The 144,179-nt window shown below is 43.8% G+C and overlaps 3 protein-coding genes and 1 pseudogene across 3 annotated transcripts; 1 reads left to right on the forward strand and 3 right to left on the reverse strand.

The window, feature by feature from the left end:
- Positions 1–12,542: 12,542 nt before the first annotated feature.
- On the forward strand, positions 12,543–63,083 carry LOC147457978 (Inosine triphosphate pyrophosphatase family protein). The gene is made up of 8 exons (XM_086511737.1): positions 12,543–12,747; positions 42,026–42,090; positions 42,171–42,234; positions 42,333–42,342; positions 42,477–42,508; positions 62,286–62,398; positions 62,485–62,561; positions 62,647–63,083. Exons 1-8 carry the CDS (start codon positions 12,621–12,623, stop codon positions 62,756–62,758), a joined length of 600 nt encoding a protein of 199 aa, XP_086367863.1. The 5' UTR covers positions 12,543–12,620; the 3' UTR covers positions 62,759–63,083.
- Positions 32,552–35,980, reverse strand: LOC147457979 (uncharacterized). Its single transcript, XM_086511736.1, has 5 exons — positions 34,746–35,980; positions 34,082–34,651; positions 33,576–33,944; positions 33,234–33,395; positions 32,552–33,090 (listed from the first exon to the last, which is right to left on the reverse strand). Exons 1-5 carry the CDS (start codon positions 35,625–35,627, stop codon positions 32,593–32,595), a joined length of 2,481 nt encoding a protein of 826 aa, XP_086367862.1. The 5' UTR covers positions 35,628–35,980; the 3' UTR covers positions 32,552–32,592.
- A 901-nt stretch (positions 63,084–63,984) lies between the features above and the next one.
- Positions 63,985–67,989, reverse strand: LOC147457980 (uncharacterized). Its single transcript, XM_086512739.1, has 3 exons — positions 67,738–67,989; positions 67,331–67,463; positions 63,985–67,217 (listed from the first exon to the last, which is right to left on the reverse strand). The coding sequence occupies exons 2-3, from the start codon at positions 67,446–67,448 to the stop codon at positions 64,198–64,200; spliced, it is 3,138 nt and encodes a 1,045-aa protein (XP_086368865.1). The 5' UTR covers positions 67,449–67,463; positions 67,738–67,989; the 3' UTR covers positions 63,985–64,197.
- Positions 67,990–76,908: 8,919 nt separating this feature from the next.
- Positions 76,909–77,188, reverse strand: LOC147457981 (uncharacterized; annotated as a pseudogene).
- Positions 77,189–144,179: the final 66,991 nt, after the last annotated feature.

Raw genomic sequence — 144,179 nt, forward strand, 5'->3', positions numbered from 1 at the left:
AAGCTTCCCATGTAACTGCTGAGGGATGTGAGCATAAGCAAGACAACCAAAAAACGAAGATAACTGACTGAAGGTTTTCTGTCATACCAAGCTTCATATGGAGTAATGGTCTTCAAGGCACAAGTAGGACACCTGTTCAAAACATGTGCTGCACAAGCAACTGCCTCCATCCATAGCTTATGAGGCAAACTCTTAGCCTTGAGCATACATCTAGCCATCTCCATTAAAGATCTGTTCTTCCTTTCTGCAACACCATTCTGTTGTGGTGTGTATGGCATAGTGCATTGGTGTTTAATGCCTTTCTTTCCCAAAAAATCCTTAAATGTACCTGACATGTATTCACCTCCTCGATCGGTACGAAGAGTCTGTACTTTGCAACCTGTTTCATTTTCAATCATGGCGACATAATGTTGAAAAACTACAAACACATCTGACTTTGCTTTGAGTGGATACACCCAACAAAACCTGGAAAAGTCATCAATGAAGGTCACAAAATAAAGGTTGTTTCCTATAGATGGCGTCCTCATAGGACCACATACATCACTGTGTACAAGCTGAAACTTTCGTGTCGCTCTAACTGAACCATCCTGCGAAAATGCAAATCTGTGCATCTTTCCAAGAACGCAACCTTCACATACATGTCTTGGTGGCATCTCCAATAAAGACAAATCATGCACCATATTATGACGTTGTAAAGTCATCAAACTGCCATAACTAACATGCCCAAATCTAGCATGCCACAACTCAGCATCCTGCATGGCCTGAGTCTTTGTTTCTGCAATACATACCTGAATCTGCTTTTCATAACGATCTAGCACAAATAGTCCATTTTCCAGCGTACCTGTAGTGATAAGAGAATAACCATTCTCTCGATCTCGTACAACACATCTGTCATCCTCAAAAATGACCCGAAGACCATTTTTTGCAAGAGAGGATACAGACAACAAATTCTTCTTGATCCCTGGAACATATAAGACATCTGGCAAGCATAAATCTGAACCATCTGAAATGGTAATCAAAATCTTACCAACGCCTTTGATTGGATAAGAAGCATTATTTGCACATGTCACCTTCTTTCCTGCTGGAGCTGCATCCAATGAACAAAACAAATCCTTCCTTGAAGTAATATGCCTGGATGCACCACTATCAAAGTACCAAATCATTTGTGTCTTGTCAACACTGTAAGCAGAAAAATCTGAACATACTACAAAAGCATAAGAATCCTGCACAAAGTTTGCAGACTCTTCTTTAGCTGTAGAAGAATCACCAGAAGCTGAAACAACCAAACTTGACTCTTTCTTCTTTTCTTTAGCAATTCGCTTTTTACACTCACTAATGTAGTGACCAGGTTTCTTGCAGTAGTGACATTTACCTTTCTTCTTGGACTTGTCGGAATCACCTTTAGACTTCTCTGAAGATTGCACTAGACTTGGAGTAATGAGCACTCTCTTTACCCTTGTTTTTGTTCTGTACAACAAGAGCATGATCCATACCATCCACCTGTAAAGACTTGTTCTTACGTGATTGATCCTCCTGCAATAGCAAAGCCACTAACTCTTCAAAATGAAGAGGCTCAGGATTAGCTCGCAAAGACAGAGTCAAAGAAGTCTGAAAAGTCAAATAAGATGGTGATAGTGAATTGAGTGTTTTGGAAACCAAGTCCTTCTCTGGAATCACTTCATCAATGCTAAGCAATTGCTCTTTAAGATCCCTGATTTTTGTAAGATGCTCGACGATATAGTCACCTTCGTCCATCTGTATTTTGTCAAGTTGTTTCTTCGGATGTAAACGCACCAAAAATCTCTTTCTCCGTAGATTGAGCCATATTGTGGATGCACACAAGAGAGCAAAAGAACCTCCAAGAGATTCACAAATCTCCTCTCCGATGCAAGCAAAACTCTACACAAAATCTTAGCACAAAGCTAAGACAAGCTGCTTCCCAAAAGAACTGTTTACCTGAAGAAAATCTGTCAAAAAGCACACCCTCTTGATCTAAACGCCTCCGAAAATTAACTTCTGCTATGCTGCTCAGAACAAAATTTTGAGGGCTCAAACGGCTTCGAAAGGGGGGTAAAACCCAGGTCACCTATTCAGAATACACCCGAAACGTCGAGGATGCTCCCACGAGCAAATTTTCCGAAAACTGCCTGAAAACTGCGATGCGCGCGAGGACGCGAAAACGCAAGTAGAGGCTCTGGAAATCACCTTGCTCTGATACCAATTGTTGAAGATGATGAAACAGGAAAACAAAAGGAAGACAACAACTCAGAGTAGGAAGAAGATGGCGAAGGAGAAGACACAGAGCTTGCGTACGAGATCTCTGTAGTCTCTCTCTCTGTATTAGAATAATAGTGTATACAAACTCAGAGCTACAAAGCTTATATGAAACCCTAAGAGATAAGGTGTCCTTTCACACCGGATGTCCAGGGGGAAAAACCTAGTGGGAGAAAAGTGCCCCTGGTGAAGCGCGTATACACACTAACACTACTACATGTCTACAATCTCCTCTTGTTGAACTTGTGAAACTCTATAAGGAGGTTTATTAGGTGATGAGCTCCCACGTAGAAGCTCTATCATATGGTCATCATCCCCTAATTTTGGAGGTAACTCCATAGGGATGTCATCGATTAATACATCTTGGAATCTATCTCGAAAATTAGACAAGTCTAATTCTTCTTGATTCCTACCACTTTGTTTTGGTAAAACATTAGCATCATTTAGAGACACTTTGACAAAAATAATGTACGAGGAAATCGAGCTTTTCATTGACTTATCAAAATCAGGTGAATTTACAAGTGATATAGTACGAGCGGACTCATTAGCATCTATATACATGCTCTTTTCCCTGTAGGTGAAATAAATTCTCCTTTCAAGGAACTTCATGTTGGCAGCCATGCGGTTGAACCATGGTGTCCCTAGGATAACATCCTCATGTTGGAGAGGAGAGATGAAAAAGCTTTCTTTATCGACGTAGCTTTGGCCATGAAGCCTCAACTTCCCAATCAAGGGAGTAATAGAGGCTTGCTGTCCCTTGAAATCCCCATTGGTAGTTACAGTATCTCCCATCTCAAAAGCTTGAATGCCCAGCTTAGTGACCAACTCCGTTGATATGACGCTATGAGTAGAGCCAGCGTCAAAAAGAATGAAGGCATCATGCTCCCTCACCTTTCCCCAAGCATAGAAAAGGGATGATCCTTTGCAACGAGCATCCTCTTTTGGAGCTTCAATCGTGGAAGCTCTATGAGTCTCATTGCGGGCATTTCTTTGGGGCAAGAGCAATAGCCATGTTGTTGCTCCACACACTTAAAGCATTTGTGATCTTTGCGGAAAGCCTCTAGCTCTTCAGGAGAGATTTTTTTTTAACCTTTGTAAACTTCTTTCTCCTTGGTCTTGTTCGTGTTGTTGTTGTTGTTGGAATTGCCTTGGGAAGAACTTTGAGCATTGTTCTTCCCCTTTGCATCATTTTGATCTTTAAATTCCATGGGCTTGGCATTCCTTTTAGCCCCTTGTTGGAAATTGATACAAGATGCAAACCATAGTGTGGTGGATGACTTTGGTGATAGAACCAGGCCGTTGGGAGTTGACATACTCGACCATTTCTTCAGGTAATCCTGCACAAAATTGTTGCTTTTGCTCGGTGAAGTCTATCTTTTGAAAGACTGTAGTTTTGAGATGTCAATCCCAAAACTTGTCTACATATTTGTGGATAGACAGGGAGAGTAGCTTCAATATTCTCCGTTCAGTAAGACCTTTGTCCTTGGCATCGTCTGCAAGGAATTGCTTCATTATGGAAACTCGTAGAGTTTTCCATGTCCTTGGGGCTTTGCCATTCCCGCGGAGACTAGCCCACCATTGACGAGCAGATTTTTGAAAGCGCATAGTTACATGGCGTAGCTAGGAGGACTTTGTGAAGCCCTTGTCTCCAAAGGCCGCATCGAATTGCTGGATGAAGGCCAATACTTTGTTAGTAGAACCAAAGGTGCCATCATAGTTGAGAAAAGATATTCTCTTTCCTCCCTCTTTGAACTTATTAAGCTTTTGGGACCTTTTTCAAGCAGGGTAGTATTTGCAATGTCCTCTTCTCTTGTATTCTCTAGAAGAATAACCGCTACTTTCGTCAGAAGATGAAGAAGAAGGAGAAGAGGGTGACCTCTTTCTTGCCTTTTTCTTCCTTTGTTTCCTCTCTTCCCTTTTGGAGTGACAAGGAGAAGGATTATAGGATGATCTTTTTCTCTCTTGGGAGGAGTTGCGGATTGTCAAGACTGCCATCTTCGTGGAGTCACATCTTTGGAGGAATTCGGAGATTCACTTTTTCTCATTCATTGAATTCCTCCTCTTCTCTTATTGGAGAGAGTCCTCTTTTGGAAGTCTCAACAAGAGGCTTCGTAAGATTTCTCTCTTCTTGGAGAGGTAGGAAAATCCCATAAGCACCGAGTTCTTGGGTAACTTCGGCTTGCAAGGCAGGGTGGCCCTTAGCTTGTGCAACCTAGTAAAAAGATAGTTCACAAACATTGGGGCATCATCAGCAGCACCTTCATGTGCGAAATCAAGTTGTCAATATTCATTCTACTCTCTTGATTATTGTCAGCCATGCTAATTAAACTTATGTATAAGATACTTTGTGGTTTTTTACCCTCAAAAACCTTAGTTGCTACTCTTCTTTACCTTTGAAAATTAGCTCTCAAGCAACCATCACGTGGTTTAGAGACTGTTGATTGCAAAGAGTAGTGGAGAGGGTCTAACATTGCCCGGTTGATTATGGTTCTTGTTGAGCTTGCTAGTAGCTCAATAATGGTTAGCTTCGAGAGACTCCATTATTAAGTCTATAGTTCCCAACGGTGTACCTCGAACTAGTCCTTTTCAACCAGGATAATAGATCCCTGTCCCACTTACCCTCTTGCAATGAATAGGTACAACTTTTCATGGAAAACTTAAGGACCTCTCTTCTTAAGCAAGGAAAGAGAAACCAATAGCTTTGATACCAATGTAATGGAAACGGCCTATGAATGTTGAGAATAGCGGAAATAAGAAAACATTATAGTGAGCATTTTTATGAGACTACTTTGAAAAAATAGAGGGTGAACTTGATTTTAGAGGTAGCAACATCACCATTATACTTAATTAACTTGGCACGAACAATACTTTGCAAGAGAGAGATTTAGAGAACTTGACAACAGTTGAGGACCGGATTTATGTGGAGTATTATAATTTCTCCCATAAAGAGAGACTTGGTACAATACAACGCTTTGTGTTCCTTGAGACCTTGATGGTGCAATGACGATAGAGAGCTTCATGCACCACAATTATTCCCGTAACTTAGCTAAATGAAAGCATTAACTTGTCTCTGGCCTCAATCCCAAGACCTCAAACACCCTCAAAGGTGGAGAGAACTAGCAGGGAATGAGGGTAAGGAAGAGGAAGAGGAAGAAGAAGCATTCTTACGAGAAAGCAATAGTTCCTCACTTATCATCACTCTTGTTGCTTAGCATAGCATAATAGCATAGTAATTGTTATGAGCGCATATAGAGCTAGAAGAGCAAGAGGAGGCGCTCACAATGTACAAGAACTTGGATTTGATGATAAGCTTAATATTGATTACAAGACTTAATACTTTATTAAGAGAGCTAGATACAAGACTTGGATTACATGACTTGAGTACAAGACAAGGCTTGATTGCAAAGGAAATACTTGAACATAAGAACTAGAAGAGGGATTTCCTCATAGGAGGCTCACAACTGGTGTTGGCAAGACTGAGGGGCTTGTGGCCCAAGACCCCTATTTATACTAGTGCTTGAGGAGGTTACTTGAGGAGGTTAGGACTTTCTAGGTTCTTCTTGAGGAGGTTAGAATCTTCTAGAACCTTGTTGATCCTTCTAGTTCTTCTAGAACCTTCTGGATCCTTCCTCAACTTTCTAGATCTTTCCAGAAACTTCTAGATTCTTCCGGAATCTTCTCCAAGCTTCTAGAAACTTCTTGATCCTTCTAGTTCTTCTAGAACCTTCAGAATTTCTAGAATCTTCTAGATCCTTTTAGATTCTTCAAGAGACTTCTAGCGATGACATAGGCGATGATGCAGGTAGCGACGACTCACTCTCAAGCATCCATGACATTACTCCCTCCTCTAGCGACGAGTTCCACGAGGAGCAGTGGTGTTCCTTGAGTTGGGCTTCCATGGATGTTGTTGATGGAACTCTTGGACTTTGAGAGATGCATGCTGTAGATTGTGTGCTAGTTCCCAGGTTCGTTCACTAACATCACAGCCTTTCCAATGCACCAAGTACCATAACCTGCCACGCGAAACTCGAGAATCTAGGACTTTCTCGACCTCATATTCGTCATGTCCTTGAATCTCAACCGGAGGAGGTGGTTGTAGGGCTCTTCCGGTGATCTTAGATGTGTGACAAGGTTCTAGGATTGAGGCATGAAAGACCGGACGGATTTTCATGGATGAGGGCAATCGGAGTCGATAAGTGGCTGGATTGACTTGACGGATAATTTTAAACGGGCCAAGCCTTCGATAATCAAGGTTTTGACAAGGACGAGATGAATGCAGATCACATCGGAGGAGCCACACTTTATCCCCTTCTTTGTATTTTGGATGTTGCATGCAATGGAGATCTGCACTTTCCTTATACTTGGATTGAGCTTCTTTGATATGAATTGTAAGTTCTTTGTGAATTGCAGATAATTGTTGTGTAAGATGAATAGCAGTTGGATTCTTGACTTGATAGTGTCTGTGGATATCCTGTTTGGGATGTTGACCATAATTAGCAAAGAATGGAGTGTGACGGGTGGAGGCATGAAAACTGTTATTATAGGAGAATTCTGCTAGCGATAGGAGCTCGACCCAATTATCCTGGTGATAATTGATAGTACTGCGGAGATACTATTCCAAAACTTGATTTACTCTCTCTATTTGTCCATCACTTTGTGGGTGATTGGCTGAGGAGAGGTTGATTTGTACTCCGAGTAGCTTGAATAAGCTTTTCCAAAAGCTAGAGATGAATTGTGGGCCTCGATCAGAAACTATGTCATCCAGTAATCCGTGATAACGATAGATATGCTGTAGAAAGAGTTTGGTCGTACCTTCGCTGGTGATGGTTTTAGTGGTTGGAATGAAGTGTGCCATTTTTGTAAACCGATCCACGACTACTAAGATGGAGTCAAATCCTTGTGACAAGGGTAGCTCTACAATGAAATCCATGGAGATGGATGACCATGGTTTGGTTGGAATGGGCAAGGGATGGAGTAACCCATGAGGACGATGACGAGGGGCCTTTGATCTATTGCAAGTGTCACAAGTGCCTACATGCTCCTTGACAAGCTTCCACATTTGAGGCCACCAAAAGTCACAGGAGAGAAGCTCAATTGTCTTATTAACCCCAAAATGCCCTGCTGATGGAAGATCATGCCGTTTTTGAAGTACCTCCAAGCGTGTTGGTCCTGGCGGAATATAGAGAAGACCCTTATAGTAAATTAGTCCATCAATTGTCTTATTAACCCCAAAATGCCCTGCTGAGATCATGCCGTTGCTGAAGTACCTCCAAGCGTGTTGGTCTTGGCGGAATATAGAGAAGACCCTTATAGTAAATTAGTCCATCAATTTCTTGAAAGTCCTCATTAACCTCTTGTCCTTGTAGTTGTTGTCTAATATTCTGAGCAAGTGGGTCTTTGGCAATTTGCGTCTTCACCTTAGAAAGAAAAGTAGAATCTTCAGGAGCTTGGCTCATGGTGGCGTTTAACTTAAGCTGCTTAGGTTTCAAAATCACTGACTCTTGTTGATCAAATGCTGCGTTGCCTTCTCTAGGTGCAAGGTAGGATCTTCTTGATAAGGCATTTGGCTTAGCTTATTGACGGCCAGGTCTATAAGAGATAAGAAAATCAAACCTTGATAGGATACCACTCCACCTGGCTTGGTGACGATTCAAGACGCGAGATGTCGTGAAGTATTCCAAATTCTTGTGATCTGTATAGACAGTGATCTTATGAGGAGCTCCTTCAAGTAGGTGATGCCAAGTGTCGAAGGAGTCGATGATTGCTAAGAGCTCTTTGTCATGGATTTCATAATTGATTTTTGCAGCTGAGAACTTGCGGGAATGAAAAGCCACTGGATGTACTCGACCATCCTCTCCTACTTGGGATAGAATAGCGCCAAGGGCAAAATCTGAAGTATCTGTTTCTAGGATGAAAGGCTTTGTAGGATCTGTGTGAATTAGAATGGGTGCGGTCGTGAAAGCTTGCTTGAGAGTCTGAAATGCTTTCGCAGCCTCTGAGTCCTAGACAAACTTATTATGGCCTGTCAACCTTGTGAGTGGTGTAACCACCTTGGAGTATCCCTGTATAAAGATACGATAAAAATTTGCAAATCCGAGGAAACATTGAACATCTCTTACCGAGGTGGGTGTCTCCCAATCAAGGATGGTTTGAACCCTCTTTGGATCCATGGAGATTCCCTTTTCAAAAATTACATAACCAAGAAATTCCACCTTAGATTGATGAAAAGAGCACTTCTCCAACTTTGCATATAACCCTGATGCAAGAAGCTTTTCAAGCACTAATCGTACATGGTGCTCATGCTCTTCTTGATCCTTGAAAAAATATCAAGATATCATCCAAATATATTACCACAAAGTAATCCAAATACTCCCGAAAGATATCGTTCATTAAATGTTGAAAAATAGATGGGGCATTTGTGAGACCAAATGGCATGACAATATATTCAAAGTGGCCATACCTTGTCCGAAAGGTTGTCTTCCATTCATCACCTTCTTTGATTTTGACTAGGTTGTAAGTACCATGAAGATCTATTTTTGTAAATATTCTTGCCTTGCCAAGGCGCTCAAGAAGCTCTGGGATCAAGGGAAGGGGATAGCGATTCTTGACGGTGATCTTGTTTAGGCCCCTATAATCCATGCACATCCGGAGAGTTCTGTCCTTCTTTTTTACAAAGAGTATTGGAGCTCCTGCTGGGGATTTTGAATGCCGTATGAACCCCTTAGAAAGATTCTCATCACTATTTTTCCATAATTCTACCAATTCATCTTGAGATAGCTTGTATATTGGGCCAAGAGGGGGTTGGGTTCCCTCCTGAAGCTCTATAGCACAATCATAGGGTCAATGCTCTGGTAAGAGGTCTGCATTCTTCTTCTCAAAAACATCATGTAACCTTGATATTGACGTGGCAATGCCTCCATGATTTTTGTTGTCGACGTGTCGATTGGTGTTGCAAATATTAGGAAAGTTGGATACTTTTTGGCTGCACGCATGAAGACCTTGGCTCCAAGATATATAGGCCTATTATGCCTTCCCCTCTTCTTTTGGACTTTTCATGGTTCAATTCTCCGATTCCTCCAATCGATGTCAGGAATATGTAATTCAAGCCACGGTAGCCCAATAACAATTGGACTGCTTGGGCTTTGTATAATATTGAACTCTATTCTTGAAACATGCTCCTGCAATGTTACTTCTATGGGGCGAGTTTCATACCTGACATCCCCTGAAGCGAGGGGACGACTATCAATGACTTCTACAGTTGCTGGATTAGACTTCTCCACAAGTGGTATGCCTTGTTCTTTTGCAAATTCTTTGTCCATGAAGCACGCCGTTGTGCGTGAATCTAGTAATGCTTCACAATCCATGCGCCTACCCGGCATATGGATCTTGACTGGTAGCATAAAACTTGAAGTGGAATCAGCGGGAAGAAAGAGACCTTTTTTTGCTTGTCTTTTGTCCAACCAGTTGGTCTCTATTGGGGTTGGACGTCCATGTTTTCCAAACACATTGAGGCCATTGCACCATGAACCTTCATCCTTCTCTTCCTTGGACACAATTGAACTATGTGCCCCTGCTCTCCACAATATATACATAAGCCATTAATGTGTCGCCTTTGCTTCTCCTGGGCTGAGAGAGGTTGAAACCGTGCTGAATCAATTTGCATGTGCTCAATGCTTGATTCATGGCCCTGTTGAGGTGTGTAGCCATTATGTGTCACTTCTGTTTGGGGTTGCAATGGTGCCCCAAGACACCTCTCTTGTCCCCTCTCAAATAGTCGATTATCACATTCTATTGCTTGAGAGATGAACTCGCTTAGTGTGTGAACCTTTGGCATAGTCAATAAAAGATCTTTTACGTCATCCTTTAATCCCACCGAAATTGGCTAATGAAATATTCCTCATGCCAAGTCAGATCACAAGTGAACTGTTGAAATTCGGATGCATAGACGGATGCAGGTCTTGATCCTTGGTGGAGATTTCTAAGTTTGGTTTCAGCAACCCTTGCTCTATCAGTATCCCCAAAGGTTGCAGAGAACTCCCGCACAAAAGCTTCAAAGTCATGAAGAAGAGGAGATTCTTTTTCAAGTAAGGGAGCAAACCAAGAGAGAGCCGTACCCGAGAGGAGGGTCCCAATAAGGCCTACTTGAGAGGCATCATCTGGATAACGCTCTCGTTGCATTCGAATGAAGAGACACACTTGTTGGAGAAAATCTCTAAACTTTGATCTAGTCCCATCAAATTTTTCAGGCATACTGACCTTCGGCTCCTTCTTATGTTGTTGAAAATAGCTAGATCTTGCAGCTTGTGCTTGATGTGTGCTTGTCTCTTGAAGATCTTGAATTTGACGGTGAAGATTTTGCAATGATGGTCCCAAGATTAGGGGTTGCCCTGCTTGAAGTTGAGCGTTACTATCGCGAAGTTCTTGTAACTGAGCTTGGATGCTTTGCAATGCGTTGATGACACCTTCCATCGTCGGCTCCATGATGGCTTGAGGAGATTAAGAGATGGGAGTCTTTCCAAACTGTTATGAGTGCGTATAGAGCTAGAGGAGGCGCTCACAATGTACAAGAACTTGGATTTGATGATAAGCTTAATATTGATTACAAGACTTAATACTTTATTAAGAGAGCTAGATACAAGACTTGGATTACATGACTTGAGTACAAGACAAGGCTTGATTGCAAGGACAAGACTTGAACATAAGAACTAGAAGAGGGATTTCCTCATAGGAGGCTCACAACTGGTGTTGGCAAGACTGAGGGGCTTGTGGCCCAAGACCCCTATTTATACTAGTGCTTGAGGAGGTTAGGACTTTCTAGGTTCGTCTTGAGGAGGTTAGAATCTTCTAGAACCTTGTTGATCCTTCTAGTTCTTCTAGAACCTTCTGGATCCTTCCTCAACTTTCTAGAGCTTTCCAGAAACTTCTAGATTCTTTCGGAATCTTCTCCAAGCTTCTAGAAACTTCTTGATCCTTCTAGTTCTTCTAGAACCTTCTAGATCCTTCCTCAACTTTCTAGAGCTTTCCAGAAACTTCTAGATTCTTTCGGAATCTTCTCCATGCTTCTAGAAACTTCTAGAATCTCCTTGATACTTTTAGAATTTCTAGAATCTTCTAGATCCTTCTAGATTCTCCAAGAGCCTTTTAGTGATGATGTAGGCGATGATGTAGGCAGCGACTGACTCTCAAGCATCCATGATAGTAATGATGATGAAGAAGATGAAAAGCTTAATCACTGAAGCATGGCTCTTGGTTGGATTTGCATTGCATAGCCAAGGGTATTGGTGTAGGCTCTCAACTTCTCAACAAGCTTGGAGAAGGAGATGAAGTTCTTGCACTTAGCACTTCACACAAATGAGAGTGTGTGGGAGAGAGTATACCCTTAAGCTAGCCCCCAAGTTGCTTGGGTCGACCCGCTCTTTTTGTCCTTGATTGAAGCTCATTGGGTCTCCCAAGCCTAGCCAATCACAAGCCTTGGTCACAACTAGCAATAAAGGTAGTTCTTGGACAAGTGTCCTCCTTTCCCCTTTGAGAGAGAGGACTTGATAAATGGAACCCACAACCCGTAGGTTGAGAGGCCAAAGCCTTACCGTTAGACCAACTCTTTGGGGACAAAATGACCTTTCTTTCTCCAAAATTTTTGGAATTTTACAAGTAGAGAAGAATCATTGTAACATTCATATCATAGGTTGGCCTTTTTTATAGAGAAATGCTTTGACCAATATAAAAAATCTTAGGTCAAAAAACTCAAAATTATCAAGGGGCAAGAAAAGTCAATAGTAGACTCAGACTCAGTAGTAGTCATTGCTGATTTTTGATATGCACCCTGCTGTTTAAATGGCAAAGATTTTGCGTCCTTCATTGTAGATGATTGTTTGTTTTTGCAAGGTAGCTCACAATTTCACCGAGAAAAAACGAGCAAAATACCCAAAAATAGGTAAATGTCCCGCATAAAGAAACTCTCCTAGAGGTAATGAGTTTTTGAAGGCTTTGAAGGCACTTTTTTTTTTTGAAATGAGATCCTTCTAAGGCACTTCTAAGACTACAAAGAAGGGTTGTCAAGGGGAGTTGGCCTAGTGGTTAAGGCAAGGAGCTCTAAGCGTGTTCCACTATGGTTCAACCCCTGCGCCATGTGGGTCTCGGTGTGTGGGCGAAATCCCGTAAAACTAGAGATCTAAAAAAAAAAAAAGACTGCAAAGAAGGGCAGAAAATATATTACACTTCAAACGTGGGGTAAGATTTTTAAAAATCTTCTGAGTAACCCTTGTAAATTTAGAGTCAGAATAACGCTTGCTGTAATTTTCAAAAATTTGTAGCGGGGCGTCCCTTTCATCTGTCGTCTCACGTCAATGTCTGCTGCCAACAAGCTCGGGCTTGTCAAGCCCATCACTTTCGTCACAGGGAATGCCAAGAAGCTGGAGGAAGTGAAGACGATCCTCGGCCATTCGATTCCCTTCCAAGCTATGAAGCTCGATTGTAAGTTGTTGAACAAATCTTATGCGTCCATTCTTGCTCATTTCACTTGGGGTGTGCACATAAGAAAAAAAAACTAGCTGTGCTTCAAATCTCAGCTGCAATGTGGAGTGCCAAAAGTGTGTGTTGTCATCCTCATACATAAGAGAGAAACCAGTTGTCAAACCGAAAGTATATATACTCATTTCTTGGGAGGTGTGATACCTCTGTAGGCTGCCTAATGTGCATTCTTCCTGGCTTCTCTTACTTTCAATATTCCCAATAATACCTGCCTTCTTTCCATTCATCCTGGCTTCTCTTGCTTTCATTAGTTCAATTTACCTGTTCTTGAGTTGAAGTGGAGCGAACTCATTCACTAATCCATGTTGATGCTCCCCTACAGGATTTTGTATGTTGCATAATTGCGATCTTTCCTCCATGTTAAAACAGCTAAGCTTTGCTTGTTTTCCCTTTATCTCAATGATCACTGTATCCGCCAAGTCCACAAAAGAGACAACCATGCCATTTGGAAAGCGACCATGAGAGCGGTCTTCGACTCTTACGAGCTTGGAGATTTTGTCAAGAGTAACTTTCAAAAGCCAAGGAATTTTGCGGGAGTGAAGCTATGGGAGCATTTCATTGCTCGAATCCGATATTTATCATCCTCAATAGTACATCGTCGGTTAACAATCACATCCGATTGATGAAGGACGCGAAACAGATTTGGGATCGGCTTTCATCTTTAAATGATCGAGTTTCTCCGATGAAGTAGATTGCTTTGGAGGTGCAGTTGAGGACCCTGGATGCTAAGCAATCATCCATGAGGGATCATATCAACAAAATAGAGGAACCCCAACGGGAGATACTTCATACGGGAAAGCTCATCAGTTCAGAGGACATGGCCATCCAGCTTTTGGCCCCGTTACCTCCTCGATATTTTAATTTCTATTCTTCCCTTGTTATGAGTGGTAGTGTCACAAATTGATGACGTGGCAGAGCAACCCGGACACACACGTGCGTCCACAAAGTCATGATGTGGCTGCCTGTACGGAATCTCAAAATTCACGTTGACTGGCTGACGTGGCAACTGTATGGAATCCCACGATTCGCGCTGACCTACTGACGTGGCAGTGCATACAGATAGTCCGTGTTTTACGATGGTTGTACAGATTTTCGCAATCTACGTTGACTGCTTTTGGGGCTCTGCTTTTAGCAACCCTTGTAACTTATAAATTGAACCCAAGGGGGCTCACTCTGCAGAGCATCTGGACATAGACTCTGAGAGCGAGCACCCGCAGGCTATTGTACTTTGCTCAAAGATTAATATAAAAGAATACCAAAAGGGACGCCAGTCTTTGGGGCCAGTATCTCTTGGCACAGAACTACACTGGGCCATGGTGACTCTCTTGTGATTTTGTGAAGTGTTTTGAAGCGAATCTCTGCTGCGTCGCGACAGAATCTTGACTATCAGAGCACGGTCGATTTCTCTTCTACCTCGAAATCCGATCTCTTTCTCGCGACACTTGTGGATTTTGAAAAGAATCAATTGACTTCTTCTGCAACCACTGAGGCGGGAGGAGGCAACGTAGAAGATTTAAACAACTTAACAAAAGATGAGTACGGGCCATCTTGGCCTACACAGTATGAACTTTTGGAGATGCAACGTCGACAACAGGTTGATGAGTGCACAAAGCAGATGCTTCAGTTTGCTAAAGATCCCCAGTTTACAAAATTTTTGACTCAGCAGTCCATGGCTGAAGTGCATACTTAGTGGCAGAAAACCATCGAACCACCAATTGAATCGGCAATCAAGAAACCTCCTACTCCGAGGATGTTTACAAAACAAGAACTTCAAGAGGTAGTTCAGACTCATATCAGTCAGCTTTTGGACACGAAGCATCAATCAAAAAAGCAATTGAAGAAGCGCAAGAAGGGGACTGATTACCCTGGTTACTTGGGCCGTCAATCTTCTTTTGCATCTGCAAGAAAGTAGAAGAAGCGTGTGCGTTTTGAAGGTCTATCCAGTTCTTCTTCCTCTTCTTCTGACAGTTCTTCTAGCTCTGCCGACTCGAGTGAGGATGTAAGGTGCAGCGGAAGTGAGTGTTGATATTGCTCTAGACGAGTGCTCCGAACTGTGCTCAAGGGTAGCCTTCCGTCCTATAGAGAGAGAATGCAATGATCACAAACAAAGTGAATGCTACTGCGAGTGGATGCTGAGACTGAGAGAAGAGAGAGAGAAGAATACGACACCAGGTGGTTCTCAAACCCTCCTCCAAGGGCCCCTCTCTCGATGGCAAGAGAGGTCTATGCTATTGATTGCACAAATCTGGTACAATGGTCTAGATGCAATGGACTCGCCGACGATGTCGACGACAATGATGACGACAACAAGGACGGGCCGAAAACTGAAAACGCTAGGGCTGAAATATTGAAATCTGCAAACTGCTGTCTTTCTGCTAAATGGTGACACTATGACAACGACTCGACGACGATGCGCTGAAAACGCAGATGCTGAAGTCTGAAAACAGCGGGCTGAAATTGTAAACGTTGGCCGACTCGACGGTATGGCGAGGATCTACTACGGGTAGGTGAGATCTGCAAGGCTAGGTGCTGAAAACTGAAATGTTGATATGCTTGGCTGATCTGGCACCGGAAACTGTAAACGCGAAAACGCCAGGCTGATCTGTTGCAGAAAACGCTAGAGGATTTGGCTCCAAAAACGTTGGCTGCAGCTGCTGGCTGAAAATGCTAGGACTCTCTGCTGGTCTTGCTGAGAAGGTGCACTGCAAGTTGCTAGAACTTCTTCTGCTTCTTCTGCCTAAAATTGATAGCGCTAGGTTTCTTTTATAATCCCTTAGCAATTTGGCCTACCTACTTTTCCAACAAAACTCACTTATTAATAAATAAGTGAAAAACGTGTATTTTGGGAAAAAGGGTTCTATGCTCTGTAAAATACTCATGATGGATACTGAATGTCATGCTAATGATTATGAGATGTAAAACTAGAGGATATGCAACTAATCTAAGTGCCTGACATGCATGGCCTGCGCACAAGCTCATAAAGGTGCCAGAACACTACCTAGGCTGACTTGAACCCTAGACCTAAGAGAGCTTGTCCACATGCACTTAGGGTTAGATGTGCATGTGACATCCCCTCCTTTTCAAAGTGAGGTACTGGTACCGAGCTATATGGCGTCGAGGGAGTGCGCCAACAACTCCTGGAATCCTGCGAAGAACCTCCTTGCTATCCTCTGCTATCTCATCGGGACAAAATGTCAACCTCTGTACTCCACATTGTGAGCAGTCCCCCATCAAGCATTTCTTTGCATGGTATCCACAATTTGGAGGCGTTGGGTACATGATGGATTCCCACATAACGGTGATGTGCTGACACACTGCTTGGTTTGCAAAACACGTTCCTCTCTCATCACCTCTGCAACAAACGGAGCAAGTGCAAAGGTGACCTTTCCCGTGGTGCCCAAACTTGTTTTGCCGCATTTGATTAAGGGCCTCTTTGAAATAGAGCATCTTCACATGAACCACACAGCAACAGGTATTTCTGTCCTTCAACTTCCGTACAAAGTATGGCTTCAAAGCCTCGAAGCATCTAAGAGACACTACCACTGTTGGGTGAGCCTTCTTGAATCTTTGGTACAGCTCAACCTATGGCACAAAAACAAAACGATTCAGAAAAAAACCAACTTCATGGTACTGGTAAAATTCCACTACTGCAGTAGTGCCAAAACTGGTTTTAGACAGTTCCAAATATGGTACTATAATAGTGGACAAACGTGCACCCAAGTTCAACAGTACCAAAAAGTACCAAATTTGGTACTGTAATAGTGGACAAACGTGCACCCAAGTTCAACAGTACCAAATTTGGTACTGTAATAGTGGACAGACGTGCACCCAAGTTCAACAATACCAAAAAGTTCCAAATATGGTACCGTAGATTTGGTATTGTCGGTAGGCTTTGGTACTCTATAGATATTATTTGGTACTCTACATATAGGCTTTGGTACTATCAGAAGTGTGGGGTACCCTGTAAATAGACTTTGGTTCTATAGTGGTAGGCTTTGGTACTCTACAGATAGGATCTGGTACTCTTCAGAGAGGATTTGGTACTCTACAGATAGTCTTTGGTGGTATCCGATGAGTTTGGTACTCTACATATAGGCTTTGGTACTATCAGAAGTGTGGGGTACCCTGTAAATAGACTTTGGTCCTACAGTGGTAGGCTTTGGTACTCTACAGATAGGATCTGGTACTCTTCAGAGAGGATTTGGTACTCTACAGATAGTCTTTGGTGGTATCCGATGAGTTAGGTACTCTGTAAATAGACTTTGGTTCTCTATACATAGACATTGGTACTGGATAAATAGGTTTTGGTATTCTGTCGAGAGGGTTTGAAACTCTATGGATAGGCTTTGGCACTCGATCGCTAGGATTTTGTACTTGATATACCGGATTTGGTACTCTACAGATCTGAGTTGGTACTCCATAGATAGGCTTTGGTACTCGATATACCGGATTTGGTACTCTACATATGTGCTTTGGTACTTCATAGATAGCCTTTGTTACTCGATAGAAAGTATTTGGTACTCTACATATAGGCTTTGGTACTATCAGAAGTGTGGGCTACCCTGTAAATAGACTTTGGTCCTATAGTGATAGGCTTTGGTACTCTACAGATAGGATTTGGTACTCTACAGACAATATTTGGTACTCTACAGATAGTCTTTGGTGGTATCCGATGAGTTTGGTACTCTGTAAATAGTTTTTGGTTCTCTATACATAGGCATTGGTACTGGATAAATAGGTATTGGTACTCTATCGAGAGGGTTTGAAACTCTATGGATAGGCTTTGGCACTCGATAGCTAGGATTTGGTACTTTATAGATATTCTTTGGTACTGTAAACACCCTCTGCCGTACAGCAGACTACCAAATTTGGTACTGCCTGGACCAAATAAGCCTTAAGTAGCACCAAACAAGATGTACAATTACTAGAAGTTGTTGGTACCTGAGATTCGTCGAGTAGATGTATAGGATGTTTGACGACACTTTTCCTTCCAATTCTCATCTTGCATATGTCTTTCTTGTTGGGTGAAACTTTGCTCTCTGATGTCCAAAAGGCATATACCAAATCTCTTGTTTCATTGGTAATAACGGTTCCTTGTGGCAATTGTCTCTCACAAGCACTCAATGGCAACACTTCATCTTCATCTTTATTCTCTAGCCGTGAGCTTGCTGCAGCTATATTCCTTCGATGGATGCCCAGGATACTAGCCATTCTGGATTGGTTTACTGATTGTGAGTTTGTACTATTGTTTAGAATCATTGCCAAAGAGCTTCTCTTTACAAAAAGTTCACTTGCTGAATGAGGGACCTTGATTTGAGTCAAAGTGTTGCGCACACCCGATACAACAGTGTCTTCGACTTTGCTGAAATTTGATGGTTGAAGCAAGGAAAATGTTTGGTGGTCCAGGAGTTGTCGGAATATTTCCTTCTGCTCATTCTTTGCAATCCCTACTATTTGCTTGCGCCAACATCGAGCCACCGCTGCACAAATGTTCTTTCTTGACCTGGCTTCCCATAATCCAAGAGCAGACGTAGGATGTCTTTCCTTGCTTCTCTGTGCGCGTTTCTTTGCAGCCCAATAATCACGAAAAAAAACCTGATTACCGGTACATGCAGCTGGAATACTAGTGCTAATGGAATTGATGTGTATCTGCTGAACATTGCTTGGGCCACCTTGTACCTTGTCAAAAGAGAGGAACTGTGCGTCACCTTCCATCTCGTCGATAGAGAGGAGCTGTGCATCACCTTCTACCTCATTGAAAGAGAGATCTTGAGCATCACCTTCTATCTCATCGAAAGAAAGGTCCTGAGCATCACCAAGCCAGTAATCTCCTGCGCTACCATCCATTTGCAAATAGAGAGAGAGAGAGAGAGAGAGAGAGAGAGAGAGAGAGAGAGAGAGAGAGAGAGAGAGAGAGAGAGAGAGAGAGAGAGAGAACACAGCAGCTCGGTGGCTATGGAGGCGGCAAGGAAGGGAGAAGGTTCAAAACTGAGAGAGACACACAGGGAGAGGGACGTGCGAGGGAGGCAGGGAGAGAGAGAGAGGTGCTAGAGTGAAAGCTCCCAACCGTAACCCCACCCCCCGGCCCCGCCATCACCCCCCACCTCTTCTTAGGATTGCATGCTTCTAAAGTTAAAAAAACGTCCACTTAAAAAAGAAGCTTATTTGCCCTCCCCAATTCCAAAAAAATGCCCATGGTTTTTACACACAAGAATCATCAAGCATATGTTGTGTCAAGGACACTACTTTTTGTACCACCAAACCATGCTTTGACCCACTCCCAAAAATCCTTCTGGATTTGGATCACATTTTGCCAATCAAAAGTCAGATTTTGTGTCTGCTCTACAATTTTTGACTAGTTTTTGTTTTTTACTCTTTTGGTCAACTCTTTTAAGTTTTTGCTAATGTGTCTTTTGGAAAAAATGTTCTAAATGGTCTCAGCTACCTCCTAAACTTTTTGAATTTGGACCACTAAAAGTTGAAAACCCCCAAATTTTGGTCAATTTTTCCAAGCTTTTGGAGGTTTTATCTAATTTCCTTGTTTTGAATGTGTTTTTTATGTCAATTTGACCCCAAATTATGGTTTCTATTGCCTGGAACCAATCTCTATCAAATGATGCCAATTTTTGCTTAAACAGTCCCAGAGGTACATGGGTCGCGATCCATGTTCCTCCCCAAAACTAGATGAAAACTCTCAGTTTGCTTCTTGTGAGTGTGTTGAGACCCTTTGGCATCAAATTTTTGGGTTTTGATCAGCTTTTATGCTCTTACCATCAAATTTTCTATTTTCTAGAGTGATGGTCTCTTTTGCAAAATATGGTTTTGATAGTTTTTGCCCTAATCTTCAGTCCAAATTTGATGGTGATAGATGCTACTTACCCTAATCCTAAGTATTGAAATAAATGTAAGTTCAAAAACAGACAAAACAATGCACTTTTAAGGTGAAATGGAGTGCGAAACAGTACTTTCAAAGCATCGAGAAAATTGAAGAATGAAATCTTGTTGTATCTCACAATTCTCTTTGCCTATCAAGAGTAGATCTAGAAAGTCCTCGACTTCTAGCCTCTACCAAGCACTAAACCCCATGTTTAACTGCTTCGCTGCTAAGGTGTAAACGAAATGGGTAACAAAATTCCTAGAAAAGAAGGCTGTGAATATGACTAGGTCACTCACCACCTAAGAACCATATCCCTGGCAATGGTGCCAACCGCGATCGGACGTTTGTAGAATAGCTATCTGACATTAACATAATGTCAAAACTCTAGAAAGAAGGCTAAGAGTATGACCAGGTCACTCAACACCTAAGGACCATATCCCCAACAACGATGCCAATGTTAGCGGATCACTGCCATGATCGGGCTCTGTAGGAAGTCCCAAGGTAAACCGCTCAATCTGTTCTTTGAACGAGATCTTCTTAAATGAAGAGGCTGGTAGAAAAGAGCTCCAAAATCTCTCATAATATGCGTCCAATGAATCTCTCTTGGTCATCCGAAGATGGTTCCAAGCAATTCATATGTCACGTTCGTACTCTTGAGTCAACCAGGAAAAAATAAAAAGCCTTTTAAATTTCAGCCATATAACTGGCGCTTTCTTGTTCAATAGAAGCGCGGACCACCAAGTTTGAGCATTTCCCCTTAAGTAAGAGGTAGCCCTCCAAATCTTGGAGTGCTCTAAGTAACGCCCTCCAGAGAAAGCTATGTCAAACTGTTGTATGAAGGCCAAAGCCTTCGAAGCATCTCGAAATCCAAAAAACATGTCAAATTTAATTGAATGTCCACCTTTAAACTCTCGGATTTTCTTGCATTTATCTTCCAAAAAGACATACTGGTTGGCTTTGTAAAATTCTTCTTCCTTGCATAAAATCTGCGGTCATCGGAGTCCGAACTATCCGAAGACGAGTCCTCTGTAGAACTGTCCAACTGCGCGAGATTTTGACTTCTTTGTCTTTTTCTTGCCCTTTCCGAAGCTTCGCTTTTTGCTTCGCTTTTTGCCTTTTTTGTCTTCTTCGCTTGAATTGGAAGAGCTAGAAGAACTCTCATAAGAAGAAGAAGAAGAAGAAGAACTAGGTAATCCTTCAAACCGCACACGCTTCTTCTGCTTTCTTGCCGAGGTAAAAGTAGATTGACGATCTAAATAACCTGGGAAGTCAGTTCCTTTCTTCTGCTTTTTGTCATGCTTTTTAGTTTTGTTCTGCGCGTCAAAAAGCTGAGAAATCCGTGCATCAACCACCTCTTCTAATTCTTGCTCAGTAAACATCCTTGGAGTAGGAGGTTTCTTGAGTACCGGTTTGGGGGGTGGTTTTGTGGTTTGCTGCCACTGTGCATACACCTCGTCGAAGGAGGTCTGGGTCATAAATTTTGCAAATTTCGGGTCGTTCGCAAATTTAAAATTACCTTTCCTGCATCGTCGATCAATCGTCGACGCTCCATCTCTTCAAGCTCCGTCGGAGTAGGCCGAGGCGGGCCGTACTCCTCTGGTGAATCTTTTTTTTTTTTCCGAGAAGAAGATCCTTCTATTAGTTAATGAAACTGCCCATAGGGCTACAACCACCACTTCGAGAGAGGGCTACAACAACCATGATGGGGAGACTCTCCCAATGAAAAAATAGCATATGTACAATGAGGCTAAATCAAGAAATGGGGGGAGGGAAAAGCCACACAGGTGGACGGTAGTGCCATCTGAGTACACCCTGGACCATGGTGAAAGAAGGCCCAGGACGCCAAAGTCGAAGGAAGGCCTCTCTGCGCTCCCTCATGTGGTTGGAGCTGCCCTGAAGTCTCTCGAGCTGTCCTCTGAGGGTGTGGATCAGCTCTAACCAAAGATCGCAAACAGTCTCTGCTGGTGGTATAGGGCGAGCCTCAAAGATGCGGAAGCAACGGGCCCGCTAGATGAACCAGAGTGTCAGTCCACTGATGAGCTCCCAACACTCCTCTCTCTCACTGCACCACTCCTGTGGAGTAAGCTCTGTGGGGCAGGCTAGAGTGTAGGTCGCCTCCCCTGCATCACTATCATCCTGCTGGTGGAAGATAGCTCAAACTGAAGTGCCGGGCCCGTGAAAGTGGACGAAGCAGCTGCCCCCCAAGTGTACTGCCGAGCCGTGGAAAGAGCAGGCATCAGCTGAAGAACACGAAGCCACACCTGCTGTGCCAAGGGACAGTCCCAAAGACAGTGACGTTGACTCTCCACAAGATGGTCACAAGCTGCGCATGCGGCTGAGAGACCACTATCCACCAGCTAGCTCCCAACTGTTGTAGCCCTGTGTGCAACCAACCATTGAAACAAAGTGACTCGCCTCGGCTATCTGGAGTGCCACAACCTCTCCCAAAAAGCTGCCAAGAACTCAGCTGTGAGACCCTCCTGCCAATGAGGTGCTGCAGCAGGGCGAGCCTCTCTCTGTGCTGCCAATATGTGACGTCCCAGTCGAACAGGTACTGAAAGAAAGGGACACTTGGTGGTCTGCAGAAGAGAAAGGATCCCTCCAGAGCCACTCTCGAGGATCCCAATGTACTCGTGCTAGTGGACAGCACTCCCAAGCCCACAGTCTCCAATGTCCAGTCTCAAGAGCAGCTGAGCAGCTGAGTCAGGATCGATGACACAAGTCCTCCCACAGATGCCCACCACTCGGATCCTCTGAAAACAGCACTGCCACTTGCGGGGCCTCTACTGCAACTTGTTGTAAAGCGTCCCTCACCCTATAACTTGAAAAACAGGGAGGGAACAGTCTCTGAGCAAGCCCGAACTGAGATGAGAACCTCCAGTCGCGTGAAGGCTCCCATCCATCTGGGCGCTGCTGACTCGAGTGGTGTGAGCCACTCAGCTGGAACTGCCTCTGAGATGTCCTGGCACATGCTCTGCACCCCTCTCATGCCCTGTAGCTGAAAGCCCTGCAGCTCCTCTGACAAGCCTAAAAACTGTAACCAAGTCATCTAAAGAGCGTGCTGGACCCGCTGCCATGGGACCCGAGGAAACATGAGGCCGACTACCAACCAAGTGGCCTCTCTGAGTGCTAACCATGGGGTTCCAAACAAGGGGCTGTCGCAGGCGCTTCTCCGTGCAAGTAGGCTGCCGCTGCTCCAGGCCTCGCCGCAAGTGATCCCAAGATCGAAGCAAACCAACAGCGAAGTGGTCCTCAAGTCTCCTGCTCAAACCAACTCTGCGCATCTCTGTGAAGATCCATCTGGTCGAAGGTTGCCAGGGGTCTCTTGCCTAAGGCACCCTAGCACGAAGCCGCTGTAGCAAGAACTAATTCCAGGGCTCCTCACCTAGAAGAAGTCCTCGGACGATGAACTTTCCAAGAAGGGCTCTGCTCTGCTGTGCTGGGTTGATGATCCCAAGCCCTCCTTGTGAACAAGGAAGAGTGATGACCTGCCACGCCACTTTGGCCCGGGCTGTCTGAGTGTCACGCCCTGACCAAAGGAAGTTCCTGATCAACCTCTCTACCTGGCTAATACAAGAACTCGAGAAGATCGAGCAAGAAGTGATGTACCACATAGTAGCCAACAACACCTGGTTGGCCACTACAACTCTGCCAGCCAAAGAAAGTAGTGCAGAGCTCCAATGTAACAACTTCCTCCTAATAGACAGGAGGAGGGGAGCAATTTGCTGCTCGGGAGACAAGTCCAAACCAACCTGACCGCCCAAGTACCGAATTGCAGTCCTTGGGGGAATCCACCTGAAACCCTCACCTGGCATCCAATCGGGTACAGGAGCACTACCAACCGAGAAAGCCACTGTCTTTCTCCAGTTGATCAGTGCGCCAAATGCACAACAGAAGGTCTCAAGAGCCTGCTCACAGCTGTGAAGGTTGGCCTCCTGGCCATCCAAGTACAAGGCTGAGTCGTCAGCAAACTCACCGTCCAGTAGCTCATCTCCCCGAATAGGGAGTGCTAAGCCCCGTAGACCAACGTGCTGTGACACTAAAAACCTGCTCATCGCCTCAGCATAGAACAGAAAGAGGAATGGGGCAAGAGGGCAGCCTTGTCTGACCGAACGTGTGAATATGAAATGATCACCCCTACCTCCTGACAAAAGTACCTGACTGTGTGCCCGTCTGTACAAAGCTGACACCCCTCTGATCCAAGCATCTGAGAAGCCCATCCTGCGTAGAGTGCCCTCTAGAAAGTCCCAGTCAACTCTGTCGTAGGCCTTCTCAAAATCGAGAAGAAGAATCACCAGATCCTCACCACGGAGCCACGCTAGGGCAGAAGCCTTCCAAAAAGTAAAGATGTTGTCAAGGATATTGCGCTCCTTGACAAAACCTGTCTGAGTCCCATGTATAAGGCTCTCTAGAAGTGGCTTGATCCTCAAACTCAGAGCCTTGGAAAGAATTTTGTAGGCTGAGTTGAGGATGGTGATGGGGCGCCACTGTCTAATCTTATCCAAGGAGCCACCCTCCTTGGGAATGAGGTAGATGAGACCCTCACTCATGCTGCCAGGCATCTCTCTTGTTTGCAAGATGTACTGAAAAGCACTGTAGAGATCTGGGCCAAGCAAGTCCCAGTACTCCAAGAAAAAACTGGGAGTCAAGCCATCCTCACTTGGACAGCTACCACGGGGGAGTGCACTAAGAGCCGTGTGCAACTCCTTAAGCTGAAGTGGCATCTTAAGCCTCTGACGCATCTCCTCAGTCACTAGGCAAGGCATCTGTGCCCACACCTGCTCCCTGCATGCATCCTGACGCTCTAACTGAGGCTCTGCAGACAGTAACTCACGGTAAAAGTCAGTAGCAACTGCACGCATGTCCTCTGGCTCAGAAGCAACTGACCCGTCGGGCCTCCTCAACGGACTGACCTTGGCATGCGTATGTCGAGGTCCCACTGCCTCGAAGAAAGCACCAGTCATTGTCACCCACCTGTGTCCACTGAGATGCCTGTCGATGGAAAGCAAACTCATGGCGCCGCTCCTCTGTGCTAACAAGCTCCTGGCGAGCCTGCTGTAACTGCTCTTCCAACCAAGGACTGTCTGGATGCTGCTCCTGCATCCTCTGCAAGGATGCAACGCCCCGTTTGAGACGCTGCTCCTCCTCTCTCGATGCAGCTAGGTGAGCCAACGACTCCTGGAGAAAGAAACGACTAAGCTGAGCTAGTCCTGAGGCCACTCTGTCAGCAGGAGAACCGTGCATGTCCAAGCTCTTTGTCTAGAGAGCCTCTACTCGCTCTTTGAGTGCAGAGTCCAACAAGACCCTCTCAGGGATGTGAAGCATCGTGCTCCCCCTCCTCTGTCTATCTGCCACTGTGAGGGTCACTGGTGCATGGTCCGAGAAGGAAGTCCCTGCCAAAATGCCAACTGTCCCACCCAAGTCATAGAAATGGTTACTAGTTTAGAAGCGATCTATCCGCGATAGATTCACTCCTCCCACTCTGCGGTCGGAACGAGAGAAGGCCAGGCTGTCTGGGGGCCTCACAAAGCTATAGTGCTGCCGCACATCTGAAACCCTCAGTCATACAAAACCTCTCCCAAGCTGCCAGCTCAACTCCATGTACAGTAGCATGGCTACCACCAATCCTTTCAAAAGGGTCCTCCAACATGTTGAAGTCACCCCCTATGCACCACTGCTCTGCCTGTTGCAGAGACTCAACAATCTGTGACCAAAACTCTTCTCGTGCACTCGCCACATTGGGCCCATATATGTTCAGGAAGCCCACAAGGCAACCCTGAACCTGCATAGTGATCCACTGAGCCCTGCCTGACACAATAATCCCTCTGCCCACAATGGCCTGCTGCAAAGAATCCGCAATAGTCATACATACCCCACCCTAGATGCCTCCAGGTCCAAAAGCAGCTGACCAAAAAGTATCATATCGTCCACGCAAGAGCTGACCACAACGTCTAATGCGGCTCTCACACAGATGATGCTCCTGTAGCATAAGGAGATCAATCTCGCCTCCGACAAGGCAACGCTGAAGCTCCTGACGCAGTCGGCCCCTCTGATGCTGAAACTGGGGCCCACCTAGACCCTCTACGTTTCATGAGACGATCCTCATGGGGAGCGAGAGAGAACAGATGTTGCCGCAACAGCTAAACGTGCTAACTTTGAGGCTAGCTTGGATGGGGAGTAATCCGCATCCGAGCGTCCTCTAGATAGGCGTGACTGCAAAGAGTGCCTGGCCCAAGCCCAAGTAGACCGAGCCGTACGTAAAGCAACCTCCTCTGTCGAGGAGTCCTGATGAATGTGTACATAGCATGGCGAGCACTGCGTATCAGCAAAGAAGTGAACCACAATGTGTGTACATCCTGCTGCATCTGGAGGGGTCACCGCAAACTTGGCCAATGGCCACAGAGTCTGAAGCATGTCTGTAACTCCTAGGTCTCACATGTGGTGAGAGAACTCTAGGGCCTGTGTATGTAGCCACTTCAACACTGAGTCGAGAGTCCACTCAGTCTGGTGCATGCCGCAAAGGGGAAAAGAGAAGCAAACCGTTGAGTCCAAGGCCTCTATCCCCCTAGCTGCAAGGAACAAAACATGAACCCTGAAGCAGGTTGCCTCATGGTCTGCTGAGGAGTCGCCAAGAAAGCGTGTAAAGTCGTAGTCAAAGAAGTCCCATCGGCGCCGAATGTCAAAGCTTGTCAGACCTTGAGGGACTGCTGCAAAGGGAGACGTCTGTACCTGTAAAGGGGGTCGCAAGAAAGGGTGTCCCTCTCTCGCCAAGCGACTCATGGCAAAGGTGCTGCCAAGAGATCTCCTAGTAGCCGGGATGGCCCTGCCCCCTAGAGCGACTGTGGAACTGGAGCGGGAGGGGGGGGGGGGGGTGTAGGAGCAGGGGGGGAGGGGGGAGTGGGGGAGAAGAGGGGCGAGGGGGATCGGCAAAGGTAGAGGGGAGAGGCGGCGGGAGCAGAAGGCCGGGGGGGTGGGGGGGGGTGGGGGGGGGGGCGCTGCTGATGAGGAGGGGGGGAACTCGGCAGGAGGGGGGGCTGTCGAGGGTGAAGCTAAGGTGGGGGCTGGAGCAAGGATCTCGTCCTGCTCAAGAGAGCCAAATCCGTTCCCCGTGGGAGGCTTTATGTTTCTATGTCTTGTAACATGCATATGTGAGCATTTGTGTTGCATTGTGATGTGCCAACTAGTGAATATTTCTAATTGGATGAGATTGCCTGGGTATGTAATTTTAGTACGTCAAGACACCCGAGGAAGATCAGTATACGGTCTGGGTGTGATGGCTAATTTTACTACGCCGGAATATCAAGAGTTCCGATCTGGACGAAAGAAGAAGCTAACTCCTTGATCAAAACAGCCGATAGGAGCAGCTAACTCCTTGATCAAAAGAGCAGAAAGGAGAAGCTAACTCCTTAATAAAAAGAGCAAACTGATTGTCCCTTGGAATGTCCCTCGGAAATTTTTGAGCTAACTTGAGTTGTTTTGTAGATATGCTGTAATCGTAGACGATTACTCTCTTTCAAGAAGGGGAGATGTAACAAACTGCTGACGTGTCAAAGCCTAAAGAATGGAGCCAACTTACAGATGCCGGCCGAGGGGCCTAAACCCTAAGAAGAACAAGCAACAGAAGAAGTGTCATAGAGTGATGACGTGGTTGCCCGAGTGCAAAAAACCCTAACCCTAATTTCTGCCAGAAACCCTAATTGCTGAAACCCTAATTCTGGAAACCCTAATTGCTGAAACCCTAATTTTGCTGAAACCCTAATTCTGAAAACCCTAACCCTAAAACCTGCAAACCCTAATTCTGAAACCCTAACCCTAAAACCTGCAAAACCTAATTCTGGAAACCCTAACCCTAAAACTGCAACAACGTGGCGGATTTCAGTGTTTTGCGCTGGCTGATGACGTGGCAGGCTGTACGGATTTTCGTAAATTGCGTTGGCAGCTTTTTGGCTTTGCTTTTGGACCAAAAGCTAAGCTTTTCATGTAAACTGCTCTTTGGACCAGAAGCTTTTGATTTTGAAAGCTTTTCATGTAAACTGCTTTTTAGGCCAAGGGCCTTTAAATATGAGGCTAGGGCTCATTCTCTGGCATGCTTCAGTACGAAGGTGCAGAGTCTGGAGTACCGGCTTGTACTTTGATGATGCAATATAAAGAAATACCGAAAGGGGCGCCAAGGTTTGGGGCCAATACTCTCTGGGGTGGAATTCCGCCACTCCGTGTCGCGTGTCGTCTCTCTTTCAGTTCAGTTGTTATTGAAGTGCTAAAAGTCTGTTCAGTCTGTTCTTTTCTATTGGCACGTGGTGCTCGTCTTGTGACAGCTACTGGCTCGAGAGGCGTGAGCCACTCAGCTGGACCTGACTCTGAGATGTCCTGACACATGCTCTGCACCCCTCTCATGCCCTGCAGTTGGAAACCCTGCACCTCCTGTGACAAACCTGTGAACTCTAGCCAGTCACCTAGAGAGCGCGCTGGACCTGTTGCCATGGGACCCTAGGAAACATGAGGCCGACTACCAACGTGGCCTCTCTGAGTGCTAACCATGGGGTTCCAGACGAGGGGCTGCCGTAGGCGCTCCTCTGTGCACATTGGCTGTCGCTGCTCCAGGCCACGCCGTAAGAGCTCCCAAGAACGAAGCAAACTCACAGCGAAGCGGTCCTCTAGTCTCCTGCTCAAACCATCTCGGCGCATCTCTGTAAAGATCCATCTGGTCGAAGGTTGCCAAGGGCCTCCTGACTGAGGCACCCTGGCATGAAGCCTCTGCAACAAGAACTCCTTCCAGGGCTCTTCACCTGGAAGAAGTCCTCTGACTATGAACTTCCCAAGAAGGGCTCTGCTCTGCTGTGCTGGATCAATGATCCCAAGCCCTCCCTAAGAACAAGGAAGCGTGATGACCGACCAAGCCACCTTGGCTCGGGCCATCTGAGTGTCACGTCCTGACCAAAGGAAGTTCCTGATCAGCCTCTCTACCTGGCTGATACAAGAACTCAAGAAGATCCAGCAAGAAGTGATGTACCACATAGTCGCCAACAGCACCTGGTTGGCAACTACTACTCTACCAGCCAGCGAAAGTCGTGCTGAGCTCCAATGTAACAGCTTTTTCCTGATGGACAGAAGAAGAGGAGCAATCTGCTGCTCGGGAGACAAGTCCAAACCAGCCTGACAACCCAAGTACCGAAGTGCAGTCCCTGGGGGAATCCACCTGAAACCCTCTCCTGGCATCCAATCTGGCACAGGAGCACTACCAACCGAGAAAGCCACTGTCTTTCTCCAGTTGATCAGTGCGCCCGATGCACAACAGAAGGTCTCCAAAGCCTGCTCACATCTGTGAAGATTGGCCTCCTGGCCATCTAAGTACAAGGCCGAGTCATCGGCAAACTCAGCGTCCAGTAGCTCATCTCCCCGAATAGGGAGTGCTAAGCCCCGAAGACCAACCTGCTGCGACACCAAAAATCTGCTCATCGCCTCTGCATAGAACCGAAAGAGAAAGGGGGCAAGAGGACAACCCTGTCTGACCGAGCGTGTGAGCATGAAGCGCTCACCTCTCCCTCCTGCCAAAAGCACCTGACTGTGAGCCTATCTGTACAAAGCTGACACCCCTCTTGATCCAAGCATCTGAGAAGCCCATCCTACAGAGAGTGCCCTCTAGGAAGTCCCAGTCAACTCGGTCGTATGCCTTCTCAAAATCGAGAAGAAGAATCACAAGGTCCTCACCACGGAGCCGTGCCAGGGCAGAGGCCTCTGAGAAAGTAAAAATGTTGTCAAGGATACTGCGTTCCTTGACAAAACCTGTCTGAGTCCCATGTATAAGGCTCTCTAAAAGTGGTTGAATCCTCAAACTCAGAGCCTTGGCAAGAATTTTGTAGGCTAAGTTGAGGATGGTGATGGGGCGCCACTGTCGAATCTCATCCAAGGAGCCACCCTCCTTGGGAATGAGGTAGATCAGGCCCTCACTCATGCTGTCAAGCATCACTCCTGTGTGCAAAATGTACTGAAAAGCACTACAAAGATATGGGCCAAGCAGGTCCCAGTACTCCAAGAAAAAGCTGGGAGTCAACCCATCCTCACCTGGACAGCTACCACTAGGGAGGGCCCTAAGAGCCGTGTGCAGCTCCTCAAGCTGAAGTGGCATCTCTAGCCTCTGGCGCATCTCCTCTGTCACAAGACATGGCATCTGTGCCCAAACCTGCTCCCTGCATGCATCCTTCCGCTCTGACTGAGGCTCAGTCGACAATAACTCACGGTAAAAGTTAGTAGCAATTGCACGCATATCCTCGGGCTCATAAGCAACTGACCCATCGGGCCTCCTCAACTGAATGACCTTGGCATGCGAGTGCCGAGGTCCCACTGTCTCAAAAAAAGCACCAGTCATTTTGTCACCCACCTGAGTCCACTGAGATGCCTGTTGGTGAAAGGCAAACTCATGACGCCTCTCCTCTGTGCTAGCAAGCTCCTGTGGAGCCTGCTGTAACTGCTCCTCCAACCATGGACTATCTGGATGTTGCTCCTGCATCCTCTGTAGTGAAGCAATGCCTCGTCTGAGACGCTGCTCCGCCTCTCTCGCTGCAGCCCGGCGAGCCAGAGACTCCTGAAGAAAAAAGTGGCTAAGTTGAGCTAGGCCTGAGGCCACTCTGTCTGCAGGTGAAACCTGGCTGTCCATGCCCTCTGTCCAGAGAGCCTCTACCCTCTCTCTGAGTGCTGAGTCCAACAAGACCCTCTCTGGGATGCGAAGCATCGTGCTCCCACTCCTCTGCCTGTCTGCCACCGTGAGGATCACTGGTGCATGGTCCGAGAAGGATGTCCCTGCCAGGATGCCCACTGATCCCCCCAAGTCATTGAAGTGGTCACTAGTGTAGAAGTGATCTATCCGCGATAGATTCACTCCTCCCACTCTGCGGTCCGATCTAGAGAAGGCAAGACTGTCTGGGGGTCTCACAAAACCAGAGTGCTGCCATGTATCAAAGACCCTCAAAGTCATACACAACCTCTCCCAAGCTGCCAACTCGACTCCATGCACAGTAGCATGGCTGCCACCAATCCTGTTAGAAGGGTCCTCCAACATGTTGAAGTCCCCTCCTATACACCAATGATCGGCCTGCGGCAATGATTGGCCTGCGGCATTGGAAACTGCAAACGCTAGGCTTGATCTGCAAACTGAAAATGCCAGGCTGATCTGTTGCAGAAAACGCTAGAGGATCTGGCTCCAAATACGTTGGCTCCTGCAGTTGGCTGAAAACGCTAGGGCTCTCTGCTGGTCTTATTGAGAAGGTGCACTGCAAGTTGCTAGAACTTCTTCTCCTTCTTTTGCCTAAAACTGATAGCGCTAGGTTTCTTTTATAATCCCTTAGCAATTTGCCCTACCTATTTTTCCAACAAAAGTCACTTATTAATAAATAAGTGAAAAATGTGTATTTGGGAAAAAGGGTTCTATGCTTTGAAAAATGCTCATGATGGATACTGAATGTCATGCTAATGATTATGAGGTGTGCAACCAGAGGGTTTGCAACTAATCTAAGTGCTTGGACATGCACGGCCTGCGCACAGACTCACAAAGGTCCATAACACTACCTAGGCTGACTTGAACCCTAGACCTGAGATAGGTTGTCCACATGCACATAGGGATAGATGTGCACGTGACAGAGGAGGAGAGAAAGGGCAAGAAGCGAAGCAAAAAGCAGAGCTTTGGAAAGAGCAAGAAAAAGGCAAAGAAACTCAGATTCCGACCAGTTTCGGATAGCTCTACGGAAGAGTCATCCTCTGATAGTTCGGACTCCGACAACCACATGTTTTACGCGAAGAAGAAGCACTTCTACAGAGCCAACCAATACGACTTTCTCGAAGACAAGAGCAAGAAGACAAAGCAATTTAAAGAAGGTGGACAGTCGATAAAATTTGAATCCTTTTCTGGATTTCAAGATGCTCCGAGGGCTTTTGCCTTCATCCAGCAGTTTGACATAGATATCTCTGGAGGGCATTATTGAGAGCACTCCAAGATCAGGAGGGCTGCATCCTTGCTAAATGGAAATGCTCGAACATGGTGGTCCACTCGTCTTCTGAGGAAAGAAGCTCCAGTCAAGTGGTTGAAATTCTAACAGCTCTTTATTTCTGCTGGGCTGACCCGAGAGTACGAACGGGATGTAAGAACCGCTTGGAACCATCTTCGGATGACCAAGGGAGATTCTTTGGACGCTTATTGCGAGAGGTTTTGGGACTCTTTTCTACCAACCTCTTCATTTAAGAAGGTCACCTTTAGGGAACAGAGTGAGTGGTTTTGCTGCGGACTCTTACAGAGATCCGAGATTACTGCCTTGAACAAATGTCGGATTCTATTCAAGAATTAATGGGTCATGCGAAACGGGGGTTCTTGATACATCGTGGAACTTGACTTACCCCACTGATGGAATCTTGACTCAAAGGACCAGACAACCTTCAACAATGAAAGTAGGAAGAAAAAGAGTTCCCAGGAAAAGAAAGATACATGACCGTGACTGACTCTGAGAGAAAGGGCTAACTATCTCAAACATAGTTGACATGTACGGTCACGTACGATGGTTACACGTACGAAGACGTGCGGTACTAATCGAACTAAAAAAAATTAGACGTACGTTGACGTAACGTACGATGCAAAAAAATAAATCATATATTTTTCAGAGCTTTTACTCTATTATGAGTAACTACTTAGTATTAAGTACATACAACTCAAAGGAGATGTCTTACAAGTAAGAACATTAAAGATTTGGCCATGGACATTGGAAACGGCAATGTTCGAAAAAAGATGATCATGATTACATTTGATTTCATAATTCATTACATAAGTAGAGAGTCGAGGCTCGAGAGATACAAGTGACAAAAAGTAGTGACACAACTCATAGTCTCATGGCCCATGGGTACAAACTTTAAAGCATAAAGAGAGAGTTCTAAGTGCTCATATCGCTCTCATCACCGGAGTTGTGGTCCGAGCTTGAGCTAGAGCTTGAGCTAGAGGTAGCTGCATCATCCTCATCACTACTTGCATCAGATGCACTAGATGCAAGACCATAATCTCCCTCACTAAGGATGTTGCCCTCATCATCAAACTCTGGCTCTCTAGGATCCGCAGGTCTAGAAATGGACACATTCTCCAAAGTGGTGTCCGCCATAGTAGATCCGCTACCCGAGCCTCGCTGCACATAGGTCCTGGGTGTCCGTGCCGACGCTCTTCCACTCCCACGAGCAACCGAAGTGGAAGCTCCTCTACCTGTAGTTGCCAAAGCTCGCACAACCACCTTCTTGCGGGACCGTGTGCGAGAGACACGGCGATCAATCTCCTCCAACTCCAAGTAGAGGTCTCGAAATATTTGCTCCTCCTCTGGATCGCGATCTTTGTTGAGACTCTTAAGAGTCTCAATGGAGAGCTTGCATTCATCTACATTCACCTATTTGTCATTTACAACATGCAAGAAGATTAATGGAGTTAGCAATTTGGTATGCCAAAAATATGAGCACATGATACATCATACATATTACATCATACATGTGAAAGCATAAATAAAGAGTATGATGTAGCCAACTCAATTACCTGCCTAGCCATTGGCATCTCGTGCATGGACCTCAACATGCGTAAATTGGAGCGACAATAGATAAGCCGCTCCAATTGCTTCGTAGAAAGCTTGTTGCGGATCTTGGTGTGTATAAGAGAATACGCCGACCAATTCCGCTCACATGCACCCGATGAGCAATCCTAGAGCACATAGATGATAGAAGAGAGGCATGAGATTTGAATTGTGGGAATTTTCAATTGAGAGGTGACTTATGTGACATGTCACATGAATGATGAATGCCAAATGATGACATGATTGAGATTATAAATTTATAATTTATGGTATGGTATTATGTATAATTATTAATATATATGATATACCTGTCCAAGAACCCTCAATGCCACCCTTTGAAGGTGAGGCAATTGATAGCCAAAACATTCCCACCAAAAAAGAGGCTTCACTAGCGAATCCCTCTTCCAACACACCGAGGAAGCGAATGCCGTGCCTCTTTGGTCTCCATAGTTGATGAGCTCTTGGAGAAACTCTCCATGGTGTTCTTCATTGAGTATCTTTGGAAGGTACTTGTCGCGCTCCTCTTGAAGTGCTTGATCCGCAAAGATTGATGGCTTTTTGAAAGCCGGATGCAAGAGGGCGGCAAAGCCATGGATTGGTCGCCTCATCCAATCCCACCGCTTTTTAACAAGGAAGAGAATGTCATCTCTCTTTGGAGAGTCCTCCAACACATCACTACAAAGAGAGAGAGAAAGATAGTCAAGCATGGAAGGGTAGAACCGTAGATAGAAAAAGACAACTTACAATGTACATAAATCATAAGGTGATATGTTTACCGTGAACCATCGGGTGCTCCATCAAGAATGGTGGATCTCTCAATCTCCTTGTAAGCCTCCTCCATGAAGTGGTAAAGGAGACCTATGGTAGACCCTTCCATGTCGGTCATCCGAAGCACCTTATACAATGGCAATACCACCATGACAAGACCCTTGACCTCTTGCCAAAACTCCTCCTTCAAGCAAAGCCGTTGGATGGCCTTTGCATCTTGTTGGGATGATTGGGTCTCTTCTTCAATCCATGCTTTGAACTCATCCGAGACCATTGTCTTTTGCAAGTTGGTTTGCACATCATAGAGGCGCTCAAGGAGGAGCCACATAGCGGCAAAGCGTGTTGCGGAAGGCTTCTTCAACTCCAAGCCGGAGTAAGTGCGATATATCGCAAGTACTCTCACCTTTTTGTTGATGAAGTTGACGATGGAGAGGGCTTGGGATAGAATGTCCTTTACCCAAGGTAGGTCGCCAATGTCCTCCAAGAGGAGGTCAATGCAATGTGATGCACATGGAGTCCATACTATGTGTGGATACTCCGCCTCTAGCTTTTTGGCCATGGAAGCGCAATTGGAGGCATTGTCAGTGATTACTTGAATGACGTTGCTTGGACCGATCTACATATGGAGAAAGAAGGGAAAGTGAGAAGAGCCAAGGCAAAAGACAAAATTGAAAATAGTAGATACTTGAGAGTGGAATCAAAAATTTTACCTCTTTTATGGCTTGACGAATGTGGCGGTAAATGAAGGCACCCGTGACCTTTTTCCCCCTTGCTCCCGCATCAACCGCTCGCAAGAAGTAGGTGCCAAGAGGGCATGAGACAAGGATAATAATGATTCCCCTCTTCTTGCGGTCACTCCATCCATCGGTGAGAATAGAGCAACCATGCTTTACCCATCCGGCACGCACGGGGTCAAGAGACTTGTCGATTCGTGCCCTCTCTTCATCAAGCTTTTTGGTGGGCATGTCATGGTATGACACTCCCGTCCACCCTTCACATGGACCAACCGCGGCAATAGCCTTCACCATGCGTTTCCAACGATCCGTGCGAAGAATATGAAAAGAGAGATTGCACTCAATGATGGTGCGTGCAATCTCTATCTCCGCTTGTCGTTGCCTCTCTTTGAGGAAAGACAATGGACCGGAAGTTCCACCCACCGTTTGTGCAAGAGTAGCTTGCTTTGGAGACCGCCCACCATGACTTCTTTTGCTCTTCTTTGAGACGCTACCACCCTCGGTGGAGGCCATGGTAGCGCCGCCGGATGCAACGGACATTGATGGAGAAGCATCCTCTCCCGAATCGGAGAGATCATGGTCTGGCGGAACCACCTCCTCCGATGCCTTTGCAACCGCCTTGCGCGTCTTCAAGGGGAGATACTTTGCTTTGCACTCGTGGAGAATGTCATCGGGGATATTCGGACAAGGACCCGCTTCCCCTCCCACCTTGGTCAAGTGGATGATAAGGCGGGTGGAGCTTGAGGTCATGGTCTTCGGGCAATATTTGCAATACCATTTGCAAACATTTTGCTTGTTCTTCACCCTTTCAAAGTAGCGGCAATGCTTGTTGAAGGCTTCGTGAAGAGCGGGCGGCATTATGGAGAGCTTGAGGGATGGGGAGTGATGAGAGAACTTTAGAGTAATGGAGAGCTTGAAGGAGATGGATGGAGATGAAGGGAGCTTAAGGAATAATGGAGAGCTTGAAGGAGATGAAGAAAGCTTGAGCCTTGAAGGAACAATGGAGAGCTTGAAGGAGATGAAGGGAGCTTGAAGGAGTAATGGAGAGCTTGAAGACTTGATGGAGTGCCAAAGCTTGAAGCCTTGATGGAGTGCCAAAGCTTGAAGCCTTGGCCCTTGATGAATGGAGAGAGCTTGAGGGAGCTTGAGTAGGGAAGGAGATGAATGAGAGAGCTTGAGGGATATATGGAGAAGAAGAGAGGGTGGGCAACCTTATATAGGTTTTGAGGAGAGAGGGAGAAGAGGGTTAAAGAGAGAGCATGCTTCAAAATTCAAATTCCATGTGCCATGGCCATAGCCCATGTGGCTTTGTGTGTGTGTGTGGATGTTGGGGGGGGGGGGGGGGGGGGGGGGTGGTGGGATGGCACATTGGCTTATGATGCCCCAAGGGCCAAGGCTCCAAGGCCCCCAACGTTCAATTTTTAACGTTCAAAAACTGCGAGCCCGTGGCGCTACAAAACGGCTGTAAAAACAGTCAAAAAAGTCCGCCAACGGTCACTTTTTTTTTGATCGGACGGAACCCGGACGGAACGGACGGGACTTTCCGTTCGACGGACGTGGACAACCCTGAGATTCTCAAAGAGGGAAGTGTTTCTCTCTCGATGTCGTTTTTTCTCTCTAGCGTTTTGCTCACAATTTTTCCTCTCTCTAGCGTTTTTGCCAACAATTACTCTATAGCGCTTCCTTTCTCCTCTGCTCTAACACCCTCTACTAAAGGTTGCATTGTAGGTCGAGTTCCCGTACCAGTTGGGGGGCGGGCGGTACACAATAGGAGGATGTTTCTGAGGAGATTTGTCCGGATAGATTTGAGATCCATTGGCTGTCCGGTGGCGAGAGGAGGTTTGCTCTCAGTTGCAGACGAGATCATCACCCAATTCACCCTTCTGGCTGCACCTTTGACACCTTGTTTCACCCCAATAGTGGAGAAGGTAGACCCTCTGATGAGCGCAATTTTCCCACCACTGTCTCATAAAGTGCCATAATCCCTCATATGACCCCCTAGGTACATCCATGTCATATAAGTCAACGCATCAGCTTGGCTCTCGGAACTATGGCGTAAGGATTTTGGTTCGGATCTACTACTCCGCACAAACACTAGGGACACTTTGCTTCACTTGAAGGAAGTGAATTGAACTGAAGGAAAGAGAGAGAGAGAGAGAGAGAGAGAGAGAGAGAGAGAGAGAGAGAGAGAGAGAACGACACCGAATGTCGGGTTCCAAACCCTCAAGGGCCCCCTTGCTCTGTTGCCAGAGCAAGTACTTTCTTTATTCTTGCACAATGTTGATACAACGACCAAATGTTAAGATGTTGATGCTAATGGGTAGTGATGCTACTAATGCTGGGTACTACTAAGGTACTGAAGGGTACTGCGGGTATTGAAGGTGCTGAGGTAATGCAGTATTGGTATTGAAGGTACTGATGGGTACTGAGGGGTACTGTGGGTACTGAAGATCACTATGCTGAGTTAGGCAGGAGCCAAGCCAAAACACAAGGGGTGTTAGATGCTGGGGTACTCTGTTGATGACGATGACAACGACGAGGACGACGACGACGACGATGATGAAGCTATGGCTGAATGCTGAAATTGCTAGCGATGTCGATGGCTCGAATCTACAACCATGACAAGGCTAGGTGTTGAAGGCTGAGGCGATCATGGGCTGAAAATGTTGGCTGTTCTGGCTGAAAACGCTGATGATCAAGGACTGAATAAAGAACGCTGGTTCATGCTGACAAAACGCTGGAGATCTGCTGGGTCTTGCGGGTACTGCTTGGTGCTACTGCATCCCTTGGGTCTTCTGCCTTCTCCAAGCGCCCAAAGGCACGCACATATAGATGACTTCAAGGCTGGTCGAGCAGTCACAAATCAGCCCCCACGACCAAGGAAATATAGGCTGAAAATAACTTATTAATAAATGGCATACTAAGAGGTGGTTCACATGCGGTACATGCCTACATGCTGAAATGTTGTACTGTGCAAGAGAGGTATGCAACTATGATTGGCTTGGACATGCACGTCATGTTAGAGGCTCACATAGTGCCAGGCTAGGCTCTAAGCTAAGCCTCATGCTAGACTGTAGCAGAACATGTCCACATAGTGCAAGTGAAGTGCGCACGTGACATCCCCGCTTGTTAAAGGTGAGGCACAACTGCCAAACTGCTATTTTTGGATTCGTTTTGTACTTTTGATGCTGACTGCTTTTGATGCTTGTGGAGGCATAACCGATGAAGATTCCTCCAAACAAGTGGATACTGCCGATGTAGGTCTGGTGCGATGTAAACACCGACCATACGAGTTGCTAGGCAGGCTTACTACTGTCGCAGAATACCAGCCTTGGTGCTGACTCTGCCTTGCGAGCAAGTACTACCACTTGAATAGTCCTGTCGTGAAAACATTGCAGGTGAAGCTGAAAGGTAAGAGTGCTCCGAGGTATTTCCAAGGGTTGCTTGTTGCTAGAGGTGGATGCACGCTACATGCGAATGTGAATGCGAATGCAGAAGAGGGTTAGGGTTTCTTTCTTCAACTCCTTCCATATCCGCATAAGAGGCAAGTAGATCTCGGTACTCAAGATTAGGGTTTTTGTGTATCCGATGTCGATCTTCCTTCAAAGACATGGCAATGAAGAGGGGAGCTAATAAGTCCGGGATCGGGACTTGAAGATTCTTCCAGGAAAAAAAAGTGAGAGAGGTTCTTTTTGCCATTTGGTTCTTTGTTCTTCTTGGGTACTTGGGGTTCTTGGTACTTCCCTTGAGTTCGCAAAGCCGAAGCACGCACAGAGCTCTGATACCAATGTCAGGTGCAGTGGACGTGTCTAGTACTCCGCACAAACACAAGGGACACTTTACTTCGTTTGAAAGAAGTGAACTGAACTGAGAGAGAGAGAGAGAGAGAGAGAGAGAGAGAGAGAGAGAGAGAGAGAGAGAGAGAGAGAGAGAGAGAGAGCAGACGACACTGAATGTCGGGTCGCAGATCCTCAAGGGCCCCCTTGCTTTGTTCCAGAGCAAGTACTTTCTTTATTCTTGCACAATGCTGATACAATGACTAAATGTTGAGATGCTGATGGTAATGGGTATTGATGCTACTGATGCTGGGTACTACTGAGATACTGAAGGGTATTGCGGGTACTAAGGTACTGAAGGTGCTGAGGTACTGTGGTACTGCGGGTGCTGAAGGTACTGATGTATACTGAGGTACTGAGAGTGCAACTTGCACAGAGAGGATATCTGGCAAGGCCATTAAGTATAGCTAGTCCATGTAGAGTGCCCAATCGAAGAAGATACCTCCCATGCTCAGTTACTTTCCCATATCCTCAGCAGTCCGCGCCATAGGTCAAGCTCACGTAGGATCTCCTCCGACATGTCAAAGAAAGAAACTGATAGCAACCATAGTTTTTCTCGCACGCATAGAGATTGTCAAAGTCGACAATGCAGAAGCGTAGAGACCCGGAGAGAGAGAGAGAGAGAGAGAGAGAGAGAGAGAGAGAGAGAGAGAGAGAGAGAGAGAGAGAGAGAGAGAGAGAAATGAAATGAAATGTTATATTAATGTCTTCAAAAGGCCAAAATGACCTATGAGACCAAAAAGTTACAATTGATGAATCTGATACCATGTCTGAGTACGGAAATTACAAAGTTACAAAGAACTAACACTAAGGAGAAAGGAAATGGGGGGGGTGGTTTGTGGGTTCATATGAAATCTCTCATCGGTCGCGCTATCGGATCTCATTGACCTCCTCCATGGTCAGTACTCTGGTTGGATGTCTTGCATGTCGAGCTAGAGTGATGTGTATCTTCTGTTGCAGCCTTCGTCGGTAGTGGGAGACCCCCCGAGGTCGTGGACGTCTGGATCTGCCAAGCTCAATGGCTCAGTCAAGCAGTGTACCTCTAGTATGAGTAGGCTCTGAGATTTGCTGTGATGACTGCTTCGTTGGCTCTCCTCTGGCTAATGTAAAGAAATCTGTGATTCGTCTCTGAGACTGTCTTTCCCCTGATGTCCTCAGCAAGCTCTCCCTAAGTCTGCGCAGCTCTAGCAGGAACAATCCAAGACACCTATGATCCTTGTATCTCATGACTCTAGAAAAAGGTCCAAACCCTTCTCTGAACAGGCAGTGGAAGCGGCCGCGTATCTCATAGTATGTCGGGCAGTGACGTGTAGTGCAACTCTGTCTCTGGCTCTAAGTTACATAGGTGACATATCCTGGCTCCTGCCGGCACCCCTCGAAATCGGCCAGTCTCGATCTGGAGCTGATGTGAGGATGTGCGTATCTGTCCAATAGCGCATCTTATCCCATGAGATAAGTGTGTATCCATGTATGCAGGCCTAGTCACAAAGCCGTCCTCCGTGAGTTGGAGAAGATGCTCTTTGTAGAAGGCCATCTTCGTGTCCAACTCTTGTGTCGGCTGTATCCATGTGCTCCTGTGGATGGAGAGAGAGAGAGAGAGAGAGAGAGAGAGAGAGAGAGAGAGAGAGAGAGAGAGAGAGAGAGTCTCTTGAACCAATCAACCTTGGCAAATGGATAACGAATGTGTATACAATGGAGGCAAGGGGTTGCTTATATAGAAACTTTAGTAAATTGCCCTACCCAGACTTTGATAAATAAGTAAACTGAATACCTAAAAGCCAAAAGAAATAATGGGATCACATTGGGCAATTCACTTGAGATGCCAAAACTCCAACACCCGCTCTGCAGCTCATAGTGGGCATCAATAGTGAGACCAAGTCGATGTAGAAGCTACCATGGACACCCCTGCACCAGTCGGGATACTGGATACACCTCGGTTTTGCTACCCTCAACTTTGTACTTGATAATAATACCATCTTGAGCATCGGTTGCCTTTATAGAAACTTTGAACTGTAGACCATACTACGTTTAATAATCCCCATTCGTGAACTGTGAACACATCACGTCCAAATATAAAACGAACACATCGTGTCCATGATCCGACCAACAACAATGAATTGGCGCGCCCATCCATAGTGTTTTAGACGTCTAATTATCCATAGCCATTTGTTGGTTTTGGTTGTGGTCGCGGGTGCTCGAGCAAGGAGGGGCCATGTTGAAGTTGCAAGAACTGAAATTCTGAGAAACCTTCTCGCACTCCAAGGGTGGCTGCACAAACGGGAACGGTTTTGGAACGGGAACAGGACAGTTCCGGATTTAGGATTTAAGTCTCTACTTATGTTTCGAATTTAGGAGCTTGTATAAAGTTTTAAATGCGGTGTAGTATGTGGGCTCTAAAGTATCATATGTAGGCTATCTCACATGTGGAATTTCCGGGAAGTCTGATCTGTACTTATTCCGTACTTCCGTACCCATGTGCGTCCCTGTGGTGGACATGTGGAAAAAAACATTGATAGCAACTGCTCCAAGTACGATGGCATCTCCCTCTCTTGAGAACTCCCAAATATCCTCATTTAAGACCATGTATGGGGATTCTCCCTTAGGAGAGTCAACAAACTTGGATGTACTAAGAGGAAAGTAACATATAGCAATATACAATGCTCTGCAGCCCTCTGTCCGCACTCGAACCCACATGTATCTAGCCTGCTCATATTTCCGCACTACCTGTATCATAGAGGGCAATTCCTCTCTAAACAACACTGCAACTCCTGAACCTCGCTCTATCAAGAACTACCCAAGGCAGCTTTGATTCTTGAACTTGAGGTACTTGTAGTAGTCAGGGCCTGTTTTGAAGAGCCAATGTTACCGCCCCGAATCTCGAAGTAAATGGCATTTTTATGTATGTTGTGCTCTTTATTCTCTGCCTCTTGATTATAGATAACAAATGGGATCTTATATCTCTATTCATGTCTAATAGTCTTACTTCACAACTCATGCTATGATGAGCAGGTTTGTTTGATGGCATTGTGACTACTATGACATAGACATGTTTAAACCAGCTTCTAGGTCAAATAATTTTTGCAGTCTTATATGACACACACGTTTCTTGTAAGTGAATTACTCGAAACAACAGAATAACAAAATGGTAGAAATGTCTTGTGACTATGGTAGAGCCTGGGTGTGCACATTCATGCTAAAATGCTACACAGCCAAGTCAGTAACGTCAACTGCAACATAAGGTGTTAAAAGGATATCTGAAACGATTCAAAATTGTTAATAATGTTGCTCCCTGTTACAAGCTCAACTTTTGGCTTTGCGACTTTGAAACTCCTGCAATGGTACCCACAGTATATATTGATGGCCAGGATGAGTGATTGTTATTTTTAAGCATGCTCTAAGGCTTGGAATCCGTTGTTGCAGTGCCTGAGCTGCAAGGGGAGCCAGAAGATATTTCAAAAGAGAAAGCCCGCATAGCTGCTAGAGAAGTACAATTCATCTCTTTGTATTCCCATGAAACTTACACAGATCCAATTAAAACTTCTAACCTCTTTCTTTCTTTATGCAGATTGGTGGGCCCGTGATTGTGGAAGATACATGCTTATGCTTTAATGCACTCAAAGGTCTACCAGGTGGTTCCTACTGCTCTATTCTTAAGCTCAATTTCAATACACAATCAGCTCAACTGATTTATTGGATTTGAATTTGTAATGTTGACACTTATGCGCAGGTCCATATGTGTAAGATTGAAGCAACTGAGACCTTATGTCTGTGTGGAAAGAGTGTCATTTGATAACAGTGGTAAACTTGAGACCCTGATATTTTTGATTTAGCAAAGGCTGACTTTTGTCCAATTTTTCTGTTCCCAATGCAGGAAGTGGTTCTTGCAGAAAACAGGACATGAAGGTGATTTTTTGCCCAAAAAATCTGTGCGCGTGCGTGCGTGGTTTGTTGGATTTGGGAATTTGATGTACAGAGTTTGTACACGGGTAAGTGTCATGAAAAGAGGATTACCAGTGACATTGAAGTGATTAGTATTGATCGGTCAATCAAACTAATTTCCAGGTTGAATCATTCATTAGGCAGGAAATTAACCCAACTCATAGTGATGCGTGGATGTAGTATGCTATATATAAGAAAAGATGGTGCTACGAGGAGCCCTTCAGGTTGTGCTATGTGAGGTGGACGTCCTGTAGCTGTGAATGTGGCTCTAGCGGATGTCTGGCTAAGATCTTATTATTATGTCTTTGCATCACTGCTGAGGGAGAAGATCTGGTGCTGCAAGCCTCGCTCAAGCTTTGTAAGTACTATTGAGGCGAGACTTAAGAGGCCGGCTGATGAGGAGGATTTTTTAGGGAATATACCACATGCTCATGAGAATAAATGCAAACTTGGCACTGCTCCAACTCAGAGAATGGAGTCTTTTCACACTCATTGAGAACCGAGCTGTGCCAAGATACTTAAACACATACACACCAGCTGCCAGTACCACAGTTCCCTGAGCCACTTCTAGATCTTGTATGCTCTAGAATACAGGTTGGACTGGGTGGCGCTTGCTGCTTGGCGTGCGAGGTTGTTAATTAAAGGCTCTCTGGCAGAGAGCATATAGTCTACTTGCAGGCATTCTTTGCTGGCTCGTTGGATTGGAATAAGGCATTTATATTTTTACAGGTAGAGATAGGCCATGGACTTGTCTTGTAGAGAATTATGGGACAGGGTATGTGTCACGTGCACAATTAACCCTATGTGCATGAGGACAAGCTGACTTATGCTTAAGAGGGTTTAGGACAGCCTAGGAAGTGTTGTGACATGCTAGTGAGCTTGTACACAAGACGTGCATGTGCAGGCAGTTTAGAGTGGTTGCACACCTTGTGATTGCATATGAGCACAGCCAGTGTCTGCTACGTGTAGGCACGGAGGAGTGTTCACATACAGTAGCTTTGGTACCTGACCTAGGCAGTATCTGCATGTGAAGCACCTTCTATAAAAGTTAGTTAATAACTTTATAAGTGACATTTAGCCAGCATTTAATAAGTCGTGGGGTATAATTTAGAGCCCTGCTCGACCCAGACTTTCATCCCTGTACAAGTGACCCTAAGGGTCACCTATCGGTTATAATTCAGTACCCCTGAGTACCCTATGGGCAGAACACCCCAGTTTACCTGGCGTTTTTTCCATGAAGCAGCAAATAGCCCTAGCGTTTTCAGCCTACAGCAGCAGATTGACACCGCAGCCCCAGATCAGCCCTAGCATTAGCCGTTCTCAGCCATCAGCATCAATTTCCGACCAGCGTTTCCAGATTCAGCCCAAGTTCATCAGATAAGCCAGCGTTTTCAGATTTCAGCCCACTTTCCTCATCATCATCAGCACCCTCGACATCGGCCATAGAAAATCAGCCCATAGCCTCGTCAGTTCGTAAATCCAGAGTCTGATAACACTAGCATTTTGCATTTTTAGCCCTGAACCTCAAAGATCCAAGCATCGATTGCAAGATCCCATCACCATTTCAGAATCTAGGACCATTGTATTAGCATTGTGCAATCTAAAGCAAATACTTCTCTAGCAATAGAGAGGGGGGTTTGTGACCCCATCTGGTGTCAGTCTTCTCTCTCTCTATCACTCATAGAACCTTCACTCATAGTATCTCTCTCTACTCTCTCTAGATCACCTCCGCTGCACATTACATTGGTATCAGAGAGCTTTGGCAGTGTTCGATATCATCACTCAAGAAAAGAACCTAAAGAACCTCTCTCAGATTTTTTATCAAAGATGTTTCATCCCTTCCCTGGACTAATACCTACTGCTTTTTATCAAAGAAGTTTTGGCCCTGCCCGGGACTAATACCTGTTGCCTACAGATATTAGCCACTCCCACGCATAGAAAGCTTTAGGAGTATGATGTGAGCTGATATGGGGGTATCATAGCACTCTATGAGACTTCAATTGGACAAGTACGGACCTCAGAAGGTTTATCACAGCCAGTTTAGGGGTGTAACAGGGATGCCCATTGCCCACTCTCACCAACCCTTTTGGATTCTATATTGATGAGATCTCAGACTACATTGGAGCTTAGGAGACAGAGGAGCCCAATTGGCTGGCACTTGGATATCACTATTGTTGTATACTGATGATATTGTGCTTATAGCAAACTCCCCAGAGGATATGCAACAACACCTCAAGGCCTTACACACTTTTGCGCAAGACAGTGGTTTGTTAGTGAACCTTGGTAAGAACCTTGGTAAGACCAAGGTCATGGTGTTCAACACCAAGACACAGTGGGTCAGAAGATCAATGCTTACGTCTTGTATGGATTGGAGATTGTGGAGTATGTGGATTCTTATACCTACCTTGGAGTGGTCTTTAATGGGCCTGCTTTCTCCTTGAGAGGGGCAGCAGAGGCAAGATTGACTAGAGGATATGCATCATTGGGCACATTAAAGAGTATGGGTGCACAGGTGCTGTTCCAAGAGCCATGGACTAAGCTATGGCTTTTTGACACTCTGGTTACATCAGCCATACTCTATGGTGTACAGATATGGGGGACCCAGCTTAGATCATCATTGTAGATCGGAACGCACATAAGGGGGATGGAGACCTGATGGAGCGACCATTGATATCCATGATCTCTAGGATGATTAGGGCTAAGGCCTCAGTCCTGCATGAGATCATCATAGCAGAGATGGCAGCACCACCGATCGTGGTTGAGACCTTCTCTAGGTTAGTATTGTTTCTCCACAGTATGTGGGCGCTGCCCCCAGATAGATATGCCCGACTTGCTCTTGAATCTTCTAGGTAGCTTACCATGGAGGGAGACACATCATGCTGGTATGTGCAGATGACATCATGGTTTGAGCTTCATGGGTACAGCATAGACCCTCCCTCACCGTGACACATTAGGAGATTACTAGAGTCATTAGACAGGAGGGATGAAGATGGCTTTCTACCGGAAACATTTTCTTCATACCACAGATGATGGTTTCATAGTACAACCTAGCTACATGGACACACACCTATCACATGGCCTGAGATGTGCCATACAGGAGAGTACCACTAGAGAGGATTTGCCAGGTATGCCAGCATGAGCCAGAGATAGAGGAGCGCTATATATGTGGATGTACCGCCTATTATGAGATTAGAGGACGCTTCCATTGCGCGTTCAAAGAGGGCTTTGGCCATGGATTACTGTGACCAGTGATGTTTGGGCTTGTACCTCTTAGAGATACGTAGATTCAAAGAGACTCTCCTAAGAGGTGGACACCCGATTGAGAGAGGTCTACACAGACTCCAGAGACAGATCATGGATTTCTTTAGAGCCCCTGCTTAATAGGTGCACACTACCTGCTAAACAAGGGACATCACTTGATAGACCTGTCCAGCTAGGACGATCCAGACGTCCTACGCTACAAGGATCCTCACATCACCGGAGACACATACATAGGTGGATCAAGATCATCCTTGATCGACATTGAGCACAACATGTCGGGCTTCTCAGCATGGAGAACAGTGACACCGACCAATGCTTCATCTCTTGAGATGGGCTATTGCACACGTTGAGCCTCTACCCCCTATTCTCCCACTCCTCCCATGTATTGATGTATATGATAGTCTCTAGCTCTCCTCTCCCCTACCTTGCTCACCATGTTTACTCTAATACCCCTCCCACCTACCCATCGACGTCGACGTTTGACTGACAGACAGAGTATCATATTCTATTGGGATGTAACTTTTAGTCTCATAGGTCATTTTGGCCTTTTGAAGATGTTTAATATAACATTTCGTTTCGTTTCACCTCTCTCTCTCTCTCTCTCTCTCTCTCTTTACACCAGAGGCATACTGATCTGAGCGACTGAGCTGGGGAGATCCGGACGCCCACAACTGCGAGGACTACACAACATAGACAGAGGCTGCATCAGAGAATCCAGGTCACTTTGGCTCGACATGCACAACGCCCGGTCAGACTACTGACAATGGAGGAGATTGATGAGATCTGCTAGCGACCGATGCTGGATCTCCTATGATCTAGCTATCCCAGCTAGCTGTTTTAGTTGCTTAGTCCACACCCAGCAGTCTAGGATTCCATAATATTTTATTTTGTCATTTTGTCATCTTGTTACTCTGACTTTGTATCTGATCCACCACATTGTAACTTTCTGGTCTCATAGGTCACTTTGGCCTTTTGAAGACGTTAATATAACATTTCATTTCATTTCATTTCTCTCTCTTGCGAGCAAGCCTGGATGGTGGGACTGATGACCAGCAGCAGCGCGAGCACGCTGATGTGACTGCACAGGGAGGGAGGCTCGCGAACAAGCTGGCAGGGGTCTCCACATGCAAGTCTTTCTCTCTCTCGCGCTACGACAGGGCAATAATTTGGGTCTGTGAGAGCCATCTCCATTTGCAATCTGCGACGACGAGAAGCCGAGCTGGGGGAGCGGTGGGATTGGAGGAGACGCCTCTGGTTTCCTTTGAGTTTTTGAGGTCTTCTCTATTGCTGCAGACGTGACGAAGTGTATGGCGAGCAGAAGACTAGTCGAGCGATGGCGGGTGCAGAAAAGATACTCTGAAGAGCCGCACACCACCGGCTCCAAGGAGCCTCTCTATTGCAAAGTCTTCTATTGCAATAAAAGGTCTCTATCGCAAAAAGGTCTTCTATCGCGTTTCCTCTCTCTCTCTCTCGCCCTGCCTGCCTGCTCCTGCCCGCGCCCTGCTGCCCCTCGCCCAATCCGCCTGCGCCTGCTCCTGCCCGCGCCCTGTTGCCCCCTCGCCCTATCCGCTGCCCTGCTCCATCGCTGCCCCCTCGCCCTGCTCGCTGCCCCCCCGCGCCCCCCTCCCCCCCCTCCCGCCGCTCGCACGCCGCTGTGCCCACCTGCAGCCCCGCTATGCCCGCCTGCACCTACCCGCGCGCCTGCTGAGCCGCTGTGCCGCCTCCCCTCGCACTGCCTCTGCAGGCCCGCCCCCCCCTCCCCACATGCTACGCGTAGGATGTCCCTCCCCCTTCCTCTACGCGTAGGGTTTCCAACCCCCGCCCCCCCCCCCCCCCCAAAAGTTTTAACGCGTAGGATGTCCCCCCCTTCTTCTACGCGTAGGAAGTAAATTAAAAATAAAAAATAAAACCCCGCCCCCCTCCCCCATTCTCTTTACCATACCTTAACCCCCCCTCATACTTTACCCCCCCCCTCTCTCCCGTCTGTAACTATCGACGCCCCTCTCTAGTCGTATCGCCTCACGCTCCCCCACTCGCCGCGCCTGCCGCTAGTGTGGGTGTACACGTGTCTTCTCCCTTACGGACGGCTCCCCCACTCACCCAGCTGTCGCGCTCGCTGCTAGTGTGGGTGCACACGTACATCTAACCCCCCCCCTTGCGGACGGCAAGCAAGCATGAGGAAGATGAGCGATAAAGCCGACCCCCTGGAGAATGCCATTCAAAAATGCAAAGAGGAAATGACGGAGACCATTACCAAGATGAACCGCAATCTCTGGGGTACAATAAACATGCTCGAAGGATGCATGTTGATCCAAGAGAGCAAGATAAGCACGCTGGAAGACCGAGTGACGACCCAAGAGGAAGAGATCGTGTCACTCAAGAAAGATCTCGCCGAAGCACGATCAAGAAACACACTGGAAGAGGGCGAACTGCAACCCTCAGTAATTGAAGAAATCAACACGATCAAGGAGCAAGTACGGGCCATCCAAGAGGGAGAAGAGCAGCACAAAGAAATGACAACGACTTGGGTGGATGTTCTTACCAAAACTCAACAGAAGGCGGACGAAGCTGAGAAATGGATCAAGGTGGCCAAGAAAGGGAAAGGCGAGGAGATAACGCCCACGTCCACACCCAGCAACATCATTAATCAGACACTTGAGGAGGAGCAGAGGAGAAGGGTGCGCGCTTTACATGTGAGAATTTGCGGTCTTAAAGACAAAGGCAATGTGGACGAAGAAGTAAAAGAACTCACTGCCTTGATGGGGATTCATGAGCCGACGCACACAAGGGCATGGAGAGTGGGCAACATAAAGAAAAATGGAAGCAGTGGAGAAACCTCAAAAGAAAGAGCACTCATCCTCCGTTTTCCCTCCATGGAAGCGAAGAAGTCCTTCTTGAAGAAAAGACCAACTCTTAAAGAGACTGGCATCTTTCTTGGGGATGATCTCACCCTCTCGCAGATCGCTCATATGCAGGAAGTAATGCCGGAGATTAGAGCGGCAAGGGAAAAAGGCAAGATCGCTTTTTATCAAGACAGAAAAGTGGTAATACTAGAGCAACGCTCCACATGACGGTGCGAGACTTATGGGACCACACTCAAAGTAGCTGCCTGGAACTGCAATGGATCTATGCGTCTTGATGTGGGAGCTTTTGAGGATAGCTTTAGTGGAAGAGACATCATCTTTTACTCTGAGACCCACCAGGCCCCTGGGCAATCCATGCCACACATCAGTGGATCGGGGCTCGGGGGGAGTGGGCAGTGTTATTTAGAGAGGATCTGTAGCCACTGATACACATAGCCCGCAGGGACGAGCAAGCTAGGTACATGTGGGTGAGACTGAAAGCAGAGACAGGCAGATACCTCTATCTAGCTATTTGCTACTTTCCCCCGAGTACATCAGTTTATGCATCTCCCAGAGGACAGTCCCCTTTCTCTATTTTGGATGATGACATATGGGAGTTCTCTAGGGATGGTGACATTATCATCCTAGGGGACTTCAATGCTAGGATTGCCCATCACCAGGCAGTGTTTTATGATACTTCAGAGGAGATGCTAAGAGAGCTAGATGTAGCAAAGACGGGCCTTTCGAGACTATCACACGATGTGGAATATACTGTGTATGGGCGACACCTGATAGACATGGGCACTGCACATGGATTGGCCATCTTGAACGGCCTACAGAGATTTCTTGCTGCGGGAGGTTTTACATGCTTCCCACACAGACATGGAGCCAGCATTGTGGACTATGTCATGGCACAGCCGAATCTCATCTCTAGTATCTAGGATCTCACAGTTGGGCCCAGACCGGTCGGGGTGGTAGTGTATCATGCTCTGGTGTCGATGACCATCTCCTTCCAGTTCAGTGTAGCACACAGGCCACGAGTAGCAGCCCCCACTCGCTACACATTCACACGGGAGACGGATTCTGTATACATGGACGGAATCTACAGACGCCTATGCACTGAGGACCCGGGGCGACCTTTGGAGGAGCTAACTACTATACTGGCACAAACATTACATGAGGCAGCAGCAGAAGCATACCCACACACCAAGCCTGAGCAGAGCCGCTGATCAGGGAGCATGCCTCAGAACAGCTGGTATGATGAGGAGTGCCGCCAGACTAGAGCCAGACTTCAGAAGGAGGTGTTGTTGGGGGACGTCACTCACAGACAGTCACAGATTGACTTCCGACGCCTGGTGCGGCGGAAGAAGAGGGCTTTTTTGGCTCGACTCGAGCAGGATCTATATCAGCTATTCTTGAGTTAGGACTCGCGTGAGAGCGTGGGGGCTTTTTCATGAGCAGTCCCCCTCCCCCCCCCCCCCCCCCCCCCCCCCCCCCCCCCCCCCCCCCTCCCCCCCCCCCCCCCGTGCTATTTCCTCCGCAGAGACCTGGGGTCAGTACGCATCATCTTTGTACACAGTACCTGGACAGTCGCCCTCCCCGACCCCCCCGATCATGCCACACGCATGTGTCTTTTTCACCGCTGAGATGGTGAAAAGAAAGCTATTGACAGGATGAAGACTGGGAGAGCATATGATCATGACGGCCTAGTCGTTGAGCATTTCATGCATGCCAAAGACCTACTAGCAGAGTTCTAGCAGTTATGTTTAACCGTGCCATGTGTGAGGGCCTACGGACACTTGGAGCCTATCTACGATCGTACCTATCTTCAAATCAGGAGACCCCATGGAGCCTGGGAATTATGGCACTATTATGGATTGGGCACAACACTGGCACGGTTGTATGCATCCATTCTTGAGCAACAGCTGAGTAGATGGCAGAGAGGGAGGGAATACGTGCAACTGGGCAGGCAGGAATCAGGAGAGGCTTCTTACTCTTGACCATATCCTGAGACACAGGGCCATCATCGAGGAAGGCAGATCTCATGCGAGACGGATCTATTGTAGCTTTGTGGACTTCCGCAAAGCTTTCGACACAGTACCTAGAGCTAGACTTGATGTGCAACTACAGGAAATGGGAGTACCCACATAACTCATTTGGGGGACCATGGCATTGTACAGTCAGTAGTAGGGCATGTACGCACCCCGGAGGGACTTTCTACACCGGTTCACTCCACTATGGGGGTGAAGCAGGGCTGCCCTTCTCTCTCCTATCTTTTCGGTATGTATGTCGATGAGATTTCTGACTACATTGACACCGATGGAGATAAAGTTGCTCAGTTGGCAGGGACATGGATTCCACTTTTGTTATATGCTGATGACATAGTGTTGATCTCCGAATCCCAGAGGGAATGCAACGTCAATTGGATGCTTTGCATACGTTTGCCCACGAAGTGGTTTGTCTGTCAACCTGGGTAAACCAAGGTTATGGTGTTTAATACCACCACAGTGGATCAGGGGTCAGCACCTACATTCACATACGGCCAGGAGGACTGTGGAGTACACAGACGCTTACACTTACCTTGGAGTGGTTTTTAGCGGACCTGCATTCTCACTCAGAAGAGCAGCTGAGACCAGACTTACTAGAGCCCACGCAGCATTGGGTAGATTGGAAAGGATGTGTTCGCAGCTTCAGTTTCAGGAGCCCTGGACGAAGCTCTGGCTCTTTCACACCTTGGTGTCTTCAGCATTGCTTTATGGAACCGAGATATGGGGACCTTCACTGGATCACCACGGGAGGCCGGGTCGCACAGACGGTTGGGGGAACATGGAGAAACCTCTCGTCTCTATGATCTCGCGGCTCATTAGAGCCAAGGCATCAGTTTTGTGAGCCATTATCCGAGCAGAGCTAGCAGCCCCCCCACTAGTGGTGGAGGCGCTCACCAGATCAGTCTCCTTCATAAACCGCACATGGGAACTTCCTAGAAACAGATATGCTCGCATAGCACTTGAATCCTCTCGACAGTTAGCCATACAAGGGAGATACAACATGCTGGTATGGGGAGATGACATCATGGTTTCAGGCACATGGGTTCAGCATCGACAGGCTGCCACCATTCCATTACTCATTGGATGCACCATCTCTCACTCTTACACAGTTAGAGATCACCAAGCTCATCCGCCAAGACCTGACCCAGCTAGACACCAGGAGGACATGGATACAACCAGCACAAGAATTGGGCACGAAGATGGCTTTCTACAGAGACCACCTTCTCCAGCTTACGGAAGATGGTTTTGTGACGAGACCCAAATACACTTGTCTCATGGGATACGATGTACTATTGGCCAGTTACGCACATCCTCTCACCAGTTGCGGATTGAAACTAGGAGATACAACGGAGTACCAGCAGAAGACAGGACATGCCCCTTGTGTAACATGGAACCTGAGACAGAGCTACACTATACATGCCGTTGCCCCGTCTACTACGAGATACGAGGCCGATTCCACTGCTTGTTCAGAGAGGGTTTTGGACCACTCTCAAGAGTCATGGGATACGAAGATCAGAGATGTCTGGGTTTGTTCTTGCTCGAGCTGCGCAGACACAAAGATAGCCTGATGAATGGAGAGGCTAGCCAGTCTCAAAGACGGATCACAGACTTTTTCAGAGTAGACACTGGACCCCGCAAGAGCCACTCCCACAACAGAACTCCCCCTCGTCTCACACCAAAGGCACACTGATTGATCGAGCGATTGAATTGGGGAAATCCAGGCGTCCGCGACTGCGAAGAACTACACAGCATCGACGGAGGCTACGACAGAAAATTCGAAGCACGCTGGCCAGGCATGCATGACGCCCGGTCAGACTACTAACCATGGAGGAAATTGATGAGATTCGCCAACGACCGATGATAGATCTCTTGTGATTCAGCTATCCCAACAAGCCGCCCATTTTTTGCTTAGTTTGTTGCTTGGCTCACATCGACCAACTTAGGACCCCATAGCATATATCTTTGTTTTGTACTGTTGTTAGGTTATTTTGTGACTTTGTATTAGATCCACCACTTTGTAACTTTTGGGTCTCATAGGTCATCATGGCCTTTTGAAGACGTTAATATAACATTTCATTTCTCTCTCTCTCTCTCTCTCTCTCTCTCTCTCTCTCTCTCTCTCTCTCTCTCTCTATTGAGGTAGCACTCATTAAGGCAACTGCAGTACGCACAGAGAAACTCGGCACACTAAAAGTGCTTGAGGATGGACCAACCAGTCGATGTCGGGGATGATAGCATTTATGAAACCTAAATTGAAAGCGGCTTTTAGGCGGAGGTTTCGAGAGAGCACACTATGGCCAGGTTATGTGAGAGCAGAGAAACTTTCTAGAGTCAAAGATGACTAAATGTATGAGAAGGTACAGGTGATGATGAAGGCGGAGCTAAGCCTCTTGAGGGGTGACATTGAAAAAGAGATGTATGCAAATGCGGAAAGTTACAAAAAAGCTATGTATGCAGATATGAGGAAAGAATTGGACAAAGAGGTTCTTAAAAAGCGTGACGAGATGTACACATCATCGAAGGCCGAAGTGCAGACGATTGTGAGGGCATAAGTGCATGTAATGGAATGTATGACGCATAAAAGATTAGAGGATGCACTTGCTATGTTTGAATCCTGGAAATAAAAAATGGCAGAACGCATGAATGAAAAGGATGCATTGATCGAAGCACTTAAGGGAGACCTTGCAGCTTGCAAAAATACCCCTGCAAAGGAGGTAGAAAATCAACCCTCAATGATCAAGGAGCTTGAAAGCATTAAGGAGCAGGTGAAAACTCTACGAGAAGAGGAAGAGCAAAAGGCACGAACAACCTCTTCGTGGGCGGAGCACCTATTCAAAACACAAGAGAAGGTTGATAAAGCTGAAAAGTGGATCGAGGACGCAAAGGAAGGAAAAAATAAGATGCCTGAAGCCACACCGACATCCACTATCATCAATATGACAATTAAGGAGGAGCAAAAGAGAGAGACTAGAGCCCTTCATGTGTGTGTTACAGGTCTCAAAGACACTGAAAAGTAGAAGAAGAAGTGCAAGATCTCTTGAAGCGCATGGATATTTTTGAACCCACACACACAGGTGCTTGGAGAGTTGGCAAGAAGGCAAGTGATGAGAAAGGAAGGCCCAAGGAAAGAGCACTCATTATACGTTTTCCTACACTAGAAGCTAGGAAGGAGAAGAGACCGACACTCAAGCAAACTAGGATATTTTTGGGGGATGACCTCACTCAACACATGTAGCACACATGCAAGAGCTGATGCTAGGGATCAAGACGGCAAGGGAGAAAGGTAAAATTACTTTCTACAAGGGAGGGAGAGTAGTGGTGCTGGAAAAACACACCGCATGACGGTGCGAGACCTATGGGACCAACCTTAAAATGGCAGCATGGAATTGTAATGGATCAATGAAGCTAGATGTAGGTGCATTTGAGGATAGCTTTAAGGGAAGAGACATTATTTTTTACTCGGAAACGCATCAGACTCTTGGCGGCACATTACCTAGAGTGACGAGATACCATTGGGAGACTACTTGTAGGCAAGAAGTGAGATCAATGCATAGAGGACGGGGGTGAGGAGGTGTGGCAATCCTATTCAGGGAGGAGTTGTAATCCCTCATTTGTAATGTTCGGAGGGATGAGCAGGCCAGATATATGTGGGTCAGAGTGAGAGCAGAGACAGGGAGGCCACTCTACATTGCAATATGCTATTTTGCCCCCAACACATCTCATTATGCATCACCCAAGGGGGAGTCACCCTTCATGATATTGGATGAGGACATATGGGAGTTCTCTACGGATGGAGATGTCATTCTTTTGGGAGACTTCAATGCCAGGACGGGCCAGTCTCAGACAACTTTTTAAGACACCTCAGAGGAAATGTTGAGAGAATTGGATTACATTGATATGGGATTGGCCAGGTGTTCATAGGATGAAGAGCACACTGGTTATGGGAGATATCTGACAGATTTGGGGACTGCACATGGTTTGGCCATCTTGAATGGCCTCCACAGATTTCCAGCGTCGAGTGGGTTCACTTGCTTTCCTCATAGACATGGGGCAAGCACAGTGGATTATGTTTTGGCTCAACCCAGTTTCATACCCTCTATTCAGGACTTTACAGTCAAGCCCAGGTCTATTGGGGTAGCAGTAGATCATGCTCTCCTCACATTTATTGTCTCATTCCAATTCAGCACAGCTCAACTGGCACACACCCTACGCATACCCGATACACTTTTACTTCAGAGACTGCTTCTGTCTACATAGATGATATGTACAGGGACGCTTATGCACAGAGGATCCGGGGAGACCTTTAGGGGAGCTCACTAGTCATGGATTGCTTCTCGACGCTTGGTACGACGAAACAAGAGGGCATTTCTAGCTCGGCTAGAGCGATTTATATCAATTGTTTTTGAGCCAGGATTCAGGCAAGGCATGGCGACTCTTCCATGAGCACTCCCCCCCACCGGTTATCACTTCTACGGAGGTATGGGGTCTGCATCATCTCTCTATACCGTCTCGGGTAGCCACCTCTTCCAGATCCACTAGAGCCATGCCCACACACATGTGCTTTCTTTACTCCGAGATGGTAAAGAAAGCCATTGACAGGATGAAGACTAGGAGAGCATATGATCACGATGGCCTGGTAGCAGAGCATTTTATACATGCCAAAGATTTGCTTGCAGAGCTTCTAGCAATGATGTTCAACCGTGCCATGTGCAAGGGCCTACTCCACGATTGTACCTATCTTCAAGTCAGGGGACCCTACCGCACTATCATGATCGGACACACATTGGCATGGTTGTATGCATCCATCCTTGAGCAACAATTGAGTAGATGGGCAGAGAGAGAGGGTGTACGAGCAGCAGGACAAGCGGGTTTCACGAGAGGTTTCTCTACTCTTGATCATATTCTGACACTCAAGAGCCATTATTGAGGAGGGGAGATCACGTGGGAGACGGCTCTATTGGTGCCGAGAGCTAGATTGATGCGCAAACTGCAAGGGATGGGGCTTCAAAAGAGTTGAATTGGAAGATCATGGCTCTATACAAGTCAGTAGTGGGGCATGTACGCACTCCAGAGGGGATTCCTGATTTGATACACTCCACTATTGGGGTGAAACAGGGTTGCCCGCATTTGGTATGTATGTGGATGAGGTTGCTGAATACATTGAGAGGGATGGTGATAGAGGAGCACAGTTGGCAGGGACATGGATCCCACTATTGTTATATGCTGATGATATTGTGTTGATTTCCGACTCCCCGGAGGGGATGCAAGGTCATTGATGCTTTGTACACATTTGCCCACGTAAGTGGATTGTCTGTTAACTTGGGGAAAACCAAGCTTATGGTGTTTAACACCACACCACAGTGGGTCAGGAGGTCAGCACCTACTTTTACATATGGCCAGGAGACGGTGGAGTATACAGATGCATACACCTATCTTGGGGTAGTCTTCAGTGGACCTGCATTTTCATTGAGGAGAGAAGCAGAGACTAGATTGACGAGAGCTTAGGGAGGTTTGGAGAAGATGTGTTCGCAAGTTCAATTTCAGGAACCTTGAACAAAGCTGTGCCTTTTTGACACCATAGTGGCTTCGGCTATGCTCTATGGGGTTCAGATTTGAGGGCCATCAGTGAACCACCAGGGTAGATTTGGTAGCACTGATGGATGGAGATGTATGGAGAGGCCTCTAGTCTCTAAGATCTCTCGGATGATTCGGGCTAAGGCCTCAGTGCCACATGAGATTATTCGGGCTGAGCTAGCTGCCCCTCCTCTCGTAGTTGAGGCCCTTACTAAATCAGTTTCCTTCATGCATAATTTATGGGACCTTCCCAGCGACAAATATGCTCGGCTAGCACTTGAGTCATCCTAACAGCTAGCGCTAGAAGGGGACACATCATGTTGGTATGGGCAAATGACACCATGGTTTCAGTCACATGGCTTCAGCATGGATAGACTGCCTCCATCCCAGTACTCCTTGGATGCACCCTCCCTTTCTCTCACACGACGACTAGACTTATACGTCAGGATTTGATTCAACTAGATACCAGAAGCACATGCACACAACCGGTACAAGAGTTGGGCACGAAGATGTCTTTCTATAGGGAGCATCTCCTCCAACTAATAGAGGATGGATATGTGATCAGAATGGTCTATATGGACACTCATTTATCCTATGGGATACGATGTGCTACTGGTCAGATGCGCACATCATCGCACCAGCTAGAGATTGAGACTGGCAGATTTAGGAGAGTACCAGCAGAAGCCAAGATATTTCAGTTATGTCATATAGAGCCAGAGACAGAGTTACATCACATTTGTCATTGTCCAGTAACAAGACCACCGCCGTGCATGCATGCCTAGAGTCAAAAAGCTCGCAAAGAAGGGAACAAGGCAGTATACCTAGATGGTAGGGTCATGATGGCAAGACCATCTCATAGGGACTCGCGGCCTCTGAGGCACACGAGGAGATCCACATTGCGGTTTGGAATTGCAACGGGGATCTATGGACACACCCAGAGAGACTCGAGGAGGTGATGAGAGGACGGGACCTCATTCTCCTGACAGAGACATGCGAGAGCTCAGAGTGAGGAGTCTACCGAGGATCCATGGCTTTCAGTGGGAGTCCTCACATCGAGGGAGTACTCGCTAGCACACTACACGAGGGTCTAGTGGGGTGGCTATACTCTTTAGACAAGGACTTGAGAGCAGGATACAGATTGTTGGACGGGATCTGCAGGCCCGCCACCTTTGGATTCGCTTTGAACTATCATGCGACAAGATCATTTACATTTCCCTCTGCTACTTCCCCCCTTCAATCTCCAAATTTGCTACTACAGAGATGGAGAGGCATAGGGAGGACAAACCATCCCCATACGCATGCCTACCAGATGAGATTATGGAGTACTCTACATTGGGGGAAGTTTTCCTTATGGAGACTTCAATGCCAGGACATGTTGTGACCAATGTGAGACCTACGACATAGAGGACCTAGTGGCACTGCACGCCACACTGGAAGAGACTACTATGAGAGATTCAACAGACACGGCCCGCATTACAGAGTACGGCCACCATTTGCTCAGATTAGGCTCTTAGCACCCTCTCGTTATTTATAATGGGATGGCCTAGTAGTCCACTTGAGGAGGGCTGACATGCATACCACGTGGAGTTCCAACTGGGTTGGGGGGGGGGGGGGGGGTGTTACTGTGGATTACATTATGGGATCGAGAGAGGCCACCCACTAAACTCTTTCACCATCCCACCCATACCTTTTGGAGCCGATCACACCTATCTTGCACTCTCCCTCACTGGAAACACCACACCCACAAACGCCCCCCACACACCACGATTCATTTTACACATGAGCTAGCCCCCCTATACTCGGCAGAGGTTGAGAAGGGACTCCTTTTACTCCACCCCTCTACACCACAACCCGTGCTCACCTCCCACATCACGTCCGTCCTTCGGACATCGGCCATTAGCTCTTTCTTGTACACCATCCACACAGCGCCCCCCCTCCCCCAGGACTATGCCATAGAACAGCTGGTATGATGATGAGTACAGAGACGTTTATCGTCAGTTGCGTGCGCAGTGGACCCTTGGGGAGATCACTGATCGAGAGGCCAGGCGACACATGAAGCTACTCACACGCCGAAAGCGGCGAGCCTTTGAGGAGGCATAGGAACTAGAGCTATACCGCTTATTCATGAGCATGGACAATGTTACTGCTGCTTTGTGGATTTTCGCAAAAAAGCATTTGATACAATCCCACAGGAGAGGCTCTTTTGGCGATTTCAAAGTCTGGGGATACCACCAGAGATGATATGGGCCGTCTATGCTCTCTATGAGACAAGGTTGCATCCGTACGTACGTATGGATTCTATGGGTACCCTACGTCCGTACAATACGGTTCAGTACGTATAGATAGTTTTCGTACACGTTTTTTTTTTTTTTTTGGCTTTTTTTGGGGGGGTGTTTTTGGGCTGCTCTATTTCAGCTGATTAGGCCTCTCTTTCTGAAAAACGCCTTGCTGCACAGTTGAGAGCGACTGGTTTTAGCAGAGATACAGGTACAGTGCAGTGTGTGCTCCTCTCTTGCAGTTGCCAGCTTTGAGTGCAGTGTGTGGTTTGTAGTACTCACTACTTATTAGAGTCAAGACTTCAGACTTCAGTCTTGGATTATGATGATTCATTATGTATTTAGTTTGATGTTCTTCGTTTTATGTGACCATGACAGCAGACATCTGACACTATTTGGTTAGCTAAGCTCAGCTTTGTGTTTTCATTGTTCAGTTAGAGTCGTGGACTCTAGTTTTTGGCATTTGCAATGGTCTATTGTTGATTTGCTAGTCTTTATTGAAAGTCTTGGTGAATGCATATATAAATGTATGAAGTACTCTCAGTTTTAGGCTTTGTGAAAAAAAGTGCAAATTTTTAGGTACCTAAAAACTCAATCCATTCTGTACTACGTACCTTACGAACCGAACTTGTACCGAACACTACCTACCTAACTACCTTGTTATGAGAGATTGACTGGGAGAGTTCATTGTCCAAGCGGCTTGCAAGAGTCTATTGCTAGCACCATTGGTGCTAAGCAAGGATGTCCCCTCTTCTCGAGCCTCTTTGGATTCTACATCGATGAGATCTCCGATTACATCTTACGAGCGGAATGAGCAAGAGCTGACCTAGCAGGTACCCCAGTCCACATTATGCTATACGCTGATGACATTGTTTTGATTTCAGAGTCACGAGAGGGTTTACAGAGCCATTTGAGCGCCTTGGATGAGTTTTGTACACAGAGAGGACTGATAGTGAACCTTGGGTTCACATTATGCTATACGCTGATGACATTGTTTTGATTTCAGAGTCACTAGAGGGTTTACAGAGCCATTTGAGCGCCTTGGATGAGTTCTATACACATAGAGGACTGATAGTGAACCTTGGGAAGAACAAGGTCATGATCTTCCACACCTCCAAATCGGTTTGGTGAGTAGCAACTTTTACAACAACAGGAGGCCCAATTGAGGTGGTCACCTCCTACGTCTACCTGGGAGTCACCTTCACTAGCAGACAGGGACCCTTCTCCATGGCACATGCCGCCATTGACACTCTCACCCGAGGATATGCAGCTTTGGCCATTGACACTCTTACCCGAGGATATGCAGCTTTGGCCATTGACACTCTTACCCGAGGATATGCAGCTTTGGCCATGTTAGAGCGGAGATGTCATCATGCACATTCAGGAGCCCCGCACGAAGGGTTGGCTATTTGATACATTAGTCACCCCCAGCCCTAATGCACGTAGCAGTAGGGTGGGCACCCGGATTGACAGATAGGTAGTGGGTACGGATCGGGAGACCACAGGTATATATGATCTCCTGCTTGTTTCAAGGCAAGCACACAATGCCAAAGGACATCATTAGGGTAGAGCTTGCTTCCCCCCCCCCCCCCCCCCCCCCCCCCCGGCAGTGGAGGCACTACGATCTGCTTTATCCAGAGAGTGAGAGAGCTCCCGACAGGCAGATTCACACGGGGAGCATTTGAGTCATCCATACAGATAGCAGAATGTGGATATGATAGAGCTTGGTACACACAGGGTAGAGCATGGTTCGGAGCACATGGCCTTCATCTTGAGAGCATGCCACCTTTCCAGTATGACTCACCCTAGGTTCATCTCTCATGCAGTGAGAGAAACATAGTGCTCTGACAGGATCTCTGGCAGCTATATATAAGACAGACTTGGATTACATCTCCCCTTCAGTAGAAGATTTCACACTACAAAGATCATTTCCTTACCATAATGGAGGACGGGTTCATACAGCGATCACGCTATATGGACATCTATATACCACACGGCTCACGAGTGGCGATTGGTCAGCTCAGAGTATCATCACACAGGCTAGAGATAGAGGTGGGGCGCGCTCATGACATTCCCAGGGAGGAGAGAGTCTGCCGAGTATGCAGAGAGGAGGTGGAGAGTGAGGAGCACTTTGTTTGTAGATGCAAAGCTTGTGATGATATTAGAGGCAGATACGAGTCACTTTTCAGCGGACAGCCTACCCTCTACGAGATCATGCACTCTCAAGATCAGTTTGGGCGTTACCTGTTGGAGATACTAAGGCACAAAGATACACTTCTACAACCACCTATAGAGACACGAAGGGGGGGGGGATATAGTCACAACTTACAGATTTTTCCAAAGGACTACACCCCCTCCACTCCCAGATCCACTGAGGGGAGTGACTCTCTAGCAGGCTGAGATGAGCGGGGCCAGACGACGCCCACGTGTACTGGATGCCGGGCCGCACGACTCCACTGCAGACAGATTGAGGAGATCCTTACCCGAGCGCGCTGATTGCTGAGGAGAGACGAGCCCAGATGATGGCTCACCCAGCAAGTTCATCCAAGCAGCCCTTGCTCACGATCCTCCCATGTACCACATTTTACACCCTCCTATTGGCACAGGATGGGGCTAGCTAGCTCGATACATTTGCATGGTTGTACTACCTGAGCATATAGACATGCACATACCCCTAGTACTAGAGCTCCATTCCCCCCATAGATCACATCACAAACCAAGGGTTTTTATCCTTTTCCTTATTTTGTACTAGTTTGGATTGTTTTGTCTTTTCCGATAGATGGAGGACATACACACATGTATATTTGATTTGTCTCATAGGTTGACTTCGGCCTATGAGACAAATCTGTGTGAGGCCGACTTCGGCCTCACATAGACATTAAAAATCTTTTCTCTCTCTCTCTCTCTCTCTCTCTCTCTCTCTCTCTCTCTCTCTCTCTCTCTACTTGAGGCATTCTCTCTTCACTGTTATGTGAGAAACGCTTTTGGGCTGAATTGGTTGTGAAAATTGGAAAAATATCTGGTTTTTAATGATTTGCGCTGTTGGGTGTGTGGGCTTTGGTCCATGACACCAACTAATCTTGGTGAGAACCTCTTCTGTATTAGCATTTTGTATGAGCCCTGTGTGTACAACCTCCAGTCAAGTCAGATCCCAGTTGGCATAAGTCAATACCACATCCCTTGCTTAGCTGTACGTAAGTCCAAATGAGTCCTGGGTTGACCCCCTCTTTATGAGGAAGCTTTTGGAAGATTTATTGTGCTCCTTTTGAGCCATGCTGCCTAGTTGTACTAGCCCTAGATGCCCTATGAGCTCTACTTATGAGCACCTCTTGTAACCACTTTCAAGTTAATGCGTTTTGTAGTTTTTGTTTGATTCTCTCTCACGTGGTAATGGTGAGCTCTTATTTATGAATGTGTCTCCTTGCTCTTTTCACCCTATCCTATGAAGTACTGGGATAGGTGACCTCTCGGGAAGTTGTTGCCCCCTCGGCCATAATGTGCATTTGTCCATATTTTGTTGCCCAAAAAGTCAGAGAAGAAAGTTTGCACATCCCCATTCTGCGATCTCATGATGAAATGTTGCTTTGGGTGGCCTTGGGCTTTGTTTCATGTACTGCCACCTAGAGCCTTCCTTTTTTTGCAGGAATTGGTAGTCCTTGGTACGCTTAGTGCAAACTTCGCGAGAGAGAGAGAGAGAGAGAGAGAGAGGCTCATTGCTTTCATGGAAATTCCTGGACAGGCTTGAACAATTTGCTTGCTGCATATGAAGACAAGACAGCTTATGCTCTTTGCATTTTCTCTTTAGCACTCGGACCTGATTGTGAACCCATAAGTTTTGCAGGGAGGACAGAGGTGTGTGTATGTTTGAAGCGTATATATGTTGCTCATCATCAACAAAAGTGTCATGTAAAGCTTAATATGTACTACACTCTACCCAGGGTAAGATTGTGCCTCCTCGAGGACCGAATGATTTTGGATGGGACCCTATCTTCCAACCACAGGGATACAATCTGACGTAAGCTTAGTTAATGATTGGGATGACGATTGAAAAATTATGTCAGAAAATTGGGAACACTAACTTTCAAGTTTGCTCCTTTCAGGTATGCAGAGATGGCCAAAGAGGAGAAAAACAGTATTTCACATCGTCGAAGAGCTTTGGACAAGCTGCGGGAACACCTGTGCAACCACTATTCTTTTGATAATTTACCCTAAACACGTCATAAAACTTTAGCACACACTTGGATACCACTTACAGGTTCTTCTTGATTGACATAAAACTGCTTTGTGGCCTTTCCAATATTGATGAAGGGCTCTTATTTTTTGTGTAGAACGATATAAGAAGCTTCCCAAATGCTAGTACTTTTCATTGATATAATTAGGACCATCACCACCAAAGTAACACAGTTGAATGAGAATCTGTCCAGGTTGACATGCCTATAAATTTTACTGAGAAGTCAATTTGCGCAAGTGCTATTCTACTGCAATGCGACGCACTGTGTACATGATATCTCGGGGTAGTCAACAATCATCTTTATAATGTCTTCTGTACCTGTCTTACTTCATTTCTCTGGTTTGAAGCATTCTTTATACTGAAAGTGTAAAAGGGAGTTACAGTTGCATTTACAATGCAGCTTCATGATTGATGTCCATCACAGGTCTTGAGTTCAAGACTCATCGGATAGACCTATAAGGTCTCTTGGGAATGTTCCTACAGTGTTAAAATTTCTCGATGTTAAAATGTACCCAAAAAAAAAGGTCTAGGGTGAGGATGTTGTTAGTGCCATCACTAACATGCTCCTTGATTACCTCTGCAGATCAATACCATTAAGAAATGGACTACAAACTAAACTTTCGGTTCTTATATTTGCTTACAGTAGAAAGGCATGGGAATCACTCGGTGCTTACATTTAGCAATCCTGCTTAAATTAGGACACTCTTAAATAAGAAAATATCTTCAGTTCAATCAAGATACCTCTAAAATTTGCATTAATCCTCACAAAAAAGTTCGGAAGTCATTTTTTCCCATAAAAGTGATATTTACAACCACATCATCAGATACAAAATGGTAACGCCAAGACAACTTTGGTGCCTCAGCCTCTTCCAGCTACAGCCACACCTGACTTTTGGCTCGTAGGGGCCTAGCATAGGCATCACTTGCAGTCACAACTCTGATATCATTTATAGAGGTCGAGCTATTGAAGTAGGTTTAATCTGATATAGTTACTACCTCAAATAGCTAGCAGTTTGTAAACATTTAAATTTTAATAATCTAGCTCAGCTTTACTTACATATATGTTGTACTATCACGTGAGTACTGCTGCTCAGAAGCTCATGGCCAAGCCAATAGCCATAGCCATCTGATGATTGCCTTTCTGAAAACACCCGTCGCAAAAGCAACAAAAAAGTGGCTTAAGGTTGGGTCTTTTAGGGGTGACAACTGTGAAATACCTCGGCAGTAACATAGATAAGAGTAGAATTTCAATGGCAAATTTTTCTATGATGCAGATGATAAAAATAACAACTGCTCAAAAAAACACTAAGGCCATTCTCTGTAATCGTATAAACTATAAAGCGGGTGATGGAGTATACATTCATCAATCTTACAAGGCATACATTGAACACAATGAAGCTTCAAAAACATACTCTCTCATCTATTGCCCGCTTGTACTAAAATCTTTAAGGCTTCTTCTTAGCAATCCTGCTATGTATTTGGGTCCTTTGCGGGATTGAGAGGACGTGCGCTCTTTTCTTCTGAGGAAATTTCGACTTGTATTGTCGATGGGAGGTGAATCTGATGCTGGCGAACATGAGACTGATTTGTACTCGTCACTTGGAGCTCTTGGATCTAAGATTAACCTAAACCTTGTAGACTCTTGATTTAGAAGCACAAGTAGAGGTGACCCGGGCATTTTTTCTTGTTCTTCCATATTGGATTCCTCACTCTGATCAAGCTTAGAAACTTGACCTGGTGCTTGAGCTTCTCTTCCAGGTACACCTTCCGGAACCCCTGCACAAGTCCTTTCAGCTTGGATGTCTTCAGGTGACCGCATTCTACTTTCACTTTGATCGAAAGAGTCTCCGTCAGAAATTCTGGGGGCTCCAAAATCTAGCCCTTCATCCTTCTCATCGACAGCCGCATTAAGTGATGAAACAGCATCTTGCCGCCTCCTTTCAAATCGGGCGTTATGGGTAGATGCCACCACTTGGTGTTCTGCAACCATCGTACTGGAAGTGTCCAAACAATGGGACCCCATGTTACTATAACCATCAACAGTGTTATCTTTTGGCTTTAGAGGTGACACTCTAGAGGCAAATACATTGGCGTCAACCTGACGCATTGTCTTGCTAGTGCTCCCTTCATGTTGCCATGATGACCCAGGATGCACATGCTGATCATGACAGGAAAGAATACCATAGGAATTGTACTGTGCCTCAGACAGCATGTTTGCTGCCCCACCCACTGAATTGATCTTCAGGAAGGGCTCTACCTGTTGTTGCTTAATGAGTTGTTTGACAGAAAATTTGTTGACTCTGCCACATGCACTGCACTGTAATTTCTGGACAAATCCATTAGTTGGAGGAAGGTCCAAGGGCACCTGAAGAACTCTACTGCACCCGTTACATGAGACATATGGAGCAGCACCATCCTTGGGTAATGGAGGATATTGAGAGAGCTTACCAGATAAATATGCTGGTAATGCAACATCCACATTTGGGAAATCATACCTGTGAGTTAGGTTTGTAGGCCCCTCAATGCATGCTACAAGAGGGCTGGCCAACTGTTGGAAAGGACCATGGTGTGCTTGATGACAACTCCACTGATCAACATGTCCTGAATTCCAGGCCATGGATCCAGAGTGACTTAGACAAACAGCACAATGAGGGCCAACATGGTTTTGCATGTATGGATGTTGGTGATGAGAACACAGCATGCAAGCGTTGGGAACTGCATGATATGCGACAGTAGTATTATTGTGAATTGTCACTGGGAGTAACGAAGGTTGTAAAGGCACTTGATAACTGTACATCTGATTGGAATTCAAGGTCCCAAAAGCAAGCTGATCCGAGACATGATGATTAGCAACAACATAAGGGATGCTGCTTGTGGCATGGTCAGAGAAGACACTTGAATGCCTTTCCTTTAGCTGCAGACCTGGGTAGTGTCTTTGATTTTCCATGATGGGGGTATAATAGTGAGCATTTGAAGGAGAAACATCCAACTGCCTATGTTGCCATTCATCTACTTTGTGATAGCTGTAGAGATCAAGTTCCATCTCTGTACCTTGCAGTAGATGATGATCATATAAGTCTTTATCACTTGCATGAGTTTCAATGAATGTATGAACACCCTTGCCTGGATCTGACAACAGTCCATCAACCAAGGGACCTTGAAGGACAGAGGAGGGGTTGTCATTAACCATTCCTGCTATTATCTTTTGATCACCTTCAGTAGCACTTCCCAAGTCAGTAGCCTGAATATCACCCCTTAATGGACCGACATGAGAAGCGCTCTGTCCCTCTTCAACAGCAGAAATGCTGTCCTGACTTGGAGTAAATTGAGGATCCTGCCTGCTGGATGAAACTGTTGCAGCTAAAGACTCGACACGATTCTGGTCGTGATCAAGTGTAACAGAGCTGATGATGTTGGCTAGATCATCAACTTTTGAAGAAAGGTCAAAACTAGATGTTTCTAAATTATCTATATGCTCATTCTCTTTTCTTGGGTGAGAAGTTATGTGATCAGCAACACCCACTCGCAGAGGAAGATCAGTATCAGATCCCTCGGAGTGTTTGCTAGACTCATGTAACACATACTCATTAGTGTTTGCATCGTACACATCCCGCAATTCCAATTGATGAGGAGTTGCAGAGGCTGCCTGCTTTGAATGAGGCTGAACTAAGTCGTTTTGACCAGATGAATCTGGAAGCTCGAGGCTGTCTTGCAGACCATCAGCCCATGGCGCTGGGAAATCAAAATCAGACTCCGATCCATCATGCGTCCCTGTTTCAGAACTAAATGAATACCTTCCATGCTCACTTTGATCAGAGCTCTCCTCACATCTGTTAGAGATTCTTACTCTCAGAGGAGTACATAAAGGCACATCAGATGCCTCATTGTTAGGCACTGATTGGGAAAATTTTGAAGGAGGCAGCCTTTTGCGGCTACTGTCCAATTCAACAGGTAGGTTCTCTTCAAGGGTGTATTTGAAGGAGAATTCACACCTGCTTGTTCGGAACATCTCCAAGTCCAGTCGTTTGTTGCTTGCACTGCCTTTTCCATCAGATTCCTCTGCTGTCAGCACTAACTCGTTATTGACTGCAGAAAAACCATTCGCTATGGAAGAGCTGTCCATTTCTTCATTGTCTTTGTTCTCATAAAGATCCTCAGAAGTACCATTTATTGAAGGTTTTGCTTCCTTGACATGATTATTAGAGACTACATGAAGCTCCTCATTTTGGGTGACTGGCTGTTGTTCTTCCTTGAGGATTAAAGACCTGTTTTCTCTACAAACTTCAGAGTTTGTGTCTTGTTGTGTGCCACACTCATCCATAGGGCTTCCTTCTTGCACGCTACTGCCCCCATCACTCCCATTCACAGCCTTAGGCTGCTCAAACTCCCTATCCTTTGCCTGACCAGAGAGGGTAATAGTGGATGCAACCACTCCATTAGCTGAAAAAACAACAACAACAACAACAATGACAACACCTTTAGTATATCAAAGCCCTCCACAATCCAACCCTAAAAACTGAACTTTTTGAGGTAATGCTGTGAAACTCTCTAACCTGAAAGGCGACATGAGCATATCGGGCATTCAAATATAGCTTTCGCGGGCTCTGAGAAGAGCGCAGTGCATTTCGGACACCGCACTTTCCTGCGGGCTGCATTTGGTGTACCTGGCATGGCCTTGGAACGTACCTGTGAAAAAGCAACTAAATTATCCAGTTACGTTGAAAGATTTGAAGGCATCATACCAGCCAGCATTCAAATGATTCACATTCAAGAAGCAGAGGAAGCAGAGAGGTATAATTCTTGCATGATGTGAGAGATGGAGACATGGGATGGAAGAAACGGATCAATGGAAAACAAATTCTGGTAAAACGGGTGTAAAGACCGTCAAATTCGAGCGATTGGAAAGCAGATGCAGGCGATTCTTATGAGAAACAGGGGAGAACAGAAGGGTAGAGCTTACCTTCCAGAAGAGAGTCAGGCAAAGATCGTTGAAGAGCCACCATCAAAGAGGGAATGCGCAGCTCAGGAACAAGTAGAAGCCGAAGAAGAGGAAAGAGAAGGGAACAAGGGGAAGACCAGGAGAAACAGGGGAGAAGGTTGTAAGAGTAAAGTTTCCTGCAAAGAAAGAAAGGCAGGTACAGAAAACCCTCCCCTCCGTTGCAACTTGCATGAGCTGGATCCGTACCTCTCAATCGGACACACCCACACCCTCTCGCACAGATACACACATTGCGCAGGTCACTCGCCTGCGAGTGGCAATTTTGTGTTGGGCCACTCCCATTTCAAGGGCCCCAATTTCCACTGAGTTCTAACTATTCAGGAACCTTTCCAATACACACACACACCTCACTAAGTGGACTTTGTGGAAAATCTTTGGACTAACTATACACAATTCCTTTCTATGGTTTTTTGGCATGCATGTAACATGCGGCCCTACATTGACCTGTTGAACTTTTGGACGCAATTAAAAAATAGCTGGATAAAGCTTGTCAATTGGTGCCACATGGAAAAGTTTTGGGCTTGCGCGATCCCTTAGTAAAGCATCGAACTTTTAGGAGCAATTGTGGGTTGGATAAAGCTTCTTGATCAGTGCCACATGGCAACTTTACGATGTCAAACTTATTTCTTACAAGGAACTGTTCAGACTGCACAAATAACGAACGGGTGCAAACCTTATGAACGACATCATTTTGAGTCATGGACCGGGCTTGTCGGTTCCACATGTAGGTAGTAGGTGATTAGGTAATCACCAATTGTATATGAAAGGTGCACTCCAATAGATAAGGTTCGGTGTTGACCGTCCAAGTGTGGACGGTCGTGTGCGAATGATTGGACCATATATAAGCCTGTGTAAACCTAAAACTCTCTCATCCTCCCTCTAAAGTGCTAATGTAAGTGCTCTTGCTCCTACTCTCCTTCTACGTCTACATGCATGTGTGCAAGTTTCTGCAAGTGTGTGTGCAAGGGAGGGAGTGTGTATACGCGATTGAGCGTTGGTAGCAACACCAACAATGGCAATGTGGTCGAGTAGCAGAAGCAACAAGCCTCTTCTTCTCTACAATGCAAGGATCCCTCATCCATGGCAGTACAGGGAGGTGAGTGGCACACCCTTTGCACTCTATTGACCTTGTCAATATAGTCTCTTCTTCTCTACAATGCAAGGATCCCTCATCCATGGTAGTACAGGGAGGTTAGTGGCACACCCTCATCACTATATCACACGGGCATGCTCAAATGGGATCAATGGTGGAGGGTGGCACACCCTTTGCACTCTATTGACCTTGTCAACCACTGTGTTGACCTTGTCAACACACTAGTTGCGCGCTTGCAACCTTTGTGGCTTGCACACGATGCCAGGCAAGTTCCCTAGTCTAACAAGTACGATATGAACGTACATTTTTTTCACTGTTTGCAAGGAACCTGTTGTGCTGTTGTTTGAGCTTCTTTTTATTTTGTAAGAAAGGTTGGGAAGGGTGCATCTGTTATTGATTCTGGTATCTGCCTGTACAAATCTGGGTTTTAGGTTTTTATGCTCATTTGTTAGTTCAATGTTTTGAGTTCTATATGAGCGTTTTCTTAGTTCAGCCATAGCACACTGCGAAGTTTATATTTGTTAAGTTCTATCACATCACACGGTCAGCTCGTGGATGTTAGCTCACTCACAGCACTGCACAATCACAATTGTTGAAGCGACAAGATTCAAGATTTTTCTCAAAACAAAAACCATAAACACAGTCCGCATGAGGGAGGGGAAAGAAAATCTTTTTTAAAAGAAAAATTGAATTGAAAAGAAAAGGGCCCAATCGGTTGCAGCTTCGTTTATATATATATGTATATATATATATAACAAAGAGACTAACATACTCCATAGCCTCCTCCTTGGTGAGAGCAAGAGTGAGGGCCAAATTATATATATTGTTTAGTCCTCCCAAGGGTGAAGAGGGCATGTGGGATAAAGGAGAGGCCTTTCCCTCCAAAAGTTTTCTAATTTTCACTTTTACCCACACGCTTAGGTGGAAACTGCTTCTTTTGGGGGCCATGGGCACCTTGATTGGTCAAACATTATCCTGGAAAAAGCACCAAGATCTTCCAAACGATATGCTCATTTTGAGCTATTGCATATCCTAGTCCGCATTGCAAGCATCAAAAACGAGAAAAAACAAGAAAGAGCAAGAAAAACCAAAAAACAAATCAGAGAAAAAAACGAAAGAAAAACGTCTTAGGGTGTTTGATGCTTGTAGGACACTAAAATCACATGTATTTATGCTATATGGATGGGTGCTAGAGCCTCAAAAAATAGAGAGTGCTTCAGTTTACATAGGCACAAATTATCTACCTATGTTAGGTTTTAGACCCTCTGCCGACGGGACCCAAGGTAGCATAACCCAAGACCCATGCCTAGTGACAAGCAACACTTCATTCGATTATAACATGATGTAGGGATACCTTACGCAAGGCTTTAAAGTTCTAATCAAAACGTGTAGGTCTTAGCCCCACAACCTTGTTCTAGTGTGTTTAGTGGCTTAATGGAAACATTTAGTAGAGCCATTCATTCCTAACCCATGGCTAATTACACGAAGGGAGTTGGGAGGTAGACGCTTTGTACACATCTCACGCGGACCCTACACTTTCAAGGAGTGTTCACGTGGATGTTCCACCCACTAGAATAGTTGAGGACCCTACTGATTTACCACCCTCAAAAGTCCTATTGCTTGACGGCAAAAGTCTTGCAGAAGTGCAAGAAGTCACGAGAAGTATATCCAAGTAGCTAGAGACAAGGAAATAGAAACTTATGCAAGGCACGACACCATTGAGAAAATCAAGGAAAGACAACAATGAAGACGACTAAAAATCATTGAGCAATCTGATCACCCTAAATTGGTGGTAATGAACAGTTTAACAACAGGTAGTGACATTGCATTTCCTTCAAGAGGAACCTCTAGTGCATCAACTTTTGATGGGTTATTTCTCAATGGAAATTGGAAGTACGACTTGCATAGTGAGACTCTGACCAACATGAAAACTAGCCACACCTACTCTGTGGGTTGGTTGGATATCTTACAATCCACGTTGAGTGCCACAAGTCTAGAGGCACAACATCGTATGATTTTGCAGTGCCATCCATAGGACTCTCCAAAATGAGAGGCATAATAGAGGGATAATTATACCTTCAACAGGTCCTATGAAATTCTAGATAGTGCCAAGGCAACTTCGCCAAGATTGTCACAAATGGATACTCTTTGTGTGAATCCAATAGACCCATCATACATTGTTTTGCATGGCATCTACGTACATTTAAAGTCCACAAGCATTAGTTTTACTTTTCCAAATCTAGCTCATCTTTCTCTCGGAAACACTACGAGTACAATGCATTTTCCAGTGATGAGCATGAGAGAAAGTGAAACCCTAACCTATGTGGTGAATGTTGCACTGACACCTGCTTACTTTATGCCTAAAACAATTTCCACATTTGATACAAGCATGCATCACCCATTTGTGGCTATCGCGACTAAAGCTTACGCCGTCCATGCATCTCTTGACATTCCATTTGCTCATGGTTACGACCACATTATTCTAATTTCTATTCAAATGGAGCTATGCTAAATTCCATGTCATATTTCATGTCTCAAGCAGGCCCTACACCTTTTGGGAGCATGCCTTTTTTTTTTGCATCTTCTAGACCCCCACGTGCTGCACCACTATTCTAAGCATGGAGCCCAAGAAGGAGTGTGCCCGTGCCAAGACCACTGCCAACCCTGTACCTCACATAAGTCTAGGAGCCCCTCCTACACCAGCTATACCTGCTCATGTAGATGAGTGGCAACATTTGCTCAAATCATCAGTCAATCTATTGCAAAAAATATGCCTAATACACTTGAGACGGATCCTGGAAGCAAAGAAGGAAGTGAAGCGGTTCAAGTGGCAAAACTCACACAAAAATTTTGAACATGTATGTGACTCCCTGAAAGATCACAATGAGTTGCATAAGTGCAAAGCCTTAAACTTAACCCTGAGTGGAAAGGCCAAAGATTGGTATAGGACATTGAGAGTTGAAGAAGGGAGGCTATACAATGTTCTCAAGAGGTTGTTCTTGAAGGAGTACATATGAGAAGGCCTGCTTTGGGGAGTGGCATCTTAACTTCAAAAAGCCAAACGTGAGGAAGGAGAATCAGTGAGAGAATTCATTAGTCGTTTGAAGCATTTGAATTCTCGTTATACCCCAAATGAGTGCTTTAACAAAAATCAAATACTTGGCAGATTCATGCGAGGATTTTGACATGAGGACATCTATAATGGCTTAGTCATGAGAGGTATTACTACTTGGAAAGTTGTCAGTATCCATGCAATCCAACTAGAAGACAACTTGATGACTCCTTGATGATTGCATGGAAAAAGATGTCTATTGAGACAAAATCCACTAGCTCACAAGCCGTTGAGCATGAACCGATGATCATAAAGCATACTGCTAAGGAGCCAAAGATATCTATAATTTCCTTGGCAGATCTTACAAAGGCCTTCTAAAAATACCTTAGGGACAACCGAGCTCCTCAAAATACTCGTAACTCATATATACCCAAGAAGGGAGCAATAATGTTGTTTTGTTTACTTAGGTCCAGATAGCACGAGTGAATGACCTACCTTTAGAGATAAATTTAACGAGAATTGCAATACGTGTGGTGGATATGGCCATCAATCTAGGGACTATCTAGTACTTCAACATATGATGATAAATAAGCCACCATTACCTTGGACGAACCCGACTCTAGCTTCTGCATTAATACCTGTCGCATTTGTGGAGCAATAAGCACAACATTTAGTCTCGAGGAACCAAAATGTTGTCCAATCTATACCCTTTCCACCTCCATTTCTAGGACCACAACCTCTATATATCCTAAAGTCACTCCTATAAACCAAATGGGGTGTGAGCTATCTAGCACGTATTTAGATTACGAGGATGACATAGACTCTACCATTCTAAATGGAGTCGATACACTTGAATTGTGTCATGAGTACTACATGTTTAGCTATGGTGGGTACACACAATAACCATCCATGGATGAAAATGACATAGTAGAGCTTGATTATTTTTTGAAATGACTACAAAAGTGCCTCTTATATATGCATGGGCTAGAGCTTGTTGCTTACATCATGGATGAGGTGTGAGAGAGCTCAAGGATCATTCCAAATGTGGAGAATCAAGTGGAGAACTTGTATACAGTCTTTTAGGGGATATTTTGACCTATCTCTTGGCTTTATATGCAAGTGGAACATGTGTAGAAACACCCATGGGTTATGTACCTTTGTATGGGCATCATTTGGGATGGCTAAACATGCATCAATGGCTAGGGAAAGACTCCATATAGAGGTGCAAAATATGTCACACACTCCAGCAAAATTTCTCCCACGTGTGTCATATGTAGCACTCAACAAGTACAAAGTGTCATCTCCTAGAGAATTTGAACAATAGGGTGTAAGAATCAAATATCTATCCTAGAGAATTTAACAATAAGAATAGATGCAAAATTGCCCCCCTTGATGAATGTATTCCATCAAGAATTTGGCTACAAAAGTTGGTGCTTTAGAGTATGTCATCAATGTAGCAAGGGTTGGCCTCGCCATCTTCATCGTCAAAGTCTTCAAATACCAAATTGATTTTGCCTGTGTTGTTGGAGTTTCTACCTCAATCTTTGTCTTTGAAGTTGCTTTTGTTGCTTTGTGCCAGCTTCTTTGTTTTTGTAAAAAGAAGTATTTGATGAGTGTGTGTTCTTTCCACATATGCTGCACGAATTGATCTTATAGTAATTTTTTGAAAAGCAGTTGCTTCTTCCATGGTGTTGACATCACTTCTTTTGCAAGTTAGGTCTTCAACTGAGCTCAATGGGGCGAGCTTTGAAGAGAGTTTTTTTTTCCAGGGGGCTGCCCTCCCTACATCCCCTTCCTCCTCTTATTGCCCATGTGCTTCCTCCTCTTCCCTTGCTCCTCCTCTAATATCCTCCCTCTCCTCCACCTCCTCCCTACATCTCCTTTGTAGGGCACCCTCATCTCCTCCATTTGCCCTCTCTTCCTCAAGTTCCTCCTCTTCTCCCACTTACTTTCCCCCCCTCCCACCCTCTCACTCTTTGACCCCTATCCCTCTCTCTCTCTCTCTCTCTCTCTCTCTCTCTCTCTCTCTCTCTCTCTCTCTCTCTCTCTCTCTCTCTCGGTAATTGAATACTTATTTAGCTCTCAAAACCTCTTTAAAGAAGAGCATATCCACCTTATTTCTTTCTCATGCACTTTGCTACCTAGGAAGGTCCAGTTAGCTCAGCTCTGCTATGTATCTTACCATTCCTGGTATTTCTGGATGTTCATACATCACATATGGCACTTTAAGAGGAAATTGTGGTATCCCCCTTCCTAAGACACTCTTTGGAGCAAATATTTTAAGAACTCTTGTTACTTTTGGTGGCATCATTGACCTTCTAACGATCGTATAATTACCCACTTGAATTACGCTTCCATGCAATGCTGTCCTAGAAGCACAAGGTTCTATGGATCATATAAAATGTGAATCCATTGGTTTTTCGCATCTATCTATTCTACAAGTTTTGGTACAATTTGAAGACCAAAAAATCAAAATTGGCAAATCTTTGCATTTTTAGCAGACTCTTCCATTGAACCTTTTTGCCTTCGATTTTGAGTTTTAAGCGTCCAAATAACTTGAACATGCATACTCAAATTAGTATGGATATACAACATATGCAATTAGTTTATGAAAAGATACCTTGGATCCACTCAAACGCAAAGAAAAGCTTGTTTTCTTTAAAAACTGTGTTTGTTCTCTTCTCAGGTTATTGTCGGAGATTTAGCCATCCAAACAGCTTGAGATCTTGCATGCGTGTTCTAAATGCTATGGATATACACAGTGCAAGGTCACTTTTTAAAAAAATCTTGTTATTTTAGAGAAATCTCGACTTTTCTTCAAAAATACACTGTGTTTTTTACTTTCTGCACAAATTTTTTTGGTGTCCGATTGACTTGATATCTCGTGTGCTAGGCCTATGTACTATGGATATACATCAACAATATCAAAACTTGGAAAAGGTCATAACTCCATCACATTAAGAGAGACTTACCTTTTTTTTTTCCAAAAATTGCGATTTTTTCCTCTTTTCGGCCTAATTTCGGAGATTTAACGATCCAAACAACTTTTAAAAAAATCATGGTTTTTCTTTGAAAATACATTGTGTTTTTCACTTTTTGGCCCAAATTCGGAGATTTTGATGTCTGATTGACGTGATATGTGGTGTGCTAGGCCTATGTACTACGAATATCCATCAACAATCAACAAACTTGAAAAAAGTTATGCTTGATCATGCTAGGAGAGAATTGGCATTTTTTTTTCCAAAAGTTATGTTTTTTTATCTTTTTGGCCTAATTTCATAGATTTAGTTATCCAAAGAGCTTGGGATCTTGCATGCATGTCCCAAATGCTATGGATATACACAATCCAAAATTACTTTGTCTATATAGGCATGTACCTGCATCATTTTCTCTATAACAGCATCCACCTGTGGAAGAATATCAATCGGGCTACCTACCCTCAAGGCCATGTTTTGCACCGCGTGCACATTCCCCTTAGCTCTCGGCAGCCTGGTGCTAACACTCGTAGACCACTACCTCCTCAATTTTGGATTTAAAGCCAACACCTGACCAAAAGTAATGTTTGCTTTCTAATTTTGAACATCACTTACCAGGTTGTACTCGGGATAGCCATGCCCCAATTGGAAATGTGCTTGCTTGATTTTGCTACGTCTCCTTCTTTTACTAGGCTCAGGTTGCTCTCTGCCTTTGTACACCTTTTCTTTGCCCTTGGGAGCTCTGGTTTCACGTTCGTTCTCTGTCTCCCTCTCAGCTCTTGCCATTCTCTAGGAGAATAGTTGTTGCTTTCGTCGGAAGAGGAGGAAGGTGAAGAAGAAGGAGAAGAGGTTGACCTCTTTCTTGCCCTTTTCTTTCTTTGTTTCCTCTCTTCCCTTTCGAAGTAACAAGGAGAAGGACTATGGGTTAATCGTTTCCTCTTGGGAGGAGTTGGCGACCGTCTAGACCGCCGTCTTCGTGGAGCCACATCTTCAGAGGAACTTAGGGATTCGCTTATTTCTCGTTCTTTGGATTCCTCCTCTCTTAGGGGAGAGAGTCTTCTTTTGGGAGTCTCATCAAGAGACCTCCTAAGCTCTCTCTCCTCTTGGAGAGGAAGAGAAATCCTATAAGCACGAATTTGCTGAGTAACTTCGGCTTGCAAAGTAGGGTTGCCCATAGCTTGCTACAACCTAGTAACAAGGTAATTAACAAACATGGGGGCATCATCATTAGCACCTTCATGTGCAAAATCAAAGTTATCAATGTTCATTCTACTATGATACCAATGTATGGAAATTCCCTATGAACATTGAGAATAGCGCAATTAAGAGAATTATAGTGAACATTTTTATGAGACTACTTTGAGAACATAGAGGGTGATCTTAATTAGCGATAGCAACATAACCATTGTACTTAATTCACTTGACATGAAAAATACTTTACAAGAGAGAGTATTAGAGAATATGACAACAATTGAGGACCAGATTTACTTGGAGCCGATCCCCCCTCCAAAAGGCTTTTGTATTATAGATTCTCCCATCAAACCAGAGTGATTCGTTAGCTGCATTGTAGTGTGCAGTGCGTAGGAGCAGATACAAAGATGACAGTCTGAAGCAGATTAATAGTTCTAGTTCTGTCTTAACACATTTATTGCTCAAGGGGGGGGGGGGGGGGGGAGAGAGAGAGAGAGAGAGAGAGAGAGAGAGAGAGAGAGAGAGAGAGAGAGAGAGAGAGAGTGCGTACCAAGAGATGACATTGTGGACAGGAAGCTCGTCGAGCACTTTTTTGAGCTTCGTAAATATTTGGCATACATGTCAATTAAGCCATTTCCAAGCACAACGTCTTTTTTCAATAGTCTTTTCCCATATCAACGTCCGCATAATGCCACATGCCTTTAAGATGCAAGTGTAGGTGATTGCACTAAGTAATCACCCATACATACTTGCAATTTTCTTTCATCATGCCAATGAGATTTTACTCACAACACGTAGATGCTTCAAGATAGTATATGATCCTACTTAATAAACTCAATCCTTCCATCAAGAAAAATCGCTAACATTGAACTAGCTATCATATCATTTTTCCAGCTCCTTTTACAACTGCTGTGAGAAATCATCATTCACATCATCGTCATCCCAATCATCCTCCGATTGGTGTAAAGCATCTTTTCCCTCGTCTTCATCATCCCGCTCTTCATTCTCGAACTCTTCAAACTCGTCATCATCTTCTAAAAGATCCAGCTTAGGGTCGTCAGCAGCAGCTGGGGCATCTTTGGGTGGATTTTGAATCACCATTTGCGTTTAGTGAAGGGTTGCAATCTCTCTCTCTCTCTCTCTCTCTCTCTCTCTCTCTCTCTCTCTCTCTCTCTCTCACACACACACACACACACACACACACACACACACACACACACACACACACACACACACACACACACACACACACATACACACAGAGGCAAAGACAAACCTTCGAAGAAACCTCCGAACTGTTGCCTGCAAGCTGTGCACGTAGCAACATGTACAATTTGACACAAATACCAATAAATTCAGGTTGTGTGTGAGTGCACACTATGTGGGAGGCCAAAATTGAGCCTATCTCAATCGAGCAATCTGCTGTAGCAAAACAGGGTGAATGGCTGCAGTTACTGACCAGCGAGCAGCAGAGTGAGTGCACCATTTGCAATTCTCTAGCGCGCAGTTGGGTTGTGCCAAGGGCCTTCAGCAGATGGGGGATGTGCTGAATATGCGCAAGGTACAGACGCGGCACAACAAGAGGCTCCCTTAGGGTGATGGCAGGTTGCGCAGCGAAATAGAACACTGCAGCTCGTTGCAACTCTGTCTCTCTCGGAGCGCACTTTTATTTTTAAGCCCTACGATTAAAAAAGCTTTCGAATGTTATGCCAGCCACGTGGACGAAGGTGCTTCTAGATTTTTGAATTTGCCTTCTACGCTAATGAAGTAAAGAGACTTGGTACAATACAATCTTTGTGTTCCTTGTGACCTAGGTGATGCAATGAATATGGAAAGCTTCATGCATCACGAGCATAACATAGACTTTGTAAATGCATTAACTATCTCCGGTTTCAATCCCAAGGCCTCAAACACCTTCAATGGTGGATAGAGCTGGCGGGGAATGAGGGTAGGGAAGAGGAAGAAGAAGTAGCGTACGAGAAAGTGATAGTTCCTCACTTATCATCACTCTTTTTACGTAGCATAGCATAATAGCATAATAATGATGAGAAGATGGCAAGCTTAAGCATTGAAGTATGGATCTTGGTTGGATTTGCAATCCATAGCCAAGAGTGTTGGTGTAGGCTCTCAACTTCTCAACAAGCTTGGAGAAGGAGATGGAGCTCTTGCACTTTGCACCTCACATAATAAGAGTGTGTGTGTGTGGGAGAGTATACCCCTTCTCATGTTTGGTTCACCTCTCTCTCTCTCTCTCTCTCTCATTATTTAATTATATCATTTGGAAAAGTGCCCTCTTTTTCCTCTTTGAGAGAAAGAGCTTAATTATTTATTTAAATGCATTCAAATTCTCATTGGACCCCTTTAAAGCCTATCCAATAGGATTCAAGCACATCACGAGGGCAAAATGGGGAGGATATTGACATGTGTCTTTTATGCTTCTTAAGAGATCATGTTTGAATTGAACACCAAACACCTTAGTCATTTAAGCATGAAAATCTTTTATGCCTCTTGAGAGATCATGTTTGAATTGAACACTTCAAGCACCCTAGTCATTTAAGCATGACAAGCACCTCAAGCTTGGGGAAGGTTCTCACAAACACCTTAAGCACCTTAGTCAGCATGCACGATAAGCACCTCAAGTTCGGGTAGGGTTCCCACCTCAAGGTCAACCCCAGCTTGCTTAAGGTCCTAGGTCTAAGGGCTTTTAACACTAACCTTTGGAGGTCTTTAATGAAGCTAACCCTAAGGTCTTTAAGCTCCATTAGCTAGCATTTGTCTTTGACGGACCATCTCTCATTTGGACCCGTTTAACTTTGGTCCCTTGTTGAGATAGATCCATAAGCACATGTCTATATTCTAACCCTTGTTCCTGTTTATTCTCCCACATTAAATGATCAGTTTAATATGAGAAAATCATTTGGGTTGGTTAGATATTAGATTTTCTGACACAAGTGTGGGATACATTCACAGAAAAGCAGACACTCAATGGCTTTGCACTTCAAACTCATGAGAGATAGCTGTTATGTAGCCACCCTAGAGTAGACAAGTCCAAGTAGAACTTGTTGATGCGCCTATGTGTAGCCGCCCTTGTGTAGACAAGCCATCACTGGCCATTGAGTTTCAACCATCGGTCATAGACTTCCAACCGGTGGCCAACTAGCCATTGACAACCGGCCAATTGTCCATTGACTACCAGCCATCGATCGGCCATTTTTGAATCACTTTGTGGGCCACCATCCGACCATAATATTTTGGAAAAAAGGAATATTCCTTTGGTTCCAAGATAGTGTTTCTTCTAGATACATAGAAACTAATATGTCTAAAAGAGCACTTAGTAGTCAAAAGTGAGTGGATGTCTTGTATATCCTTAGTACATACATCACACTCGCAAGATCTCAAGTCATTTGGACCTCAAAATCTTCAAATTTGGGACAAAAAGCCAAAAAACGCAACAAAAAAACGCCAATTGTTTCCTAACATGATCAAGGCATAACTTTTTCCAAGTTTGCTGACTGATGATATATATCCATAGTACATAGGCCTAGCACACCAGATATCAACTCAATTTGACACCAAAATCTCCAAATTTGGGTCGAAAAGTGAAAAACGCAGTGTATTTTCAAAGAAAAGCCGAAATTCCTTTGAAAGTGTCCAAATGGTAGAGGACATCGCAAATCTTACCCTGCATGGCGAAGGTCCCAAAATCTCAAGACGTTCAAAGAGGGAGAAAAGAGTATCTCTTTTCTCACCTATGATGGCACCTTTGGTGCCAGTGACAAAGTATTAGCCTTCATCCAACAATTTGATGCGGCCTTTGGAGACGAGCTACGCCTCCAAAAAGTTCACGGAGTCCTCCCAGCTACGCCATGTAGCTATCCAAAAATCTTCTTGTCAATGGTGGGCTAGCCTTCATGGCAACGGTAAAGCCCCAAAGACATGGAAAACTCTACAAGTTTCCATCATGAAGCAATTCCTTGCAAGCGATGTAAAGGACAAAGTGCTTATCGAATGGCAGAGTTTGAAGCTGCTCTCCAATGAGTCTATCCACAAATATGTGGACAAGTTTTGCAATTTACATCTCAAGGCTGTTGTCTTTCAAAAGATAGACTTCACCGAGCAAAAGCAACAATTCTGTGTGGGATTACTTGAAGGAATGGCCAAGTATGTCAACTCTCAACGGCCTAGTTCTATCACCAAAGTAATCCACCACAGTATGGTTTCTTCACGCATCAAATTCCAACAAGAGGCTAGAAGGAATTCCAAGCCCATGGAAAGCAAAGACAAAAGTGATGCAAAGGGGAAAAACAATGCCCAAAATTCTTCCCAATGCAATTCCAACAACAACAACAACAATTGGTCCAAGGAGAAGGGAGTTTACAAAGGTAAAAATAAACTCTCTCTTGAAGAGCTGGAAGCTTTTTGTAAGGACCACGAATGCTTCAAGTGTGGGGAGCAAGGACATGGCAAATGCCTGCAATGAGACTCCTAGAGCTTCAACGATTGAAGCTTCAAAAGAGGATGCTCATTGCAAAGGATCACCTCTTTCCCATGCTTGGGGAAAGGTAAGGGAGCATGATTCATTTATCTTGTTTGACCTTGGCTCTACTCACAACTTCATATCAACGGATTTGGACACTAAGTTGGGCATTCAAGCTTTCGAGATGGGAGATAATGTAAATGTTGTTGATGGAGCTTTCAAGGGATAGCAAGCCTCCGTTACTCCCTTGATTGGGAAGTTGAGGCTTCATGTCCAAAGCTACATTAACAAAGAAGATTTTTTCATCTCTCCTCTCCAACATGAGGATGTTATCCTAGGGGCACCATGGTTCAACATGGCTGCCAACATGAAGTTCCCTGGAAGGAGAATCTACTTCACCTACAAGGAAAAGAGCATGTATATAGATGCTAGTGAATCTGATCATACTATACCACTGGTAAATTCACCTACTTTTGATAAGTCAATGTGAAAAGCTCGGTTTCTGCGTACATGATTTTTGTCAAAGAATCCACTAATGACGCTAATGTTTGATCAAATAAAAATGGTAGGAATCAAGAAAAGTTAGACGTGTCTAATTTTCTAAATGGATTCCAAGATGTTTTTATCGATGATATCTCTATGGACTTACCTCCAAAACGAGGGGATGATGACCATCAAATCGAGCTCCTACCAAGAAGCTCTCTGACTAACAAGCCTCCTTATAGAGTTTCTCAAGCTCAACAAGAGGAGATTATGGGGCAAGTGCATGAAATGGTAGACAAAGGGATGGTGAGGCCTAGCTTCTCTCCTTTTTCTTCTCCAGTCCTTTTAGTGCAAAACAAAGATGGTACATACCACATGCGTGTGGACTATCGAGCGCTAAACCATCTCACTATCAAAAATAGATTTCCCGTACCACAGGTCGAAGATCTATTTGATAAGCTACAAGGTTCGACCTACTTCAGTAGGATTGACCTTAAATGTGGCTATCATCAATTAAGGATAGGGAATGAAGATATCGTAAAGACCGCGTTCCGTACAACGTTTGGTCTTTATGAATATATTGTCATGCCTTTTGTTTTGACAGATGCTCTAGCCACGTTGAATCGTTTAATGGAGAAAATCTTTAGACCCTACTGCAAATTCATTGGAGTGTTCTTTGATGATATCATCATCTACTCCAAGTCCTTAAAGGAGCACAAGCAACATCTCCAGGTAATTTTTCAAGCTTTGAGGGAGAACAAGCTTTTTATTAATCAAAAGAAGAGCGAATTTTTCCTTCAAGAGATTCAATACTTAGGTCGTATTATCTCTCAAGATGGTATCCGTATAAATTCATCAAAATTGGAGCTAATAAAAGCATGGCCTAATCCAAGGAATCTACATGAGTTAAGAAGCTTTATTGGTATGTGCGCATACTATAGACTCTTCATAGCCAAATTCTCTCAAATAGCGGGACCATTACATGACTTGACAAAGAAGAACGTTAAGTACATATGGTCTGCCAAAGAGAAAAATTCTTTTGATAAGCTTAAAGAAAAGCTTACCTCTCAACATGTGCTTATACTTCTGGACCTCTCAAAACCATTGAGGTCCAATGTGATGCTTGTGGAGATTGCCTCGGAGCAGTCTTGCTTCAAAAAGGGCATGCCATAGCATATGAGAGTCGAAGAATCAATTCCGATGAGCGTATCTTGGTAATCTATGAAAAGGAGCTACTAGCCGTCCTACATGCCCTTGATACATGGAAGCACTACCTTTTGGAGACTCCATTCATCCTACGAACGGATCACCAAAGTCTTAAGTACTTCATTGCAAACCAAGATCTTTGACAAACAAATGAGGTGGAAAAATTTTCTTTCACAATTTTATTTTCATATTGCTCACATTTTTGGTAAGCACAATCAAGTGGCTGATGCACTTTCACGGTGATCAAGAGTCAATGCAGTGTCTATAGCAACTCACAATTATCTATCTTCTATGATAGATGAGTATGCTACTGACCCTGGCTTTAGAGACATAATGTTAGCCCTTGCTTTGGGGAAGAAAGAAGAACCATTCACCTTACAGGATGGTTATCTTCTCCATGGCAACAGGCTATGTGTTACTCCCTTCATGAGAAAGTTATGTATGAAGCCCACGTTCCTCCTTAAGCAGGGCATAGAGGCATTCAACCTACTCTTCGAGGAGTAGAGACGTACTTCTATTGGCCTACCATGAAAGTGTACATACAAGAATATGTTTCAAAATGTGTGGTATACCAAAAGACCAAGTATGATAAAGGGAAGCAACATGGATTACTCTAGCCATTGCCAATCCCTAATTCACCATGGGAGAGTATATCCATGGATTTTATCTTTGGATTACCTTAGTCTATCCATGGGAATACGAGAATATGAAAAATAGTCGACAAGTTTAGCAAGCAAGCACACTTTATTCTTATCAAACAGACTATTAAGGCACACCAAATCGCAACTCTCTTCATATCTCAAATTTTCAAACACCATGGATTGCTAACATCCATCGTGTCAGATAGAGATCCTAGAATGACTAGTAATTTTTGGAAAGGTCTCTTTGAAAATCTAGGTACAAGATTGAATTTCTCTTCAGCCTATCACCCACAAATGGATGGCCAAAATGAGATAGCCAATCTTACGATTCTTGATCTACTAAAGATATATGTTACATAAGTAGATCAATGCTCAATGGGAGAAAAATTACCCCTTGAGAGTATGCGTACAATAATGCTGTCCATACTACTACGGGCAAGGCACCTTTTTGAGATCATAGAGGGAAGTCCCTTGCTACTTTAAGTACATGGGAAGATCTTCACTGCTGATGAGTATAGCAGACCGACAAGAATCTTTTCAAAAGATTAATGAGGTTATATCCATGTCTCAACAAAGGCAAAAAGTTGTTGTTGAGACAAGCACAGAAGGGCCTTAAAGTTTAAAGAAAATGATTGGGTCTTACTTAAGTTTCCCAAGCCTCGATTGAGGCAAACTACGAGTAAAAATCCTACGGACCACGAAAAGTATTATGCTAAGTTAGCAAAAAGATATTATGGTCCTTTCCAAATCTTAAAAAAAATAAACAAGATGGCCTATCAACTCAAGTTGCCCAACCATTGGCTCATTCACAATGCTTTTCATGTGAGCTACTCAAGCTTTACAAAGGCGAGCCAGCAAAAGGACCAATAATTGAGGACCCTCCAAAGATTGAAGATCAAGAAGAGGTGCTGCAGTCCAAATTGATTCTTCGACACGAAGACAAGGTACTAAGACATGGTAAGATTATCCGACGATATCTTATTAAATTAAAAACTAACCTTTTGAAGATGCTAGATGGATGCAAGGAACACAGCTTAAGGATAGTATGAACCTTGTCAATGCTTACAATGCTACACTAGAGTAAGCAAATGTAAAAGCTTTCTAAATAAACAATGTTTTTGTCTTATAAGACTAATCCTCTTTTGTGCACAAATTTAAATAGTATGCATGCTTAGAATCATGTTTGTGATGACGACATCACTCAAACACCAAGTAGAATCTGTCACTCTACTTTGGGAGTATGATATGGACTAAAGAGCAGACATGCTTGCGGCAGCTAAGTCTCCCAAGTACCAAATGGACTAGTCATCCATTCTGGAATGATGTCATAGGGTGAAAAGGGATCCTCTACCCACTAAGAAACATCGACTAATGACTAAGGCTTTATCTCTTCTACCTCATAGTCGAGGATGACTATGATTTCAAGAGAGAGGTAATGTCATAAAATCTAATATCTAACCAACCCAAATGATTTTCTCATATTAAAGTGATAATTTAATGTGTGATAATAAATGGGAACAAGGGTTAGAATATAGACATGTGCTTATGGATCTATCTCAACACGGGACCAAAGTTAAAGGGGTCCAAATGAGAGATGGTTTGTCAAAGAGCAATGCTAGCTAATGGAGCTTAAAGACCTAAGTGTTAGCTTCATTAAAGACCTCCAAAGGTTAGTGTTAAAAGTCCTTAGGTGTAGGACCTTAAGCAAGCTGGGGTTGATCTTGAGGTGGGAACCCTACCCAAGCTTGAGGTGTTTATCGTGCATGCTGACTAAGGTGCTTAAGGTGTTTGTGAGAACCTTGCCCAATCTTGAGGTGCTTGTCATGCTTAAATGACTAGGGTAATTGAAGTGTTCAATTCGAACATGATCTCTCAAGAGGCATAAAATATTGTCACGCTTAAATGACTAAGGTGCTTGAACATGATCTCTTAAGAAGCACCTAAGATATTTTGCCGTTATGATGTGCTTGAATCCTATTGGATAGGCTTTAAAGGGCTCCAATGAGAATTTAGATGCATTTAAATAAATATTAAGCTCTTTCTCTCAAAGAGGGAAAAGAGGACACTTGTCCAAATGATATAATTAAATAATACAAAAGAGAGAGAGAGAGAGAGAGAGAGAGAGAGAGAGAGAGAGAGAGAGAGAGAGAGAGAGAAGGTGGACCAAACATGAGAAGGGGTATACTCCCCCCCCCCCGCCCAACACACACACACACACACACACTTATTTTGTGAGGTGCAAAGTGCAAGAGCTCCATCTCCTTCTCTTGAGAAGTTGAAAGCCTACACCAACACTCTTGGATATGGAATGCAAATTCAATCAAGAGCCATGCTTCAATGCTTAAGCTTGCCATCATCATCATCATCATTATTACGTTATTATGCTATGCTATGCAAGAAGAGTGATGATAAGTTCTCTTTCTCGTATGCTACTTCTTCTTCCTCTTCCCTACCCTCATTCCCCGCTAGCTCTCTCCACCGAAGGTGTTTGAGGCCTTGGGACTAAGGCCGGGGATCGTTAATGCTTTTACAAATTCTATGTTATGCTCGTGATGCATGAAGCTTTCCATATTCATTGCATCACCTGTGCCACAAGGAACACAAAGATTGTATTGTAACAAGTCTCTCTTGATGGGAGAATCTATAACACAAAAGCCTTTTGGAGGGGGGACCAGCTCCAAGTAAATCCGGTCGTCAACTGTTGTCATGTTCTCTATTACTCTCTCTTGCAAAGTATTGTTCATGTCAAGTTAATTAAGTATAATGGTTATGTTGCTATCGCTAATATAAGATCATCCTCTATGTTCTCAAAGTAGTCTCATAAAAATGCTCACTATAATTCTCTTAATTTCGCTATTCTCAATGTTCATAGGCCATTTCTATTACACTTGGGTGAACCATATATATCATGTGTGTTCTCTCTCACTCTCTCTCTCTTCTCTATTATCCCTCTTGTGTGTGAAAATTCTCTCTCCATTAAGTACACCACTCTAATCTGCATTTAACCTACTCATTCATTCCTAACAAAGCTATCAACATTTGCTAGAAGTTATCATCTCAACCCCTCATATATGAAAATGTTATGTATGTATAAGCCCATGATAAGTGTTCACGTTGCATATTTAGACCACTCTCCAAGACCTTATGTTATCAAATCAATCAGTAAGCCTTTCATGCACAATAAAATGATAGCTTTAGGTCTAGACGACGACCTAGATTTGACCTAGATTCCAACAGTAACCCAAATTCACTAGTTTTGACAATCTCTCTGGTTAGAGAATGTAGCTCGGCTTCGGGGTGTTTACACTTACATACCGACTATGGTAAACAACAATGTGCAAACGCCTATTCTTGAGAGGCTTAGCAATCACCCCATGCAGAGAAGAGAAAGAATACTATATCTTGAGGAAATGCAGTGATAGAGTTTCCACACGCTTTCTAACGAGCTACTCGTTATTAGGTAAACTTAACAAAGTTAAGAAGTACTAACAAATCACTTCTCAACAAAGTGAAACAAACAACCTACAAATAAACTAATTGCACATTTGGAATACCTTGGTGGTCAACAAAAACTATGTCTTTGTGCTTTTCATTGAACTTTGCAGCAAGCTCACAAGAGTTGTACTTGATACCTCCTATGAAGACAATATTGCTTCCGGTCCATGCACAATTGCATCATTAAAGACGGCCAGCATGTTGGCTGACATAAATTTCCTTAGTATCTACAAAAAAAGCAAGAATTGCTTCTCTTACTACCTTACACACAAATCTCTCTCTCTCTCTCTCTCTCTCTCTCTCTCTCTCTCTCTCTCTCTCTCTCTCTCTCTCTCTCTCTCTCTCTCTCTCGTATGTATGCTTTTTCTCATGCCAACAGATTCTTCTAGCAGATCAATCTAGAAAAATCCAAATTTCGAGAGCTCAAAAAGATAAAGTTACATATCACTTGTGTGTGTGTGTGTGTGTTGTGGGATGAGTGTGTGTGTGTGTGTGTGGGGGGGGGGGGGGGGGGGGGGGGGGGGGGGGGGGGGGGGGGGAGAGAGAGAGAGAGAGAGATTTTGAAGAGAGAGAGAGAGAAGGGCGGGAGGGGATAGGCCTATTGTACCCTAGATCACCACAACATCCTCCTGGATTCAAAGGAATATAGACTAGCTTCCATAATCAACTTCCACCTTGAGAAACATATGGAGATAATTCATTCATTTGTTACAATAAATGGATAATAGGGAACAGCACACGCTTTACAGATTTTCAACAATGAAAATGCCAATCCTCTTAGATCTCATTTTTAGTAAACATTGGAAGTTTTTCTGATCTCGTTATACAGTCCCAGAATATTTTGCATCTAGCATACCTAAAATAGCATATCCCATACTCAAGATCTACTCTTTGCATCTTGCGACTCCTCTTGGGTCATAAAAGTACATCATGAACCCCAAAATGGTAGAGAAATAACTGCACATACTTTAAGCTAAAGCCTTATGGCTAATATCTCTATATGTGGCCCATGTAACACTCGATGAAGTACATCTCTATCTCTCACAGAACCTTCATTAAGATGACACATAAGATTTGCATTCTTCAATTCAAAAGACTCTTCTAGGCTACCTGCACATTGATCACCATAGCCATGAAATTTCTCTTCAACCTTCTGATATATGTGCACCTTTGGAGCATAATACTATGCATGCTTCTAAAAAATGCATCTATATCCCTTTCCAAATCATCCTAATAAATACACTTCCAATTATTTTGTAGTACAAACCTCCATGCACTTAGGCTTTGGCTCAATATCTTCACCCCCTCTCTTTATGGAAATTAAAGATTCATAACTTGTAATCTCTTGTGGAACCATGACACCTTACCGCAACCTGTATAGGTTGGAAATCATGCATGAATTAGACACCCACTTTGATTCACCCTCTTCTAAAATCTCAGCTAGTGCCCTCCCTCTCTTTTTTTTTTTGAGAGAAAGAGGGAAGAGGGTGTTAGCAAGTTACCGTGAGACAGACGTCTATAGCATAGCTATCTAGCACTAACATACTCATGTCAATACTCACGGAAGTGACTCAGATGGGGCACGGAGACTCTTTGAGGGTGTCAATCCTCAAGAAGTGAACTTAACAAGGAAACATATCAAACTCAACAAGAAAATCACCAACTCCCAGATCGGAAAAAATCTACCTATGTCCTATCTCACTGCTCTCAATCATCATGCCATTTCAATGACTAAACGGACTTGAATACCCATAGAACCTTAAGGCAAGCTACATCAGGTCTAAGGGGGCAAGTTCACAAAGTTTGGCAACAATCTCACAAGGCATCAAAATAACGATCCATCATTTACTAGATCATAAAAATTGCAACATAGCTACTCAAACAGGTCACTGTTGGATGGGGCGAGACTCACACACCCATGAAGTGCATGCAAACACTACCTAGATCAACATAATGTCAATCGAGGACACAGATGACACGATAGGGACACGGAGGAAATCTCTGTAGCTTGTCAGGCTGAGACCATCCTACACATACAACACTCTAGAAGGCCAACTAAACCACAATCAAGAACCTCACTGCTCTCAACTACACCACCTAGCCACATACACACATATGGAAGGTAACTCACCGAATCATGCCAGATTCATACGAAACTTAAGGAACACCATCCCCTCACTAGGATACACCTGTCCCTAAGCTTCTACACTCAAAACCCTCACTCTAAACCGATCTGCGGAAAACGCGTAGGATGACAGAGCAAAATTTTGAAAGTGCCCGAAACTGAAATTTATGAGTACCGATGCGTAGCTTATGTCGCCACGATTCTATAGACTACTAGCACGTAGAAAACAGACATCGTTTGATACACTTACGGCCACAAATAGCTCGTAGATGCGTCGACGTGTGCGCTTCGTCTCGCGTGGAATGCTTGGCGTTGTCGTGTAGCTCTCCTCGAGCCTACAACAATGGTGCAGTCGGATCTCCAATGTGTTGAGCGAGCCGGGCGTAACGAGAGGATAACTCACGCTCACTCTCTTTCTCTCTCACATACAGTAGACGGCAGCGCTAAGTTTTGATTATGATAAGTCTCCTTACAAAATGACCTAGGTACCTTATATACTAAGGATACCTTAGGTTTAACCAAGAATGGGGTTGAATGGGTCAAATGGCTTTGTATTTACAATCTGGAAGTGCCATTGCACCCCGGCTTTTGAACTAGAATAACTACTCATTACAAATGACGTTTATAGCCATAATCCGGAGCATTTCATAACTTGCAAAAGATTAGACTTTGGTACGAAACTTGAGTTATGTTGTGTTGTTGACCCAACGGTCAACACTCCCCCCTTCCGCGTTCATGTCGTCCCCGACATGACCTGATTGTCAATGGTGATGTGGTCTTTTTTGTCATTTTGTTGTTGGAAAGAAAGTATAGACTATAGCCTTTGCAGTAGCTTGTCTTGTTCGTCCAATCTGATGTACATAGTCTTCACATGATTCAGGAAAATCATAATTGATGACGAACTTTATGTCTTTCACATCCACGCTCCGAGCTGCAGCATCTGTTTCTGTCATTATAGGTCTACTGCCAGATCTAAATTCAAAAAGAACCCAATGTCGTTGAACTTGACTCTTATCATCATGGATAGAGAAAGCTCCATCCATCATTTGCTCCAGCAAATCTGTGAATTCGGAGTATTTGTGATTCTCAGAAACAACTTCTACAATCTGTAGAATTGATTGATTGGCTTTCTGATCTTGTGAGCCAATGACAACTTTGTAAGGATTTTGTAGAAATTGTATGGCTAAACCCTTAACTTCTTTTAGGCCAAGTTGCACTCCAATGCAAAGTCTGTCTGTCAGGCCGAATCCAGGACTTAATTATTCTAATTTGAGGTTCAAAACCCTGCCGAGCATTCGATGCGCATTATCAAGGACAAGCTTTTGAGATCCTCTGATTACCCTTATGTATGCTCTTTGTCATTGAGGACGTCTTTGTTCTTGAGTTATTTTGTGTTGTTGACCCAGCAGTCAACACTTTGCTGTTGTTTTGGCTTCATCTGTTGCACTGCTTGTATCTTTGTCGAACCACAACAAGAACTATGATCCATTAGAGTGGACGTCTATCATCGTAACCATTCATCTTTTGAGATCCTCTGATTACTTTTATGTCTACTCTTCTTCATTGGGGACTTCTTTGTTCTTGCGCAATCATGTTGTTAGTGTTGCCTGCAACTTTGTCATTGTAGGCCATTCTTCGACTCGCCATTGAGGAGAAGTATGCTATGATCTGAAATTGGTGCTCCAATTCAGTTGTCAATTGATTTGAGTAGCATTTACTTATTGTTGATGTAGAAGGAATATGTACAAGAGGATGGTGATAAGTGTCCTTAGATTAGGGTCTAAAACCTGGATGACCAAAGGGAAAAAATGCGGTGGGAAAAAAATGCCTTTGGTATACGCTCTTATTGGAGTTGAGCAGTTGAACGTGAAGTACATGTTCATGAAAGGTGAGTGCTTGGGTGAAACACGGAAAGAGGGTGAAACACGGAAAGAGTGCCTGATGCAAGTGCCAATTATGGGACACTCTATATGCATATGAGAAATTTGTCAACAAAAGCATGCAATGTGAAAGAAGGAGATGATGGGTGTTTCGAGGAATAAATGTAGCACATGTGACATCAAAAGATGTCTCAATAGCTTCCACCTTTCCAAGAAGGGTTATCGATGTAGAAGTTTCTCCACTCGTATCGCACTGTGCTCAGTACGTGAGTGTCTTTTGGACCTTCTCCTTCACTTCACCAGACTTAAGTACTTAGACTTCGACTCTTTTGCTCACCTATAACAGCATGAGCGACACAACGTAAATATGCTCAACTCTTCCAGCTTGAGCAGTACCTAGAATAGCTAAGATGCTTAGACCACAGAGAATATTACTTGAAGCTTTGGGACTAACACCTCACTCATTTTGTGGCGTAGCTACTCGACTCTGACTTGTATGACTTGTCGGTTGCATGTTGACACTGCTTTGTGACAAGTTCTTCGGCTGTTGTAGTGGCTGCTAAGACATACTTCGTGAAGTTTCATCGTTTCGCTGTAATTTCTTCTCTTTGTAGTGCTCAAGCCTCTCGTCAGTCTTTTCTTCATGTGGATTATGGATTTATTTTTATTTTTTTTCTTAATAATAAACAAAGAAAATCTTAAAATAACTCAACAAAAGAAAAATCATTCAAATAGAAATCTAAATGCTATGTACACTATACACATGTCCCTAGGGGCTCATATATGGATTTTTTTCCCATACTCCTCTGTAACACTAATATGAGGGCATATACTCTAAATTTCGTCAAAAAATTATCACAATAAAACGCAAAAATTCAATGCCTCTCACAAAACATTGCCCTCTAATAGTCATAATGCTAGGTCCGCATTCAGAATGCCTCCCCCCTTCCTATTTGGAGTCATCCTTTACGACAGGGTATCGCAAAGGGTATGTGTTGTGCTTGGGCAATTAAAAGTTGTGCCTATGCAGGACTTGTAATGTAGCCCTATTATGCATACATAGTCAATGCATTTAAAAGATTTATGTTGTGCAAGATGTGGGTATAAGCAATTTGCTTATTGGCATTTGTTGGCGAGGCTTCCTATTCTAAGCAATGTAATGGTCTTTGAAGCTCCTGTATCGTTGCTTGATTGAAGTGACTCGCTCTCTTCTAACTGTACTGTAATCGTAGGAAGAATTGTAAGAATTCAAGCGGCGATGCATTGACAACAGTTTTGTTGTTCTTCTTTGGGACCCATTTCTTTGCGATTATTGGCTGTTTTGTTGCTGGCTCTCGTTTGGGAACCCATACTTGCCCGTGCTTCGTTTGTGTTTGAAGAGACTTCTTTGGGATCGACCTTTTTGTTGTGTGAGTCGACAGTGGTCTTTGCTTCAGCCCTTGTACGCTTGGTTGGGGACGGGATTTAGGCTTTGAAAGTTGATATTGTGGTTGTTTTGGAATCCAAATGAATTCCTGAATTTTTTGTGCTTGAATCAACTTCTTTGGAGCCCAAACCTGAGTTGTGAAAGCTTGCGACTTTGTGATATTCTTACCCGTTCGTGCACGCTTTCCTTGTTTTTGTTTTGGTGTTGGATCTTGTGATTTGTCATTAGAGATCTTTGTCTTCTTGATCCATATCTGTTTTTGGCCGATCTGGCTTTTTGGTATCCAGATTTGTCGAGCTTTTTGGCTTTGACTTATTGTCCTGTTCTTTTGACCTGTCATGGTTGTTGCTGAAGGGGTTTGTGATAGTGATGGCCTGAGTTGATGATAGGGGATGTCGTAAGATTCATCACTATAGCTACTATTCTCAGCAAGGTTGACTTCTTGTACTTTCCCTTGATTTTTTGGCTGGTAGTGGAAAGTTACTGTCTGTTTGCTCGTGAGTGGTAGTTTCTTGGAGGACTTTTCTAGCCCATTGATTAGAGCATTGTTAGCTCGTTGCTCTCGTCGTATTCCTCCTAGCTGAGTCTTTGCATCCTTATTAGGAGCCATGTATGAGGATGCTTTGGTGGCTGTGTCTTCACCGAGGACTTTGGAATCCACTTTTGATGCACTTTATTCATGCAGCGATGACATTGATTCCTGGGTCGTTGATCTTCTTGAAGCTCGAAGTGTTCTACAAAGTCATAGTCTTCTTCATCTTTTGATTCTCCAAATTTCTTTGTTTGCTCCTTATTTCGAGAGCTTGTTGATGTCTGGATCTCTTCGTTTTCCTGGATTACACTCACTGCAAAATAAGGAACGACATCATAGCCATTTTCATCACAAAACTTTGTTGTGGGAGCATCCTCCACGGCACACACGTCCAAAGTAGCCAAGATGTGTTCCCATCCAAAAGGCTCTAACTCTTCTTCAGGAAATGGTTCTGGGATATAGTCCCTATCCTCTATAACCCGCTCTAGGATACATTCCTCACGTTTCAGGCTACCACATTGTGAAGCTCCACACATCCACAGGTCTTTAGGCTTATCTAACCAAGTTGGAAGTTCTGATCCTGCTACTGTGGCGGAATCAAACTCCTCAACTAGTGTTCTCGTCACATCCCTATAGCTATGGTCCCTCAAGTTTATCTTTGTTATGGTTTCCATATGTCTCAGGTATATACGGTCATAACCCCAATCTTGGACCATTTTCAATTGTCGCATGAATGGTCTTCCCAGAATGATATCATAGTTGTTTTTCTTGCCAAAGTAAACAACAGCAAAAGTGTGTTCATATTCAATGCCACAAGAAGAAACACGTACTTTTTCTAGCAGTCCTAGGGGCTTTTCCTTGTGTCCGTCTGCAAGTTGCAGGGTCATTCGTGTGGATATCAAGGCAGGTTTTTCCCATTTTTTCCAAACCTCTTTGGTTGCAATGGCCACACCAGCTCCACTGTCAAGGATTGCCATGGTTTTTACATTATTGCATTCCACAGGAAGGGTGGTGTTTCCCTCTTCTCCCTCGTAATACTCACCTACCTTGTTTAATGGCACTGGCCTAGTATTTAGTTGAGGCATTTCAAGCTCTTTGATGCCTTCCTCGATTTGAGTCATTGGGGTTTTTACACCAAATTTCTCTAGACATTTACCCACATTAGCCTGCATGTTTGGTCTTATTCTGAGTAACTCGGCTAACATTATTGTACAGGTGACTGGAGTAGATAGAATATCTACTAGCCCCTTTGAATCGATGGCTTTGTTGGGAGACAGTCTTTGTGATGGGACTGCAACCACATCTGACTTGGTCTCGTACTCTCCCATGTAGGACGGTAGTGTTCTTAGCAAATGGGGTTGACTATCCATAGATTGTATAGATCCTTTGTCGCCCCAATACGATCGCACGTCTAGATTCATTTGACATCTAGTCTCAAATTCCTCTATTGGTGGTAGAAACACTCCTCGTTCATCACTAGTCTTGTCTACTCGTCTTCTTAGGTCATCGGCTTCATTGGCCTCTCTGACTTGTTTCCACAATTCGTCAAGACCATCTATCTCTTTACAATCCTCAGGTATAGCTTGGTGAAATCCCTCGGAAGAGTTATCCGTGGTATTCAGTACTATCCTTGGTTCTAGTGCTGGGTCTTTGAGGTTTGGTCTGTGCTCATGACTAGAATCTGGCTCTTTTAGTTCCTGGTTTGGTGGGATTACTTGTGTAGGCATGACACGGATCACATCCTCAGGTTTTGCAACTGGTGGTTCTAGTAAAGCTTGGGCTATTTGAATCATTTTCTGGCACATTTCAAACCATTGCTTTTCTAGTTCCGCATAGGGATATGTCATCCACTTGTGTTCTTGGGTTTGGTTGTTTTTGAGCCTCACATCATAGGCTTTCAAGAGGGCATCTAATGTCTCATTAACCTTCTCTGCCAACACAGATCCTCCTGAACTAGCACTTCTCGGCTTCTCATCAGTGGATTGTTCTTCTAGAGGTTTAACCATCTGTGTAAGAGAAGGTGCCTCCTTTTCCTCATGTTGTTTTATCTTCTCCTCAGCTTCCATAAGCTTCTCAGCTAGGGATTTTTGCTCTCGTTCCCTGCGTGCTTTCATCCTAGTCTTTCTAGCTTTCCAACTATTTCGTTTGCTCTTGGTTTTCTGAGTAGGTGCGTCTGTCTTTGGTCCATCATCTGTCTTTGGACTCGTGTCACTTTCCGTGTTCTTTGTCTTTGGATTCTCATCAGCTTTCTTTTGAGCTTGTGCTCTCGTAACCACTTGAACTGGTACGACATTTTCATTTTCTGAGCTACTAGGGAGCTGAACCATCCCTAATACATTTGTCGTGATTTTCTTGATTTGGTTTGGGTTTTTCGGGCAATCGGGGATCAAGTGAGTGATGCCACACTCAAGACAATAGGTATTTACTTTAGTGATCTCCGTATGAGGACATTGTTTGACCAAGTGGTTGTCACGACTTTTGTGACAATCTGTCTCTGGTTGAGGAGATTCTTTTAGCATTTCCTCTTGGCTATAAGCAAGCTTTGACCTAGATAAGCCGCTATTTGCAATGAATCGCAATGTCCTTTCTTCCATTTCATACCTTCTTTCTTTCGACTGAAACCCAGGAGGTGGAGGTTGTTCCGGCCTCACCACTCCATGTGTTTCTCTCACATTTTGTTGCTCCGAAGGGTAGTACTCACTTTGGTTGCTATACCACATTGTAGCTGGTACTGGCGTTGGTTTATTTGATGCTTCCATCATTGGCATGTATCTCATGTCTACCTGAATTCTAGCACATGGCAGCGGAGGTTGTTGTCCTAAGACAAGCTGTGGCCTTAAGAGAAGCTGTGGTCTTGGCGCATTCCCCGTAATGTATCTAGGTGGAGTAGGTGCTTCTGGAACAGGTTGTACATACCTCTCCCTAGCATTTTCCATGCTATAATAGCGCTCTTCCCCCATATGGTTCATCCATTTTCTCTCAATTTCACACCACTTCGGCTCTCCCGAATCAGACCTTACAAGAGGAACAACCTCTTGACCAAGTCGTCGATAAGCTTTTCTTGATCAATAGGTGCCGTTGGCTTGGCAATGGACTCACTTATCTGTGAAACACTTTGCTGAGAGGATGTGTCATATCCTTGACTCTTTAAGTTCGTTTCTTTGTATGCCTCACAATTATCCACTAGATAAAGAGCTTCTTTGATCAACTCGTTTAGAGTCATCCTCCTCATCATATGCAGATCCTTCTGAAGGCCCGCATGTCTCATTCCCTGGATAAAGATCAGCATCAGTCGTGCTTGCGTAGGTAATTCCGCTCTCGGACAAAGCTTAACATATCTCTTGAGCCGTAATGATGCTTTGCGTACCGATTCATTCTCTTTCTGCTTGAATCTATGGATTTGCGAGACCGTGTTGTGAGCAATGCCTTTTGGCGAGAATTCTTCAATAAACTCCTCAAATAGCTCATCTAGGGTCTCAAAATCCCATTTTTCCACCGAGTCGAACCATGTAGCTGCATCATCTTCTAGAGTCAATCCAAATCCCGCAAATTGTGTCGAAAAATCTAAAACTTTCTCTGCTCTAATCACTCTTCTAAAAGCCGCTACGTGATCTCTCGAATCTTTATCTCCGGAGTATTTTCTGTTTACCCATTTCTGGACTTGGGATGGTCTAACTCGTCGATTGTCTACAAGTCTAACCAGAGACTCTCCCAATCCTTCTCTCGTTATCGCTCTTGAAGGGAATCTTGGTGGCTCTCTTCTTGGAATTCCTATAGGAATTCTCGTGTTTGGTGGAGGCATTTGTGGTCCTTCATTGACCAAATATCCACCTCTTTCTAGTACAGTCTGTGGATTTGTGCTTTCTACAACTTTGTATTCTCGTCCATACTTGTCGACAACTATAGATCTCCATTGACAGTCGACTCCGTATGTGTAGACATATAAGAGCTTGTAATCCGTTATCTCTTCTAGGTATGGATATGAGCACCTATAAAGATTGACCTCATTGTCGTCAATGTATCTATATAGTCCTTCAATCTCATGACCAATCATCCAAACTCTCTCAACAAGATGGATCTTTATCAATTGCAAGTTTGGAAGATCCATTGTGGGAGGATATTCCTCTATCGTCGGGATCTCCAAGCTTGTGTAAGCTACGTTTGAATCTAGGGTAGACATGATTTCTGGGCTTAAGAGATTTTGCTTGGTTCAAGTAGACTTAGTCCACTGTGTTCAAGTGCTTTGGTTAGGGAAAAGTCGAAACTATATCCAAAACCGCAACCGTTTCGTCACAATTCTCGCAAATTGTCGCTTTCAGACACCCCTGACTTTCGGATGCATTTTGAGGCCTTCCTCGATTTGATGTCTCCTAAATCAAGCTGGAGACATCCTACGTGTAGGATGTCTAATTGCTCAGATTTTGTCCAAACTTGATCCCAAGATTCTCCTAGTGCTCAGCAACCCAATGGTATGCTCAAAATTGAATTTGGATCAATAGGTCAAGATTTAGGCTGCAAGAGCTTCTAGTGCACTCCAAGAGTAGGATGTCTGACAATTCTTGTCTTTGCTTGGTAAATAGGCCAAACAAGGTCCAAATTCACTTTTGAAAAAAGTTCTGGAATCCTTGAGACACTTAGAACCTCCCTTTATGGCCAAAGTAGAATTTTGACCACTTTATGACCCTGGAGACATCCTACGCGTAGGATGTCTTTTTGCTCTGTTTCAGCTCAAACTTGCACTGTAGCTTCCCCTTGATGTGCTTAACTCACATCTATTTTTACTTTTTGATTCTGACACCTATGGGTTAGTCAAATGATCAAGAATCTGTTCCAAAAGCCTGATGTCTATTCTGATGAATTCCTAAGTCAAATCAACTCCAAATTGGACCAAAGTTGACTAGGAGGCTTACCTAAGGCTATACAACACCCTGCTATGTCCACAATTTGAATTTGGCCTCTAAATCATGCCTTAGACATCCTACGCGGTCTAATTGCTTAGAATTGCCCCAAATTTGAACCATAGACTCTCCTTAAGGTGCTGATCACTATGGTATGCTCAGAATTTGTTTAGAGTCCAAAATCACATAGAAGACATCCTACGCGTAGGATGTCTTTTTGGCCTGTTTGACCCCAGACTTTTGACCCCAGACTTGTCCCGCAGCTTCCCCTTGATGTCAGCAACCCAATGCTATGCTTAGATTTGAGTTTGGATGTCAAAAGACCCCAAAACTAGCTATCCTTGCCTTTTTCAGTCAAAAATGCTAAAGTCTGTTCAATCTTCCTTTTCACTGACCCAAATGAGATGAAATTTATCACATGCACTCAATACAACATTTACAACATGCCTATGGAGTCATCCTATGGTTTGGTCTCAAAATTAGGCCTTGGACACAATTTGGGTAGGATATCTGACAATTATCGTCTTTTGGCTTTGATCTGTCAAAATTTGGTCAAATTTCCACTTTCCAGGTGAAAATGGGGTAAAACCTACCTTCTAAACACACTGGTAAACTCAGAATTTCAAAATTTCCACCAGATCACCCTGTAGACATCCTACGCGTAGGATGTCTACTTCTGATTTTTTCAGACTGAAGTGTCCCTGATGTTCCTTATGCTCTCAGCAAGTGCAAGTATGCTTCACAATTGCAAAAACATGCAAAAATCACTCAATTTAAGCCTTTTCTGAAATTTTACGTTTTCTGACTCCGCCTTTTGGCTTTTGGTCAACAAAAATAGGAAAAAACACCCAAGTCAATATGTTACTAGGGTAAAACCTACCCTCTGAACCCACTGGTGCAGTCAGAATTTTCAAATTTGGTCTCCATAACCCCCTTGAGACATCCTACGCGTAGGATGTCTATGTTTACAGAATTGCAGGTTTTCTTCACAGAACCCTTGCAAATGCTCTTTTATATGCACAACATCAGTCAGTCATACAAAAATATCCACAAAAGCTTGTTTAATGCATTTTTACCCTCAAAAGCACACTTTCCCGTGATTTCAAATGTAATCAAGCACTTTAGCAAATAATTCAATGCTGAATAGCTCTAGATCAGAATCGGATCACTAACCTAAAGCTACTCCTACAAATCATATGGGGTTTTGCATCTATGAGTAGAAAACGTTTCACTGCCACACACGGACTAGTAAACGCTTTTATCACCTCACAAATCACTCGACCACCAACAACTACTCTAATCCACAGATCCTAACTAAACCTATCTAGTCGCAGACACTCGGCAAGACACACGCTTCCTGGCTATCCACTTGATCACGGAATATCCTCTTCCGGATCCACTTAAGAAAAAACGCTTTCTTTAGCCGAAACTAAATCAAGCAACCATCACACGAGTGTTAGTAGGAAACATACTTAGGTCCTTGTGTCCCCGGCAACGGCGCCAATGTTGGACGGGGCGAGACTCACACACCCATGAAGTGCATGCAAACACTACCTAGATCAACATAATGTCAATCAAGGACACAGATGACACGATAGGCACACGGAGGAAATATCTGTAGCTTGTCAGGCTGAGACTATCCTACACATACAACACTCTGGAAGGCCAACTAAACCACAATCAAGAACCTCACTGCTCTCAACTACACCACCTAGCCACATACACACATACGGAAGGTAACTCACCTAATCATGCCAGATTCATACGAAACTTAAGGACCACCATCCCCTCACTAGGATACACCTGTCCCTAAGCTTCTACACTCAAAACCCTCACTCAAAACCCATCTGCGGAAAACGCGTAGGATGACAGAGCAGAATTTTGAAAGTGCCCGAAACTGAAATTTATGAGTACCTATGCGCAACTTATGTCGCCACGATTCTATAGACTACTAGCACGTAGAAAACAGACATCGTTTGATACACTTACGGCCACAAATAGCTCGTAGATGCGTCGATGTGTGCGCTTCATCTCGCGTGGAATGCTTGGCGTTGTCGCGTAGCTCTCCTCGAGCCTACAACAATGGTGCAGTCGGATCTCCAATGTGTTCAACGAGCCGGGCATAGTGAGAGGATAAAGCTCACGCTCACTCTCTTTCTCTCTCACATATAGTAGACGACAGCGCTAAGTTTTGATTATGATAAGTCTCCTTACAAAATGACCTAGGTACCTTATATACTAAGGCTACCTTAGGTTTAACAAAAAATGGGGTTGAATGGGTCAAATGGATTTGTATTTACAATCTGGAAGTGCCATTGCACCCCGGCTTCTGAACTAGAATAACTACTCATTACAAATGACGTTTATAGCCATAATCCGCAGCATTTCATAACTCGCAAAAGATAAGACTTTGGTACGAAACTTGAGTTATGTTGTGTTGTTGACCCAGCGGTCAATAGTCACTCTAGGGTCTAATAACACTCTCCTATGCTTCCATGGCTTTCCTTTGATCTTTGGATTTCTTAGCTAGCCGTTCCTCTCTTAGCCTTTGAGCTTCTTCCATTGATCTCTCAACTTGAGTTCTGGGTATATGCTCTTGCTGCTGCGGTTTTTTCCTGATAAGAGGAATCTATGTATCTTCTTCTTCTTCTATTTTGATATTTAGATGGGATACCCTCTTTCCTCTTGATCTCCCTTTGTAGCTCTAAATCAGACTCTATTGCTTTACTATCTGTGATTGGTGCTCGAGAACCCAACCCATGTGTCTTTCTCTTTGTTAGTGTTGTGGAAGCACTCTCCACCACTTTGGCAATATGCTTTGACTTGTGGAGAAGATTCAATTAGGACTCCCCCTCTAGAAGGTCTTCAATCATGCCCAGAGCCCGGTAAGGTATCCACATCAACATGGGTCCCGCATTCATATCTCTTATTCTTCTCATTGCTCTTCAGGTTGGCCTCGACCAAATTCTTTAGAATATAGTTGTTGAGGTCACATTTGATGACGCGGCACTGTGACAAGTCGATAGCCATGATGATTTGTTTGACAGATGTAGCTGACGGGCTCCCTCCAAGCCAACCACACCTAGCCGAGCCTAAAATTTTGATGTAATTCATATTATTTTTTTTAAAAGCCTTGTAGAAGCGTCATTATGATTTTTAAGCCGAATGCTATATATTTAAAGTTGTATTACTTTATCATGAGCCTAAAAGCCTTGTAAATTGGCCATTGGCCATATGAAAATCCCTAGATATAAGCTAAAAAAGACTTAGTTTAAAAACACATTATTTGAAAGATTTTGAAGAGATTTTGTGCGTGCGACTGTGAGCAACTACTCCTCAACAGCTTGTAACTGATTTTTCTTTTCATTTGGTAATCAAAATTTTGTTACGGGAATTGTATTGTGTTCCTTGTCTCAATGGTGAGATAGGACATAGGCGGATTTCTCAGATTAGAGAATGATAGTTTGCTGGTTGTGTTGATAGCTTAATTCTCTACGTTTACTTCTTGAGGTTGACACCCTCAAAGAGTCTCGGTGCCCCATCCAAGTCACTTTCCTGAGTGTCGACGTTATGTTAGTATCAGATAGCTATGCTATAGACACGAGGTAGCTTCAAAGTGAGCAAAAGCCTTCACAAAAACGATGAGTTTTTGTAAAGAGGCAACAAAGGTGTTCTTACGATGAACCACACGTGAAGCGCTACAATTTCCGCAAGGCGAGGTGTGCATGCAACGCAAATCGTTGAGCATACAAAACACAAAGACTTCAATTTCACAAGGTACAAGTTGACATTTTTTCTCTCTTTACATTAGTGTGTGTTTACCATAGCCAGTGAGGATATCCCACCTACACACACTTTTGATTTTGAACACGTAGATCAAAATCATGGCACCATGGGTGCTGCTGACACTAATATGCATGATGATGATGATCTAGGAGATCATGGGCTTGTAGATATGGCTTCTTTCAAGAATTTGGAACATCACCAAAGCGTACTTGAAAGCAACCTCTCTGCACTCAATGCAAATGTTACCAATCTTACGGAGTTACTTGTGAAATTTATGAATTCACAGACGGCTCAAGGAGCCACAAGTGGCACGGTTCAAGGGAACCAAGCTCGCACGACTCAAGGACTCCAAGAGACAAGTGCTACAAAAGATGAAAAAGGTAGCAATGCATTACTTAAAAATATCACCATTCCTGAGTTTCACGGGGAAGAGCGTGATCGCACAACAAGGATGCGGTCAATACGTTCTTACACAAATAAAGTGATATTCATAGATTGAGACACACCCCGGATATAAAGATGGATGTGGAAACAAGTCTATCTCTTAAAGGCAAGGCCTATAAGTGGTGGATGACATTTCCAATAGATGCTCATCCTCCGTCTTGGGCTGCATTTCAAGCTTCTTTCTCCAAGGAGTTTTTGGACTCTAATGAAGAAGATAAGAATTGGCATGGGTGCATGCCACATGTCTGGCCTCTCTCTCACACAGTACCTTTTGAAGTATCGGAAAATCATATTAAAACTAGAAGGTCTAGATGAATTCAAAAGATACGGGGTTTTAACACGGGTCTTGACAAAGACTATCGTCTTCATGTCAAGACCCAACATCCAAAAACTTTGGAAGAAGCCATCAGTCATGCGCAAAGATATAATGATGACCAAGAGAGGAAAGGAAATGTTCCCTTCTCTAAGAATACTTTTGCTAAGAGCAATGTGGCTAAGAGCCAATGGCGAGGTAGATCTCCACGCCCACAAGAGGCTAAGAATCCTAAGTACTCACGAGATACTCCACGTGGGTCTCTCAGCACGGCTAATTTTGAGCGTGCAAAGAAACAAAATTTGTGTTTTAGATATCTTTCGGACCAACATGACAAGAAAGATTGTCCTCTTTCGCAAGGCAAAGAAAAGGCCATGCACATAGTGCAACACCTCACATTAGATTCATCTCCTAAATATTGTGATGTAGAGGTTCTTCATATGGAAGAAGGAAGAAAAGCACAAGTGTTGTGTGCATGCTTTGATGGGGGCTTTTCACAAGCCAAGCTCCCATACCCCTCTTCTCTCGTCCCCGCCCCATGAAAACCCCCTCTTAGGGAGGGAGTGATAAAAGGCATTGAAAAAAGTAAGAAAAAAAAAAGTATGACTATGTAAATATATAAGAAAGGTAAAATAGGCCACCTCATGCCTGCGGGGTAGCCCATCCCCACCTTGCCTCCTTTTTCTTCACTGTTGCTCCACCGTGTGTCCCTTTTCCTCTCCTCCACTCAAAAGGTCAACCCCCTCTCTCTTCCCCTTGTTCTTTCTCCTTTTTCTCTCCCCTCAAGCTACCCCACCTCTCACCAATAATGCATTATAACTCACCAATAATGCACCCTAACTCACATGCAACTTACCCTATCTTCCAAAATAGTATACCCCACCCCCTCTTTCTCTCTCCTATCATATCCCATGACCCAAATACCCCCCTCTCTCTCTAAAGGGCGCCATATCTCTTGTCTTGTAGCTAAATAACCTTCCCCACACTCACACACACTCAGTTTCACTGAAAAAGGTACCCACATACCCATCCCCACCCAGTGGTTACCTGATTTTTCTTGTGTTCACACGCATCTGCACACAGATTCACCTCTGAACACACTCCCCTCTCTCCCCTCTTGTAATTACTTTATTCTCCATGTCACCTCTCACTTTTTTTCATCAACCCATCTCTCTCTCTTAGTGTCTCTCTCTCATGAGACTGCTGTTCTGGCACATATACACACAGCCAGACAAGTGGGGCCCACAGTCACATGGCCTATGTAGATAATGATTTCTTCATTTCTAAATTCTAGAATTCCTTCCCCCTCCTCCCCTATATAAAGAGGGGTCACCATCACACTAAAGACACACACACCATCACCAAAGAGTACACTATGCAATGTGTGTGCCTAGTGCACACACACACACACACCCACACCATCACCATCACCGCAATCACCATGCTCATCTTGAGCATGACCTCTACACCCTTGGGCTATGGAAGATGAAGGGAAAATAAATGAAGGATGATGGCCATAACCCTCGTGCGAGTCTTCGCCATCAACTCCCACCTATCCGCCATGTGCTCTACCACGCTCTCCCTTCTCATTCCCCTACCCTATGCTCCCCATTTCATTGCCTTATTCTCTAAATAAATCTTGAGGTTTTGTGAGTATGTTTTCTTGCAATGTTTTGCCCATGTGAGGTGTGCAGAATCGCCACCTAGTCTTGTGTTTGGAGTGAGCTTGTGTATGTGTGAAGGGTGTGCGGATTCGCCATCCTTTTGTGGTGCCTAAGTACTAAGCTGCTATACCCCTTCCCTCACTCTCTCTCTCTCTCTCTGTCACTTGATCTCATTCCCTTTCCTCTTCATCATTACTCCCAAGCATCCATCTCTCTTGGATGAAAACTTTGTTATGGTGGTGTTTTGTTTGCGTCCTAGCCGCTGAAGCTAGGTGGTGCCCCCCTGTTTGCTTTACCATGACAGGCTCGAGGCGCGCCATTCGGTCCCCGGTGTTTTAGAGGCCGTCGGGGTTCGGGGTTCGCTTTGCTCCCGTCATTTGGTGCCCCCACTGAGGATCTTTTCATAAAACTCTTCAGTTTACAAGACTGAAATCCCTAAACTATTGTGAATGGATGAATGGCTAGCAGGATTTGCTAATTGGACGACAGAAGAAGAAGAGCTCCAAGCACAACTAGACGAACTCCGCATCTCCATCGAAGCTCGAGTGCCAGGTGTAACGGTAATCGATTTGCAGTGGGAGAGTCAACCAACACGCCAAACCCAGTGGATATACATAGGCCAAGTGCCAAGAAGAAGAAGGAGAAGGTCGAAACCATGTCCACAACCTACAACCAACCCACAACAACAAAATGGAAGGAGCTCTACACAATAGAGAATCAACACTATTCTACTTTGAGAATCGGGTAACTCAAGTCACCGAGGTAATTATCACAGTCAGTTTTCAAGTCGCACCTGATGCTGCAGCACAGATAACGGAATCATTGGCTCACACTCTCACTAGAGAAACTAGGGATCTACTGAGTTTGTTTCAGAAAAGAACACCACCCTCTCCCACAAGCTTGGACAATGACTAAGCACCTCTAAGCTTCACATGAATCAGTACAACCTACCTCAAGACAGATCACACATACCAACACGTGTACGCTCAATCAAGGTGATACTGGATTTGAAGGCTCACTACCATCACGTCATTGACACCATGCTGGGTGGGGAGCGATTTTTTGAGGTTCTGGCATCAGATCAACCATTTGTCCTACCTTTGGTACAAGGCAATGTACCGTTTGAAGTTTTAATCTATGTCCTAGTATAAGAGGGTATACAAGCCTCCTTGTAAAGAAGAAAAAAACTTTTGCAAGTTAAGCAGTGTGTCTTTCTAGCTCTCTCTCAGTAATCATGGCAAGTGTAGCATTTCCAACATTTAAAGGAAAGAAGGGGGAGGATTTGGTAGAAGACTTCCTAGATGACTTTGAAGTAGCATGTGTAGTGAGCAACAAAGATACGGATGAATCTCGGGTTAGAATCTTTAAGCATCTCATGAAGCTAGAAGCTAGATCATGGTACAATGCACTTCCACAAGCAACCAAGGATGACTAGGAACCCTTAAAAACCGCTTTTAAGAGGCGCTTTGGGGGAGGTACCACTTCAGAAAAGTTGTGGGACAAGTTGAGAGACTTGAAGCAGGAGGGTCTTTTAGAATATGTCACCTATGAGTCCAAATTTGTGGATTTGTGGGAATGGTGGGTTGAGTCACTGGCAAGGGGGGAAGCCGCACCCAATTTCCTAAAAAAAGATCGGTTCACGCATGGCTTATGGCCGCTTCTCAAGGAGAAGGTGAAAGGTAGATTCCCGGCTACGTACGAGTTAGCTGTTGAGATTGCTCGCCTTAAGGACAAGAAGCTGCGAATGAAAGCCAAAGAAACCAAGTCAACAGAAGCAAGAACATCGCGTCGACCAGCAACTACGACAACCACCATACCACCACCACCGGCTCTTGGGGTAAGAGATGACCAACAAGATATGTTGGCCCATATTACTGACCAACTGCAGAATTTGTCTGTCCACTTAATACAGCAAGGAAGGAGTCAAGAAAGAGATCAAGACCGTGGAAGAGCACGACGACAAAACAGGGAGTATCATTGCTACAACTGCGGAGAAGACGGTCACGGTATGTACTACTGTCCCAAACCACGACAAAACTATAATAGAGGAGGTAGGAGGAACCAATTGTCACCCCCTAGAGAAAGAACACCCCCACCCCGAGCACCACCCCCACCAACACAAATTCTACGTCCACCCCAGACACCACTACAAGCATCCATCCCACCTCTTCCACTAGCCCCACCACCTGATCGCCCTGTAAACATCATAAGGCTAGAAGAAAAAGAAAAAGCCGTAGTAGTGGATCCACCCAGAGCAAAGGAGAGGGACAAGGGTAAGGAGAAGGTAACCTTTTTAGAACCACTTGAAGCCATGACTGTGAAAAGAGCTAGGAGGGAGAAGGCTACACAATCAGATGATGAGAGAAGCATGAGAGGAGAAACTAGTGATCCGAGCCTATCACAAATTTTTGTTTATCATATTTTGTTGGTTTTCTTTGCTTCTAGAGGTTTACAATAAAAGAAAGAGTGAGAAAAACCTCTTGGAAAAATTTATAAAAAAATGATTTTTTCTTGACTAGTTCACCGGAGGTGAAAGGTAGAGGGAGAACCTAGTGGTAAAGGGAAGGGAAAATATGTAAATGTGAAAAGAAAAGATATGATGTGGTTGTGGAGCCATGCACCCATGATTCAAGGGTCATGAGTGGCTCATATCATCATGGCTTTGGAGCCATATGATGATTCAAACAAATGGGACCCAAGTGGAAGACTTGGTAAAGGAAGAAACCAGACACATGATTTTGTTGAATTTTTAAAAAATACTTCCACTCCGATCCAAGAAAAGTTGTCTTCATCAAAGTTGTAACTGACGAGCTAAAGATTTTGGCCATATTTTTTTAATAATTTTTGCATCTACGGTCTAGGAGATATGGCCAAAATGGTGGACGCCAGTTTTTTCAACTGCGGTGGAGACCACCCCCCTACCTTTACACACACACACCCTTCCTTTTCCACATTGAGACCTTCTTTAAAATCATCTATTAGTCTTCTCACCCTCCTCTCCTTCCTCCTCTCTCTCAAGCTCAAAAACCCATCAAAGTTCCTCTTCTAATCACCTCTCAAGTCATGCTTAATCTTGTTGTAATTCATAAGTTCTCATTCAACCCCTTTCTATTATTACTAGATATGTATTGATTTTATGTAGATTCTTTACATTTTAAAATAAGGAAGCTCTTGGATTCAAGCTATGGAGGAAGGAGTGAAGACAACACAAGTGATGATGGAGCTAATTGGTCAACAAATCACTTGGAAGGAGCTTCTTCATTGGTTGAATGTCCCTAATCAAGCTTCATTTGTACAAATTACACTTGTATCTTAACCTCACTCCTAATCACTCTCTTTCCTATATAAAGAGGCCTTCCCCTTTGTAATTTCAAGCCTCCCTCAACCCATTGAGCCTTTGTATCACTCACCATGAGCCCATAAGCTCATTCATTCACTCTATTCTTGCACATCCTAGAGTGCAAATTGTTTCATGCTAGTAACCTCTCCTCCTCTTACTTATGTTAATTAAGAGAAATATTTTATATGCGTATGAGAGTGCTTGATGTGATCTTGGCTAATCCTTGAGTGACTGTTTGGTAATCTATATGCTATTTGTGTTGGGAGTGTTTGAAGTCATCCATTCCTTGTACACACACCACGGTTAATGCTTCATTCATAGTGATCTCTCTCTCTCTCTCTCTCTCTCTCTCTCTCTCTCTCTCTCTCTCTCTCTCTCTCTCTCTCTCTTTGTGTAGCGGTCCTAGTCCACGCTTCCAAGACTAGGTGGTGCCCTCATCTCATTTCCCTTGTGGCGCAATGGAGTTTGTTTTGGTGTAGAGGCCGCCATTCCAAATTTCCTTCGTCACTAGCAAGAGGCCATCCAGGCCACGATGGAAATTGGGCATCACCGACTTCCAGCTAGGGGAAAGTTCTAAGCCCTATGATCTAACATTGGATGTGGCAGAGCAAGGACCGAAGATTACATGGCGACAGCTGCTACATCTTGTACCTAAAGTAAGGCGACAATGGTCTAAAATGGTAAGTACAAGACGCTCCAAAACAAAGGTAGCCGGAGCAATTTCAGGATGCAACATGGATGACATCCTTCCAATTGTCGACGTAAACATAAAAGGAAAGAGGGTTGGAAACACCTACATTGATGGAGGTGCACAAATCTGTGTAATGAGCGAAGCTATGATGCTTCGATTAGGGCTCGAGGTTGACAGGCCTTTTCCATGCAAGGCAAAGATGGCAAACAACGCAAAAGTAAAGTGTGTGGGTGTGGTAAGTGCCGTGAAAATAAAAGCTTTCAACATTGAGGTAGAGGTAGATGTTTTTGTAATGCCTACTAAGGGGGAGGGCTATCCACTAATTTTGGGAAGGCCATGGTTGATGGCCATGAAGGCAAAACAGGACTGGGGTACTGACCTTCTACGCATGACCGGTAAGAAAGGGGAGAAAATCTACTACGACATGAGGATTGGCAAGCAGAAGCAAATGAATCTGGAAACATCGGCAGATGAAACCACTAGTGAATCTTCCAGTTCTGAGGAGGAGACCACATCCACTGACGAAAGTGACAGTTCCATTGATGTGATGGGTATCATTATGAAGGATCCACAAAGGGTAAGCACACCTGGTGATTCATCACCAAAAGGGCAACCCAATGAAGAGGAGAGCAAATCACCTGGCCTAGGAGGAAGTAGGTTGAAGGGTATGTTGTCTATGGAATTAACACTTGAGGAGAAAGATAGTTTTTTGCAAATGTTGATGGGATTTCCTAACCTATTAATTGACAACTATGAAAGAATCACAGGCATTACAGTGGTGGAACATCATATTAAGCTGAAGGAAGGGGTAAAACCAGTTGTGCAAAAGCTAAGACGACAGGGGGTCATACAAGAAAAGGCACTCTTGGCCGAGGTAAGGAAACTGCTGAAGGCGGGATTCATCTATCCTGTAGAAAACTCAGAATGGGTGTCACCCATAGTGGTGACGCCTAAAAAGAATGGTAAGTGGAGGGTCTGTGTTGACTACAAACCACTAAATGCAGCTACAAAGAGAGACCACTTTCCTCTCCCTTTCTTGGATGAAATTCTGAATGAAGTAGCGGGTTTTGAATGCTATACCATCTGTGATGGTTATTCTGGATACTTTCAAATACGCATAGCCTTGGAAGATCAACTAAAAACCACTTTTATCATGCCATGGGGTTGTTTTGCATACAGGGTTATGCCATTTGGTCTCACAAATGCACCTGCCACATTCCAAAGATATGTCACATATGTTTTTCAACCGTTCTTTGGAACATCCATAAGAGTGTTCATTGATGATTTTTGTATATATAGCTCCCGTATTTCACATTTAGAAAAGGTAACTGAAGGTTTGGCCAGGTTGCAGAGCCTAGGTGGGCAATTAAATGTGGATAAATGTCACATTGGGGAGAGTAAAGTCATTCTACTAGGCCATGAGATTTCAGCAAGAGGTATCAACGCCGACCCAAGTAAGGTGTCCGCATTCATAGCCCTACCTTCACCAACGACCGCACGTCAACTGGTCTCTTTTCTACAGAAGGTGAGGTACTTAAGTAGATTCATACATCTACTATCACAACTTGTTCTACCACTGCAACAACTCATTCAAAGATCAACTTTCACTTGGGACGAGGAAAGCGAACATCACTACAACAAGGTAAAGGAGGTCTTAGCCACTCTGCCAACTATCTCACCACCTAAGTGGGATGAAAAATTCTGTCACCTCAAGTGTTGGTGATGACTCATTGGGGGCTGTGCTACTCCAAAAGGATACGACGACATCTTTCATGAGGCCAATCTACTTCTCTAGTCGAATGATGACAGCAGGAGAGAAAGGTTTCACCCATGTGGAACACTTAGTCCTAGCTCTTAGATTTGCAACTACAAAGTTTAGGTCATATTTGCTGCCTAAGCAATTTGTGATTCTAACCACAGATGAAATATTTCCCTATGTTGTACAACACATGGATGTGTCTGCTAGAATTACTAAATGGCTAGTTCGTCTGCAAGAGTTTGACTACACGGTACAAGTAGAAAGCACGACAAGGGCAAGTTTGGGGGGACTCATGACCTACCAAGTCTTTGAAGGGAAGGAGAAGCAATCTAAGGAAGGAGAAGTCCGATTACCTCCAGTACCACCGATGGTAGAAGGAGCATACTCTCTCTACTTTGATGGAGCCTACAAGCGAGTGTCCGACAAAGCAGCTGCAGGCATAGTGGTCTTTGATGACAAAGGGACAAAGGTATTTTCGTTGGGCCAATTGTTAGATTCACATTCTAACAATGAAGCTGAGTATGCAGCACTAACCAAGGGTCTACAATGGTGCGTCTCGCAAGGTGTACAACGCCTTAATGTATTTGGGGATGCTCTACTTCTGGTAAGGCAAGTAAATGGAGCATGGACATGCAAGAATCCTAGTTTAAGGACTCACTTAAGTGGTGTAAAAACCTTGTTGGGTAAGTTTGAAGAAGTTCAAATACACCATATCCCAAGGGCTCAAAACCAAGAAGCAGATGCCCTAGCAAGTGAAAGACTACAGGAAGTGGTGGTTGGAGCAATAAAACTAAAGCTCCCTCTATTTCAAGGAAGTGATGCCTTGTCTGACATCATGCATTTTTTGGAAACAGGGGAATGCCCATCAGATTTAACAAAGGGACAGAAGCAATGGCTGACGCGGAAGTCCACAAGGTATCGACTCATCAATGACGGTTTGTACTGTAAGGGTAAGGACCAAATACTCAGGAAGGTCCCTCTCTCTCAGGAAATCACGGGAGTAATTGCTAGTTGTCACGACGGGGTTTGTGGTGGTCACTTTGCCCTAGACATAACAAGTAGGAAAATCTTGCAGGCAGGCTTCATATGGCCTAGCCTCAACCGTGATGTACGCTACTGGTGCAAAAACGTGTAAGTTGTGTCAAAAGGCCGGCACTAGGTCACTTATGCCTGAACCACAGACACCTATTCTCTCATATGGCCCATTTGAAAAATGGGGTATCGATGCCATTGGGCCATTACCTAGGGCCAACTCAGGAAAATTCTACATTATCATGGGGGTCGACTACATGACTAGATGGGCAGAGGCTACAGCCACCACTAGAATCACAGCGGTAGAGGTAGCTAAATTTATCTACGAGCACATATGCTGTAGGTTTGGCACACCTTTAGAGATCATCTTTGATAGAGGGCCAGGTTTCAGAGCAGACTTGGTAGGAGAATTAATGCAGAAACTGGGCATTACAAGGAGGCACTCTTCACCATATTACCCTCAATGTAATGGCCTAGTTGAAAAGGTAAATGGAATGGTTTCTAAAATTATTACCAAGCAGGTAAACAATCATCCTGGAGACTGGGATAAGTATCTACTACCAGCTTTATGGGCCTACAGAACTTCATTTCGTACATCCTTGGGATTCACACCGTATCATCTAGTATTTGGTAAGGCAGAAATCTTGCCCATTGAAGTACAGCTACAAAGTCTCAGAGTAATGGCAAGCCAGCTTCAACAGCCCAACATGCATTTGAGAGATCACATCATCAACTTGGAAAGACTGCAGCTGGACAGAGAAGAAGCAATAAATTATTATGCAGCACAAGCAGAGCATAAACGGCTTAGCTTTAACGAGCATCTCCGGAAAAAAGAATTGAAGAAAGGAATGTTGGTGCTCCGCTACGACAATCGCTTCGACACGCGCAAGGATAAGAAACTCCTACTCCGATGGGAAGGTCCTTTCATCGTCAGGAAAAAGTATGCCAATGGAAGCTACCAGCTTATGGAGGCTGATGGAAAACTTCATAAAACCAAGCTAAATGGTTGGTGACTTAAACCTTATTTTCTTCGATTTGACTAGGCTCCACCAATTGACATTCTAGATGAGGACACACCATCAGCAGCCACCTCCGACGATAATGATAAAACAGATGAGCTAGAGACATGAATGCCTCTAGCCAAAAGGGGAGGGCTAATGATGGGGGCTTTTCACAAGCCAAGCTCCCATATCCCTCTTCTCTCGTCCCCACCTCATGAAAACCCCCTCTTAGGGAGGGAGTGATAAAAGGCATTGGAAAAAGTAAGAAAAAAATAAAGTATGACTATGTAAATATATAAGAAAGGTAAAATAGGCCACCTCATGCCTGCGGGGTAGCCCATCCCCACCTTGCCTCCTTTTTCTTCACTGTTGCCCCGCCATGTGTCCCTTTTCCTCTCCTCCACTCAAAAGGTCAACCCCCTCTCTCTTCCCCTTGTCCTTTCTCCTTTCTCTCTCCCCTCAAGCTACCCCACCTCTCACCAATAATGCATTATAACTCACCAATAATGCACCCTAACTCACATGCAACTTACCCTATCTTCCAAAATAGTATACCCCACCCCCTCTTTCTCTCTCCTATCATATCCCATGACCCAAATACCCCCCCCTCTCTCTAAAGGGCGCCATATCTCTTGTCTTGTAGCTAAATAACCTTCCCCACACTCACACACACTCAGTTTCACTGAAAAAGGTGCCCACAGACCCATCCCCACCCAGTGGTTACCTGATTTTTCTTGTGTTCACACGCATCTGCACACAGATTCACCTCTGAACACACTCCTCTCTCTCCCCTCTTGTAATTACTTTATTCTCCATGTCACCTCTCACTTTTTTTCATCAACCCATCTCTCTCTCTTAGTCTCTCTCTCATGAGACTGCTGTTCTGGCACATATACACACAGCCAGACAAGTGGGGCCCACAGTCACATGGCCTATGTAGATAATGATTTCTTCATTTCTAAATTCTAGAATTCCTTCCCCCTCCTCCCCTATATAAAGAGGGGTCACCATCACACTAAAGACACACACACCATCACCAAAGAGTACACTATGCACTGTGTGTGCCTAGTGCACACACACACACCCACACCATCACCATCACCGCAATCACCATGCTCATCTTGAGCATGACCTCTACACCCTTGGGCTATGGAAGATGAAGGGAAAATAAATGAAGGATGATGGCCATAACCCTCGTGCGAGTCTTCGCCATCAACTCCCACCTATCCGCCATGTGCTTTACCATGCTCTCCCTTCTCATTCCCCTACCCTATGCTCCCCATTTCATCGCCTTATTCTCTAAATAAAGCTTGAGGTTTTGTGAGTATGTTTTCTTGCAATGTTTTGCCCATGTGAGGTGTGCGGAATCTCCACCTAGTCTTGTGTTTGGAGTGAGCTTGTGTATGTGTGAAGGGTGTTCGGATTCGCCATCCTTTTGTGGTGCCTAAGTACTAAGCTGCTATACCCCCTCCCTCACTCTCTCTCTCTCTCTCTCTCTCTCTCTCTCTCTCTCCCCTCTTCATCATTACTCCCAAGCATCCATCTCTCTTGGATGAAAACTTTGTTATGGTGGTGTGTTGTTTGCGTCCTAGCCGCTGAAGCTAGGTGGTGCCCCCCTGTTTGCTTTACCATGACAAGCTCGAGGCGCGCCATTCGGTCCCCGGTGTTTTAGAGGCCGTCGGGGTTCGGGGTTCGCTTTGCTCCCGTCAGCTTCAATGTGGAAACCCACCTTTTGCCCCCATGATTTGATTCGCATGCATGGCACTATTAACGGACAACGTGTTCGTATTTTAGTGGATGATGATGCAACTCGTAACTTCTTGAACTATAAGCTAGTCAATAAATTGAAGCTTACAGAGACTCCGTGCTCTCACAAGTATGTGGTGGAGTAGATGTCTGGGAATGATAAAGAAGTATGGGACACGGTAGTTCAAGGGGTTTAGCTTATTGTTCAATATCATACGATGACCCTTGACTTCCAAGTTATGAACATGGACCGCGTTGATGTAGTTTCAAGATAGGAGTGGCTGCATGGTTTAGGAAACACATTGCACACTAGTTATGAACACAACTCCTTATCCTTCATGGCCAATGGTAAACATGTGCTTTTGCTTGGTGAGAAGAATTTACCATTTGCACCTCTTATATGTACAACTGAGCTTTCAATTTTTCTTGTCTCCAAGTCTTGTGAATTCTCAAGAGCAAAGTGCAGTGAATTCTAGTAATGGTATGCAAAGTGCAAAGAATTCTAATGATAAGCAGAGTGGTAAAAAATCTAACGAGCAAAGTGCTCTCAATTTTAATTCCATAGAGCAACGTGCAATTGTTGTGAAACAAACATTACAGGAATTACAAGGTTCTCCATCCCAGCATAACTCTAGTTTAATTTCTCCTTTTGCATGACAAAAGCTAACTCACTTACTCACGGAGTAAAGTGATGTGTTCTCAAGTGATTTACCACCGGGTTTACCCCCTACACATGATGTGCAGTATGGCATAGATGTCTTGCCAGGCACTAAACCGGTGAGTAAACCACCTTATCGTATGAGTGCAAAAGAAGCCAAGGAGGTTGAGAGTCAGTTGGCTGACTACCTCGCTCGTGGTTTCATTAGACCTAGCACTTCGCCTTGGGCATCACCAATTCTATTGATAAAGATGGTACTATGCGCATGTGCGTAGATTATCGCGGATTAAATGCGAGAACCATCAAGAACAAGTATCCTCTGCCTCAAGTTGATGAGTTTTTTAATCAACTCCACAAGAAAGATACTATACAAAGATAAATCTTCGTTCAGGATACCACAAGGTGTGTATCCTACTGCAAGATATCTTCAAAACTGCTTTAGAACACAATTCAGGCATTTTGAATTTTTGGTTATGCCTTTTGGTCTAACCAATGATCCAACTACATTTATGACACTCATGGATAGTGTCTTACATCCCTATCTTGGAAAATTTGTTGTGGTGTTTCTTGAGGAAATTCTCATTTACAGTAAGACTGAAGATGAACACATAGAAACATAGAACACTTACGATTAGTGTTCGAAAATCTACGAGCTCACGTGATGTATGCTAAGCTAAGCAAGTGCGATTTCTTTAAAACAAAGATACATTACCTTGGCCATGTGATCTCTTATTCTGGCATCAAAATGGACACTGATAACGTCGCTGCCATTCTTCGATGGCCACATCCCAACACGGTTGAGGAGCTTCAAATATTTTTAGGCATGGCTGGATTTTATCGACAATATATCCGTGATTATGCCAAAATTGTTGTTCCTATGATGGATCAACCTAAAGCAAAAGGTCAATCCTTTTCTTGGGAAGAAGCCCAAAAGCGCAGTTTCAAACAGCTCAAGGTAGCTAAAGCCACTGCTCCCATTCTAGCAATCGTCGATCCACTTAAGCCGTTTGTGGTAGAGACTGATGCTAGTGAATCAAATGGTTTACTACTCAAATGGACTTAAAGGGCCGTAAAGCTAGATGGGCCAAAATTCTTTAACATTATGATTGTAAGCTACAATATCGCAAGGGGCGATATAATGTAGTAGCGGATGCACTAAGTCGGATGACTCAGATTAATCCACTTGCTTTCATGGAAATAAAGAGTGGATTTTTAAAATCATTACGTGGTAAGTATGCACAAGATTAATCATATGCTAAAGTGTGGAGTGCAGTTTTAAAAAGGGATCCCTCGCACTCACATGTCTCTGTACAGCCAGATCAACATGTCTCTACACGCACAGATAAAAACTCCAACACACAGAGCTCCACCCCTACTCAGGAAGAGCTTAAGCGATGGAATAATTTTTCCATTGATGATGGCTACTTACTCCACAAAGGTAGAGTATGTGTGCCTAGGCGCCAAATCTTATTTGAGTGTCACGATAGTCCAAGTGTTGGTCATTACCAGGTATTCGTAAGACGTATGCCTTAGTTCGATGGCAATTTTCTTGGCTGGGCTTACATCATGATGTTCAAGAGTACGTCCTAAACTACCAACAGTGCCAAGTTAATAAGACAGAGCGCCTCAAGGTAGGTGGCCTTTTACAACCTTTAGAGATTCCACAAGGTAAGTGGGAGAATATCTCTATAGATTTTGTAGTAGGACTACCTACTACAAATCGTGGCCATGATGCCATATGGGTAATTGTAGACCGTCTTACCAAGATGGGTCGATTCATTCCCACTAAGACTACGGTTAAGACATTGAAATTTTCACGACTATTTGTAGAGCATATATATAAACTCTACGGTCTTCCAGCTAGTATCATTAGTGACAGAGATCGAAAGTTCGATAATCACTTCTGGAGAGCTGTGTTCCAAAAGCTGAAAACTAAACTTAATCTAAGTACGGCTGATCATCCAGAAATGGGTGGTCAAACAGAAAGAGTTAATCAAGTGCTCGAAGATATGCTACGAGCGTACGTTAGCAAGAAGCAAACCAATTGGGAAGACTACTTACCTATATTGGAGTTTTCTTATAATAGTTCAAAGCATTTGACTACAGGGTTTAGTCCATTTATGCTTTAATATGGATTTTAACCTAGATCACCCGTTACAGTGGGGTTGGCTAAGGAGAAGATACAGCAAGTGAAGAATTTTCTCCAAGATCATTTTGACATGCTTCGAGTTACTTGACAAAATGTTAAGCAAGCTCAAGATCGATATAAAAAGTGCGTAGATGAGCATTGTCGTCTTGCTACTTTTGAAGAAGCATACAAGGTTTTCCTCAAAGTTCCGGAGCATTCAGAAAGTCTGAAGACGGGAAAAGTTGCTAGACTTTCACCACGCGATTGTGGACCATTTACCATTCTCAAACGTATAGACCAAGTGGCCTATAATTTAGCTCTTCCAGAGCACTCACGAGTTCATCCTGATTTTCATGTTAGCCGTTTACGAAAACAGCTAGGACAGAATGATAATGTCATTGAGATAGGGGTGTTAGTTAACCTTGTCAAACCACTAAGCATCCCTCATGACCTCGACAAGATTTTGGATTCTCATGAGCTTTGCACTAGACATCATGTCAGATGACAGGTGTTGGTAAAATGGCTAGATAGACCTGAAGAAGGTTCTACATGAGAGATTGTCTCCGCACTTAAGAAACATTTTCCTACATTGGTTTTCGAGGACAAAAATGATTCTCCAAGGGGGGGGTAATGTAAGGACATGGGTCCTAGGGGCAAGGTCACCGGCACAACCGGACAGTGTGTACGCTAGGAGGAGGCTATAAGATAGCACGGTTGGGTAAAGACTATCACACGCATTACCACCACCCTTTCAAGGGCATTGATGTACATCTTGGTTCTGAGGATGTAGGTGATGTTGAGGATGTTGCAGGTTTTGGTGGCAGGATTGCTGCTGCCAGAGCTGTTATGCCTATGGCTAAGCAAGCTCATGGGATATAAAGGATGTGCAGGCTCATGCATTGATTGCGTTTTCTGTGGAGTGCACTATTACTCCCCACATTCATTCAAAAAAATCTACAAAATAGGCTTGGGATATTCTGGCTGGTCTTTATGCAAGTCGCAATGAGGCAAAAATTGCATTGTTGCGTAAAGAGCTGGAGTCAAAGATTATGCATGAGGAAGATGATATGGACACTTTGCTTGCTAGTGTCAAGGATATCAATGAGAACCTTATTTTTGCAGGCGAAGTCATTTTTGATAGTTTTCTTGTGAAGATTTTTCTTGATGCTTTGCTAGATTCTTACCACACTTTTGCTAGTACTTGGAGACTCACAACCCCAGGAAATCCAGAAGCTGTCAAGTTTGATGCATTATGCAAATTGCTGTTGCAAGAGTCACTTTCCAAAAAAACAGGACTGTGAAATCAAATTCGAGTAGGATGATAATGTTAGGAAATAGGACGTAGCTAAGTAGATATTAGAGTAGTTTACTTAATGGAGAGAGATAATTTTAACACACAAGAGATTATAGAGTAGAGAGAGAGTGAGAGAGAGCATACATGATATACGTGGTTCACCCAATGTGGGCTACATCCACAAGAAAGCAGCCACTCAATGGCTTTAGTACTTCAAACTAGAAGTAGGTTACAAAGGGATTATACCCTTGATGGAGCTCCCTCCTTGCTTCACTCTCACCACCTCACATACACTTTGTTTCATCAACTTCACAATGCATTTTGTGTGTAGAAGAGGCCTCCTTTTTTAAGCCAAAAGGGTTCCCTCTCTCATGAGAGGTAGTCATGTGTAGCCGCCCTTGTGTAGACAAGTCTAAGTTGGACTCTCCCACGCACCCATGTGTGGTTGCCCTTGAGAAGATAAGTCCAGTTAGAAATTGGCCACAGGCCATTGACTTCCAACCATCGGCCAACCGATCGGCCATTTTCCAACCACTTTATAATCGCCGTCCGGCCATAATATTTTGATGAAAAGGGTATATTCCAATGAAAGGCTTGATGGTCCACAAAAAGGACAAATTTTTTAGCTAGCAAGTAGTGTTGAAACTTCTTAACCGCAGACACCATTCCAAGGCACTCCCTTTTAGTGATGGTGTAGTTCTTTTCTTCTAACTTTAGTTGTTTGCTGGCATAGGAGATAGGAAAATCCATTGTCCCATCTCTTGGCTAAGCTAATATGCAACCAATAGCAAAATTTGAAGCATCAATAAACTTTGTTTCAATCTGGAGTCTTCAATATTGGTGCTAATGTTAAGGTTTGTTTAAGCTTTTGAAACGACTCCTCACATTCATCCGTCCATTCAAGATGAGTAATAAGGTCATAAATGGGTTTTGCAATGACTGCATACATGTAGATGAATCTACTATAATTGCCACAATGCCCCATAAATACCTGAACTTCCTTGGCATTTGTTGGTCTAGACATCTCGGCAATTATTGCTGCTTTTTGCATATCTGCAGCAATACCACTTTTTGATAAAATATGTCTGACATTTTTTCCCTGTCTAACCATAAAATACGCATTTCTTTGAATTTAAAAAAATCCTATATAGATGATATTTCTCAAAGACACACCACAACGTAAGTGTTCAAAATGGCTCTATCTGTTTGTAGAATGCACACAAAGATCATCCATGTAAACTTCTAGAAAATTCCATAGATATTTCTTAAATGCATAGTTGTTGGAATGTTGTGCAACGGCTCATAAAGTCTTGTACCTCTCTAACTTTTGAGGGTCTTGGAAGAGAAACAATTACTTGTATCTTTTCAAGATCTGTGGAAATGCCATTCTTGAACACACTGTGCCCCAAAATCTTTCCTTGTCTTACCATGAAGACACATTTCTCCAGATTTAAGCAGATACAATAAGTACTACATTACTCAAAGATCTTCTTCAAATGTTCTATATGCTTGTTTCTCAAGAGAGAATGCACGCATACATCATCTACATAGATTTCTAAGAATTGTCTTAGATACTCTTTAATTGTATGACTCATCAACCTTTGGAATGTGGCGGGTGCATTGGCCAAGCCAAATGGCATCACTCTATAAGAAAATATATCCCATTCTATTGCAAAGGTTGTCTTATGTTGATCATCTAGCTTTATAACAAGCTGGTTGTAGCATGAAAAGCCATCAAGAAAGTTGTAAGCTTCCTTGCCTGCAACTCTCTCAACCACATTGGGAGGGAATAGTTATCTCTAATGATGGCATCGTTTATCGGTTTGAGATTTACACAAACTTGCAATTTTCATTCTTCTTGGGCACTACCACAATCGATGACACCCAATCTATGTGTTCAAAATTGTAAATAAACTTCTGTAAGCTTGTCTATATCCTCTTTGACCTTTTTGGCAAACGTTTCATTGTAAGTATAGGGATGTTTTCTGCGAGCTTTAGCATCACTCTTAAGGGGTATTGTGTGTTGAAAAATTCTCGCATCCACTCCCTTAAGGTCCTCATATGACCATGCAAACACATCTCTATACTATTTGAGAGTAGCAATCAATAGCTACTCTTCCTTCTTAGTGATGTTTGTGGAGATATATGCCGGATTTAGTTTTTCTCTTGGTTCAACTAGGTCAATGTGCTTGGAATTTTGAGGTCCATCATAGGATGTTCCCAATTCCTCAAGTTCTCTCATTGGCTGTTGAACTATGATCTTTCAGTCTTGTATCATTAAATTTTTGTAGAGGGAGGGTGCATTGAATTTGTCGATGTCAGATCCCTCTTCACTTTTCATTTTTGTTGTCCAAAGCTTTTTTGACATTTTCTTCAGCTTTTGTTACTCACATTTGCACTCGATTTTGGTCATTTTTAATGATGTTTTACCTGTATCTTTGGATTTTTGTTTGTTTTGTTTCTTTGGATCCTCGCTAAAACTGGTTTCATTGGTTGTCATGTAATTCTATCCGTGACACAACCGTTTGTCTCCACGAGCATCAAAGACTTTGTTTTTCTTTTTAAAAGAGATATAGGTTTTCCTTGTTTTCTACTTCCTCACACGTTTTACTCGATACCTCTTTTGTCTTCTAGACTTCTGGTTGGAAAAATCATAGAAGAACAACTCATTCTGGTTTGGTCTTGTTTCATCATCAAAGCTACTCAATAGCTCGTTATCATCATCAATCTCTAAACCGTCATCTTGTGAGTCTTGGAACTCCTCGTCACTTTTGTTGCTCATATCTCGGATGGAAACCTATCAATTATGCACTCAATTGTTTCTTGAGTCCTTGGGTCCTCGGGTTTTGACCCAGATTCCAAGACAACACTCAAGGAAGGGTATTATGTCAAAATCCTCTTCGTCACAAAATTTTGTTGGGGTTGTCTCCTTCACGTACATATCTAGAGTAGCCAATATTTGGTCCCATCCAAAAGGCTCAAATGAATCTTTTGGAGATGGTTCACAGAAGTAGTCCTTATCTTCCACTGATCTATCTAGGATGCAATCTTCTTCAATTAGGCTCCCACATTTGGATGCTCCACACATCCAAATATGATACCTCTCCATAGGCCTTGCAATTGTCCACTAGATACAATGCTTCTCTAGTGATATGCTCAAATGTTGTGTGTGCTTTTAAGTGCAGATTATTTTTTAAAGTCTCATTTCTTAGGTCCTCTATAAAGAGAACTGATAATCTATTGTCTTACGGTAACTCTTTAACATGACATTTCTCGAATCGTTATTCCTTGAAGAGAAGTGAAGCTTCCTTCACATTTTCATTCAAATTTTTCTTAAAAGCGTAGATTTGGAAAATTGTGTTGTACTTTATTCCCCTTTTTGAGAATTCCTCCGCAAACTCTCATAGGAGTTGCTCTATATTTGGGCAATCTCTACCATTCGATGGCTGGAACCATGTCAATGTTGTTCATTCCAAAGATAATCCAAATCCCTCGTATTGAGTATGGAATTCACTACTTGTTCACCCCTCAAGACTTGCTTAAAGAGTGAATTAGGTGCATATGGATCCCCCGAACCATTGTTCTTTTTGGCAACACACTTTGCCCCTTAAGATGGTTGCATTTGTCGTGTTTCAGCCACCATTCTCGTAACTCTTGGTACTTCTAAAACGACATCTCTCGCTTCGTACTCCCCATTGGGAACTCTGGTTGGAGTTCTCTCGATAGCTCTCTTGTCTAGTCACACATCCCTTGCTTCAATCTAAGTATTTGGAACTCTCATAATATTGATTGTTCTTGGAGCTTAATTGCTGCAGTGTGTCGTAATTGGCACCCTTGAACTCAAGGACCCCATCAATTTTGGTACTGAAAATTGTGGTCGTTTGAATGAATCTTCCACCCTGGTTCTAACCAGACTCACTCTTTCTGTTTTTGGCCTTGTCTCTGAGAAAATAGGCCTAAATGTGCTAGGAGTTACATAATATTGATGGAGTGGTCCTCCAAAGTATGTATATATCTCTAACTCTTTACGTTCTATAGCATGCTATCTTTGTCCATTCTTATCAAGCATGATTACATAGGTATCTCTGCCTTCTATGTATGTAAAAACATACAAGCATTTTTTCTCCAATGTAGGGCTCATCGCATTTATAATAGAGCATCTTCTCTTCGTTATTAAACTTGTATAATCCCACATGAGTGTTATCCATGTTGAGTCGAGTCGTCTCATTCACTCACCTTAGCTTTTCATTAGGAATGTCTAGATTAGGCGGCTTGTCTTCAGGCTTTACGTCAACTTTGTCCTTGGTGCCTGTCAATCCACAATGTAGGGATTTTGCACAACTAAATACAATGTATCCTCATCGTCAAAGTATCAATCGCCACTGTAGTCTCAATAGGCACTATGTCCTTGAACTCGCTAGGTCTTTCTTCTAACTTTATCCACTAGCGATCCATACCATCGTTGTGAAATTTTGCACTCGTTTCATATTTAAATTGATATTTCAAGTTCAAGAGTTTCATAGTTGGTGCGGGTTGGAATGGTCATGCTCCCATATTGTTCCCTCTTTGAAACTCACACTTTTGAAACCCTCAGCTATGTAGATATAGGATCTCTTTGAAGAAGTATCAAAAATATTTTCCTCAAGAAATTGACTATAAGGTCGACAATGACCCCTGGTTCACACTTTCTTCGAATGGAAATGTAACTAACCTGGTGTCCTACAGTAGGGTTTCTACTCTAATATAATATGGTTGATTGCAAATACATCAAGAAAAACACTACTGCAAAATCATGACGAGTTACCTCTTTGGTTGCTTCCAAACCCTCAAATCCGAACCACTCCAAGCTACACACTCTATCCCTTGTAATCTATACAAAAAACACTTGGTGGCTACGAGTTTATAGCCCTCTGCTAGTTAAAATCTGAAGTCGACAAAATCTATCACGCTTTTGGTTTTTTTTTTTTAATTGCTCACAAAATCCTCAATCAAGTCCAAAATCAATTTTGAGAAGACCACTAGGCCTTATGACTAACTCTAGCTATGGTGCAAGTTTGGTCTCAGTCTATGACGAAGGAACATGGATCACAATCCATGTACCTTTATGGTAGAATGTGATGGAACTTGACACACAGCTTGTCCTTAGTACCTTGACCCTAGATATATGCTTTTTGAGTGACTTGGACTAGTTTAGGTCAATCAAAAGTCAAACCCTAGGTCTATCTTGGTAACTTTTGGTCTTGAGATGTTTTTGTCTCTTTTGACCCACTTTTTGAACTTTTTTGGCTACCTAGATTCGGGAAGCATCGCTCACACTAGTCTCTGCTAAGATTGGTATAGTTTCTGTCCAAAAACTCAAAAAAGGTACGTGAATCGTGATCCATGTTCCATCAGATCTGAAATTGAAATTTGGCATGTTAGTCACTATGTTATCAATAGTCTACTCGGGTGAAAGCATGGTTTGGTGGTACAAGAAAAGGACCTATTTTTCTTCTACCTGGTTGGTACTTCTACATATGTCCACACTTTGGAGGGAACCTTTTTTTTCATCTATGTTAAAGAATGGTAGGAGGGAAATTTGTATGATTTAAACTTTCCGTGAAAGAAAACATGGGTGGGGCAATAAGTAATGTGAGTGGTGTTTTGAAACCGTGCCAAAAGTCCCATCACAGACTGCGTTTGTGAGTGGCGCAGTTGCTCAACACATTTTCCAGCTTTCGCCTTGCTCTCTTACTACAGCGCCTTCTGCAAACCACTACAGTTGCAGGTAACAAGCTCCCCGGCTACTCACAATCAGGAAGATGAGGACGCCAGCGAGGAAATCAGCAGCCAAAGCATCACCGGACAATGGGAAGAAGAAGAAGAGGACAATGGATGCAAAATCCCCTCGGAACATTGACACCCCAAATACGAGGGCTAGCAAGGGGGCCTCCTTTGTGGAGAGGGAGAAACCTGCTGTGTCCGTGGAGACTTCATTTAAGCCTGGGCCTCTTTTTGCCGATGATGAGACTCCACGGTCATCTACAACATCTGGTGATTTACCATTTTCTTCTCCATGCATGCAAGCTTCTGCATGTCTTTTATCTAATGAGGTCTGCATTTGCTTTTTTTTGCATGCAGCAAGTACATGTGCATGTTTGGGATTTTCTTAGGAATTTAGGGTTTAGGAAAGTTACATGGATAAGCTGCTCTTTAGATTGCTAACTTGCATGCATGCAAGTGCAAAAATCAGTATATGTTGTGCATGAGCATAGCACAAAGTTGAAGCTCAGTAGGGCTGTCATCATAACCAAATTTGGTTAGTACCAAATTTGGTACTAACCAGTACCAAATTTGATACTAACCACTACCAAATTTGGCTCTGTACACAAGTGAATTTTGTAATTGTCACCTGAATGAGATACATTCATTTCATTCCATGTGTTTTGTTTTGCACAATTGAAGTGAGGCATATAGGGTGAATAATCAGGTATTTGGACTGCTAGAATGAGGGCATGTCTTTACTTGCGTGTTGTTTCCACATTGCAGGAAAAAACAAGATGGAGGAGTACCCTATCTTGACAAAGTTCTGCTCTACAGCACAAGAGCTTCATGATGAGTATGGATTGAGCATGGAGGGGGTGTTGCCAAAGGATTTGACGGAAGATGACATCCCCGATGACCAGTGGCTCACTGTATTTAGGCATTCCAGCCAGAAGAAGACAAAGATTTACTTAAATCACATGTAGCCACGGCTTCATGATGAATGCAGGTTCCTGTTCCATAAGGTGTACCAAGCCCCACCATCATGTGGGGAGATCACTACAAAATTTGCTCGCTGTTTTGCATATGAGAAGTGTCATGCAGCCACAAAGGACCCTGCGGGCCACAGGGTTGCATGTGCCAGGTTTGGTGAGAGTGTACTCAACATGTGTTCCTCCCGACCAGGAGGCTTGGAAAAGAAGGTTGAGAATTGGCGAAAGGCAAACGGTGCATCCCAAGGAGGCCACCCATCAAATACCAAGAAGCCCCGACTTACGCCAGTCGGTAGTATGCCCCCTACACAGAAAGTCCCCCCACAACGTCATGAGGAGAAGACACCTGATTATATTGCGGACCTTGAAGCTATGGTTGGGAGAGTCCCTCGGACATGTGTGGGGGTAGCCGATAGGCTGAAAGAGCTGACAATGTCTCTGAAGCAGAAGAAGGTCACACTCTTGAGAGCGGAGGGTTCCAATAAACTTGTCAAGCAGATTATGGACGACATCAAGGAATATGAGACCCAGCTGGAAACACTGAGAGAGGCCAACACTGGCAATGACGCAGAAATCAATGTGATAGAAGCTGATTTGGCTGCCAGTCGAAGGATGCTACGCCGATACGGAATCAGTGAAGATACGTCATTGCTCGACAAGGAGATTCTAGAGCAACATGTGCTGGTAGTTTTGGGAGTTTTTGGTAGAACTGTTTATGCTTGGTTTGGTGGGATTGGTAGTGTTAGGTACCTTTGGTAGAATTGTTTATGCTTGGTTTGGTGGGATTGGTAGTGTTAGGTACCTTTGATAGAACTGTTTATGCTTGGTTTGGTGGGATTGGTAGTGTTAGGTACTTATGGTAGAACTGTTTTTATTCTAGGTAGTTTATGGTTTCCTTCTGTCTTATGGTTTGGTATTTCTGGTACTATGAAGAAGTTTTGGTACTTTAAGGTACTTTTTGAAAGTGCTGCAAAAGGTGTTATGGTAGTTTTATTCTGATAGCTTTGGTAGTTTTGCTAGTTTTGGTACTTTTAGGTACTATTTGAAAGTGTTGCAAAAGTGTAATTGGTAGTTTGATTTTGGTAGTTTTGGTAGTTTTGGTACTTGAAGGTAGTTTTTGAAAGTGCTGCAACAAGTGTTTCTTTGGTAGTCTTGGTAGTTTTGGTACTATTTGAAAGTTTGATTTTGGTCGTTTTGGGACTTTTGGTACTTTTAGGTACTATTTGAAAGTGCTGCAAAAAGTGGTTTTGGTACTATTTGAAAGTGCTGTAAAAAGTGGCTTCTGTAGTTTGATTTGGTAGTTTTGGTACTGTTGGTAATTTTAGGTACTATTTGAAAGTGCTGCAAAAAGTGGCTTTGGTAGTTTTGGTACTATTTGAAAGTGCTGCAAAAAGCTTGTTTGGTAGTTTGATTTTGGTAGTTTTGGTACTTTTAGGTACTATTTGAAAGTGCTGCAATAAGTGGCTTTTGGTAGTTTTGATAAGGTTTGGGTAGTTTAGTTCTGCATTGAGGGTATTTATATGTTTTTGGTACTATATGATTCCCGAGTTTGGTAGTTTTTGGTAGTTTGGGTTCTGTTTGGTAGTACATTACTTAGAAGTACCACTCTCGGTATGACTTCTTGGTAGTTTTTGAAACTAATTGGGACCGCTGGTTGTCAACAGGCTGAGTATGACACTCTAGAGAAAAAATGGAAGGAAGGTCAAGAGCATACCCTATTTGTGAAGGAGATGTTGTCTGATATCAGGCTTGGGAAGATGTTCCTGCTATATCCTAGGCCCCAGGTTAATGATTCGGTAAATGTGATCCGGTGTTTGGTATGTGTGTTGCATACGGTGAGCCCTTGGAGTGCGCACATGTAGTCGGAACCTTCATGCTAGATTGCCGACACCAGTATCATCCCTTGTGCTTCAGTGCTCTATTACAAAGCAGGGATCAGTGTGTCAAGCCGGGTTGTAATATGGTAATTTCTGATTTGGCAAAGTCCTGGGCCAGTGGGCTTCAAGTTGTTAAGAGTAAGTATGTGTGCATTTTTGAATACATATGCGCACTTGCAACTCAGTGAGGTTTTCATACAAGTTAGTATGTGCTGTCTTTCTTTGTGTTTGCAGAGGAGCAGGATGCTGCAGTTGCTGACCAGCGCGCCACAAAGTCGGCTGCAGAAAAAGAAATTTTGGAGGAAAACTTGCCTTCCTCCAAGAATTAAAAAGGAAGGGTGAAACTACTTCCTTGAAGTTTGAAGTTTTCCCTTTGCTTCTAGCTTTCCTTTCAACACAAGTATGCTATCTTTCCTTGTTATACACAACAAGGGTCAATGGTTTGATGGTAAAGTGTTGGCCTCTTACCCTCAGTGGTGGGTTCAACCCTCCTTCATGCAAGGATTAAGAGGGCCTTCCTACGCGCGTAGCCAACGGTGCCAACGGAAGCCTTTGGAGCCTCAATGGCGTCGAGTTTGCTTTGGTCGCCCGCCTTGGTCGTGCACTGTGGATGGCGTAGGTGGGGCGGCCACGGTCAGCTGTTGATGTCTATCCATGCGCGTTGCACACATGAAACTGTCTTGTCTTCTTTTTGTTGCACAGCGGACACATCACTGTCTACGGAACGTGTGAGAGAAGCAGCGCATTGCATGCACATGCAACGCGCTTTTTTCCTCTTCCCAAAAATAGCTCAGATACTAGTGAAAGGGTGGTGGTAATGCGTGTGCTAGTCTCCACCCAACCGTGCTATCTTATAGCATCCCCCTAGCGCACACACTGTCCGGCCGTGTCGATGGCCTTGCCCGTAGGACCCATGTCCTTACAGCCCTACACAATGTTCCAAATTCCCTTTGACACAAGGACATGTTGCATCATGTAAGCCCACATAGGGTAATTGTCCCCATCTAATCTGTCCTCGGCAGCAAACATCTTGAACACATCTGTGTTGTTGTCAGCCATGGCGAATGTTGCACCTAATGTGAAAATTGCCCAAAAAGAGGAGAAATGAGCCGAGAACAACACGTGCTATATAGCACAAAATGTAGAAGACTGTAAGGACCTATTATGCAAAAGAAAAAACTGAAAGAATTTCTACACAAGATGACGAAATAGCCTACGTAGTACTACCTATAGTGGAAACAGAGACCAAAATGAGCCCGAATCAAAAATCTGAGCCGATGATGCTCTACGAGAAATCCAAGAATATTTATTGACCTATGAACACTCGCCAAAGCTCATTGAAATCAAAGAAAGTCAGCAGGCAAGCTGCTGGCGACTAAGCCCGAGAGGATGCAATCTACTCTGATACCAATTGTTGGAATTAGGTTTGCAAGAAAACACACACATCTTGGAGAAGACAAAGGAAGCTCAAGGAACGCAACCAAGAGTGTATTACTTAGTGTGCAATGGAAAGATGAGATAGACCTAGAGTGATGGAAGTATATACAATGCACGGGGAAAAAACCTCCTAGTGAGGGAAAAATGACCCAGCGGTCCTAAGTGTGTTCACACTTAGGAAACATGTATATGGTAACAAGGGTTGTCACTACCACATGTATATGGTAGTAGCAAGGGTTGTTATAAAGAATTCACACCATCATTGGGGTTGATTAATCTCAACATTTTTGTGCATGGATTTCTGTGCCCACACACCGCATATGAACCAAGATATGATGTTAGGAGTCCCATGGATGCAAACCTATAAAGCTGTCCAAGATTGGGATGATAAAATTTAAGCGTTAACACTCAAGGCTGGTCAATTAAGAGTACCATTTTCTTATAGTCGTGGAGAGTGGAAAGCCACTCTCAGATTATTTTCCAAGCACTGTATGCTCATGGTAACGTCATGATGGTGCAGAACTACAAATGGGGGATTTGAAATTGCCGGTTTCTTGGAGAGGGAGGAAGATTTTCTACAAACACGTATGCTTCCATCAGAATTGGAGAAGTAAAAAAAATATGCCTTCGTGCGCCGTGCCAAAAGGTATGTGCTACTTGGTGATGCCTTATATATGAAGGGGGCTGATCTTGTGATGAGAAAAATTCTTTCAAAAGAGGAAATTTACAGAATTTTAAAGGAAAATTGTGAGGGTTCTTGTGGTGGTCTCCTTGCTTCAAAGATTTGCATAAACTCTTGTAGAAGGGGTATGAGTGGCCAAGCATTCAACGTGATGTTCATCATTGGTGCAAGTCTTGTAAAGAGTGTCAAAGCATGGAAAATAGGGTTCTCAAATCAGATATTAGAGGCACCATTATGGCTTATGATGTGTTTGAGAAGTGGGGTATTGATGCAATAGGTCCTCTACCTATGACAGCTAGAGGAAAATATTACATGCTTACTGATGTTGACTATCTATCCAAGTGGGCGGAAGCCAAAGCTATTAAGCACATCACGAGTAAATATGTTTCCTTATTTGTATATGAAGATATATGTTGCAAATGTGGCACGCCATTGGAATTAATTTTTGACAAGGGTCCAGGTTTCAGAGGAGAGCTGGTGGATTATCTTTGTGAGAAGCTTCATGTGCATCGTAGGTTTACTACTCCATATTATCCCCAATGCAATGGAATGAATGAAAGGTCTAATGGATAACTCATAAGGATCCTTACAAAGATGACAAGAAACAATTTGAAGACTTGGGATTTAGAGCTACCTTGTGCTCTATGGGCTTATAGGAATGCCATCAAATCAGGTACTGGTTTCTCTCCCTTTCATCTAGTTTTTGGTAAAGAGGCTTTACTTCCTATTGAGGTGGAGATACCAATTTTGAAGCTAATGCTAAAGCTTGAAGAAGAGCCCAATGATACATTCAAGGAGAGGCTTCTATATTTGCAATGTGTACAACTGGATAGGTTGCTGGCTTTTGAGCATTATGAGTAGGTCTTAAAGAACAATCAAGCAAAAGCAAATGAGAAGGTGAAGGACAAAGACATCAATAAGGGTGACATGGTGCTTCATTACAATAGTAAGCTTGATAGAAATTTTCAAAAAGATTTTTGAATCAAGTGGCAAGGTCCTTTCTTGGTCTTAAATAGGTTTCCAAATGGCACATATCAACTTGCTGACTTGGATGGTACCCCACATAAAGCACGTGTGAATGGCTACAGGTTGAAGAAGTATATTGCTAGGTTGATGACTGTAATTGAGGATGAGCCTTCTTTTGAAGAATTTTTTGATCATGTGGCTAAAGATGAAGATGAAATGAAGACTCCCTCATGTGGTTTACATGATCTCTTTTGTGTTGTTGATCATGAATGATCTAGCACGCTGGGTGTGGCAAACCATGTTGGGCGCATTTCTGACACTCCGTTCTTTGTAAATTTGTACATACGTACATGACACCTGATGTCAAAGTGTGTGTGGGCTTTCTTTTTGTGGGGTTTTTAGCTTGGTTTAGCAAGCACATGTACATGAAGGGCAAGTCACTAGTATAGCGCTAGCTGTCGGTCTACTGTATGTGCCTGTGAGTGAGTTTTTTGAAATGAGACTTGTATATAGCTAAAACTCATGTACAAACTTAAAAAAGTTAAGCCAAAGATCATAAATTGCAGGTTTTATCTCGTTGTGTCTCCTTGATGGTTTCTAATGCAGTTTTTTGCCTCGCCTTGCCTTCTCTAGGGGTAGTCGTGTTGGGACAGCTCTTTATTCGCGTCAATTTTGCATGTAACGGCGTGTAGATTTAATTTTGGTCATTTTTAAATTTCTCGCCATTCATTTTTTAAATATTTCTCTCAAGCTTTAAAGTGCGCCTATTGGAGTTGTGCTCTTCAGGTTACGACTAGTTCCTTGCAGGGTTATGGCTATGGCAGCCTAGTGGCAAATTGTGTGCAGACAGATTGGGAGGGCATGTATCTACGAATTGTGAAGTTGAGGTTGAAATTGTGGGTTTTTGATGTTTGATTGTGAAAGGGTAAGCCTTTTTATTCATGTGCATTAATTGGTGTGTGCTGAAAATCCGTGCTTGACAGGGTTTTTCTCATATGTGCTATGGTCCTTTGGGTGGAAATTGTCAGGCATTTTTTGGATGAAGATAAAGTCACTAATCCATGCTAAAAAGCTTGCTCACTAGCCTCGAGTACATAGATGTACATAATGCTTTGAGTTTTCAAAGTGCTCTTGTAAAAATTATGTATAAAGGCTTGGTTCTGTTTAGTAATTTTTAAGAGTTTTGGGTTGGTCGGACTCTTAAAATGTGGTTTTCAATGATTACTCTCAATCATGCTTGATAGCCGGTGAATCGGACTCATACATCATAAGTTACATGCATTAGAAGTGGGTGGTTCCTTACTTAGAAAGTGGGTGCGGATGCATGCAAAGAAAGGCAAGTGGGCTGATTTGATGGATATAGTTAGAAAAGGTGTGGCCGAGGATTTTTGAAAATAGCCAAAGTGATGAATTCCAAGCCGAGCTTCACAGCATCGCATTCGGTGCTTGGAGTCACCCGCCACGCCTCCGCCAAGATTGCTCGGTGTGGGGAGCAAAACAGAAAATTTGTTGGCCTAAGTGGGGAGGTGGGAGGATGGTGCCAAGTGGCAATGGAGTAATCCCACCTGCGGGGGAGCAAGTGAAAATTGGAGGGTATAAGGGGGACACCAGCTTCCCAGGCGCCTGGCCACCTTTTTGGTCCCTTAGACATCCCCTTTCCACACTTGCCTTGGTCAAAAAGTGGCCGACAGCTCATTTTTCACCCAAAAAAGGCCTAAAATGGACCAATTAAAAGGTTCCCAAAGGTAGAAATGATGTTGGCTAAGAGGAGAGAGAAAATCCCTTGGGATAAGAGCCAAAAAAATTCCCTTTTAATAGCTGAAATTCCCCGCACACCCTTTTTTCCTAACAGAGACTAGCTTTTTTGGAGCTTTTGAGAGATACCCCAACTTCGAAAGCTTGTAACTCTCTCGTCTCGTGTCGGAATCAAGAATATGGATACTCTACAGAGGTCTACACGACCCGAGATTCATCTTTATTGTCTTGGTTTTCATCAATTTTAATTATGGTTCGGGTTAGGGCTGTTTTCCGTCCGACTCTACAGGTGTTCCACATAGGTGTTTTCTGTAGCTTTGTGGTGTTTCTTTCGGACGGTGTGGTGTGTGCAAGGCTATAGGGGTTCTCATTTTCCTTCTTGTTTGCATGCTAACATTGTTTTGGTGCCCCCACGGAGGAGCAAGTGCTCCTATGCTCCTGTGAAATATGTCTATTCTGCAGGCAGTGAATGTAAATGGGATGTGGGTCCTTATTGACAACCGCCTATGTATGTGCAAATTGTGGACAACACTTGAGGTGGTCGTATATTTGGATTGTAGTCTCTGGAGGGTCGTGAGGTTTTGTGAAGCCAAGCACTGGGAGCCGGGTTACCTAGTGTGAGGTGGATTAGGTACTAGAGCGATCCATCGACATCCCTTGAATCTTCGACGTCACATATAAGTGTTTTTGTGGTAATCAAACATAGCAGACAAGTTCCCACAGTTCCATGGATTGCCTAATGAAAATGCACAAACGTTTATTGAAAAGTTGGAAGTCAATTGCTTGCTGTGCAATATACTAGACCAAGCTATATTGTTGCGGCTGCTGCGATATAGTTTACAGGATGAGGCAAAAGTTTGGTTACACAATTTTGAGGAGTTGATGCATGCACAAAATCCAGGGGTGGTTTTGGACCACAATCTTGTGAAGCAAGCTTTCTTGGCACAATACCAATCCATCGAAGTACCTGACAAAAATTTGGCATGAAATTCTGGGGTACACTCAGAGGGCTAATCAAAGTGTTGATGATTCTGTCATGCAGTTCACCCGCTTATGGGATAAATGGACCCGGAATTTAGGAAACGAGATCCCTCCATCCATGTTAAAGAAGGACCGTTTTGTGGCAAACCTAAAAGAAATTCTGAAGTTCAAAGTTGAGCTGAAAAGGCCAACCATCTTCGAGGAGGCAATCGCCTTTGCTAGAGAGAAAGAATGGAAATCTCAAAGGATTAATGAATACGGGAAAGCAGTCCCTGAGCAAAATAATGGTAGCCAAAAGGAGGAGAATCAGGCAAAAGCTGGAGGCCAACGTGTTCAAAGAGCTGCTAATACCGAACAGTTGCAACGGAATATGCAAGACATGATGACCATGATGCAGGAATTATGAGTTAGTGTTCTTGGTGGTGGAGGTGGTCGTGGACGTGGTAGAGGGATGGCTCAGGCATGTGAGGCTCATCCTAATGCTAATGTGGGTTGTGGACAAGGTGGTTTTGAGCCACAGAGGAGGTTAATTCCTACTTGTTATAATTGTGGTGAGCTTGGTCACATCAGCACTTATTGTCCAAAGCCAACAAGGATGGGAGGGGATATGTTTCCACTTCCTCAACAAATTCCTAACAGAGCTAATGATTATGCGTTGGATATACGAGGAGATCAAGGTACTGGACAGGAAAATCAAGCCTCAACCTCTGGTGGTCATGTGGGTATTGTGCGAGTCGAAAAGAAAAACGCAGATGTGTTGCCAGTAGGCAAAAGAGAGAGGGAAGGTTATGCAGCACCAGGGCCCAGCAAAAAGAAAGGGAAGGAGAAGGAGGGTGAATATGGAAAAGCCAAGAGAAAGAGAAAGCCTCGTAGACGATTTGAAGTAGCGGATTTACCATTGGGAGAAGGCCAAACAGTTTACAATTTAAAGGAAGACCTGATTGGGAGGAAAGTGGATTGTACTTTTGGACAGCTAATGAATATGGTGCCCAAACTTAAAAGGAAGTGGAAGGCATTAGTGAATTCAGAAAAAGAACCGAAGCATGGACAAGTGAGAGTGTTGTTTGTGGGAGAGTTACCCAACATCTGTCCTGTGGTGAACGCTTGGCACAAAGGTGTGGGCATGGGAGAAGCCTACATTAATGGAGGTGCTCAAGTTTGTGTAATCACACAGTCACGTGTCGAGAGACTGGGTCTCATTACATGCGGGAGCTCTAAGTTTCGGATTCGACTAGAAAACCATGCCAAGGTGAAATGTTTGGGGATGATCAAGAATTTGGAAGTTGAAGTCTTTAACGTGAAAGTTATGGTGAACTTTCATGTTATGCCAACTGGTCTGGGAGTCTTTCCTCTCATTTTGGGATGACCTTGGTTGAGAGCTATTGGTGCCATGCAAGATTGGGGCAAGTGAACAATCGGTGTGCATGGCAGGAAGGGTGAAAAGAGGTGTTTGATATGACTACCAAACAACCTATGGCACTTGAAGATGTGAGTGAGAATGATGAGTCCGAAACTACCAGTGATGATAGTTATGAAGACTCAGAAAGTAGCACTACTTCGAGTTCCAATGGTGAGGGTGAAGTGTCATTCTTGTTGTTGGATGAGGAACAGAGAGAAGTTAGTGAAGTGCTGCAATTATCAGGGAATATAAATGCTTCAAGCCGTTTAGAGCAACTTGAAGAGTTGATGCAACCTAAACAGGAACAGCCAGTGAAGAAAGAGTTAATTCAAAATATGATGAGTACTGATTTGACACAAGAAGAAAGAAGGGAGTACTTAGCAATGTTGAACAGGTTTCCAAATCTTTTCATTACCTCATATCAGGAAATAAGGGGTTTTGTTGGGGATCCTGTAAAAATCGAGCTAGTTGAAGGAGCAAAGCCAATACAATAGAAATTAAGAAGGACGGGTAAGGAATAGATGAATGCTTTAAAGGAAGAAGTGGATAAGCTTTTGGATGCAGGGTTCATTGTGCCAGTGGATAATGTTGAATGGGTAAGCCCTGTAGTAGTCACCCCAAAGAAAGATGGACGTTGGAAAGTTTGTGTTGATTACAAGCCACTAAATGCGGTGACCAAGAAAGATCCTTACCCTTTGCCGTTTATTGATCAATTGTTATATGTAGTGGCTGGTTTTGAGAGATACAATATCTATGATGGGTATTCAGGATATTTTCAGCTTATCCTTGCTCCTGAAGACCGGAAATAGACTAATTTTATCATGCCATGGGGTTGTTTCTGTTTTTGCTGCCTTCCTTTTGGGTTGACAAATGGGCGTGGAGCTTTTGAAAGGAAAGTTGATTGGGTCCTTACCCCATTCCTTGGAAAGTTTGTCAAAGGGTTCGTAGATGATTTTTGCATATACAGTTCAAGGAAAGAGCATGTTGAAAAGCTTGAAATGACTTTTGCCAGGTATGATGAATGCGGGGGTCAGCTCAATCCTAAAAAATGTCATTTGGCACAGCCACAGGTGAAACTTCTTGGGCATGTTATTTCAAAAAATGGGATTGAAGCAGATCCAGAGAAAGTGGAGGCTTTGTTGTTACTGTCATCTTCAAAAGATACCAGACAGTTGGCCACTTTCATACAGAAAGTTAAATATATGTCCCGCTTCATACCCTTGGCATCGTAGCTATTATATCCATTGTAGCAAATAGTCAAAAATGATCCCTTGGAATGGTCTCATGACTGTGATGAAAATATTTGACAGAGTTAAAGAGGTTTTTAGTACGCTACCTATTATGCAAGCTCCTGACTAGGAAAAAGAGTTTTATGTCAACCCATCAGTGGGAGATGATGCTATTGGAGCTATGTTATTGCAAAGGGGAAAGTAATCTCTTTATATGAAGCTTGTTCATTATGCTAGCAGAGTGAAGACTCCTCATGAAAGAGGATTTTCTGAAATTGAATTGGTGATGACTAGTATGGTTTATGCTTGCAGACGATTCAGACACTACTTTCTGCAAAAGTCATTTACTTTTCTCACCAGTTATACATTGCTTCCGCAGATGTTCAATAATTCAAATATATCAAAAACAGTGATGAAATGGATCATTAAACTTCAGGAGTTTGAGTTCACCTTTTTGGTAGAAGAAAGTACTCGGGCTACCCTGGCAGATCTTCTCACTTATCAGGATACTCCGGTTTTGGTTAAAGAAGAGGTGGTGCAAAAGAAGGAAGTCGGGACTCTTGCCATCCCTAATGCTTCACTGTTATATTTTGATGGTTCTTATTGAAGAAGTCATGATGCTGCTTTAGGAGGTATTGTTATCTATGATGCACAAGGAAAGCTTATAAGAAAGCAAGGGCTGAAACTTGATGCCAAAAGTAACAATGAAGCAGAATACATGGCTCTTGAAGGTGGTTTGCATATTTGCTTACAAGTGGGAATTAGACGCTTGCAAATCAAAAGAGATGCTTTGTTAGTGGTGAAACAAGTGTTGGGAGTATGGAAGTATAAGAACCCTAAACTGAAAAATTTATACTTCAAAGTGAAAGCGTTGCTCAAAAAGCTTGAAGCATGGAGTTTGCAGCATATTGAAAGGTCTCTAAATGAAGAAGCTCATGATGCTGCCCAAGAGATGATCAGTTGTATGTTTGTGGTAAAGGCGGATGCCCCTTTATATCATGGGAGCGAAATCTTATCAAAGGAAGTGGACTTTCTATTGACAGGTGTTCTACCTGAAGGTTTACCGTCTTCTAAAAAGTATGCGTTTATAAGAAAATCGAGGAAATAGAAAATGTTTGATGATGTGCTTTACATGAAAGGAGGTGATTTGGTTTTGCGTCGTGTACCTTGGAAAGAAGAAATTTACAAAATTCTGGAAGATAATCATGAGGGTTCTTGTGGAGGCCATTTTGCTATGAAGATCATGTTGCATAAGGTCTTGCAAGAAGGTTATATATGGCCGAGTATTCAACGGGATGTTAATCATTGGTGCAAGTCGTGTTTTCCTTGTAAAGGATGGAAAGAGAATTTTTGAAGCCAGAATTGCAAAAGATAATTTTAACTTTTGATGTGTTTGAGAAATGGGGTCTCGGTGCTATTGGACCCTTACCTATGACTAGCAAAAGAAATGCTTACATCTTGACCACAGTGGATTATTTGTCACGATGGGTAGAAGCCAAGCGTGTCAAACAGATTATCAGTGAAGAGATGGGAAAATTTGTATATGAGTAGATATGTTGCAAATTTGGTGTGCCACTAGAGCTACTTTCTGGTAGAGGACCAGGATTTAGAGAAGAGCTGTTTGATTTCTTATGCAAAAAGGTCAATATACAACATAGGTACAATTCTCCCTATTATCCACAATGCAATGGTCTTAATGAAAGGTCCAATGGAGAGTTGGTAAAGATCTTGACAAAGATGACTCAGACACATGCGAAGACTTGGGATTCAGAGTTTCCTTGTGCGTTATGGGCCTACAGAATTGCTATCAAAACGAGAACAGGATTTTCTCCTTACCACTTGGTTTCTGGCAAGGAAGCTTTATTGCCAATTGAAGTGGAAATTCCTGCTCTCAAGTTGTTGTCATTTGAAGATGAGGAGCAAACAAATGCATGGCAGAAAAGGTTATTGGATTTACAATGCTTGCAATTGGATAGAGTTTTAGCTTTGAGCTACTATGAGGAAGTGTCAAGGAGGGCTCAACTAAAAGCCAATAAATGCGTGGAGGATTAAAAAATTGAGAAGGGTGATTTGGTGTTGCGATACAATAGCAAATTGGACAATACCTTTCGGAAGAAATTTCAAATCAAATGGGAAGGTCCTTTTACTGTTGTAAACAATTTTGAAAATGGCACATATCAATTGGGAGACTTGAATGGTGCAGAGCATAAATATCGTGTCAATGGTTATAGATTGAAGAAATATCTGGCACATTTGATGACAGTTGTGACTGATGAAATGATGTCAAATAGAAGAAGACAATGTGGAAACATCTTAAAATATGGATGAGGTTTCTACGGATGAGATGCAGCAGTTGTTCACCCTAGACACCTCTGCTTGTCATGAATGATCAAGCAGATTGGGGGGGGGGGGGGTTGGCAAGCTATGTCAAACATTTTTTGGATGAAGATAAAGTCACTAATCCATGCTAAAAAGCTTGCTCACTAGCCTCGAGTACATAGATGTACATAATGCTTTGAGTTTTCAAAGTGCTCTTGTAAAGATTATGTATAAAGGCTTGGTTTTGTTTAGTCATTTTCAAGAGTTTTGGGTTGGTCGAACTCTTGAAAAGTGGTCTTCAATCAATCATACTTGATAGCCGGTGAATCGGACTCATACATCATAAGTTACATGCATTGGAAGTGGACGGTTCCTTACTTAGAAAGTGGGTGTGGGTGCATGCCAAGAAAGGCAAGTGGGCTGATTTGATGGATTTAATTAGAAAAGGCGTGGCTGAGAATTTTTGGAATAGCCGAAGTGATGAGCTCCAAGCCAGGCTTCACAAGATCGCATTCGGTGCTCGGAGTCACCCGCCACGCCTCTGCCAAGATTGCTCGGTGTGGGGAGCAAAACAAAAAATTTGTAGGCCTAAGTGGGGAGGTGGGAGGATGGTTCCAAGTGGCAATGGAGTAATCCCACATGGGGGGAGCAAGTGAAAATTGGAGGGTATAAGGAGGGGAGTGGGTACCCCCTAAGGGTGTATCAAAGGAGCTAATGGAGCTTCCTTGCCTTTCTTGTGAGGGCTCGTGGGTGTTGGGGGAGAGAGGGGGTGCCATTTTTAGTCCACACCAGCTTCCCAAGCGCTTGGCCATATTTTTGGTCCATTGGACATCCCCTTTCCCCACTTGCCTTGGTACAAAAGTGGCCGACATCTCATTTTTCACCCAAAAAATGCCTTAAATGGACCAATTAAAAGGTGCCCAAAGGGGGAAATGACGTCGGCTGAGGGGAGAGAGAAAATCCCTTGGGATAAGAGTCAAAAAACCCCCCTTTAATAGCTGCAATTCCTTGCACACCCTTTTTTCCTAACAGAGACTAGCTTTTTTTGGAGCTTTTGAGAGATACCCCAACTTCGAAAGCTTGTAACTCTCTCGTCTAGTGTCGGAATCAAGCACATGGATACTCTCGGAGGTCTGCACGACATGGGCTTCATCTTTATGGTCTTGGTTTTCATCAATTTCAATCATGATTCGGGTTAGGGCTGTTTTTCACCCGACTCTACATGTGTTCATAGGTGTTTTCCGCAGCTTTGTGGTGTTTCTTTCTGACGGTGTGGTGTGTGCAAGGCTATATGGGTTCTCATTTTCACTCTTGTTTGCATGCTAACAACATGTGCTAGTAAATCTCGAAGGGAGCATAGGCCTTTTGATTGGGGTTTACGAAGATTTGCTGGGGTATACTTTTTGGTGCCGAGGTTGAAGTTTGAGCACTCTTGGGCCATATAGCTATAGAGGTGTCCCACTTTTTCTTTTGCCCAACAGCGTGAAGTCACAAACCAGGACATAACTTGAAATGCTTATACTTAATTAAAAGACAAGAGACAAGGAACACAATACAATTTTTGGAATCAAATTTAGATCACCCATGCATGAGAAAAGTTGATTACAATATCTGAGCTAAGAAGCCGCTTGACCGTACATACAATAGAGCTATTCCTTTTGAAAATAATAACGTCCTTTCAAACTAAACTATTGACTTTTATACCTAGGGCTTTCAAAATGGCCAATGGCCAGCTACTATGGGCCATGAGTACATCATTAGACATTTAAGATCAAAATTTATAGCTCTAGGATTAAATTACATGGCTCATTTATACGATTCTCAGAAAAATATGATACAATATATCAAAATTTTGGCTTAACAATGTATGTGTCGACAACTAGGAGGGTGTTTGTAAGCTGCATTGGCCAAATAGAGGGGAAGACCAAGATACAAAAAGAGAGAGAAGGGGGGGGGGGGGAGTGTATGGAGTAGGGGGAGGCCAAGATATAGAGAGAGAGAGAGAGAGAGAGAGAGAGAGAGAGAGAGAGAGAGGGGGGGGGGGATGGAGAGAGTCGGTGAGATAAATAGATAGAGAGAGGGGGGGGGGGGAAAGAGAGTCAATGAGAGAGAGAGAGAGAGAGAGAGAGAGAGAGAGAGAGAGAGAGAGAGAGAGAGAGAGAGAGAGAGAGAGAGAAGGGGGGGGGAGTGTGTGGAGTAGGGGGAGGCCAAGATATAAAGAGAGAGAGAGAGGGGGGGGGGGAAAGAGAGTCAATGAGAGAGAGAGAGAGAGAGAGAGAGAGAGAGAGAGAGAGAGAGAGAGAGAGAGAGAGAGAGAGAGATAGTCAACCAGATAGAGAGATAGTGAGTGAGAGAGAGAAAAGGTTCTTGGAAACTCCATTTAAGGTAGAGTGGCAATGAGAAATGGTGCTAGGAGGAGGGGCACATGGTCACCATAATAAGGTAGCACCACCAACCACTGATGGTGGGCTAGGGTGGTGGTGGCCATGGGTGGTAAGGGGAGGCCATGGGTGGTAAGGGGAGGCAATGGGAGGTAGTGATAGTGTGATGGAAAGAAAAGGCTTGCTCCCTTGAGCTTGATCCATAACTGCCCTCTCTTTTTGCTACTTGTGATTGCATATGCTCCATTAGAGGTTCCTTCAGTGCTTTTGTCATGCTTATTTCCTTCTTAACATACGTTTTAGTGTTTTCCAAGCATTGAGTGCAGTGATGGCTTCATCCAAGTAGTGCAAAAAATTATCATCTACTACATTGAGAATTACCCCAGGTGCCTCCCTCATCCTTGCTTTGGGATTGTGCTTTAGATGCTCTACTTTGTATGATGTCTCCTTGCCCTAGGGTCTTTACTACACTCCAAAGCTGCTTCCTTTATTTTTATTTTCCACGTGTGGAATCTTGTGCCACCAAATTTTCTAGGCTTCCTTTTCCCATGGTGCACCCCTTCATGTGTAACGAGAAGGTCTTACCACTTTTGTGTTTTGAACGGTAGTGTTTAATCTCCATGTACAAAGATAACCAAAGAAAACGGTGATCTTATCTCCTTATGTGAGAGTAATAACATACATGAATGGGTTTATTTGAGGGATTTAGTTTGTTTATCATTCAAGGGTTTACTACCGTAAGAACACATTCTTAGCTTGTTTCTTTGTGCCGTAAGCTTCAAACTCCTTTTAGTTACCAAAGCACCTTGAGGATCATAAATTAACACACCTCCTAAAGCTTCACCATGCACTTTCTAGTAAGAGCCATTAAAAGAAAATAGATAGGCATCGTCTATGTCAGGAGCTTCCATGTGTTGCTTCTTCACCGTGTCCTCCTTGATAAGAAGAGGGCTTTCCTTATAAGTAATAAAATCAGCCAATGTAGCGCTTGTCCTCTCCTCAACAAGAAAAGAGAATTGGAATTCCTGTAGCTCCACAATCCACTTCATGAGCCTCTTCATGGGCTATTCAACAATTGAGGTAGAAGAGTGTATCTAGTGAGGAATGTGAATGGTTTGGGGAGAAGGTAGAGCCTAAACCTTCTACATGCATAAATCACACTCACCATGATGAGCTCCACCTCAGCATAGCCTCTTTCCAGTTCTAGCTTCACCCTGCTAGCACAATAGATGGGCTTCATGCAGTGGGAGTTGTTACCTCTTTGAAGAAGATTAGCTCCAATAGCATCCTCACATACTGATGGATTCACATAAAACTCCTTATCCCAATTAGGAGCTTGCATAGCAGGAAGAGAAACAAGAACCTCTTTGATACCTTGAAAAACCTCTTCACACTTATTTGTGCATTGTAGAGGATCCAACCTTGCTCCTCGTTGTAGAGGATAAAGAAGTTGAGAGGACAAGGGAATGAACCTTGACATATAATTCACCTTTTGAATGAAAGTAGCAAGTTTCTTTGTATCCTTAGGTGATGGGAGGAGCACCAAAGCCTTCACTTTGTCAGGATCTGCTTCAATCCCATTCTCTGAGATCATATGCCCCAAAAACTTCACTCTTGGTTAAGCAAGATGACACTTCTTTGGGTTGAGTTGACCTCCACTTTCATCATATTGCTTCAATGCCATCCCAAGCTTTGCACAATATAGACACAAAAGTCACCAATAAGATCCTTCACAAACTTACCAAGAAAGGGAGAGAACACCTTATTGATACGCTTTTGGTACCACGCATAGCCATTCCATAAGACCAAAAGGAAGCAAACAATAACAAAAGCATCCCCATGGTGTGACAAATGTGGTCTTGTTTTGATCTTCTAAAGCTAAGGCAAGCTGAAAGAATCTATCACATACACTATACCTCTCATGTCATGCAATGGTATCAATTATGTCATCTATGAAAGGAAGAGGGTATGGATCCCTCTTCATAGCTGTATTTAGAGGCTTATCAACACATATCCTCCACTTTCTATCCTTCTTGGATGTGACAACAACATCACTCACCCATTTTGCAGTACTCACAGGACATATGAAACCTGCTTTGAGAAGCTTGTCTACTTCTTCCTTTAAGGCATTAAGTTGTACCTATCCCATTCTCCTTAGCTTTTGGCATACGGGCTGAGTTCCTTCCTTGATTGGAATGTGGATTTACTCTTCTTTAAAGACTCTAATTTTCTCATAAGAAGTGATGAATAAATTGAGAAATTGTTGTATCATATGTAGGTACTTACCCTTCTCATGACTAGTCAAGTCAGGAGACAACATACCTTGTATCAGCTCTTGTTTGACATTAGATTGAACTTTGGGTTGCATCAGCTCTTCAATTTTCTCATAAGGACCAAAGATATCCTTATTCTCCATAAGGCCAAGAAATCTTTGTTTCTCATCATGCTCTTCTTCAAGAAACAAGGAGGAAACATCTAGATCACTATCGTTGCTATCTTCCACCTCACTGCCATCATCCCCATTGTGTTCTTCTTCACTTGAGTATTCTTCTTCATCACTTTGCTCATCAAAGTTAGCATCCAAGTATTTCTTGCTAGCCATGTCAAACCTCTTCTTATCACCCCTTCCCTAATTCACCATGGGAAAGTATATCCATGGATTTTCTCTTTGGATCACCCAAGTCTATCCATGGAAATATGGGAATAAAGACAATAGTCAATAGGTTTAGCAAGCAAGCACACTTTATTCCTGTCAAAAAGACTATTAAGGCACACCAAATGGCAACCCTCTTCATATCTCAGATTTTCAAACACCATGGATTTCCAACATCCATAGTGTCAGATACAGATCCTAGAATGACTAGTAATTTCCGTAAAGGTCTAGGCACAAGATTGAATTTCTCTTCGGCCTATCACCCACAAACAGATGGACAAAGTGAGATAGCCAATCTTACGATTCTTGATCTACTAAATAATTATATTATAGAAGTAGATCAACGCTCACAATGGGAAAGTACTTACCCCTTGTAGAGTATGCTTACAATACTACTGTCCATACTACTAAGAAAAGGCACCTTTTGAGATCATAGAGGGAAGACCAAAAAGTTCCTTGCTACTTAAAGTACATGGAAAGATCTTCACTGCCGAAGACTATAGCCGTGACCTACAAGAATCTTTTCAAAAGATTAAGGAAGCTATATCCATCTCTCAATAGAAGCAAAAAGCTATTACTGATAAGCACAAAAGGGCCTTAACATTTAAGGAAAATGATTGGGTCTTACTCAAGTTTCCCAAGGCTCGATTGAGGCAAATGATGAGCAAAAATCCTACGGGCCATCAAAAGTATTATGCTGAACTAGCAAAAAGATACTTCGGTCCCTTTCAAATCTTAGAGCCAATCAATGACATGGCTTATCAACTCAAGTTGCCCAACCATTGGCTCATACACAATGCTTTTCATGTGAGGCTACTCAAGCCTTACAAAGGAGAGCCACCAATAAACCCAATAATTGAAGACCCCCCCAAAAATCAAAGATCAAGAAGATGTGCTACAACCCGAAGCTATCCTTCGACATGAGGAGAATGTACTACGACATGGTAAGATTATCCGACGGTATATTATTATGTTAAAAAATTATCCTTTTGAAGATGCTAGATGGATGCAAGGAATACAGCTTAAGGATAGTATGAACCTTGTCAATGCTTACAATGCAAGGAATACAGCTTAAGGATAGTATGAACCTTGTTAATGCTTACAATGCTACATTAGAGTAAGCAAATGTAAATGTTTCTTTTAAATGATCAATGTTTTTGTCTTATAAGACTGATTCTCTTTTTATTGTGCAGAAATTTAAGTAGTATGCATGCTTAGAATCATATTTGTGTTGACGATGTCTCTCAAACACCAAGTAGAAATTGTCACTCTACTTTGAAACTATGAAGAGCAGACTGCTTGCGACAGCTAAGTCTCCCAAGCCCCAAATGAATTAGTCATCCATCTTGGAATGATGTCGTAGGGTAAAAAGGGATCCTCTACCCACTAAGAAACATAGACTAATGACTAAGGCTTTATCTCCTCTACCTCATAGTCGAGGACGACTATGATTTCAAGAGAGAGGTAATGTCATAAAATCTAATATCTAACTAATCCAAAGAATTTTCTCATATTAAACTGATCATTTAATGTGGAGAATAAATGGGAACAAGATTTATAATATAGACATGTGCTTATGGATCTATCTCAACACGAGGCCAAAGTCATTGGGTTCAAATGAGAGATGGGCTGTCAAAGAGCAATGCTAGCTAATGGAGCTTGAAAGGCCTTAGGGTTAGCTTCATTAAAGACTTCCAAAGGTTAGTGTTAAAAGTCCTTATACCTAGGACCTTAGGCAAGCTAGGGTTGTGCTTCAGGTGGGAACCCAGCCCAAGCTTGAGGTGCTTGTCCGTGCTTGCTGACTAGGTGCTTGAGGTGCTTGTTGTGCTTGATGACTAAGGTGCTTGAGGTGCTTCATGATTAAGGTGCTTAAGGTGATTCATGACTAAGGTGCTTGAGGGGCTTAAGGTGTTCCAAAAAGTCAAATCATATCCCTACACAAGGGGGGGCGAACCCTACAAGTAGGGGCATGAGAGACAAAACACACACACTCACTCAATTCAAGCCAAGTCTTAAGAGGCAACAAGGACACATGTCAAGTTTCTCTCCATGTTGCCCTGATAAGGTTCCTAAAGCCTATTGGTTGGACTCTAAAGGGGTCCAATAAGCTTTTAGCTAATTAAATTAATTATTTAATCATTTATCAAGTCCTGAGCAAAGGAGATCACTTGTCCAAGGACTACCTCTATTGCTAGTTGTGACCAAGGCTTGTGATTGGCTATGCTAGGGAGAGCCAATGAGCTTCGATCAAGGGAAAAAAGAGAGGGTCACCAAGCAACTTGGGGGACTAGCTTGAGGGGTATATGCTCTCCCGCACACTCTCATTTGTGTGAAGTGCTAAACGCAAGAACTTCATCTCCTTCTCCAAGCTTGTTGAGAAGTTGAGAGCCTACACCAACACTCTTGGCTATGGAATGCAAATCCAACCAAGAGCCATGCTTCAATGCTTAATCTTGTCATCTTCTTCATCATCATTAATATGCTATCATGCTATGCTAAGCAACAAGAGTGATGATAAGTGAGGAACTATTTCTTTCTCGTAATAATGCTTGTTCTTCCTCTTCCCGAGGAATCCCAAACCTCGAGCAAGAATTTTCAAGCAATCCCTAAACCGAGCAAGATAGGGCAAGGTACACTATTTAAAACCCAAAGTCAAACAA

This window comes from Adiantum capillus-veneris, chromosome 5 (genome assembly GCF_014529385.1).
Source record: "Adiantum capillus-veneris isolate H3 chromosome 5, ASM1452938v2, whole genome shotgun sequence".
Taxonomy (NCBI): Eukaryota; Viridiplantae; Streptophyta; class Polypodiopsida; order Polypodiales; family Pteridaceae; genus Adiantum; species Adiantum capillus-veneris.

Coding starts and splice junctions, on each gene's coding strand:
- LOC147457978 (XM_086511737.1), top strand. CDS start 12,621: ATGTCTGCTGCCAACAAGCTCGGGCTTGTCAAGCCCATCACTTTCGTC. Junction 12,748..42,025: donor CCAAGCTATGAAGCTCGATT/GTAAGTTGTTGA, acceptor CCGTTGTTGCAG/TGCCTGAGCTGCAAGGGGAG. Junction 42,091..42,170: donor CCCGCATAGCTGCTAGAGAA/GTACAATTCATC, acceptor TTCTTTATGCAG/ATTGGTGGGCCCGTGATTGT.
- LOC147457979 (XM_086511736.1), bottom strand. CDS start 35,627: ATGCCGCCCGCTCTTCACGAAGCCTTCAACAAGCATTGCCGCTACTTT. Junction 33,396..33,575: donor CATTGAGGGTTCTTGGACAG/GTATATCATATA, acceptor TATGTGCTCTAG/GATTGCTCATCGGGTGCATG. Junction 33,091..33,233: donor AGATGCCAATGGCTAGGCAG/GTAATTGAGTTG, acceptor AATGACAAATAG/GTGAATGTAGATGAATGCAA.
- LOC147457980 (XM_086512739.1), bottom strand. CDS start 67,448: ATGCCAGGTACACCAAATGCAGCCCGCAGGAAAGTGCGGTGTCCGAAA. Junction 67,218..67,330: donor ATGCTCATGTCGCCTTTCAG/GTTAGAGAGTTT, acceptor TTGTTTTTTCAG/CTAATGGAGTGGTTGCATCC.